The sequence below is a fragment of the Pleuronectes platessa genome, chromosome 18 (assembly GCF_947347685.1).
Source record: "Pleuronectes platessa chromosome 18, fPlePla1.1, whole genome shotgun sequence".
Classification (NCBI taxonomy): domain Eukaryota; kingdom Metazoa; phylum Chordata; class Actinopteri; order Pleuronectiformes; family Pleuronectidae; genus Pleuronectes; species Pleuronectes platessa.
Window position 1 is genome coordinate 1,618,873 of NC_070643.1, and position 144,179 is coordinate 1,763,051.

The 144,179-nt window shown below is 40.5% G+C and overlaps 7 protein-coding genes, 1 long non-coding RNA gene and 1 other non-coding gene across 14 annotated transcripts; 4 read left to right on the forward strand and 5 right to left on the reverse strand.

Annotated features, from left to right (window-relative positions):
* Positions 1–2,321: 2,321 nt before the first annotated feature.
* mgat1b (alpha-1,3-mannosyl-glycoprotein 2-beta-N-acetylglucosaminyltransferase b) lies at positions 2,322–13,227 on the reverse strand. Of its 2 annotated transcripts, XM_053446726.1 has the most exons (4): positions 12,898–13,227; positions 11,202–11,304; positions 8,690–9,944; positions 2,322–5,991 (listed from the first exon to the last, which is right to left on the reverse strand). In XM_053446726.1, exons 3-4 carry the CDS (start codon positions 9,557–9,559, stop codon positions 5,290–5,292), a joined length of 1,572 nt encoding a protein of 523 aa, XP_053302701.1. In that variant the 5' UTR covers positions 9,560–9,944; positions 11,202–11,304; positions 12,898–13,227; the 3' UTR covers positions 2,322–5,289. The 2 variants fall into 2 exon arrangements, with proteins under 2 accessions (XP_053302701.1, XP_053302700.1); XM_053446725.1 differs by lacking the exon at positions 11,202–11,304 and having other exon boundaries at positions 12,898–13,221.
* Positions 13,228–14,633: 1,406 nt separating this feature from the next.
* On the reverse strand, positions 14,634–39,003 carry vars2 (valyl-tRNA synthetase 2, mitochondrial). 2 transcript variants are annotated; one of them, XM_053446724.1, is made up of 30 exons: positions 38,985–39,003; positions 38,404–38,592; positions 37,450–37,531; positions 37,251–37,351; positions 36,908–37,029; positions 36,710–36,776; positions 35,744–35,841; positions 35,576–35,657; positions 35,110–35,229; positions 34,392–34,500; positions 34,206–34,294; positions 31,418–31,508; positions 31,164–31,291; positions 30,897–31,000; positions 30,486–30,567; positions 30,257–30,333; positions 30,016–30,103; positions 29,781–29,874; positions 28,735–28,805; positions 28,001–28,126; positions 27,794–27,898; positions 25,245–25,313; positions 25,068–25,146; positions 20,896–21,026; positions 19,684–19,836; positions 18,841–19,089; positions 17,771–17,882; positions 17,476–17,669; positions 16,499–16,648; positions 14,634–14,839 (listed from the first exon to the last, which is right to left on the reverse strand). In XM_053446724.1, the coding sequence occupies exons 2-30, from the start codon at positions 38,590–38,592 to the stop codon at positions 14,738–14,740; spliced, it is 3,264 nt and encodes a 1,087-aa protein (XP_053302699.1). In that variant the 5' UTR covers positions 38,985–39,003; the 3' UTR covers positions 14,634–14,737. The 2 variants fall into 2 exon arrangements, with proteins under 2 accessions (XP_053302699.1, XP_053302698.1); XM_053446723.1 differs by lacking the exon at positions 38,985–39,003 and adding an exon at positions 38,738–38,972.
* A 361-nt stretch (positions 39,004–39,364) lies between these two features.
* Positions 39,365–47,038, forward strand: ppp1r11 (protein phosphatase 1, regulatory (inhibitor) subunit 11). Its single transcript, XM_053446727.1, has 3 exons — positions 39,365–39,680; positions 41,310–41,418; positions 45,272–47,038. Exons 1-3 carry the CDS (start codon positions 39,603–39,605, stop codon positions 45,454–45,456), a joined length of 372 nt encoding a protein of 123 aa, XP_053302702.1. The 5' UTR covers positions 39,365–39,602; the 3' UTR covers positions 45,457–47,038.
* Positions 47,039–51,766: 4,728 nt separating this feature from the next.
* Positions 51,767–56,896, reverse strand: c18h6orf47 (chromosome 18 C6orf47 homolog). Its single transcript, XM_053446398.1, has 3 exons — positions 56,627–56,896; positions 54,963–56,366; positions 51,767–53,866 (listed from the first exon to the last, which is right to left on the reverse strand). Exon 2 carries the CDS (start codon positions 55,891–55,893, stop codon positions 54,970–54,972), a length of 924 nt encoding a protein of 307 aa, XP_053302373.1. The 5' UTR covers positions 55,894–56,366; positions 56,627–56,896; the 3' UTR covers positions 51,767–53,866; positions 54,963–54,969.
* Positions 56,897–57,800: 904 nt separating this feature from the next.
* On the reverse strand, positions 57,801–60,557 carry LOC128461475 (uncharacterized). Its single transcript, XR_008342267.1, has 7 exons — positions 60,436–60,557; positions 60,199–60,286; positions 59,826–59,950; positions 59,611–59,646; positions 58,320–58,362; positions 58,091–58,142; positions 57,801–57,995 (listed from the first exon to the last, which is right to left on the reverse strand). It is a non-coding gene; the product is annotated as an uncharacterized LOC128461475 (long non-coding RNA).
* LOC128462269 (small nucleolar RNA SNORD52) lies at positions 59,506–59,572 on the reverse strand. The gene has a single exon (XR_008342355.1). It is a non-coding gene; the product is annotated as a small nucleolar RNA SNORD52 (small nucleolar RNA).
* Positions 60,558–61,103: 546 nt separating the features above from the next.
* Positions 61,104–79,352, forward strand: sacm1la (SAC1 like phosphatidylinositide phosphatase a). The gene is made up of 20 exons (XM_053446449.1): positions 61,104–61,257; positions 66,362–66,459; positions 67,833–67,907; positions 68,006–68,133; positions 70,421–70,570; positions 70,873–70,932; positions 71,037–71,070; positions 71,251–71,352; positions 71,825–71,910; positions 72,054–72,140; positions 72,221–72,289; positions 72,377–72,456; positions 73,220–73,318; positions 73,399–73,537; positions 74,094–74,163; positions 74,276–74,348; positions 74,469–74,562; positions 74,756–74,848; positions 74,942–74,999; positions 76,033–79,352. Exons 1-20 carry the CDS (start codon positions 61,229–61,231, stop codon positions 76,167–76,169), a joined length of 1,761 nt encoding a protein of 586 aa, XP_053302424.1. The 5' UTR covers positions 61,104–61,228; the 3' UTR covers positions 76,170–79,352.
* Positions 79,353–82,716: 3,364 nt separating this feature from the next.
* LOC128461941 (tRNA selenocysteine 1-associated protein 1) lies at positions 82,717–87,233 on the forward strand. Of its 3 annotated transcripts, none has more exons than XM_053447133.1 (9): positions 82,717–82,905; positions 83,650–83,747; positions 83,807–83,921; positions 84,072–84,121; positions 84,374–84,505; positions 85,329–85,445; positions 85,565–85,778; positions 85,874–85,910; positions 86,643–87,233. In XM_053447133.1, exons 1-9 carry the CDS (start codon positions 82,882–82,884, stop codon positions 86,801–86,803), a joined length of 948 nt encoding a protein of 315 aa, XP_053303108.1. In that variant the 5' UTR covers positions 82,717–82,881; the 3' UTR covers positions 86,804–87,233. The 3 variants fall into 3 exon arrangements, with proteins under 3 accessions (XP_053303108.1, XP_053303109.1, XP_053303110.1); XM_053447134.1 differs by having other exon boundaries at positions 85,571–85,778; XM_053447135.1 differs by having other exon boundaries at positions 83,822–83,921.
* A 3,800-nt stretch (positions 87,234–91,033) lies between these two features.
* tmem200b (transmembrane protein 200B) lies at positions 91,034–100,624 on the forward strand. Of its 2 annotated transcripts, none has more exons than XM_053447571.1 (2): positions 91,034–91,521; positions 95,291–100,624. In XM_053447571.1, the coding sequence occupies exon 2, from the start codon at positions 95,341–95,343 to the stop codon at positions 96,589–96,591; it is 1,251 nt and encodes a 416-aa protein (XP_053303546.1). In that variant the 5' UTR covers positions 91,034–91,521; positions 95,291–95,340; the 3' UTR covers positions 96,592–100,624. The 2 variants fall into 2 exon arrangements, with proteins under 2 accessions (XP_053303546.1, XP_053303547.1); XM_053447572.1 differs by lacking the exon at positions 91,034–91,521 and adding an exon at positions 91,554–93,327 and having other exon boundaries at positions 93,542–100,624.
* Positions 100,625–144,179: the final 43,555 nt, after the last annotated feature.

A 144,179-nucleotide genomic window follows, 5' to 3' on the forward strand; every position in this document is an offset into this window, starting at 1 on the left:
TGCACGGGACTAGTCAGGGGGCTGCTAGTTAAGGCTAAGCTACGTGATAAGCTAGGTGGATCCGCGGCTAGCGGTAGCCAGCTAACTACAGCTAACGGTGTTTCTAAGGTGCTGAGCCGAGCTTCTAAGTCGCTAAGCCTCGCCTCCATCGCTACCAACACACTACATTTATTACAAGTACCTCTACTGTTAAGGGAGGCAGAGGAGTAAGTAAACATAAGACACTCGGAGCAAGAGAGAGCAGTGGAGCAACAGGGAGAGAGAGAAGACATCGCTGCTATAGAGCTACGAGGGTGAGCTCAAACAGAACACAGAATCATTAGTAAGCACGATAGAGTATGGGTTGTTATGTGTGGGTGTTTAACTACAGACCGGTGATTTTAGCCGTAGTGCTACAGAGAAACAGCTGTGTTTAGCAGAGGAGCTAATACAGAGAGCGACTACCACCAGCAGCAAGAAAACAGGAAATGACGCAGCACGCTTACCGTAATGAGGTCAGAAGACAGTCATTAGACAAATGTATTGTTTCTTAAAGGTATAGCTTACCCAAAAAGGAAAATTTACTCATTATCTACTCACCAAATCCAATACAATTGAAGTACATATCGACCAATTCTTCAAACGTGAGAAAAAATAAATAAAAAAAGTCCATACTGCTCCTGTGACGTCATCCAAGTGTACATCAGAGACATGGTCAGACATAATAGGCTGGCAGAATTTAGCATACATTTTCACTCAACCCAACATGTATGTGTGGCCCCCCCACATCCAACCGATGACTTGCAGGAGTTAACCATCTGATACCATTCACTAGTAGCCTGGATGCCAGACGAACTTAGCCCCGCCCACAACATTTGAGGTCGGGAAGTTCGGTCTGGAGTCGCTCCGTTGGGGAGAGATTATGCCCGGTTCGAAATCGACCGGACCAATCAGATTGTCAGGGCGGGCTTTATACGATGATTGACAGATGATCAACGGTAACGTAATCAACTACCTCATCAAAGAGCGCTTGGGTTGACTTTGTTTTCCACAAACATGCCTGCCGCTGGAGAGCTGAGATGTGTAGATGCTGCCATTGAGTCTGTTTTAGGAGACATCGACAGCGCATTCATTTTGAAAGAAGAACAGAGAAACGTGATCAAGGCATTTGTAGATCGAAAAGATGTTTTTGCCGTCCTTCCTACGTAACTGTCCCACGGGATTCGGAAAAAGTTTAATCTATCAGCTGTTGTGGAGCTGTAATCCTAAACGGAGAACTTGTTCGTACGTGCATTCACCTTTACTGTAACTGACTGCTACACCTGCCACTTTATGCATACTGTTTTATTCCGTTATTTTGTGTTGGGCTTATTTTTTTTTACACTTAGCGACTCTCCTCGCATAAATACCTGCAGTTTAAGGAGCGGACCATGTTAATAGATGCACCAGATCCCTCGCTTGCGGACCAGTGCAATAAGACACCTGCCGCACAGCGCCGGCACAAGGATAGGAGCAAGAACAACGACCGGACGCGGGCTGTGCGGCATTTCTCAAAAACTATAGTTTAACACCCCTCGCAAGCGGAACGAGGTAAGGAAGCTGGTCCCATTTACTTTGCCGCAGGTAGCGCGGAACGGGAGTCGCTGTCACGTTAATGCATCAGACTTGTCTAGTGGTGATTTGTTTGTTTATTGTATTTTAACGTTTGTGTTTGGTTTTATGGATTAAAATATCGTATACTTAATGTCATTCCAGTTTTATGGTGTATTTACGGCTACGATGAAGTGAACAATAAAGAGCCGTGTGCCATCATTAGAGAAACTCTGCGTCATGTTCGGGGGGGGGGGGGGGGGGGGGGGGGGCTGTTACATTAACTGTTTCTCTAAAAAAAATGTACAACCCCGGCAAAAATCGTTTTGACTGATCTTCTACTTCTTCCAGCGTGCGTGCAGTTGAGTTCTGTTGACAACAACTATGCGTCGCTTTACATACGTCACATACTACGTTGCTCTGATTGGTTGTAGGTCTATCCAATTGAGCAAAGAGGAATTTTATTTCCTGGTTCGGTTGAAACACGCCCCATAATCACAGCCCAATGGAGCGGTATCAGACTCACATTCTGACTAGAATTGTGAGTATGACAACGTCAGGCTAATTCACTAATTAATATTACCGCCAAATTTGGTGAGAATACATTAGTATATACACATTATTTCCAGGCACGCAAGCACACACACCTTATTCGGCACCAGGTTGCTGTGATTATTGTTTTCAACAGACAAAGATTGACAATTTCACAGCTTAATTACTTCTGTCAATGAAAGAGTGACTCCTTTAACATGTTGACAAATATCAAAATAGTTGATTTTATTTATACTGTGTTCAAGTTATAAACACATCAGGCAGTGGTTTTACACATCACCATACAGACATGGGACTCAATCAATCTTGTTGATAATCTCCCGAAGCTAATTACAGTACAGTGATAATCATTTCTCGGCCTTCCTGTTGCAGAAACAATTAAAAATCAAACAATCATTGGTTTTTCAACAAACCTAATCTGACCAAACCATGGATTGGATGTCATGTAGTTACAACTTTCCCCACATCAGGGCTCCAGGGCGATCATCAATCAAATGTCCGACTCAGTGATGTCTGAATCTTATTTGTAGCTTGGCAAACTTGTTAGAACTTCAAGTTCTTAATAGTTAAATCATTTTAAAACCGCTTTCCCATTTTAGTTTCTTCCTTCATATTAATATATTTCCTTCAACATATTTAGACACCAAGTTTATCCATCCAAAAAGAGGTGTGGTTACATAAGCTTCTGAAATCCAAAGCAGCTGAAGTATAAATATTGTATTTCCTCCAGCAAACATTTCATGGAATTTAAACTGGGCTGCTCTTAAACATAAGACATATAAAGAAATCCAAAGAGCTTCATCCAAATATGAAAAATTTTACCTTAAAGCCTAAGTATGCTTCAAACAATATGTTGATGGTGTCATCTAGTGCTGTCTGCAAACCTTTCACAGCAGAATTGAAGGAGCTGTGTTCGATAATTTCTGCAACTTTCTGAAACTGACGAGAATCAATCACACCCATGTTACACAGTGACTGGAAAGGAACTGGGATGTGTGAAGCCGCTCCCCAAGCTTTCTTCACACAGCTATTGTCACTTTCTAAAATGAAACTGTATATTTTATGTTGTCATATTCATTTGTACAAATAATTGGGTCAAGACTACATAGACACAGTATTTCTCACCTGTCCTCGAGTGGGGTCCTTAAAAAAAAAATAGTCGTAAAACTTTTAACTTTATATATAAATGTCAAATGTTCAACTTGACTTGAAGCATACCAAGGCTTTAATACAATAAGATCATATGTCTCCTTTGATTTAATGTTGTCATCACACTGCTTTCAAAGCCATGTTCATTAACTGATCTAAGGCAACATCCATACTAATGCATATTAGTCTTAAAGCAACTATTTAGTATAGTAAGAGCAACAATTTAGCTTTTCTTGGAATGGCAGCTTAAGCGCAAGCAATTCTTTCCATTACTGCTGGTAGTCCATTCAAGTTTAAGATTCAATCAAGAAGCAAATCATTGTTTCAAAATGCCTATTCTAGCCCCAACAGACTAAAACACAGGAGCCTGGAGTTTTTTTAATCAAAACCGGGCCTGTTTTGAAAGGTGTTCATTTTTAGAGGCTTAAACACTCGTGAATCTTTCAAAACAAGTAATATTAATGTGGACGTAGCCTGAGAAGAGCAGTGCTGATAATTTGAGAAAAACTCCTTCCTTGGTGCTCCCACACTGTTAAACATATGTTACTTGTCCTGTAGCAAAAATTACCAGGACCATTTTATTATGGAGTATCATTCAGATTTTCTTCTTGCAATCTGGCATCTTAATTTACTTCAATGTATTACTTACTACCAATAGCTCCAAAGGTTTCCTCTAGTAATGCCACTGTAGCCCTGATTCAGGACCATATCACACATCACAGTCCAGTAAATATCTCCTGGAACTCAGACATCTCAAGTCACTGAGCACTTACAGATTGTTTTATGCGCTCACCTGATGGTAGGTGGTCCTCTAAACAATCTGTAAGTTAGGGGAAAATGACACAGGTAGCTGTAAAGCAACAAAACTATGGTTTACTTAAAATGTCTCTATAATTAGTCAATACAAATCACGTACAGTCAAAGATGGCTCAAGATGTCGTCCTCGCAGTGCTTTTGGTGCTTATAGCTAAATTACAGAACAAATTGTATAATTTGTCTGCAGTTCTTAGCACTCAGTTAGTTAAAAAGATAATGTAGGGTTTGAACCCTAACCCTTTCAATAGAGGAGACCCTGGGTTAGGGTTAGGGTTAGGGTTAACCCCTTGGTCAGACCAAATCATTGTACTGAATATTTTGCTTCCATCTGACCTTGTTCATCCCCATCTTCGTTTTCTTAGAATCTGCTGAGCAGACACCCTTCCCGACAGACTTTATGAGTTGCTCAGTGAGTTTGACAGTGATACAGAATGGACAGCATTTTGCAGCTTGTTCATGCTGGATCCACGTTATTGCACTTTGAGGAAGCCTGTCTCCTTAAATGATAACCATCAGGGCTATAGTGACTCAGTTCAGCAGTGGATATGGCCTTTGTTTACCACATAAAACCTGGTAGAAGTTTTTAATTTCCTTTGTACACTCTGTTTCTGATTAGTTTTATAGACTTAAACCAATACCATGACGTAGATAGTTGGGTCAAATTTAACAACTTTCAAAAACATTACACTATTTTTTTTCCTCCAAAGTTGTTTCCTCTAGTGTGTGGAGAAAATCGCTGACTTTGAAACACACTCTCCTTGTTTATGATTCAAAGAATTGTCTGCAACACCCCTCATTTACAGCTGCTGCAAACAGCAACAATGGGATGTTAACCTTACATTTGGCCAATTTTCACAGAAATAAAAATACATAAAACGAAGTGGGCCTATAAATCAAGGCACATTGCCAATAGCTCTTTTGAAACAGTGTTTAAGGGTGGACTCTTCCTAAAAGTTTGAACTCCATGTGAGGTCTGTGTTGCCATGGACCTACTGATCCTGAATGAGCACCCTATTTTAGAACCTACCCTGACAAAGGGGCCAGGGTCAACTCTTGATCTTCCTGATGTGCAGCCCCAGCTGTGATGCTTCAGTCCCTTCTTGAACTACTGCGTCAGCTGATATTCTTTGGTCTCAGAGAGTTCCTCTGAGTAAGGCTGTCTCCCCTCTTCAACCTTTATTCACATTGTATTGAATAAGACTTTCAGCTCCAGCTGATGTCATACTTCATCCATCCCTCTGGTGGAGCCAGGAGCACCCTTCGGCCTCGGTACAGGAAACTGACTACGCCTCTGTAACCTGTACGGGGAACTCCAGATTTCAAGTCATCCATCACCCCCAGATTTCGAGCAAAGACTTTAAAACTGTCACGGCTGGAGTACTGCACTCTGTATGGTCCAGGGTCTCTTAAGCTGCCCCCTTGCTGCAGTTCTTCAATTTTCACCAGTGGTGCACTGTAAATCTCTTTGATAAACTTTTCATCATACTTCTCTTTTAACAAATAAGACAAATCCTGTTTGGTAAAAGGCACAAATTGAGTATTTAGCTTAATATAGCGAAGGTACTGGTCAAAGAATTGACCTAAACTCACGCCTTTACGGCCAAAGGTGATAGTCCGTGAGATTTCTGGGCGGATGCAAGAGCGGTCCTTGCGCTGCTCTGGTTGACGCATCCAGTCATCCCAGAAGGCCAAGGGCCATTTGGGTTCGAGTTCGTCCCACATGTTCTTCAGTAGCATCCAGCCAAGCCCGGGAAAAAAGTCTGTTCTATGGAGGAGACCAGCCTTGGATGGATCCACCAAGGCGTCTCTACCGTTATCGTTCCAGGCAGAAACACACCACAGGGTGGGGTCTGCACGTAAAATTGGGTACAGAGCTTGGAAATACTCAAAGAAATCCGGTGCCACCTGAAGAGAGAAGACAGATGTACAGTGGTGAGACGCTGATTCTTGAGTACAGTGCAATCAAGGAAAGAAAATATTGTGTATGGAAGGCATTCTTAAATTTAACTCTATCTTAATTGTACATTTTAGGTTAATATTGGACTATTTTCATAGTTTGGCTATTATTTATTTAAGTTATAATAAAAACAGGGCTCAAAAGTGTCACCATTTCATTCAAATTTGCGAATAAATTATTATTAATATATCAATATTAAAAGGATGTAATTAAAATAATAAACATGTGATGAGAAGTTGACTAGTTAATTAGAACAATCTTTGGGTGGGGGCTGCCCTAACCCAAAGTATTTCCAAACAGGAATATTTTGTCTGCTCTACACCTTGAACTTCTTTTAATTTTCAGTCAATGAAAGAGACGTTGTTTGACTACCATCCGTCATGCAGTGCATTCAGAACAGCAACACAAAGACTTGCGAGGCAGACAACCACAGTAGTGCAATTAGCCATCAATCAATAAAGTAGTCTGTCTTTTAGTCCGAATTAAATGATTGGTCTGAATACCTGTCTGTCACTAACTGACCAGCCTCTCTGTGAACACCCTGCCTGTGATCTCTCTACGCAAGACCAGAGTCTTACGTCGTAAGAGAAATACACCGCTGAAGAAGCAACGATAGCCAGAAGTTCGTGAGATAATCACAGAAAAGTCTTCCTCTAGCAGTTGTCAGTAAGTACATGTTCACAGAGCATGCAAGATCATTGCTTCCCATCCCGGTCACCACCTTTTCCAGAGACTCTCATCCGGAAAAAGGTTCCGGGTCATCAGGACTAAAACCTCGCGCCATCTGAACAGTTTTTTCCCCATGGCAGTGGGGCTCACAAACAAGCCCCCTGCATCACACTGACTCTGCTGCCCCCCCCTTGCACATAATTCACATAATTTATAATTGATATATTACTGGCACTATCACCAATCTCTGCACCGTAGCACCGCACGTGCCCATAACTCTGTTACTGTATATATTTTGTTCTATATTGTTGTTTTATGTTGAGTGCACCAAAGAACGACACCAAAGCAATTTCCTGTATGTGCAAACATACTTGGCAAATAAAAGAAATCTGATTCTGATGCATTGTAGAAAACTGTAGGACGTTTAGAGGGGAAATGGACACTGTCTTTGTAATTGCAATGTCCCTGGTCGAAATTAACTGTTTTCTTTCTGTTTAAAGAGAGATTAGCCAAACAGAGGGAGTTGGTCTCTGAGTTGTTGGTAAGGAAAAAAGGAAACCATTGCAGAACAGTTACGTAAGTAAACCCAGTTTTTTCCCCACTCACTGACAAAATAATTGCGGTTTTATGGGGCAAAGTTCCTCCCTCGAGCTCTTGGTTGTAGTCAGAATTACTTTGAATTTCCTGTAAGTCATTTCCTGCTGCTCAAGCACTTTTTAACCAGCCATATGTTCACTCTGAGGTTTTTTAAACCACGTCAAGCAGCAGGAGGATTTTTGCAGTTTCACTGGCTGCTCTGTTCAGTGGTAACACATATAATCAAATAATACATTTAAATCGGGTGGGATAACAGCTGCTCATCTTATCGATACATGAGGTTAGCTTCCTCTCCTAAGTAGCAGTTATTGCTGCTTCCCAGGCAGCAAGACAGGACTAAAAAAGCTGTTGCTGCACATTTTGAGAAATCTCTTCAATGTAACAGCTCCAGACACTATTAACCCACATCTGACAGTAAGCCAAATGTAATAACACTTTAAACGTGAAAAGGCCATCTACCTAAAACCTGTCACACCCACCAATGGGAGCCTAGTTTCAACCCTCAGAAGGTTCCTTCATTTTTTCAGTTTTGTTGGAGATCAAACAGCTAACAGTCAAAGCTAGTATATGTGTAAATGTGCAAAAATGAATGCATGGAAAATGAGCAGAATACATACTTGATTAGATGGTAACGCCATAAACACACAGGGTTTTAGTTTAACTCTTTCATTCAATGTAACCATAATTATTACACAGTCACTAGGGGTACAAATATTTGTACCAACTTACTAGGTTACTTAGATACTTCAGGGCATTTAAGTCAAGAGCTTGTTTCATTGAGATCTATTATACTGATCTGTATAATTAGAGGGCAGTTTTAGTTTGACCAGTCAAGTCTGTTGATGTGTGGCTAGATTAAAGGAATAAAGTTCTACATTGAGAATTGGCTAAGGAGTTTACCCAGAGTCTTTCTTTAACACATGGACAACACAGCGGGAGGTTCTCTAAAGATACGTGTTTTTCAGGTGAAAGGTGGAGCAGCCAGGTGCAGCAGGCAGAGGAAGGAAGTGACCTATTAACTCTACTGTGTAGATCACGTGATTTTGTTTGCTTCGCCACAAACTCTCTTGACATCTTCGTCTGTGACTTCTACGTGTATGATACTGCTTTTTCTCTGGGAAATATTTGTTTTTGTATTTTTGCGTCCGTCGCGTTTTAGAAGTAAAGAGAGAGAGGAAGAGGGCGAGTGGAGTCAGGACTGGCTGAACTAAGGAATGAATACATGAAGCCATGAACAAAGATTTCACTCAGTTAAGAAAAGTATTTACTGGAGCGGGTCAGAGACTTCATCTGAATTGTGTTTCTGTGAATGTGTGTATATGTCTGCGAGTAAAGTAATGCATGGTTAAATCAGTAAGGAAAAGGTCTGAGAGCACTCACCTCCAGGTCATCCTCCACTACAACCACAGTAGACTGGGAAAAGGTGTTGAACACTTGGTTGAGTGCCCAGCGATAATGTCTGGCAATTTTGTAGTAGCCCTGGAACTTCTTGTGTTCTGGCCGGACTCTGATGTCCGACAGGTCCGGCTGGCTTATGTGCGTCACTTGATCTCCATATGAGCCAATCACACGAGCAGTCTCGGCATGGCCACAGTCCTGGCTGACAATAATTGGATATAGTTGTGGAGAAGGGCGGTACTGTATCAGTCTATCGAGGCTCCGTTTAACTGTTACCCTGTCACAAGCAATAACTAAAATGGGAATGACAACCTGTGGGCTGGCAACAGAAGTTGGCAAATTACTATTCTCTGCAACATCTTCCTTTATTTCAGTGGCTTGGTGCTGTTCTAACTTAAAGTTTGGGGTTACTGTATAAACAGGCTTCTGTGTTAGTTGTACGTCAGTGTGGGTCTTGTCATCTACACTGGCCTTGACAGGAAGTGGAGGCTTCGATGGCTGGTGGACAACCTCTTCTTTAACTTCTTTTGTATCATCTGTTTGTCTCTTACCAACATCCTTCTGCCGAGCCCACACAGCCCTGTGACTTTCAATCTGCTTCAGTAGCTTTTTCTGCGTCTCAAGTTGGATTTCGACTTCCTCAGCCAGCCGGATCACCTCTCCAGCTAGATTGATCTGGCCTCCTTTCCCTCTGCCCACACCCCACTCCTCCTTTCCTCCTGGTTCGGCTCCTCCACCTTCTCCGGGGCGGCCGATGGGAGGGCGGCCCCAAAGATAAAGTAGAAGCAAAGCATTCCATGCAACAAACAGGAAAGCACCGCATAGTATTAGAGAACCTTTCTTTCGAACCATGGCCCAATGTCACAAGAAAAGGGAAATGAAAAGGCTGCAATAGGGAACAATTGATGGAACCAGAGTGAAAAAAGTACACACAAAGGCAGCAATCTCAGAAGGGTAGGAATTTGATTTCAAGTCACATTGCAATTATTTAAAAATTTTGAATCATCCTCTCTTTTGTCCAGGAGTGTTAAAGTGGGGACTCTTCAGATTGAGATGAATTCACATGATTCTGCTGTGGAATTCAAAATTTCATGAAATTCCAAGGAGACCAGGCAATGAGCAGAGACAGCACTCAAACAAGTTCAGCAAGGGGAGGTTCGAAAGTGGAAAGGGGGAAGTGGGGTCGCTGTGGGTTGAGGGAATATGACTCCTTGGTTGTTATCCTTCCGCCATTATCCTGAAAATAGAGAATGAAAACAAGTGATCAGCAGAATGCATGCAGCTCACTTTCACTTTCTATAATAAAGTCTTACAAGCTGACACTTCATATTCTGTGAACTTGTACAGCTTCTTGTGAACATTTACCACTTGCTTCAATGACTAAAATTGTCTCTAGATGTTTACAGTTCAACAATTAATTACATTTCCGCATTGTACCAGAAGTTAAGTTTCATATTGTTCATTCAACAATCTCTCATTTAACAGGGCTTTCCATAAAGGCCGGGTTGACAACCACACAAATCAACTACTCATTTTAGTCCAGCAAGCTACTTTATAATATTTAATTTGATTTAAATAAAATAGAGTATGAGTCATGTTTGGGCAAAATCAATCAATCAAATCAGCATCATTTTATCAGACAGTCTAAATATTTTGACATGGCAAAATGTAGATACATGACATGATGGAAGTTCACATTCCTGAACAGACACTTTATCTGAGACGCCAAGAGAGGCTTACTGAGAAACAAATTTCAACAAAGGTGTCAGACGTTTAGATGTGCAGAGGAATAAAACAAGGCGGACAATAGGTGTCCTTAAACACTACATTGTGATAACTTCTCCCAACTCTGAAAGCCTACTGTCCCAGACTAGAACATACTCGGGCAAACTTGGTGGTTAGTTCAAAACTATCAAATCCACCGTAACTGAAACTGTAGTGGGCATCACAACCAGCATCAAACTGTATTCATCATAGCTGGACAAGATATTCAAAGACTTGCTATCTGCCACCTACAGATTATACAGTTTATACTAACTCTGGCTTCATCACTAATCCCTCAGTGAGCAATAGTACCTCCTGTACATTCTCATTCGGCTAGTTGTTGAAGAGCAGGGGAGTCAAACTGAACGAAACCGAAGAAAACATTCAAAGTGGAATCATTGTAATAATTGCCAGGGCGGCTGTGGCTGAGGGGTAGAGCGGTCGTCCTCCAACCTGAAGGTCGGCAGTTCAATCCCCAGTCTTTCCCATCTGCATGCTGAAGTGTCCTTGGGCAAGATGCTGAACCCCGAATTGCCCCTCATAGAACAACAAAGTGCTGTTAATAGATGCACTGTATGAATGTGCGTGTGAATGGGTGAATGTAAACTGTACTGTAAAGCGCTTTGAGTGGTCATCCAGACTAGAAAAGCGTTATATAAATACAAAACCAAAACCATATTTAAGAACACAAAAGGCATTTCAGAGACACAAATGTTAAAATCAGATTTACCTAAAATGCTTTCAAGCGGCATTTTCCTGAAACTTTCCGGAAAGGCAGTACGTGTGAATGCAAATATCTGTCAGTTGCTTTGGACAATTTCCTATCCTTTTACCTGCAAGCTCCCACATCATGAGAAAGTCCATATTAGAATACAACAGGAAAATTTCCAGATGCAAGACAGCCAGTTTCACAATGTTTCTGACATGTAACAGGTGCAAAATTGAATAAAGAAGAATAAAAACATCTTAGACAAAAAAAAATGAAATATTGATGCAGTGATGACAGAGGTGAGTGACTGAGTGAAGGGTGTCCCTCTGATTCGTCTAGAGGAGCTGCTCGGAATTAGAAAAGCCTAAACCAATTAGTGCTGATAAATATAGGCTAACAATAATCTTTTAAGGACGGACGTTTGGCTACAGGTAACAGATGCTCTGATTAGTACTGGATCTTGGACTGTGCTTCACTACCCTGATATCTTTCTCCATCAGTTTACAGAAGTACACAGAAAGGTCACATGTTTGATGAGTGACAAATGTGAGAATCAATACGAGTGTGTACAAGTAGCATAATGTTCCAAATGCAATCCAGATCAAGAACAGCACAACATTAAACAAGAGAGACCAAGGAAATAATCACACTTCAGTGTTGAACTATGTTAGCATGCAGCATTTTAGCCTTTTCAAGATAGCAAAGCTTTTCACAGATTAGCTTAGATGATTTGTTTAGATTCTAAACTTTAGAGTTTGGCAAATCTAAACTTCAGTTGATCAGATATGTTAAGACTCAGTTACCTAGTGCACATCTTTGAAGGTCCCTGGTAATTTCACATCATCTTTCTCAACATTTGTTCTTTTTAAAAATGGGTTAATGGAAGATTACACCAGGTCAAATAATTCACCAACCATTATTCCAATGATTAATGGTTCTGTAGATTATGTTTGTCACTCAAAAATGAACCATTTGTATGTAAAATGTCACAAAACAAGTGTACAACTGACTATTTCAGTTTCATGGAAGTGAAATTATGCCTTCATTTGTCTACAGTTCTCAACTGTCATATGAGGACCAACCCTGTCACATGACTCATGCAGCTTGGGGGAAAAGTGGAATCTTTACAGCTTAAACTAACTTTAAATAGATTTATAATGACATACTTTACAGTCACAGGGGGTGTATTCCAAATCCAAGACAAGCAAATGTGCAAATTTTATCGCAATTTTTTAGAGAAGAAATGGGATTTCTTGCAGAACTGTGCTATAAAGCTGCAATGCTCTTTAGTGAGTACTGAACTAATTGTAGGTCACTTTGGATAAATGCATCTGGCGAATAACATGGAACGGAATGTAAACTGATAACTGAATGTATATGCTACCGATCTGTTTTGAAAAGTTTATAGATAGAAATGATCTTGACAAGACAGCAGCAACATGAACACTGTGGCATAATGAAAATCCAAGGTACTGACTCCACCTTTAAAAAAACACAATAACTACTTGCAGACACAATAAAGTTGGGCAACAAACGATCATCTGATGTACTAAAGTATAATTTCTGAGGGAAAGACAATTGACATGGTCACATCCTAACTTCTTAAAGTGAGCATTCAAGTGTCAAGGACAGAAGAAAACCAGACGTATAAAGAATTATGCTTAAACAAGAAGTGAACTCCAAATCAATGAAATATAAAGAATAAAACTAACCATACCTGGACTGGGATCAGCCTACAGATATGCTTGGTCTCCCCTTCAATCCCGGAGTAAATAATGCCGAGCAGACAAATGGAGCTGATAGCTAACAGGAAGAGGGAACTGTTGCTCTTCTTACAAACTGTACCAGCTGAAACTCTATTCTTCTTGACCCCCTCCTCCCTCCGCCAGACAACGTGGAGCTGACTGGTAGGATCTCACCGAGGAGCCTGCGGCACAGACCGACTGAGGCACTGTACCGTCCAGCTTCACGTGACTACACGGTTGAAACGAGGACTGAGAGGCGACGCCTCTAGTCGGCTAACACTTAAATACTGTTTACTTTCAGTTCATGCAAATGTCCACACTGCACTTAGCAAGTTTCTGGTCCACTGAGATGATCCCCAGCTGTTACGCTTCACGTACTTTTTTGAAGGTACCCTGCTAGCTGACACGAAACTACCTTTAGCTCAAAGCACAGGATGTCCCAGGGTGTTAAAAGCAGCACGATCAGAGCCTGTGTTTTGTCATCTATACAACTATATATCAGCATCGGGGATTGAAGCGTTTTATTGGCAAGCTAAGCCCTACTGCTAACATACGGTTGGCTAGCTAGCTAGCTAGCACTGAGGAACAGAAGTGAAGGGTGTTCCATTCAAGAGCCGTACTGAAGAAATACATGGATGTCGCATCTGAAGCTGGTGTAACTCACCTCTCACATGACGGCGTGAACGACATGGTGCTGCTTGCATCGTGGAAGGACACGAGGCTTGCACCGAGCTGCAGGACTCACCGGCTAGCTGACTAGCTAGCTAACGTTAGCTGGTGGAGCCACCCTTAGATTTCCCTCGGTGTCACAATCACAACACATATCTGTGGGTACACAGCGGCTCCACTGCTGCCTGAACCCCGACCTCTGGTTCACATTATCCCCCCAGCTCTGCTCTTTTATCCATCACCAGTGTCTGTTGTTGCGAGCAGGCTACAGTATGTGCTCCGTTACAGACCGTACACTGCCACCGGCATGTGTATTCAGACACTTCGTTCAGAGCCCTTCCTTGTGTCAGGTTCTCATACTCCAGCTGGATCTACCACTGTCTGTCTGATCTGGTGACGGCATTTTTCATTTGCCTACACACAACTACACTTCCGGTTAGCTGATTCCTGTGGGACCGAGTTGAACCGACCTGAGCCGAAATCTCATCCTTACCAATGTCACCTTTCCTATGTCTTTGTATATAGATACATATATGGCCTCACAGTGTAGTAATGACTGAATGGAAGTATTGCTTACCCACTTAGTTACTCATTTAGTGTGACAAAACACCCAGACATAAGCATAGCAATGTAGTATATGCAGTTGAATGTAGTGAGGAATGCACAGACCTGTAGTTTGGGGAAACTAAACAACTCCTTCACAAACACATGGCACAGCACTGCTAGAACTGAATAAACCTCATGGATTTGAGTGGAAACGTCTTCAAGAAACTCAACAAAGTCCAGTTGACCTGTTTTTTAGCAATTGGATATAGCATGACCTGGATGACTGACAATCAACATAATTTTGTGTGTTCTCATCTTAACATAACATTGGTGAAGTCATGAATATGCACTCGATAAGTCCTGATGGAAACAATTTCAGTGGATGGATTTTGTGTAAAATTTGCTGTCAGCATCGCAACCTAAACGGAATTAAACTTTGCAAACTGCTCAGCTTTATGAAGCCTTTATATGGTGAAATACTGCAGTGCGGTAGTTTGACAGTGAGATTAGGTTTATTATATGAAAAACCTTAATTATATGATACAATGTGACAACATTATGAACAATTCAAGTTCATCAGTTCTGATTTCCAGCAGTTCACAGTGTAATGCCTGTTGGCTTCAGCGATGTTGTTTGATTCTCCTGCAGCATCTTCAGCTGGTCCTCAATGGTTTTCACTTCCTGTTGCAAGGCGGACATCTGAACACAAAGACGAGCTACAATGTTTATCACATTCGTTTTTTCATGCTTGCTAGTATATAATTAGACAACATCATGCGAAATTACAGTAAAATACTGAACTTTCTGACATTCCTCACGAAGCGAGTCGTTCTGATGCATTGGAAGAACCCTCATTCCACATCTCAATCCCATTGGATGCCCAATCCTTTGACATTTTAGTAAATGTAACACGCTCTAAAATAATGATCTAAAATCTGGCCACCCCTGTCAGATGTTGTGAGGTCCTTTCAGTTAGATGTTATCAGCTGGCCCCACTTATTGAGTGACCAACATGCTTAATTTTCTGGCCAAGCCCTATTTTCCTAGCCTGGATGCCAGACGAACTTAGCCCCGCCCACAACATTTTTGGTCGGGCAGTTCGGTCTGGAGTCGCTCCGTTGAGGAAAAATTATGCCCGACCGGGCCAATCAGATTGTCAGGGCGGGCTTTATACGATGATTGACAGATGATCAACGGTAACGTAATCAACCACGTCATTAAAGTGCCCTTGGGTTGAATTCGTTTTCACAGAAACGTGGAGGCGACGCCAAAGCACCGCGCTAATCCCTATCGCCCCGGCGCTTCGCTGTTCACAACGGACACTGAAGCGACGCTGAACCGCCGGGCAGTGCTAATAATATCACCCGTTGATCCAGTAGATCGCTGCACGGCTTTGTGCCAGTCACACCGGAGGCTGAAGCACCGCGCTGCGCCAAGGCTGCCTCGCGGTGCTTCAGCCTCCGGTGTGACCGGCACAAAGTTTTAACATGGGAGTGGATGGGAGCCAGCTGTTATTTAAGGCTTGGCGCTGCGCTGAAGCGTCCGGTGTGAACCCAGTAAATAACTCACAATGCGTTGCTTAGCATACGTCACATACTACGTTGCTCTGATTGGTTGTAGGTCTATCCAAATGAGCGAAGAAGAATTTTACTTCCTGGTCAGTTGAAACACGCCCCATAATCACAGCCCAATGGAGCGGTCTCAGACTCACATTCTGACTAGAATTGTGAGTCTGACAACGTCAGGCTACTATTTTCCCCAACTGAAAGCAAAAAGTTCAGTGGTTTGTTATTTAAAAAAAAAAAGAATCTATTTACCATTAAATTTGGTGCGCAGACACACGTGCACACACACGCGCAGGCACACACACAGCTAATTAAATTTGTTTTAAATTGGAAGAAAATTTGGTCAGTTTAATCTAAAGTTTGTTGAATAGAGTGGCTGTGGTGATATGGAGAATTTTCACTATATTACATTTCATACAATAAGGCTATGTGTGGGGGTTCCGCATCTTGCCCAAGGACTTTCTATTTCTATATAAAAGAAATTCACTGCCCCAATGTTCACATTGTCATTAGGAGTCCAGCCTTAGAACATCTACACGCCAATCAAAAATCATTGCACACATTAGTGGTCCTGCCTGAAAACATATTTATGCTGGCATTCACAGTCTTCACGCCACCTATTGGCAACAGGAAGTAATCCATGTAGGACAATCATCTTGATAAACAGCAATATAATGCTGTTTTGGTGATTGTTCTGCAGCGCCACATTGTGAAAACAGTGCGTAATACATGATGATGACCAACTACATATAACCCATAGCAGCTTCCCTGCATCTGCCTGCCCAATGCTCACCTTATGGTCCATCTTCTGCCTGACATGAGCAGGAACCTTGGTCAGGAAGTTAGGAGATTGGACTTTGCAGAGAATTTCCTTCAACTTTGGAACAAGCTTGTCTCTGCGCTGGGAGAGCTGCAGGATCTGTTTCGCTACGTTCACTCCACTCTGATAGAGGAAACCATATAATACTATATGTTACTCATCAACATCCTCATCAACACCTTGAAACCGTTAAACAGTGGATGATACAAGCATTCTGGTGTGCATCAATGTGGATGCATTTTCAATTTGTCTATCAACGAAAATTCTGTTTTGATGCTTCCACATATGTATACTACATGCTACAATTGATAATTACATTCTGTGGCTGCTCTGTGGCATGAATACAAATGCTGAGCAGGCACAGTTGATTCTGATATTGTATAAAGATGACAAGAGAAAAATTCAAGGGGCTCATTGGTAGGGATCAGATGGCAGGCAGGGTTGCACAGTCAACCAAATTGACATATGACAATGTATAAAGTAGAAAATCACATAGGAAAATGCCATAGGGGGTTCCAATGCTAACAATCATTATTTTATTCATTCTGCAATTGATTTACCCAATCAATTGCCAAATGAATATACATTTGTAGTGAAAACCGTTTTATGTATTCTGATTCAAAGAGATTGTCATTGAACCTCAGTAATATGAACTCATCCAAAGTAAGCTAACTTTTGTTTGGCCACATCCAGCATCAATTATTCGTTGCATACATTGTAAAGTATGTAAAATCACCCTCAAATGTTTTCTGTATAAAATTTTGCCTATAAATGCCCTCCGTAATTCAAAATAACTTTGGTCAGTCAGTCATTTATTTCTGTCACACAATACCAAAAATGCAGGGATATAATGTAAAGATAAGTGGCATATTTTCACATTTAAGAAGCTGGAACCTAAAAAATGTGGGGGTGCATGGCTGACTGTAAAATGAGTAGCTGTGGGCACACACCTGAACGTCAAGGTGTAGCTGGCAAGAGTGTTCCACCACACCGATGAGGCTTCCTTCAGGTGGAGGAGTGGAGTGGAGGTCGTCTGATCCTTGAGGACAGTAGATATGGAGACACGAGGTCCGGCTTAAAGTCCAAACAGCTGACCCAAAGTGAAGGAGGACTTGGGCCTGACTGGGTGTACACACTGCCCACACTGAAACACACAACATACAAGCAACAGGAAAATATTATTGATTTATCTTCTATATGCCAATCTTTGAGAAAATAATTGTTTTCAACTGTTAAATAACTTACTGGCAGGTTTATCTTTGGTCATGCCACACTGAGCTCGTAGTGAGCGGGCTGTTCGGATCACTTCTTGAATCAGCAGAAAAGCACTTTCCACTTCAGGGAAATGCCAGTGTGCCTGGGAGGATGGAGAGGGAAAAAAATTACACTTCCGCTAAACACAAGGAAATGAGCATGGTCACGTAAACAAGAGGAACGTAGCAGAAAAATAACTTTGAAGTTACCTATAGGGAAGGATAGTATATCAGCACTTTATTAGTAACACTTGTACACCTGCTTTTTCATGCATTTATCCAATAAACAAATTCTGAAACTGCTGACCACTTTGGATTTTCACAGACAAGTTAACTTTTTAACTCAGAATGAAGTCCAAAACAAAAAAAATCCCAATTAGCAGCATTTCTGCAGATGGAAACACCTCAATAATTCGGATATCCATCCCTTCATTTATATAAAAAAAATTACACATGCAAAGAGCAGCCTCTTAGATCTGCCGTTTCAGTTACTTTGCTATTTAGTCAATAAAACCCAGGTCAGTTTCACCTCCCTTTAACTGACTGGAAAGTCTTGTGATTTGCCCCGTCAGAGGATCAGCCTGATTGAACTCTGACAGTTGAAAGGTAAATAAACTAATTGAAGTTTTAAATTTAAAATCAGGCCTCGGGCCAAAGGTACAAAGTCCCCAGTGCAAAAAAAACATCTACAGGAAATCATTTGCCCCTATTCCCATAAAATATCTTAATCGGCCAAAAGACCATCACTCCTTGTGAAGACAGTCACTGCTTGTGATGCCAACTTTTTATCAATCAATTTTATTTTGTTGTGTGTTTTATAAAAGTGTCTTTTATGTAATCGTTACTTTTAAATATGTCGGTTTGGATGTGACATGCTGTGTTTTTAATATACCTTTTATAGCAATTTTAAAGTATTTTTTAATTATATTTCTATCCAGTAATAAGAAATTAAAAAAATGTAAAAGTAAAAAAAATCAAATACAGGTTAAAAAACATGAGAGAATATTTGTTTTATGTTTGTTTCTTAATGTGGATGAAGAGGTTTGATGGTTGTGGTCCTACCAGCTGAGAGGAGCAAGGGTACGGTTGTAAAGACAGGCTGGTCTGGGAAGCAGCTCCATGTCTGAATGGCTGGAGTCTCTGCCACAGCTCCTCAGTGATGAAGGGCATGAAGGGGGAGAGCAAGGCTAGAGACACAGACACACAGTGATAGAGGACACTGGTGGCCACATGCCTCATGCTGTCACTTCCCTCTGTGTTAGGCTGGACCATTGCCCCCTCATCCTGGGCCAACACATGCTTCACATGCTCCTGTAATACAGACACAGCCAAGGAAATTACAAACAGCAGGAACTTCCACTTCGATACTTAGAAAACTACTGTCAGCTTCACTAAAATACCAGCATTGTTTAAGCCACCCTGTAGAAATATAAATAGTGCATTGTTGCATCTAAACAAATGTGTTTAGTTTACTCCTGGTGCTCAAGACCCAAGAGTTTTCAAGCTCCTAAAACTGACTTGTTTGCAAACCCTGCTTGCCCTGTGTTATTGAAAACTGCAAGTTTGCATTTTGGACAGGACAGTGTGCGACTGGACTACCAGTGGTGAATGTAGAAACAGTTACTGTCAGTAATAGTTCCACCTCATAATTCCAAGAAAAGAAATCCCTGCTTTCACTGTTCACAATTGCTATTCCTCATTCATAAAACTTCATGCAACCAGGTGCAGAGTGGACAACCTGCTTACTGTTTACACTGGCTTACACATGCCTAGTGTACATGATGTGATGTGTTTTCAGGTGCGGTCTCATCTCTCATTTAAGATAGCAAGTAGATTACATTTTATAAAAAAAGGAAACAAAGAAGGATCACAATGTCATTAAAATGGAGATATACTGCTCCTCACCATGTAGACATCACACAGGCTATGGACCCAGAAGGAGTACAAGGCAGATGTGACAGTGTGTAACTCATAGGCTTCAAAAGCCTGCTCACACTGTAACACTGTGCTGTAGAGTCTGGAGCAAATCCACCGGTCCATGCTGCTCAGAGGAGTTGTCTGAAAATTGGAAAAAAAAGGGACACTGTAAAACACAGAAAACATTTACAAAGTGTATTCAGGTAATCTTTGAGTATAACTTTACAGATTTCCCATTTCAGAGCAGAGCTTCAGCTTAGGTGTCCATTTTTATGTTAGTGTAGAAACTCATTGTTTGAATCACACATTTCCCTTTTCTCATTCAGTTTTATTTTTACATAAGTCCAAACATAAGCAGTTAAAACTGATAAAGTATGGGAACACACAACAGTAGAAGCTATTCTTCAAATTTAAAGTTAACCAATAGTCCAGGCAAAGTAACTCATTTTGGAGCCAAAAATCGAATCAATTGTAAAATAATTGTTTTCAGCATAGATCATTTATATGAGGTGTCCAGAACAGCACACTAAAAGTCCTAAGAAATCCTAGTTGAGGAAATATGTTTAATTCTCATCAACCCGAGATGTGTTGCAATAAGGCCAGGCAACGATACACCCCAATGAGGCTATATTTTTCCTTTACTCCTATCAAAATGAAACTTTACACAATGAAAGTACCCATGAAAAGTGGAAACTTTTAGTATGTTGTTCTGGACACCTCATAGAAATTATCTTTGCTGGAAAAAAAATATTTTACAATTAGTCGGTCGTAAAACTTTTCTTTGCCTAGACTACAAGAACAGAACAACACTTATGTGGCCTGGGTTTCTATAGTATGGACTGAACCTATCATATTTTGTTATGTTCTTTATACTTTCTTATAGAAACTGATCAACATTTGGGAAAGTTGGTTGAGTGTAAGGTTATCGAATCATATTGATCTAATGTATGAAGTATGAAGCAGTCAGCCTAGCTTTGTATAAAGACAAAAAGACGCAAAAAGCAGCTTGTCTTGCACTGTCCAAAGGCTAATACACCAACCAACAGCTTCATTAAGAGCTAAAAACATTCAAGTTTCGCACTTGTAATTATAACTTGAATTCTGAGGCTGTCGGTATATATAAGTTGTAAAATATATATCCATCAAAATAAAGGCACAACCTAAACAAACATTATGGCTTTCATAGGTTCTGTGCCGTACCTCTTCCAGGGATGCCACTGGGGCTGTAATGTGACCCAACACTCCCAGTGTGAATCTTAGCGTTTGCCACATTTTGTTGCAAAAGTGTCTGCAGCTCAGTACCTGAGAGACGGACAAACTGATGTCTTCTCCTGATAAGAGACAGTCAAACACACAGCGTAAGGATAACTTTGCTTTTATGGTGAATAGTTACTAGTGGGAGAAGAAAGGACATGAGTCAACAATAAAAACTGAAATAAAAAACACAATACAACAGATGGATCAACAATATAAAAACAGTTAAAATAGTAAAATGTCAAGAGTGAAAAGATAAAATCCTGCCACTTATTAACTATTTATAAATGCTTACCAATAAAGCAGAGTTTTAAGCAGAGACTTAAATGATGTTAATGATTGCCTGTCTGATTTCAATAGATTGAGTGTTTCACAGTCAGAAGGCTCGAACGGCAAAGGCCCGGCAGTTACCATTAGTCATAAGCCGGGATCTGGGAACAACAAGTAGAGCTGCATCCACTGATCTCAGAGAGCGCTCGGGCACATAAGGAGCCAATAGATATTTAATTAATAGTAAAAGTGATCAATAAAATGTCTATATCAATCCGAAATAAAAAGGCAGCCAGTGTAGGTCGGCTACCACAGGAGACATGTGTTCATATTCCTTTCGGGCAGCAACGTTTTGATACAGTTTGAGTCGATGAATGGAGCTTTCACCGATACGAAGCCTAAAGTGCATTACAGTAGTCCATGCAAGAAAAATTAAAGCATGTATAAATTTATGCAATTGAGCGGAAACTAGAGATTTCTCATGATACACAATATATATATCCATACAGTGCCTTGCATAAGTATTCACCCCCTTTGGACTTTTCTACATTTTGTCATGGTATAACCACAGATTAAAATGTATTTCATCGTGAGTTTATGTAATGGACCAACACAAAATAGTGCATCATTTGGAAGTGGGGGGAAATATTACATGGATTTCACAATTATTTACAAATAAAAATCTGAAAAGTGTTGAGTGCATATGTATTCACCCCCTTTACTGTGAAACCCCTAACAAAGATCTGGTGCGACCAATTGCATTCACAAGTCACATTTGCAAGTCACATAATTAGTAAATAGGGTCCACCTGTCTGCAATTTAATCTCAGTATAAATACACCTGTTCTGTGACAGACTCAGAGTTTGTTGGAGATCATTACTGAACAAACAGCATCATGAAGACCAAGGAGCTCACCAAACAGGTCAGGGATAAAGTTGTGGAGAAATATGAAGCAGGGTTAGGTTATAAAAAAATATCCAGAGCTTTGAACATCTCTCTGAGCACCATAAAATCCATCATAAGCAAATGGAAAGAATATGGCACAACCGCAAACCTACCAAGAGGAGGCCGTCCACCCAAACTGAAGAGTCGGACAAGAAGAAAATTAATCAGAGAAGCAACCAGGAGGCCCATGGTTACTCTGGAGGAGTTGCAGAGATCCACAGCTGAGGTGGGAGAATCTGTCCACAGGACAACTATTAGTCGTCTACTCCACAAATCTGGCCTTTATGGAAGAGTGGCAAGAAGAAAGCCATTGTTGAAAGGGATCCATAAAAAATCCCGTTTGGAGTTTGCCAGAAGCCATGTGGGAGACACAGCAAACATGTGGAAGAAGGTGCTCTGGTCAGATGAGACCAAAATTGAACTTTTTGGCCTCAATGCAAAACGCTATGTGTGGCGAAAACCCAACACTGCCCATCACCCTGAGCACACCATCCCAACAGTGAAACATGGTGGTGGTAGCATCATGCTGTGGGGATGCTTCTCTTCAGCAGGTACAGGGAAACTGGTCAGAATAGAGGGAAAGATGGATGGAGCCAAATACAGGGAAATCCTTGAAGAAAATCTGATGCAGTCTGCAAAAGACTTGGGGCGGAGGTTCATCTTCCAGCAGGACAATGACCCTAAACATACAGCCAGAGCTACAAAGGAATGGTTTGGATTAACGAATGTTAATGTCTTAAAATGGCCCAGTCAAAGCCCAGACCTCAATCCAATAGAGAATCTATGGCAAGACTTGAAGATTGCGGTTCACAGACGGTCTCCATCCAATCTGACTGAGCTTCATCTTTTTTGCCAAGAAGAATGGACAAACCTTTCCATCTCTAGATGTGCAAAGCTGGTAGAGACATACCCCAAAAGACTTGCAGCTGTAATTGCAGCGAAAGGGGGTTCTACCAAGTATTGACACAGGGGGGGTGAATACTTATGCACCCAACAGATGTCAACTTTTTTGTTCTCATTATTGTTTGTGTCACAATAAAATTTATTTTGCACCTCCAAAGTACTATGCATGTTTTGTTGATCAAATGGGAAAAAGTTTATTTAAGTCTATTTGAATTCCAGTTAGTAACAGTACATAATGGGAAAAAGTCCAAGGGGGGTGAATACTTATGCAAGGCACTGTATTTTGAAATCTCCTCTAAATCACGGTACATATTTTAAATTCAACCCTTTGATGCACATATTTCACAAGTATGATGATTCAAGTAGACAGTCTTTTTTTATATACATGCAGAAAGAGGAAAATCACAATCAAGTAAGTAGCAAACTTGGCTGCTGCACTCATAAGATTTTGAGAAATTTAAATAAATAAGGTAGGCCTTCCTACTGTAGCCTAGTTCTCAAAGACCCTTAAAAAACAGAGCTCAAAGCAACAAAAAGGTGCATTCAACAAGAATCCTTGAGAAAGATAATGCCAACTCAAATAAGTTAAAGTGCAGTTTTTCAGTTTGATCAAGTTTGTAACAACAGATCATTTAAAAAAAAATTGTGAAATAGCATTGTGTGTTAACCACAGAGGCAGAAGTCCAGGCTGTGACTGTGAAAACCTCACTGAACAGTAAAACCTCACTGAACAATAAAACTCCCATCACAGGAGGAGTGGGAGCGGTTTAAACAAACACTAATTTACTTCATGTAATGATCAGGTCCTAATAACTGACAAGTGTTTATTAGTTAAAGTGACAGCAAGTCAGCAGGAGAGTGGAGGAGGACACGATAACTCCAGCTCGGTGCAAAACAATCTTCTGATCATTGTGCAGCTGTGGACCAGAGAGAAACTCTGTATTTTCACTGATTGTTTCCAATGTTCTTCAACAGAGTCACTTACTGGCTTCACATTAACGCTCCTCTGATTTCACTGTGTGCTCAAAGGCAGCACTTAAGTCTAAAATGCTTGTGCCTCTATCGGCTGTTAAATTTGGTTGCTGGAGACCTTCAAATGGCCTTCAGCCTTAAAACCTGACCAACACTGCTAAAAATATAATTGTTATTCATGAAAGAGATTAATTGGTTTGAGATTATTTTCTCGAGCACCTTAGATAAAAACGATAACTTAGAAATAGGTCTGTAATTGCGTGTAGTAAAGAGTCCAGATTATTTTTTTTTCAGCAGCTATTGATTGATTGCATGTTTGAAACAATTTGGGAAGATGCTGGCTGTCGGAGAGTTGTTAATAATCAATCAAATAAAAGGACCAACAGTAGGGAATACCTCTTTTAAAAAAGTATTTGGGATAGTATCTAAAATGAAGGTGGAGGATTTCATCTGGGAGATAAATTTAATTACTGGATGCTAGCAAACAAACGCAGTATCACCTGCACCTCTTCAGCACCCCTAAAGTTGGTCCTGGCATACCTTTTGTCACAATATAATAAAGGGTTTTCCAGTGTGATGCTGTTAGCCAATAACAAGCGTGTGAATCCTGGTGGATTGCTTTGTAACACCAACACTGAATTTCTACTGTTTGCCTTGCAAACCTAACAATTAATAATAAATTCAATGCGTCAGTGATAACTTTCCAGAATTTATGTCCTCTGTGATTATTATAAACTGTTGTGCAGTGTTTTAGCAGCAGATGAGCCTTCAAATACATAATCTGCTACTCCAACTTTTAAGCAGACGCATTGCAGATCTCTTGCCAGCGAATGAAAGATTTGGGGAGAACCAATCAGTAGTCCTGTCAGCTCTTCACTACAGTCCCTCACAACTTATCTCGCTCATTCAGTCTAGTTAAAGCTGTATCCCATCTTCTTTTCCTGCAACAGTGTTTCACATTCACACAGCTCCAAACATTCATTCACTCTGACAAAAGGTCTCTTTTGACAGAGCAGAGAGTCACTCACCCTGCATCTTGTGTGAGCAAAGGGCGAATCTCAGAGCGTCCGTTCCACACTGAGGGATCCCCTTAGGGAAGTCTTTCCTCTGTGGGGAAGCAGATGTAGCAGACAGATAAGTGAGGAAGTAATGAGTGTGCTCAGTCAGCTAGAAACACATTCAGATAAGGAGAGAGAAGAGCTGACCTGTGCTTCTATGGCAAGCAGCTGCTCCCTTGGGTCAAGGTTCCCTTCCATCACTTTCTCCTGAAGTCTCTTGGAGGAAAAACATATATAAGGGAATGCGTTTCACAGCAGAATGACTTTTGAGGAGAACGCACCAGACATCAATCTAAATGGGCTGTTTTCTATTCACTACTATAAGCTACACTGTCACTTTGCAACTTATCAGCCCTCTGACAGCTTTACTCTTCTCATATCCCAGATAATATAAGCTCCCTTCACTTTTTTGCCCCTGTAAATCCCTCCAGGAGACCAATTGCTACAACACACACAGCACTGTATCTAAGCAGGGGAGGTAAAAGGAAAACCCTCAGCACCTAGACAAGGTGTCAAAGTTTAGAGTTGTCAGCTTTAATGCAGATGGAATGTTGGCCGCAAAAATGGAACTACCTGCCAACCTAAATGCTGATATAATATGCCAACAGGAATCACACCTGGAATACACCTAATCATTGCCAATCACCACTACCCTTTATGTGTGGCCATAAACATATATACCTGAAAACAAGGAGTGCCTTGTTGTAGTGATTTTACAGCCACAATACCGTCTGGGGTAGCAGTGGAGGTATGGGGCCTGAACCACGACCTCTCGAATCTTCTTGACGCAAAGGATAATGCATCCTTCCAGAGTGCATTAGCCTTAGTGGATATAACCAGTCCAGCATAGATTTGACTCTTAAAAGCAAAATATGCCTGGGCAACTATCAAAAAGGCTCTAACTCTAAAAAGGAACACCAGTCAAGAATAGATGACATTACCGGCAAAGAAGCAGCACAATAACTGCTGCTGAATGGAAAGCCTAACAATAAAGAAAGGGGATATCTAAAGAAAAGGAAACAGGACTGGGCCACATCATGCAAAACTGTGACAGAAACTTTGAACTGTTCACCTTGGAAAGAACTGAATGCGGCAATGAAACACCTCACATTTTGGGGATAAAACTAAAGATTGTCTCCTATTGTTATTAAACACCTGGGCTATAGTCTACCAGATCTCAAAGATATAGAAAAAAGCAAAGGTGATGGATTTACTGACCCCGCATCTCCCAAAAGTTATCATCCAATATCCTTATAATGTATCATGTACAATATATGAATGCATAATCCTATTCCATCTACTATCAAACTGTTGAGGAACACCTCTCACATATTATGAAAATTCCACTTTTGTAGTGCTTCTACACGTTAATTTGGGTATCTGGCATGTCTACCGTCTCAAAAACTCTGGAAAAAAACAACTCCCGCGATTTGTTGTGGTTCCTCTATGTCAGAAACGATACGCTAGAGTACGTTGAATGGGATTACAACCGAAATAAACGTCATAGTCACACCATGCCCATGTAGGGAGTTTTAGCTACATGGCCTTGGCCGAGCGAGCTAACGCTCGCGGGGCGGGGCACTCAAAACAGGTCAATCTGAGGAGGGCTGTTTTAGACAGGGTAAAAAGGGTGCTGTTTTAAATGATCCTTGTGGTATTTTGACCAAAATATGTTACAGACATTTCATTAAGACCCCAAGGATCCATATCAACTGTGGTAAAATGGGCATAATATGTCCCCTTCAACATCCACACAAACGATTAGGGATGGGGAAAAAATCAATTCAGTTACGAATCGTGATTCTTATGAATCGATTTTTTTTAATTTAAAATAATAAATAATAATAATATTTTTTTTATAAAACATATATTTATTGGTTTTATATGGTTTTATAACCTCACCCCAGAGCATGTTGACCAGCTGTTGTTTTTGCACAAGAATCTAAACATATCCAAGCACTAGCTTTGCATAGCCTACATGCAAACAGTGTAGCATAGCTTACTTTTTGTTTATTTCAAAGTTTGTGTTGTAAGTAAACTTGTATTCATTCTATTTAATTTACCTTTATTGTTTAAAAGTAGCCTAAGTGGCATACATTTCTTAATCTGTCAGTTTTTTGCAGTTGACAGGGACTATACAATAATAGGGCACATTTTTATTTGTTTTCTCTATTGGCTGCCCGGCAGTCATTAAGTTAATGTCAATGTTTGAAATAAAACTTGTAAAGCTCTAACTGAATTTGACTCTGTTGTATTTGAAGGTATGATTCAACTGTTTAACACGGTCCAGTATTTAAAAAAAAAAAATCGCAAGAAATCGTAATATCGAATTGCAATACTTACAGAATCGCAATACCGACAGAATCGTAATACATATCGTATCGCTACCTAAGTATCGTGATTGTATCGTATCGGGAGGTCCTTGCCGATTCCCGCCCCTACAAACGACCACCTGCATTACCAGCGCAATCTCAGATACATACACGCAAATGACCTTTGCATTGCCACAGAGTCAAGCTGCTTTCAGACATGCACTGAACTTCAGAGAGCTATATATGTGAGCACAAATAAAAAGTCCGGACGAAGTCTGAATGAGCTCATGTAAGAACACAGAATGAGATTCACAGGAGGAGTGTGACAAATATCAATGCATTTATAGTAATATGGCTCCTGAGCTAAATCCACATGCTACCTACCTCCAGAGATACTCCATGAATTACATCTAATGGGTCGATGACATTTCCAAGAGATTTACTCATTTTTCTTCCATGTTTATCTCTCACCAGAGAGTGAAACAGCACCTGAGGAAAACAAACAGAGGAATATGATAGCGTTGACTGAGACTATGATTCAACAAAAGAGTTTGCATGTAGTTTTGTGTTGAGGTTTTATCAACTAAGTACCTGCTTAAAGGGCAGTTGTCCAGTCAGCTCTGTGCCCAGCATTACCATTCTTGCCACCCAGAAGAAGACGAGGTCATTGCCTGTCTCCAGAATAGAGATGGGGTAGTAGTGCTGAAGGTCAGTCGTCTGTGGGAAGTGAAGTTCGGGGTATAATCAGCAGGCGTTTTGTTTATTCGCATGGGAAGGGATGATGGTGGGTGTGTGTGTGTGTGTGTGTGTGTGTGTGTGTGTGTGTGTGTGTGTGTGTGTGTGTGTGTGTGTGTGTGTGTGTGTGTGTGTGTGTGTGTGTGTGTCACAGTGATCGTAATATACTGAGCTTATAGTGCATTCTGCCTGCCTGTGGGTAAGATTAAGCCATCTCCGATCATCTCGCTGCTCCTCCTGTTTTGCTTTGTGTCATGCCCTCGTAAATCTCTCAGGCATTTTCAATGTTTAACAATAAAATGCAGATCCTGCTATTGAGACAGCCGATCCTGCTATTGAGACAGCAGCACTAACTATACGAAGTACACTTGCACACACAAATGCTCTGTCTGTACAAGCAGCACTCTCTGTGTGGGTGTGGCTGAGAGAGAATGGCAGAATTTACAGGTTTTCAAGGGGACACATTTTTGGTTCATTTTGGTTTAAAGCATGGCACCCACCAACCTCCTCTACAAAATTATTCATAATTAAAATAGATGTATGACAATGTATGGGGATGTTTACTGATTAGGAGTGTGAGGGAAGTGTACCTGTTCTGGCCAGCCAAGCATGGCGAAGGGAAACAGTCCTGAGGAGAACCAAGTATCCAAGACATCAGGGTCTTTTGATGTAAGAAACAAAGAAATACATGTGTGTATTTACATGAATGTAATTTGCATCAGAGAAGGACCAAAATACCAGACCTCAATCACAAGACTAGTAATTAAGCGACAAAAATGGTTTGTATGCACAGCCCATACATTTTTGGCATTACTAAATTTAAAGAATAAAGTCAAAAGAAAAAGAAAAAAAATGATTTATGAATATATGAGGATAAGTTTATTCGACACATTATCTGCCTATTTGATGATAGGCAGATAATGTATGGTCTTTTTAAAATAAGCTGTGTCAATGTGTCTAGACCAGGGGTGGGCAAACTTTTTGACTCGTGGGCCAAAATGGGTTCTAAAATTTGACAGAGGGGCCGTGCCAGGAACAGATGGATGGAGTGTTTTTGTGAACTAATGACATGGAAAAATCATTACATGAAAGGATTTGGCCTTTAACAAGTAGCAAAGCATTTATTTACAAGGCAATTTAACAAAAACTCGCCTTCGGAGAAAGGCTTGCTAGCCTTTGCTATTTCGAATGCCACCAAGAAACTTGGCTTGGTAGTTGACTCCTGAATCGCAGTTTGTCGGTGAAAAAAATGTTGCTGAGTCTGTAAATTAGCCGCCAACTTCTGAACCGTAGCCGCCTTTGTGGCAAAGTGACGGCTGATGTTGGACTCCTTGAAAACTGCGACAGCTTCTCGGCATATCAGGCATACAGCCTTCGATTGGACTTCAGTGAAAAAGTATTTTGTTGTCAACTCCGTGTTAAACACTCTGCACTCATTGTCCACTTTTTGTCTCCTTGTTCCGCTCATTTTACATATCATTTTACTTTCGAGCCCTATACACCACACTACCGGTCAAATTGTATTTAGCTGACGCTTTTATCCAAAGTGAATTACAGTTAATTCATCATCATTCATTTTCATCAGCTGATATAGCACCATGACAGATCCAGTGACACACGTAAGACTGGTGATCACCTTGAGTCAAAGTGATGGCCTCCGGACGCACTCCATATCTGATAGCAGCTCTCTGTCGCGCTTCATCCTCGCTCTGTCCCCAAACCCAACGCTCCTACAACAATTAACACACACACCAAACAACATCACTGGGAAAAAATTTCTTAATCTCTCAATATCTCTCTCTCGCTCTCTCTATCTCTCTCCTTCTATCTAAAATCTATTATTCTCAACATAAACGAGGCAAAGAGCAAACCTCTTTTGTGTCAGTACAATTGGGAAGCTCCACTTGGTAAGCAGGGATCTGATGACCCCACCAAAGCTGCCTGGAAATGCACCAATCACTGCAAAGGAAACAGTGGAATATTGTTAGGAACCCATGCATTGAAACAAAAGCTCATTCATCATTAGAGTGGTGTCATTTCATACACATGTCCGACCAGTAACAATGTACACACTCATTCAGTTTAACCAAGGCAAAGGTCAGAACTGTTTACCTGATGTTGGACAGCCACGTCTTCCAGGTCTTGTTGTAGTAGTCAGGGATGATTTGCAGCTGTCCGTCCTCCACTGCCTGATAGCAAACCACAAAGTCACGTGTAAGTGATAAAAAAATGTTGAAGATATTGAAAGTATAGTATGTGATATATGTATGTGATACAACTAAAAAATCTTATAGATATGAAAGTTGTCATATATATCTACATCTCACAGCTACCAACCAACCTGTAAAGCTTTTTTAGCCATTTGATCACAGCGGACGAACCACTGCTTCTTTAGAAGAGGTTCAATGATGTCTCCTGAACGGCTGTGACAAGTCAAATGAGAGAATCGACAAAATAGAAAATGATCCTGGCAAAAAAAGAGCCTGAAAATAAATCGTGCTCATCTTTCAGGGCCTCTGTACAGGGCCTCTGTACAGAGATCAACAGAGCATGCACAATTTTCATTGCATCAACCCACAAACAGAGACTGCACTCATGCTGCAGTGTTATCGACCCCTTGTAGATGTTAAAGACGAGAAATGCTCCAAACTCACTGACTGGACAGGCTGCCTTTTGTGACGAAGTGTTAAGCTACACACATGTATGAAGCACACACAAGGAAAGTCTGATGTATGTGTGGATTTTCCTCTACCTGCAGATGGGTAAAGTCATGGCATGACTCTTCTTTCCTCTGAAAAGCTTCCTCTCAACCAGTGCATCCACAACAAACTGCCTGGCATCAAAACGCTTCACTCCCTTAAAGGACACATAGCAACACAAACGTGGTCAGTGCATATACTACCACTGACCACAGGAACAACATTGGCTGTATTTTGTAAGTTGCAGATCGCTCAGTAATAACATCTCCTCAAAGACTTGATATGGTATTGACATGATAATAACAGTGGGGTCCACGCACCTCGAGCCACTGGCCACAGGGGGGTGTCATGGTGCCATCTCCTCTAATGACAGTGAGGCGTGGCAGGGAATGCCTCTGTGACAGCAGGAAGTCACTGTGGTCATGAGCAGGTGTCACCTTCACTGCACCTACGCAACACAGACAGTTCGACACAAGCAGCTCAGATAATATGAGAGCAGCAGCATTCAGGGACAAATCCACATAATGGACAAGCTGTTTTGATGACACTGTATCAGAGAGAGTGTTGCTATCACCTGTTCCAAGCTCCATGTCCACCATAGAATCAGTGATGATGGGCAGGAGTCTGTTGGTGAAGGGGTGTCTGCACTGCTTCCCATTAACAGCCTAAAAATGTACCCAATAAAAGATATGAGCACAGCACATCTGAGTTAATGAGGGTCATGTATAAAAATTAATTATAAGATGAGACATCTACCTACCAATATCACAAATGTCTGTCTGTCTGTCTGACTGTCTGTCTGACTGTCTGTCTGTCTGACTGTCTGTCTGACACATGATAAGTTTAGTGGGTGTAGGGCCGTATGCTTACAGTTTGTCTGCGGTATAGTATTGACATATACCACATACATTCCTTTGACCTCTTTATTAAACTCTGCAGAACAGTCAACACTTTGTACCACACATCCCAGCTCCCTGTTTCAATTCACACACACACAAAGTAGAACACCAACAGCAGATAATGAGCAGACCTTGGCCTAAAATCTCTCCCCCACAACACACTAAGGCAGCTGCTTTGAGAAAGGAACATTATGACCTCTGGTAGCCACGACAATGGAGTGCACGTACGATATCTTCATCACGCGACATTTCAAGAGGATGAGGCACTGTCCCGTCTAGATGCAGCGGCCTCCATCTAGTTTTGACCAATCCAAAACGAACCCCAGTCACGCCCAATATATCAATATATAACCTATGTGCGCACACTGTTTAAGTGCCTCTTTTTCTGTGTAGCCTTCTGCATAGAACTAGAGACCCATGCATGTCCAATTGCTGGACACCGCGTTTTCCTGACCTGTGACCTCTGAATAAACTTGCTTAATTTCAACTTGAGAACGACGACTCCTCTCCTTTGATTTCCACCCGCAACAATAGCTTGAACATGTCTTCTTCTACATTCTCTGATAGAACACAGAAGTGGTCAATTGTCTTTTAAGTATGTGATGGCAGATTTTATATTTAGTTAAGTTGAATGAAGGAATGATAAGTATAGATGGAGAATATTATTCTGAGATGTGTTCCTGTGTGTTTTAAGACTGCAAACATGTGGGGGTCAGCTTAGGAGACTCAGATGTGTATTCGTTGGAGATTCCTCTGTGCCTCTGCTGAGACACAAGGTTTTCACACCTAGACTCTTTTATGGGTCATCCAGCAGAGACAGGGGTCTAAGAGAAACTTGGAGTCTAAGCAGATTCCTGATGCCATTGTATTGTAACTTTCAAAGGGGTCCTCATTCAGATTGAAGGTGACCAAATGTAAGCCTGATTACAACAAAGCAGAGATCTGATTAGATGAACATTCTACATCTGTGTGAGGAGGGGTTTGACTTGTATAAAAGCATTGTGAGTTCACTGTTCATGTGCGCTTGCTCGGATCTTTCAGTGGTACAAGCAAGTTGCCCCCAGCCGCAGCTGGGTAAGAATTAAACAACCAGAACTGATAATTGTCATTGCTGTGAAATGTAATTAAATATTCTATTACAAGTAAAAGCACAATGTTCATTTTTGTTGCTGTAATGCTTTATACCTTAGCATGCTCCTCTTGCATGTCTTAGTATATCAAAGTTTAACATTGGCAGTGAGTACTGATTGATGAACTTTTATAATAATGTTACACTAAGCTGCTTGGGCCTTGGGTCTGATTTATCGCTCAGAGGGTTTGGTCAACTGGAGCTGTGCACTGGAATCTGCCATCTCTGACATGGAGGTGAAACAGTTTCACATACTATATATATATATATATATAGCTCTTATTTTGAAAATGTGTGAGCTGGGTCTGAAGATTGTGTCAATCGTGAGTACTTCCTCCACCACTGACCATTGTAGATTTTATCCATATCCTCTCCCCTTATCCTTACATACATGTACACGTACATATACATCATTGTTTATTTGTAAGTTTACATATGGGGAAATTGCAATAAACTCTTATACAGGGAGGGGCAATGCAGTTTACGTAATGTTTGAATTCAACATGTTTCTGATGTTAACTTGCAGCCCACCTCCCGGGTTAACCTTTTAAATTCAATCTAAAACAACAAAATAAAGTCCATTTGAGTATTTGTGTGTCTACGCGAGAATATATTGACACGATAATATAGAAGTGAAAAAGTGAATAAAATATTTGGATTTAAATGTGACTCAAAAGGGATTGTTATCACAACACAGGATTGTAATTCAGATGATAAGTGTTTCATATCTGTGAGCCTTGTAATGACCAGAAAGACCAAGATTGTTCTGCACCCTGCGACTCCACAGAGTCTGCTCTAACGCTGGCTACTCTTCTATTATAGTTTAAGTAAAATATTCAGTCTCTAAATTACTGAACAAAAATAGGAAGCTGTTCTCTCCTTTATCTGTTTACAAGAAAGCTGATAATTAAGGTTTTTTTCTGTTTTATTATTTGTATAAGTTAAAGTAAAAGTTTTCATCCAAGCTTATTCAAGATTCAAGAGTTTATTGTTATATGCACACGGTTATCTCTTTCTGCTGACTTAACTTTAATTATCCCTTTGAGATATCATCATCATAGTTGCTCTGGTTTTTACGTCACACCTAATTCAATATCATTTCCAGCAAACCCCAAAAACGTATGTTGCAGCATGGTAATAACAGCCTAATGATGTTGAACAGTTTGGTCTATTTGGGCTGAAAAGCCTGATGAATTCCTTTGATGTCTAATTTCCTTATTTTTATAGATTTATTCATATTAATATTCCCTAAAGAGGTTAACCCCTGTCTACATTCATGATATTCAAAGGCTGCATTACCTTCTTTCAAACATCAGTCAGAATTGAGTACTAACCTGATAACGAGGATCATCTGGATGAACAGCAACAGCTACATCTCCCAGCATAGTCTCAGGACGGGTGGTGGACACAATCACCTCTTCATCTAAAATACAAGGTAGAGGAAAATCGTAGTACAACAAATAACACACCATGTCCATGCAAAACTTGTGTCATACTTCCAATAAGTCACAAATCCTTACCGTGGTCCTCTATGGGATAAGCAAAGGTAAACATTGTACCAAACTCGACCTTGTTTTCATAACCAGGAACAGACAACATGGTCGGCCCTGACAGCTCCTTTGAGTCAACCTGACAACAAATCCACAAACAGAGTTAACATGTATGTATGATTTGCCCAAAAATGCAAAACAAGATTCTTTTGTAACGATGTATAGTCAGAAGGTAAAATAAGAGAAATGCTAAAAGCTGTGTCGACATTCAACAAGAAGATTACAGGGCATTTTTGTTTTAAGACCTCATTCTGCTGTTTGTGTTATTGGCATAGAACTGTCTTTGGCATTGGAAATGGACCTTAATAATGAATGGAATAGATTACTTTGGAAACTGCAGTTTCACACCTAATAATCTTGACTCTTGAATCTCAAGGCTCACTCACCAGCGTATACCAGCTTTCTACATGCAGTTAGAGCCCACAGATCCTTACAAAACCTAACAAATATCACAAGCTGCCTCCCTCTTATTAAATCCTGAATGTCCCGGACCTCCTTAAATTCAATTATGACATTTGACCAGCTTTGTTGGTGCTACTCTTTCTTTCTTTGATGAACTTACTGATGTCCCACAGTTTACCGTATATAACACACACAGAGTGTGTGTGTGTGTGTGTGTGTGTGTGTGTGTGTGTGTGTGTGTGTGTGTGTGTGTGTGTGTGTGTGTGTGTGTGTGAAGCTGTCTCACCTCTATGTCAGAGATGGCAGATTCCAGTGCACAGCTCCAGTTGACCAAACCCTCTGAGCGATAAATCAGACCCACGTCACACATCATGACAAAGGCCTCAGTCACAGCCCGGCTGAAACCCTGGGATAAAATCCAATTAACAGTAAAAACTGCCCTAATGAGCAGCTTAGTGTGACATTATTATAAAAGTTTATTAATCAGTACTCACTGCCAATGTTACACTTCGATATACTAAGCCATGCAAGAGGAGCATGCTAAGGTAGTATTTTAGTTCTTAATAGATTGAGGTTTATTAATTTAAATTACATAAAGTATCTATATCTATATATATCTATACTCTAAAAATAATATATTGATACACATAATTACCATCTAATAGAAATGACACATCTTAAAGAACCTGTGTAAGTCTTCTGACTCACTTTCCAGTGTCACATGCTGGAAAACAATAGTGCTACTGCCTTACTGGATCCATGGTGAAACAGGCTCTGCTCCAGTCCAGAGAAGCACCGAGGCTCCTCAACTGTTTGTAGATCTCTTCTCCTTTGCTGAGACATGGTGGATGATGCATGAAACAAATTATGTGTTGACCAAATAGCAGACACAAAGTGATGAGGTGAATGTGGAGACTTACTCATTCTTCCACTTCCACACCTCTTGTAGAAACTCCTCCCTGGTGAAGTTGTGTCTATGCTTCCCCTCTTCCCTCAGCAGTCTTCTCTCCACCACAGTCTATCACACAGGAAATGGAGACCTCACTGCACTCATCAGCATATGGAGGCTCAGTCAAATGTAGTACAATCACTTCACAAAAACTTAAGGTTTTCACAAGAATCTGTAACAGATATGTATAAAGGTCATTAAATGAATAAGTGAAGTAATGAATAGATGAAGAAAAACTTAAATTACCACTTAATTATATTGTAATACCTTTTTGCAGATATGTACCAAATGTTGCTGATATTGCATTGTGATCCATAGCTTTTCTTTGCTTGAGTCGTGTGTAGTACACGTTGGGAAAAGCTAAAACAAGCAGCACAGGCACCAGCTAATCAAATCACATTTAAGAAAATAAAGCGCTTGCTGGAGAGAGGAGGCAGAGGCAGCTGAGGAACAAAGCTAACATCGCTACAAGGTCAGCAAAGAAGTGCAATGCTCTAGTTGTTTTTAGACAACCAGCTATGTTGTGTGTCCTGAGCAGGAAATTGTGATTTATTGTTATTATGAAGATTACACCAGCACAAATTGTCAAGCACCCAAATTGTAAAGCATTAATGCAACGCCGATGTGCGAGTAAGTGAGTCAAATCAAAGTTACACTCGCTTTTTAGTGTGGAGAAAAGGAAATTTTGTCCTGAAAAGACTGCAACCTTTAAAGATATTCACAATATCTGAATTCAGAGTACGGATGCTCTATATTGTCTGTCTTTCATCATATGAACTGTGGATTTGTCGCTAACCACTTCTACTAGAACTTACAAAGGAAAAACCCTTCTCAAGGCTGGTAGGAACAGCAGGAGCAGGAGAGTCCTGAAAATATTAACCTATCCTTTAAATTCTCCATAGTCATGAATGAGAAAGAAAATAGGGAGTTGTCATACCTGTGTTGCAATACCTGCATGGTCACATCCTGGAACCCAAAGCACTCTGTAGCCCTGCATCCTTCTCCTGGTGGATTATAAATTGATACATTAATGCTACATCGACAGACAGCACTCCCAATGGGACACACATATCTGAATAAGTGACAACAGATTTGGAGTTTCACACAACATGCTGCAGATGCAGTTGGCAGTTACCTCCGAACCAGAGCGTCTTGTACAGCCACAGTCAGAGCATGGCCCAGGTGCAGAGTACCAGTCACGTTTGGTGGAGGGATGCACAGAGAGAAGGTCCGATCCACAGCGTGAGGTAATCTCTCCTGTATGGACGTGACAATAATTAAGTTTGAAAGCAGATGAGATAAAGACAAAGTTTAAATGCAAACCGTTTCTGTTTCACACATGCACATCTAACAAGTCATCCATTTTTACAGTCACAAATCATGTTTAGTGATTTGTCATTTATAAACTTCATATATAAAAGTTTATTCCTTTTTTTAATTAATAACATCAGCATTAGAGTGTTGTTATAGTTCCTGACATGTTGCTCTGGACTGAAGAATCCTTCTTTCTCCCACCACTGATACCAGCTGGACTCAACATACTCTGGACTGTATGAGGTTGGGAATGGCAGGCTGGTGTCTGTGAATAAGGGACAAAAACTTTTCTAAGTCTACAGAGACATACAAAGTGTAGCTGTTGATGGGAAAATCCAACAGAAGTGAAAAGAGGTCACTCACCTTTCTTTGTGCCAGGAGGAGTTGTAGCTGTGTACAAGATCCTCTGCTTCTCAGTCCATTTTACTGGTTTATCCTCAGCCGACTGGAAGTAAAATCCACATCGAAAGAGATCAATTGTATAGAGCAGAGGTCTTCAACAGGGTTACCACGACCCCTAGGGGGTCCGCGGAGATACTGCAGAGAGGGGGGGGTCGCGGAATGTTTAGTTGATTAGAGATTTTTTGCAATTTAAAAAACAAAATTCCCACGGTTTTAAATGTCTTCAAATACACATTACCATGAATCCGACATATTGTAGCGTTCAGATAAATGGAGGCAGAAGACGTTATCTTTCAGTCAGCAATGCACACACTGGAGCTCCTATACCTTGCACATGTTTAAAATAAAAACATGAATATATGAACCTGTGTATTATTTGAATAGCTTAGTATTGAATGCACAATAACAGGGTAACTATGATTATGGCTCTAGGCCCAGTTTAATATAAAACACAATGTTCATGCAATTTATATAGTAGGGGTTCCTAGCTCAATCTCTCCAGCAGTTTGGGGGTCCTTGGCCTGAAAAAGGTTGAAGAACCCTGAGTGTTTGATATTAAAATGGTAAACTGAAAAGAATCTTTTGGATTTTGCAGCCTTGGGAGACTGAGATACAAATTTAAATTATTAATAAGGAGGATTGGTGGGAAAACATGGCCACCATTAATCAAAATAACTTCACAAAGGACAGAGCTTATTACAGCGTGGTACGGCAACAGCACACAAACAGACCGCAAACGCCTGCACAGAGTGTTCAAATCAGCCCAGTACATCACTGGGACGACCGTCCCATCTCTGCAGGACATCTATCAGCAGAGGGTCCTCAGAATTTTCTGGTATAATTTCAGTATTAAATTTGGAAAAAATAATATGTTTCTTGGATGGAAGTATCTGCAGGGTTTACTTTCCTACTTACACTGTGTTGACTTGACAGTATGGCCTGTTCCCGCTCTCGTCTCCGCCTCTGTTTCTCAGATTGGAACCGTGGAGGAGATAATGACTGAGACGAAGAGGATGATGAAGTGTTTGATGGATTATTCGAACAGAGTCTTGCTGCTCCTCTGCTTATTAGCCTCACACGGAGGACACCACCTGTCCTCCACATCTTGAACACGAACAGAGAACACTCTCCGTGTCATGAAAAGTCGGTTCTTCTCATTCAGATAAACTAATACATAAACGAGCAACTCATGGTATACGTCAACCTGCAATGACAATTCCTGGTTTCAACTACAGCTATGTTTACTCACTGTGTTGTCAATACACTGTGAGTGCTCAGATGTCAGTCACGACCTTTTAATTTGGTCGTTGTAAAACCGCGAAACATTTCTACAGTGCTGTTGGTTGTATATAGACAGTGTGTCACTGTATGACTGTCTTAAAATAACAGTTCGAATTCATGTTACTCTGCTATAAAATATATGATGTCTTCCGCTCTCGAAATAAGCATGACATTTCCAGGCGGGTGGTTTTAACACACGGACAACCGGAACTTACTTATGTCCGTCTGGAAATATCTTCCCCTCAGCCCTACTGCTGTCAAGTTAGTCAAATTACAAACGAGCCTAGATTTGAAAATAAAATCCCTTGAAATTATACTTCAAATGATGTCAACTCAAAATGCAATATGGATGAGCTGGCCACTTTCCCCTCACATATATTATATTATTGGTAGTGATGGCGAGATGAAGCCTCAAGAAGTGGACAATAAATGTAAAACAGGAAAGAGTGATTATAATGACACTGGCTTTGAATTGAATAAATTAATGAATGATGTTTTTCTGATGCCAATACATACATTATGAACTAATTAATATGGTGTCTGTATTTATGATTGTGCGACACGGCTGATCATTTGTTTTGGACGTGGAATCATTCGGTTTCCGGTTTGACTGTATCCACCGAGTTCACTTGGCAGTTTGACTTTGTGTTGGCCTCACCTCACTAAGGTGTTAAGCACGTCCGAGTCGTCAGGTCAGCAGCCCTCCACTTACAGCTGTTTGTGGTACAAACAACCGAGTTCAGCGGCTCCAGCCATTACAACATTATATTACAAGTTTCTTCTTCTACACCTGAAAGCTAGCTAACGATAGCGTTAGCACAGCAGCTCCAGGGATGGCGGAGGCTCCCGGGACATCAAGTGAGACGATAACGGAGACTGTTCAAACTAGTACACCGCCTCCGCCCCAGCAGGTGAGTAATAAAGAGCTCGTCCGTTAGATGTTTTACCAAGCGGGGATATTGTCCGGTACCAAAGAGTGGTCCCGCACGGAGGAGGCCGCGCTGTCTGCACGTTATTGAAGTAACATCCCATCGGTGTGCGGAACTGGACAGGGCCTAACGTGTTAGTGACGTTAAGCTCGTTTGAAATGACAGCGCTCCATTGGATGTGTTTAAGTATTGTCCATCACGACTCCCAGGTCAATCTGAGTACGTGTGAAGTGTTAGCTGCAGGTTGCGGTTCCTCAGCTGTTATTCTGGACCTTGACACTCGTGCATGCAGCTCCCTCTGATGCTACTGATTAATACAGTGAAAGAGTAAATCGTAGAAATAGCATTATACTCAAAGCTGAACTGTGTCCTGAATGGGTGGAGGGGACTGACAGGTCAGTGGTTACAGGATACAAGGGGCCCGCTGTCACTGTGCTCCTGGAGTGGGTCTGTGATTTAGCTTGAGCCCCCCGGGGGAGAGTGATATCATGGGGAAGTGTTAGTGGAAGTTCTCAGAGCAAGGGGTCCATTAATTTGAGCTCTAAAAGAGCTTCTGATACCCAAGCAGGATCAGAACATTTTCCCTCATTCTTTATGGCAGACCAAGTCTTAAATGCTGGAACAAAGAAAAATATCTAGGTCACATCATTAGGTTTGATTTATGAGATGATGACTGTGCAGCGTTAGAGCTCTTAACTGTATGTGTGAGCATGCTCATTTTCTACATACATATTATATGTGTGAATGTGTGTGTGAGAGAATGGATGAATGGCAAACTGTACTGTAATGCTCTTTGAATGGTCATCAAGACTAGAAAGGCAGTATATAATACAGACCATTTACCATGTTTGTGGCATCATTTAATGTGTAGATTAGATGACACTAAATATGTGATAGTTAGGCCCTTAAACTTAGCCTTGTTTTTGGAAACACTGGGACAGAAGTCTGTATGTGTTTAATTCCCTGTGAATTTATTAGGTGTGATGATTATATTCTAACATTTCCCAGCTCCAGATAGAAATTCTTGTCCCAGTCTGGTGCAGAAGAACCTGAGTCGTCTGAGCAGGTCCCAAACCTCAACCCCACCTAGCACCTTTGGGGTGATAACAACGGTCAACTGTTGGTTGGGTGCTCATACAATTTTGGTGTCAGGTGTCCAATAACATCGTTCCAGTCACGCTGATATCTGCAAAGTGGCAAATACAGAATTTCACAATTATTGTCAATGACGATGCTGCACATTGTCAAGATAATATATGATCCTGAACAGTTTGTCAACAATCTATTTTCTTAAAGAGATCCACACTCCTAATGTCCTCTGTTGCTGATCACTTAAAATAGATGTTTCTTCCAAATCATTTAGTATTTACAATATATTTCCACTCTTAACAATTCAATTTAATGGCCTTTAATCTTTGCATTTACCTTTTCCCAGCACTCATAAAAGCCATAGCCTTGGCAGGGGAGTTTATATGTATTTGACATGTATTACTTTCAGGAGTGTGGGCAGTGGGAGTATATACATCCTACCTAGCGATTAAACAGTCAACATCTGGGCCCAGTTTACATGTGATACCAAGTATTTTTCAGCAGACCTCTCACATGTTACAGGAGGGAAGAAGCCTGACAATCAAGCTGAGGAAGAGGAAGACTGAGAAGAAGGTGGAGTGGTCCAGTGACACTGTTGACAACGAGCACCTGGGAAGAAGGTCTTCAAAGTGTGAGTTCCTCTTTTTCATCAGCACCCACTTAAAAGTATTCATGCGATGGATACATTTCTTTTGTTTGGATAATTTAATTTAGGCTGGAGCTACTTTTAATATTTTTCAAATTGTGAATACATATATTTGTATATATACACTCCTGATCAAAATCTTAAGACCAGTTAAAAAATTTCATGAATTTGCATTTTGCACTGTTGAATCTTAGGAAGGTTCTAAGTAGAGTTTCAAAATGCAAAAAGAAGAAATGGAAACAAGAGCCCAAAAGTTGTGAGCAGGCAATTTATTGAAAACAACAATTTAACTGAAGTAGGCTGTTCATCAGCTGATCAAAAGTTTAAGACCACAGCTAAAAAAAAAAAAAAAAAACTCCTAAAACAGAAATTAAAGTGTCAAAAAACTGACTCAGTAATGAGTAGCTCCACCATTATTGTTGATCATTTCAAAAATTTGTTTTGGCATGCTTGATGCAAGTGTTTCCAAAAGGTTAGTGCGAATGTTGCGCCAAGTGGTGAAGATGGCTTCACCAAGGGCATCCACTGTCTGGAACTGAAGTCCATTTTTGTAAACTTCCCTTGCCATCCATCCCCAAATGTTCTCAATTGGATTAAGATCAGGGGAACACGCAGGATGGTCGAAAAGAGTGATGTTATTCTCCTGGAAAAAAGTCTTGGTCAGACGGGCATTGTGAATTGGAGCGTTGTCCTGCTGAAAAACCCAGTCGTTACCACACAGACGAGGGCCCTCAGTCATGAGGGATGCCCGCTGCAACATCTCCACATAGCCAGCTGCTGTTTGACGCCCCTGCACAACCTGGAGCTCCATTGTTCCATTGAAGGAAAAAGCACCCAAGATCATGATGGCGCCCCCTCCACTGTGCCGCGTAGAAAACATCTTAGGTGGCATCTCCTTGTCATGCCAGTAACGTTGGAAGCTATCAGGACCCTCAAGGTTAAATTTTTTCTCGTCAGAGATTAAAACTTTCTTCCACCTTTGAATGTCCCATGTTTGGTGCTCCCTTGCAAAGTCTAAACGGGCAATTTTGTGGCGTTGAAGGAGACGTGGCCTTTAAAGACATTTCTTGTTTTTGAAGCCCTTCCTTCGCAGATGCCGTCTGATGGTTATTGGGCTGCAGTCAGCACCAGTAATGGCCTTAATTTGGGACGAGGATTGTCCCGTGTCTTGACGGACAGCCATTCGGATCCTCCAGCTCAGCGCTGGTGAGATTTTTTTGGGTCTACCACTTTTTTGTTCCATAACCCTGAGGAGGCCTTGTTTATGCAGTTCAACAATCCTACCACGTTCAAAGACGGTGAGCTTTTTTGCCTTTGCCATCAAGAGATCTTCACAGTGTGATTACTTGACAGGAAATGACATGGAATCCAAATTTTTGCACAGATTTAGGCTTTTAAAGGCTGTGGTCTTAAACTTTTGATCAGCTGATGAATAGCCTATTAGAGTTAAATTGTTGTTTTCAATAAATTGCCTGCTCACAACTTTTGGTCTCTTGTTCCCATTTCTTCTTTTTGCATTTTGAAGCTCTGCTTAGAACCTTCCTAAGATCAAACAGTGCAAAATGCAAATTCATGCAATTTTTTAACTGGTCTTAAGATTTTGATCAGGAGTGTATATATATATATACATGATTTTCAAGCAGTCACAAAGATTATGTTTACCACCATTGTATGCCACAATCATTTAAAATATGAAATAGCTGTTATTTTTGTAATTATTTCCGGTCACGATCAATGATGCTTTAATAGTAGCCATTTTTTAGAGGTTAGGGTGTGTAAAATGAATGATATTTCGATTAAATTACACATTTTTCGGACTTTCGGGTTCGGACCATCCCAACTGTTATGTACATTTCCAAGTTTGTTTCTACATTTTGAGACATAACACCCATGTTCAAACGTCTCAGTATTTAACTGTTGATTGTCAGCTTCTGTATAAACGATTAATTCTCAATAATTTTTTTGTGTTGTATCAGTAATCAACCTTGATCCCTGTGCCAACATATGCCAAGTTAGCTCATTGATTTTTAGGAAGGAGAACCTGGATAGTCCATGAATTTTATGTTAAATGGCTCCTATTTATATGTGATTTGGGACTTTGTCAGACAAAAGGGGACAATAATAGCTTTCAGTCCTAAACAGGGGTCTTGCATGTCACTGTGAGGGATCCAATGACAGCTTTAGACCTTTGACGGACTTAGACCACCTACATCCAAATGCGGCGTTTGGATGTAGGTGCTCTGACTCGCATCTGCAAATTAGTCAGAATGTGACATTAAATGATGTAGATCACACCCATTCTACATGTTTTGGTTACCTTTTTTCTCTTAACACTGAAGTAGAAAACATCCTGGAATAAAAACTTGAACTCTTTTTCTGTGATAAATTGATAAATAATCCAAGTTTAACTAATCAAAACATGGATGTAAGCAGGATGATTCAAAAACTACTGAAACAATCTTCATGGAATTTTGAGGCAGGTGGGGCATGACTAGAGGTGTGGAAATTTCTTGATTCTTAGATGCATCGCAATGCGGACATGGATGACACGGCATCGATGTAGAGACAGAACTCAATCGATTCATGTTGATTGTTTAAGCAGTTGGGGCCACCTTGATACAATAACGGCTATAATCTGAGATAGTCCTTATAAGCTTTAGGTGCAGCACACAGGTATCTAAACTGAACAAATGTCAAATCACTTCGTAGAGCAATGACCACCGTCTGTTCTAGGCAGATTTTTCAATTAAAAACCTTGTTTTGTAAATTACAGCACACTTGTAATGACTGTAACAGTCTATAATACTTTTTAAAGCACTCACTAAATAAAAAGGGAGTTCATATATGTCTGACTGATTGTATTAACTACTGAAAAAGCAGCCATGGGCAGTAATATGTGATGTTGACTGCTGCTGTAACATTACAAATTTACCCATTGTGGAACTAATGAAGGACTTCTTATCATATCTTATCTCAATATAGAAAATTGTAGATGTGATACATTGAAATGCCTCAATATGCATCGAGAATCGTTGTATCGTTATTTGTCGAATCATGATGCTGGTCAAGATGCACACCTATATGCATAATTTTGCATTATTACACAAGTACTGTGTAGTCATCACTGCATTGTAATATTAATACTTAGTTATCGTTCCTAAATTACTTTATGGAGTACTCTATAGCCATTACTATATTATTACAGGAGTACTCAATAACCATTATTACGACATTAAAGTTGTACCCAGTAGTCATCACAGCATTATTACATGAGTACTCACTAGTCATAACTATAGTATTGCATGGGTTCTCAATATTCATTGCTATATTATGACATGAGTACTTGCAATTCATAACTACATTAATGCATGAATACTCAGTAGTCAATAATACATATTACACTAGTACTCTGTTATTTTTGGTAGGACCACACCCCAGCTTCAAACTCAGCCTTCATTTTGATCTCAGCTACTCACATGCTATATAACTACATCTTGCACAGTTGTGTTGTCACACTGACAAAATCTACACAAAGACAGCCGTCCGTCGGTCTGTGCGCCCATCTGCCAAATGAATGTCTTCAATATCTATGATCACATTTTGCTGACACACATACAGAGAGAATTGCTACTAGCCAGGTTGTGGTAGCTGCTGATAATTTATTCCTCCTTTTCATCCTCCTGCTGCACGACTCAAACAGCAGCTGAAAAGCTATTTTGATTACATCCTCCCTTTTAGTTACTTTTTCTGACCAGATATGTTAAAACAAAGAAGTGAAGGAATAAGCAGTAGATGCAGATCCACTGGATCAATTCTAATTATTTATGTTGTGTTCCAGGCTGCTGTATCTATGAGAAGCCCCGACAGTTTGGAGAGTCGTCCTCTGAAAGCGAGGGGGATGATGATGAAGAAGGGTGTGGCAGCGCTCACTGTATCCTGGGCCATGGAAGGAGAGACAATGGACAGAGAGGGTCTGGGGGTACCACAGTGCCCCCAAACACTGGAGGGTCTCATACCCACTAATGAGCTATGTAGGCTGATTGTGGGATTTTGAGTGGTTTCTCACCACAGCATTGCCGTATTATAAAACTGCACTCTTTTTTTGAGTTACATCACTGAGGTACAGGCAGGCCTGATGCTGCATTCTAGTCATGAGTCAGAATCTGTACTGTTGCTCTGAGAAACAGAGAGTAACACAGAGTAACACAAATATGGCAGATAAAAGACTAAACCAGGAATCAATATATGGAGACATTTCAACATTCTCATTTCAACAAATAAACGCATGCTCAGTACTGTGCCAATTAACATGAATGAATGATATATACAAGCTTAAATGTCTCTTATCTAAAGCTTTTATCACAAAGGAGACATGATGTGATACTAATAGGTTCGAAAGGACTGTACCAGTGTTTATGCTTGTTTTAGCCCTTTTTCTACACAGCACACAAGAGGTTTTTCAATTCATACAATTCGAAAAATGCTACTAGCGGTGATAACAGTTGTCCATTACAGTGAACATCATCTTGGCTTTTATTTTTCCTCAGTTTTTGGAAGTTATTTGTGGATTTTTCACATCAACATCTTCAATCTACGGAATATTTTCTCATTTAATGGAGTTGTCATGAAACTTTGAATAACAGAGACAAATTACTCCATGGCCAGACCTAGGGTAATATAGAGAATTTGACCAGTAGTCTAAAAGACAAAAAACACTCAAACATATAGACTATTACATTCAACAAGTAAGTCATTAAAGAATAATGCTAATAAGTTATTAAATATGAAAAAACAAAATGTAAAATGAAAGGGGGCAGCATGCCAAGGAAAATGTTCTGCAGCTAAGCAGCATGATATAACACTGACTTGTCATAAATGAGCTCAAACAAAAAAAAACGCTTTTATGGTGTACAGTGAAGTCACCATGTCAAACAAACTGCAAACAAATGGATCAGTGGTTTAAATTAACATTTCTGTTCCCTTTTCAACAGTGAAAACATAATTGATGTTGGGCCAACTATTAGTGTTTAATGTACAAATGTGATGGCATGCAGTGGTGACGGTAGAACTTCAGTAATACCAGTACACTAACCCTTCTAGTTCAAGTCACATGGATGTACATTACATACCTGTGGATCATTTTCAAGAATGTAAGCTGCAGGTGTCTGACAGTATATACAAAAAAAAATAAAAAAACAGTGTAGAGTGCTTTTGAAAATGTTCATCAGCTGTGATTTTTCATGAAAGAGCTAAAACAAACGTCAGCGTCTTTAAAACTTTGCTTTGAACTTACTCCGTCACGTTGCACTTTCTCCAGCAGCAGATTGGACGTTATGACTTTGAGGCGTCTGTGGACCGCAGCACACAGTTTGGAGAGTGCGAGAGGGATAGATACAGTATGCCTGTGTATTTAGCTCATGACAAAGTGGCAGAGTTAATTGTATATAATTCAGGTAATCACTTTTTATTTTTTATTTATTTGCTGGTCTTAATTCTATACTTGCTAATGCTCGAGATGCAATCAACCACAGTCTGTAGTAACATTGCATTTATACTCCATGATGTGTGGATTAAAAAGTGGACACCCACAGAGATCCCATTTTAACATTTATTGTCTGATTATTTTGTAACAATTACTGACAGAATATATACGTGATAACATTATTACTACAAAAGCTTATAGCACAGTCAGTATAATATGTCGGAGCCAGGTTATCCATATGAGAGAGCTCAGCCCCATGTGGCTAATAAATTATAAATTGTGTTCAATTACTGATTCAACACAAGCCTGGATTTTTTGCGAGCAGCAAGCCTTTAAACACAAACCTACTAAAGGGTTTTCTGAAAGATGTATTGTCAGGAATCAGATCAGATCCTTTCTGCCCAGACTAAAAAAGGGAATAATGGATTTGTTTGTCACATTTAAGTAAAATGTAAATCTAATTGATCAGTCAGCCTACACCACAACAGAAGATTAGTTCACGTCAATAATCAAACCTCTAACTGCATCGGAAGGACCAAGTTGTGCAAGAGAGGATGATCAGAATTAGTTGAACTGGATTATTTCATCCATGTTTGGAGAACATGCCCCTGATCTTCAACAATGTGTCAGGGAAATAATGATCTAATTGTTATTCCAAACTCACCGAACTCTGTCAGCTAAAACTACTAACATGTTGAAACATGTTCTCTCATAAACGGATCAGAAAGCTTCTTGTAAAGGTTAAATCATGGTTATGGGGAAAACAGTGATATTGTTCACTCTGTGCACTTTTTCATCCATCCAAATATGTACTGATGTAACCCTTACAGTTTCAGCTGTACATGCAATAATGTGCATACACTCGGCATATATGAAGAGAAAGATCTTTAATCATAGAAAAATGAATTAACTTACAACTTAAATTGAGAGATTTTTTTTTTTCATTTATAATTAATACCAACTTAGAAAGTTCTCTCAACGAAGCTAAGATACGAAATGATGGGACTGAGAAATAAAGCATTGCCAACTGTTGGTGTAACTATTTTAAAGAGAACATTTACTAGATCTGTTAGCGTAAAACCAAGTTGAAATCGTTGATTTACAATAATCATTCAAAAAGATGTAATAATTTTATTTAAAAGTTAAGTTTCCTCTATGGAATAAAAAGGACTCAATTCGACTTGAAGAATCAATTGAATCACAAAAGAGTAACATAACATGTTAATGTATGTATGCTTGATAACCCTGTATCAGGATTCACATTAGCTTCATCAGAGCAGAGACATCAGTCATCAGATCACTGAAAACAGTATTATCCCTGTCAGTCAGAGGCTTTGGCAGTCAGAGGTTTCATTTCACAGTAAGAATTGAACACTGATACTGTATCAACTGCTTTTAAGCGATATATATTTGCAGACATTATAGGCTGATATATTATTCAGTTATTCAAAAGATGAGATGTCAGTACGGGGTTTAAAAACCCTGTTCTGACTAATTCAAATATTATTGAAGGTGAGGCGATGTTGCACAAAAATAGATTTTTAGTTTACTTTTGTGAGATAACTTACTTTATAATGGTCCCTTCTCCTATGTTGGAAGACCTTAATTAAATGGATGAATTTATCCGAATAACACGGTGTGTTGGGGGATAGGGGTTGTGGGTCGTGAACTGTTTCTGTGGGTCTAAACTAAAAAACACAGAGACAGGTTGTTGTGTTAAAATCAGTAACCAGAGCTCAATAGTAGCCAGTTCAGTTCTCAGCTCCCCATACAAAGTTGTTCACCTTTGATAACTCTTGCAAAGCTGTTTTCTGTATGACAACGTTGGATTCCATTAAACCTCATTAACGGAACAAGAGCTGGTATTTTCTGTATTTTCTAAATCCTCTGCTGCTTTTCTTTTGCATGATGTTTTTGTATGAGAATTTATTTTCAAAGTTTAATTGTTATTGCACTTGTCCACTCAATATCTTGGACACCCATAGGTTCCTATTACATTCAGCTGCACATCAGTAGGAAAAGAGAAATCTATGACTTGACTCTATGAACTCATGTGATTGTGGGAGAGTGACTGAAGTGTTTTATTGCAGTGGGGTGAAGCTCTGAAGATGGAGTCCAGTCCTGTCACAGCTAATGTGGCGGACCGGACAGGACGGTTTTGGGCACGGGCCCAAAACCGGATTCATCAGGGTGAAGTGCGCCGCAAGATGATGTGCACAGCAGGATGAGCGCTGCAGGATGATGTGCTCCGCAGGACGATGTGCGCCGCAGGACGAAGTGCGCTGCAGGACGATGTGCACCGCACGATGATGTGCGCTGCAGGATGATGTGCGCCACAGGATTATGTGGTGATGATGATATGCGCCGCAGGATGATGTGCGCTGCAAGATGATGTGCGGTGATGATATGCGCCGCAGGATGATGTGCGGTGATGATTTGCGCCGCAGGATGATGTCTGCCGCATGATGATGTGGGCACGTTGATGTGCGGTGATGATGTGCGTGTGCGCCGCAGGATGATGTGCAGTGATGATGTGCGCCGCAGGAGTATGTGTGCCGCAGGACTATGTGTGCCGCAGGATGATGTGCGGTGATAATGATATGTGCCGCAGGAGGATGTGGGCTGCACGATGGTGATGATGTGCGCCGCAGGATGATGTGCGTGCGCCACACGATGATGTGCGCCGATGAGGTGCGCCGCAGGATGAGGTGCGCCGCAGGATGACGTGCGCTGCAGGCAGCATGATGTGCCCCGCACGATGATGTGCGCCGCAGGACGATGTGCTGCAGGACGATGTGCGCCGCATGATGATGTGCGCGCAGGATGATGTGTGGTGATGATGCGCGCTGCACGATGATGTGCGCCACTCGATGTGCGCCACTCGATGTGCGCCACTCGATGTGCGCCGCAGGATGAGGTGCGCCGCGAGATAATTCCATGTAGAACCGCCACTGGGACAGGACATACTGAACTACCTGTATGAAAACTCACCTCCTGGTCCATGTTTGATTAGTGACAGTGATACACACCCATTCACTTAATTTATGCCTACACTTTCTGTTCTGCGCAAACACATAGACATTGTTACATCTGTACATTGCTGTACTGGTTATGCACCGTTCTGTATATACTTTTCAGCATAATGAGAGCAGATTTAATGTGAAATAAACTTTTGAACTGATCAAACTGGCGTACACATTTGTGTGAACCTGTACATAACATGGTTATGGGGCCAGACATGTGCTTAAATAGCCCCAGCAGCTGGCTGGTTTGATTTTCAGTTGGCCTCAAACATGACTTGATTTTGAGTTGCAAGATTTATCTTTTTCAGTTACAGTTTATTGTGAAATAAAAAAAGCCTAAATCCAGCAGAGTGGAAGACATTTAGCCGCTGTTTTTTAATACAGAGGTTGTTTTTTATAATCCGATGGTGGTGAATCCATTATTGATTTGTAGCAACAAGTGTAACATTAAGGACACAAGCAACTATTGTCTCATGGTCAGTCATGTAATAATGATGGGTTAGGTCATATATTTCTTGCTTTGTCTGTTTCTTCACTGTTACTCACTGCAATATGACTTTTACAAACAGCAGGCATTTTTTACTTATTAAATTGTAGCATCCATCTTTCAAAGGCCACCTTCTGACCTGTGAGTCTTCACAGCGCCTTGAAAAAATATACATTGTTTGAAAGCTCTGCTGATGCTATCTGACAAAATCTTTGTATTGGTTCCACTGAAAAAGTCCACCAAGCATAATTAGTACACTGTGATTGCTTTTGTTTCATTCATGTAAGATTTCAAAATATGTATAACAAATTAAAACCAAAACAACCAGGTGATCCAATAAAAGAACATCAGTTTTTTATAGCAAGAGTCATGTTGGGTTGATAAATGACATGTTCTGGGTTGATAAATTATATGTTCTAGGTCATAACAGAACCTTCTTCTATGTGTTAAAATTACACCATAGACATTGGTGCTGTCCTCCCTCCTCAGGTCTGAGTTTACTAAGCTACATTTATTCAGCACTTATAAGGTGAACTGGCTCCTCACAGAAAAATACCTTTTTACTTACAGAGGATTCTCACCGTGAAATCATAAAAGATCTATAAAAGCAAGCAATAAATAAAAGTCAATACAAAGCTGAAGACACTGTAACCTTTTTAGGACTAGGTTAATAGAAATGTTGGCACAATACAAAAAAGCCCAAGATTAGATGACATTCTTTCTATTTCTAAGACTGCACTTACTCATATCAACACAAAACTTTGTAATCCAATTAAAAATAAATGTTCCATTTGTGCATACATAATTTTGTCTTAAGTTAAGTCTTCAAATTAGAATTTTTAAGTATGAAGAATATGGGCAATCTACACTTGAAAAAAACACTGCTCACTGAACAGTGTTTTTACCTTATCAAAGCGACAGTACGCTCACAGCTCTCTTATAAAATCTGCCAATGTTAGCTCTTATGAAGCTGATGGTAAAGACATAACATTTATTTTCAATACTAATACTTTCATACTAGTCTATGAAATGAGCAAAAAGAGAAAAAATTACCTCCATCATTCTCAAGCACAAGGTTCTCACCTTTAAGTTTCAATATAGTAACAAGTCAAAGGCAAAAGAAAGTTAATTTACTATCATATAAGATAAAGGAACTGAGGAAAACAAAACTTAGTAAATGGTCAAAATAGTTTCACATTTTGTCAACCAATTAATGTTTTGAGCTAAAAATTGTGTTGTTTGTATTTAGATTTTCTAATTTAGGTAGAATATATGAAAATTACACGATCATCTCACATTCACGTTCAACTCAGTATTGCGACAAATAACTTACAAGCAAGATTTTTATTTCTGCTATAGTTATGAATTTTTTATTCAAATATTTCCATACACTGTGCATACAAATGAACAATCACCTTTCAAACACATGAAATGTTCATTTCAATATCGTCAACCACAGGCTGTTATAATGGTAACCAACAACTGTGCATGCTGTAGAAAGAATATCTGATGACGGTCAAATTAAGTTGCATACAACAGGAGCGTTGTGTGCAAAACATGTTTCTGTGCAGTTAGAACATATTACACTGCTGGACTCTACATTGTTATGCCTTTGAATTGAAAGCATGACAAGACAAAAACGTATAGCATTACATTCTCAGTGTTTCACACAAACAATATCACTGCACAGAAAATGTCATAAGGCAATTACAAGAGTATACAGATAACACATGAGTATGTGCTGCTGGTATTGCATGTCCATTCTTATAAACTCTATGCAGATAGTGTCTCTCCTACATCAAGCAACATTAATAGTGTTATGTTCTTTGAGAAGAATTATATAAATATATTCTCACTGTGGTGTGAAACATAGTGTATGTGGTTATGTTTTTCCACAGGTCATACAGGGCTGTCATAATCTTCTTAAATTCAATGTGTCAAAATATATATAGTACAAAACAGTTTGACCAGTGGACATGAACAAACAGCAACGGTCAAAGGTGAGCACTGGAGCAAATTCCTCCATGGCTGTTATAAAAAACAAAAAAACACAGAATTTCATCCAATGTATCCGTCTTAAGATACTCATTCATTTAGTTTTAAAGACCAAATTTCAGGTCAATGCTGAGCGAAAGAGATCTTATGGTTTTAATAAAGTATCACCTTGTGTGTGTGTGTGTGTGTGTGCTTGACTGACATGTCTGAACATGCAGGTCAGTAGTGGTGGTTGCTACTTGTTCATCCATTCTCCTGGTACATTTACATCAGCCCATGTTCGACATATCAACCCTGAAAAGGAATGTGCTCTCACAGGTCTGATGGGGTTAATCAATATTTAGCAGACTAAAAACAGAATGTAAACTGTGTAAGAGGGATATTCTAGTTTGCAGTCCAAAAGGTGAATCATCGGAACTATGTGATGATGTAGTATTGGAATAACTAATTCTCCTTCTCCAAAAAAATGAGTCAGTTTCTAGCAGAACTAAAGCACAAGCTTTAGTTTGACGGAAATTAAAGTGGGGTTGAATATTTGCAGGGACAGATGACTAATGTGACTGTACCTTAAACGACAAAAGCTTCACTTCAAGCTTCTGAACCAATGGATACTAGTCTGTTGCTAAAATGAAACTCATATTGAATAGAGCCTGGTGATTCCAAATTCACTCACTGTTGACTTAAGAATGGATCTACATTTCACAACATAAAGTGAGCACATGAGTCTGTGTGGGAGCAGTTCCCTTGTTTGCTATGGTGATTGTTACAATTCTGTTCACTCAGGGAACATTCAGAGGCTTGTGACCTGACCTTCAGAGTCACCTTGATATTCTGGTTGTAGTAAGAGCTGTTTGAATTTCTGAGCTTCTGCTGAATCCTCACAAGCATAAATACTTCTCTGTCCCCAAACACTTTTTTACTATATTGCGAGAACCCACATTTTCTTGTTGCTGTGAATTTGGTGGTTTCCGGTTCATCTTCTCTCGCCCAGAATGCATCAAAGGTCCTAAATCAGGTAATGTCTTATATTGTATTACAACTTAATTAGCCCCACAGCACAGGTAGTACACAGGGTAAACTGCAGTATTCCCTTAATACAGGAAATCTTTCTTTTAGCAAGGATTTCTTGAACATTAGTGGACCCACTTATTTCTAAATTTCATTATAGTATTTAAATACTTAAAGAGATATAAGACCTTTCTATGGCTTTCAATGTAAAAATTCTGGGATTACAATGTTATCACATGAGGACAGACATGTATAAAATTCAGACCAATATCTTTGAACATAAAGTGACATAAGACTTTGCAATGAATGTGCAATACAGTTAGCAAGACACTGCAGAACCCGGTAATGAAGTGAATCAGTCCGTGTGTAGTCCAACTGCTGTGATGTCAGACACCCGGACCAGGTCTATTACAGCTGATTGGACAGACACTTCAGCATCTGTGAAAAAGACACAACTCTTTATAAACGGTTAAACGACCCTGACAGGTCCAGACAGTCAGACAGCTTAGAAACAAGTTCAATATATTTGGTGGAATTATTACCCAATCTGCAATAAGTATATCTCTCAGATTGAGGCTATGGACTAAGGTATGTAGCACTAAGAGAGAGTGATTGATTAAATGTACTTGACAACGTTCTGTCAAAAATACATTAAAACAAAAAAGCAAGTTGATAAGATGGAATTAATCAATTACAGAAACCCTATCAAAAAACGAATACAAATTGTCGTTGAATCCTTAGTGGAGCGACACACTTAACATACATAATCAAAGTTGATAAATTATATAATTCAAACATGTATTATGGGCCTATGTCTACAAAGTCTCTCTCACTACAAGTGTCCATGATGAAAGCGCTACATGGGCTTGAATCTGGGTCGGAGAGATTTCAAGCTGGTAGAGTTCCAAAGTTTGTAATTGTAGGCAAATCTTTTAAAAACCTGTAAAAATTATCTACAATTCAAGTTTGTATGTGTGAAGAAAATAAGTGCTTTTGTCAACTGTGCAAAAAATGATACCTTGACTAAAAAGTTTTGTTTTGTGACGTGCTTCTCAAACCTAAAAATCAAACCTAAAAGTCCCCACACAGCTTTCTATTGTATCTGTTAACTGATGTTTACAAGAGCACTCAATTTTTCCATTGTCTCTCTGCGCTCTCACCACTAATTTAGCAGTCTAATGTTTTTGTTTTTTGATAAAAATGTCTACACATGTACTTTGATTTAATGCACATTTATCTTGCCAATGTCTCCGGGGATTTAAACCAGGCCCCATTTCCCCTGCAAAGGATAATCTGTGTATATGTGTGGAAGTGCACATCACTTAACAAGCTAAAACTATTACTAACATGAATTTGAGCCCATCAGGCTTCATTGTGCTCTTTAATTATAGTTTTGTGATGTTACTTCAGTCCAATCAGTCATTAAAACAAATCACAGTTTCAATCACTCAAGAGATAATAAAAAATCTTAGTGACATTTATCAAGTGTTAAAATATTACCTTTAAATCACATCAGGGGAATGAAAGGGCTTACCATGAGTTTAACTCGTCTTCACCTTGTCCTCAATGGACACAAGTTTTTCTGTATGCTTCTTACAATCTGTCATTTCGTTAGTCTCTTTTCCCTCCTCCTCCTTTCCATCTTCTTCTTCTCCGTCCACGCCGGTTATCACACTCTGTCGAACACTGACAGAGATCACCACTGCCTGTATGATGCCATAGATCAAAGCAAACTGGTAGAGATACTCCTGGATCAACCAGAGTAATCCTGCCATTCCAACTGTGGAGACAAAAAACATGGCCATACCATGAAACCACAGCCGCAGTGCTCCCTGGACTCCCAACACCTCCAGGATCAGCTTTGTGGGAGGAGACACAGTCCACAGGAAACCAACGACTAAGAGGTCAAACAAATGGCGGAGGAAGTTGAAACTGATCTCGTAGTGCTCCGGAAGGATTTCCACCTTCCAGCTGTCCGCAAAGAATCGAAAAGGTGATGTCAGCCGAGAGGAAGGAGGCGTAGGAGACGGAGGTGGCGTTATGTAGTCAGAAAAGTCCCCATCAACATCATGATCCCATGCACCTCGACTCAGACCATCATGTTTCCTTTGGCTTAGTGCGTTTGGCTCTGATTTTCTTGGCCACAAAATGTAAGTTGGGAGATATTTATTCCACCATCTTGAAACTTGTCCTGCATCTACCACGGTCTTCTGCTTCCCTGCATAGAGATCTTCCATTTCCAAGGTCGGAACCCTCTCCTGGGCCTCCCAGTACTCCTCGACTGGAGAACTTTGGTCACTTTGACATCTCCACCCATCCCAGAGCCAAGAGGTCCACCCCCTGTGGCTCTGGCTGCCACAGCCATGCTCCTGCCCCTTGGCTACTACCGCTGAGGTATTGTCTGATGCCACACTTCTGCCCCATGAGCATACCCAGCCCAGTGCTCTACCTACCACAGCTGTCATCCTTTCTCAGTGAGCTTGTTGGAGTTGTAGAAAAGCCTGCAGCTGCTCAGTTCTCTGCTCTTCTTGTGTCAGGGGACTGCACGGTTATGTGAGCACATGGAAAAAGTATGCATGCACTGCCAATGCAGCTAGGAAGTTGTTCTACTTGTTCACAAGGTTTCGGCCAGGGAAAATTACGTCCTCAGACCAGGGACACACATGAGGGTGTTTGAGGCCAGTTCAACGGACAGACGACATTCCTTACAATGGCCTAGTTGACCTTACAGCGTTTGTAGATCAATTGACTTGTCCACATGTATTTGGTTTCACTTGGCAACATTTGTTTCAATACCTCAACATTACGGATATGCTCACTAAGCAGGTCTGGTCGGTTGAACTGACCGAGTCTCCAGCTTAACGACGGCTGCATACGAACATTTACGTTACTGCTTCAGAGTGTTCGTGTCCAGAAACAACCCCCTTCAGTCCTCATACTGGAAACAAAGCAAAAGACACGTACAGTTCAGTTCTGAGCAGCGTGAATTTGTACTTCGTCCTCCACGTCAACACACCGAGTTAGCCACTGTTACTCGCATCTTCATGGTCTTAGCTAGCCACTGGGCTTTTACTAGTAAGTTTAACTGGTTAGCCGCTTACCCGACATATGTTTACTAAAAAATGTAAGGGAACTATTTCCTAAGTTTTCTATGTCTCTAGAGTACGATGACGAACCAGACAACTGATAAAAACTCACCTTTTGGCGACGATAGCCATTGTTCGTCTTCCAGACCGCAGCTAGCGTTCTAGTTAGCATCGATAACTCGACACGCAAAACAAGTTCCTCGACTTCCGGATCCTGCTGTAAACACACTAGCGTGTGTGGAGTTTGGAACACAAAGTAAATCTCAGCTTCCACTCGGAGTTCCAACAGATACGTTAACTGACAGTCACCCAGCGGGGCACAAGCTCCTGAAACGCTTCCCAAACTACAGCGATGTACTACCGGTTTGGTTTCGACTTTCAAAATAATCTTACACTGCGATTATCCTACTCAAACCAAACGTGTCATAACAGCTGCCAGTGTTTCTACCATTTCTAGAGTGGAGATGTGACCAGAGGCTGCCTTGATTCAAGCACGTACAGAACATACACTGTCTTTATATAAACTTAAGACAAATCATCTCGCTGAAATCATGATTACTCAATTTTATCTCAGCAATCCATATTCACAAATCACCATTACAATTGGTCTCACAGGGTATAACTGTGCAACATCCTCTGCCCATGACCCTCAGCAGGAGTAAGGAAAGAGTAAAAAAAAAATGTAAAAATAGGGTAAAGTGTTGAAATCTGACGTGTAAAAGAGCCCTCTTTGTGTAACAGCATGTATTCAAAATATTTACATCCATGAGAAAATGATTGAAGGGGTGCATCAATGTTTAAGGTATTAATACAAAAAGAAAATGTATGACAACTGTTGCATTGCCATAATTGTGAAGGCAAATTGTGTCAAAGCAATCTTATCAAACTACTGCTATGCTTGGCTTTTGGAGAAATACCAAGTAGCGGCCACACCTAAAAGCATATACTTTTAAGCACGTAATGATATCGAAGCCTTTGAACGGTACCAGCTTATATTTGGTCATTTAAGTTTCTGCAGATACGCACCAGACATTTTTGCTACATTAAGGAACCTTATCTCCACTTAATGTGTACTTTTATCCAATATTGGACACCATGGGCCCATTACAATACCTACATTTGTTAGCATTAGCAAGCACCATTTTGCTGCTTTGTAAATACAGACGAGCACTCTTTAGATCATAATCTGCAACAAAATACTTTCGTAGGCACCTCCCTCATTAAGCCATCATGTCAAATTGCATTTTGTGCCAGGTAAATCTTTCAAGGAGATCAAACAAAACAAGTCTTGTCAATAATTTTATTTTAAACGTCATCTGAATGTCAAGTTATCACCATTACAGCTGAGTATAAGCCACGTGTACGTAATACAGGACATCTCCCACTGACAGGCTTGTTAGATGCTGTAATGGCGTGCATCTTTCAGCAGTCAAGACTGCTCCATTTCCCAGATGACCTGATGTTGACCAGCAGCTCAACACCTGTGGGGTTGAAAAGAAAATGTACGATTAATATTTTACAACACTCTTCTGGGAACCAGCCTTGCTGTCTGCAAAACTTTTCCATAAATACCAACCTGGTCCAGTGTTTGTGCCGGGGTCGTCTAGCTGGAGTTGCCTCAGTTATACCTGACAAGACAGAAATCAATCAATCATTAACCACTGTAATGGCTTGCAAACAATAGATGTCCAGAGCCCAAATTTGTCTCAGTGCGCTGCGAGTAAACATCAGTTATCAGTCGAACCGAAAAGCGAATCATCATCGACAAACTAATGGGGCTTTACTTTCAAAGATTTGGTACTTACAGCTGCACAACTGGGACTTCATCTCTTTTCAGTGTTTGATGAGCTAGAAGATAAAAAAATAAAGTCAATTCACATGCAACACAATGATCTTCCACACACCAAGTTTAACAGTTTTAACCCAATTACTGCAGTCCTATTGAACTTTGATAAACGGTTTAACTACTTTAGAAAATGTGCCAGTATGAAATCTTCTGAAAGGTCCTGCTAACTGGTGTCCAAGTGAGATTTTAATGTCTTGACCACCTCAGTGCGATCTACCAAATGTAGACTGAGGGCTGCTCGATAATGCAAAAAAACAAACATAATCACGATTATTAAAACATTAATATGTGCCCTTATTCTGAAATCTATGCTTGATTCTTTAAATGAATAGTCTGGAAGTAACAGTCACTTCCAGTTCATGTCCCCATCTGACCCTCCACCACAAGCACACAGAAAGAGAAACAGAAGGGTGGGGATGGCTATGAGGAACATCATTTACCCCGAACCTCTACATCGAACGGGTTACATAAAAACGGCCGCTACATTGTGTGGTGCTGCTGCTAGTCAGATTCTTTGAATCCGAAGTGTTCCCATACAACTTTTCTACCCTTTTTGGCGATCAAACGGGGCTGCCCTCTCACTCGCGCTGTTTTGTAAATACCACACAACTCGCCTCCTTCAAAGCTGCTTGAGAGTGAGTGCAAGTCAGCTGGGCCGCGTTGAATGCTTGGGGGAAGGACTAAATTGCGCATGCGCGCCTCTTTTGAAAAAAAAAAAGAGCCAAATAATCATTTCAACTCGAGTAGTTTGGCCATCGTTTGACCCAATAATCGTGATCACGGGTAAATTTCGATTAATCGAGCAGCCCTACTATGTATAAAGACCTTGTGCTGCGACCATTGGCAAATTTCACCATCTCAAGTGGGCCGTTTTTTGTTTTGTTTTTTTAAATGGTATGGAAGATTGTTCATGTAACTCTATTTTTGGGTGAATAATAGTCTACCCTTACTGTCAATATGATTCAGTACAAACTAATGCCATCAGATCTTATGCTTTAATCATCATTCAATCATAATGCAGCTTTATTAGTAAGAGGAAAATCTAATGAATAACTTTTAATAGTTTCTGCAATGAAAATGCCTCCAATAGTAATATGTTATCTGCAGTAAATGGGTTGAAACGTTAGGCTTCTGCTGCGGTTATGTGGTCAGTGCACTGTGAAATATCTTCAAGCTTTCTCAGAGACTCTAGTCTATGATATCATCATCCCACATGACGGAGAAAAGAGGCTTTCAGATCCCACACTTACCTAAAGGAGATCCCATCTAGTCACCACCATAAGCACCTGATAACAGAGAATAGTATTAGAACCAGTTGTGATCTTGGCATTGGTATAAAGTAGCTATATGTATGCTCAGTGCACTGTGAAAGATCTTCATGGATAATCAGAGACTCTAGTCTAGTGAATCATCATTTGCATATTGGTTTTTACAGTATACAGTGGCTACATGTGTCCACACTCACCATAAGCACATGGCCACAGACTTAACACCTGACCAAAGAAGAACCCAGGTCTGGATCAAGAGAAAAAGCTGTTCATCTCAGCGCTCTGAGGAGACCGTCAACCTCTGCCGCAATCATTCTTCATCCTGAAAAAGCAGAGTGGGGATTTCCACTAGTCAGTCAAGCATGGCGCAGTTATTGTTGATTTATATGCTTCTTTTCAGTGTCGACTTTGTTCTAAAACCTGCATATTGTCAAATTCAGTCTCATTTATATCATATATAATGATAAATGGCCATTTAGTGCTGTCGACCAATCAAAGCACCACCGACAGTCGTTTACTCTATTACGCAGCTACTATATTCACATTCATCAATAAAATCTGATAACTTACTTTATGTCCCTGCAAGTGGTGCAGTATAATCTCCTTAGACACTCAGTCATGGGCTGAGCAGACTCTGAGTGGCGGTGCATTTTATCGCCTACAGGGGAACAAAGATCAGAGTTTAGGCCACGCCACACCACGTGTCGAGCACAGAGAAACCACTGAAGACGCAGCAGTCCCTTCTATTACGTCCTCTTGCTACGCAAACCTGAGAAGCAAATTAAGATTACTTGGCGTTATATTTACCTTTAGTTAAGTTCTTGTTTTTTTGGAAGTCCTCACAATAATCTTTTGTCTCCTGTAAGATTGGATGGCCCGGACGAAAGACTGAGCAAGAGCCCAGCCTTGGTATATATAGATGGATCCTTAACAGCTCCGCCTACTTTAGGTGTCCTGAATACTGCCGGTTTTTGACTTTCCTAATATTGTGCATGGATGTTGCTACCTTTGGTTGTTACACACCTTTAAGGCTTATAAATTAAATTGATATGCACAATGTTGACCAAGATAAATGTGAGTTCAAGAGGTTTTTATTTGAGGGACATTTTTTTTTTTTATCAATTTAGAATGACAGACATGGCCAAATACAGATTACCAATAATTCTAAGCTATTATTAGTAATTAATGAAACTATATATGTTGCATGACTAAAATATCTGAATCAAACATGTATCCGTCCATGACAAGAGCATATTCTGTATATAAATATACAGTATATTCTGATTTGCTCAGCATCATCTCTGAATCAGTGTACAGTTACTTAAAAATGAATTCGTACTTTACAGGAGAGATTTAAAGAAATTAGAGATCTCATTTCTGGTATTTACTGCATGCAATCGCCGGGCAACCGAACTGCCAGACATCGAGAGAACTACAATTACCACCCACCACAGCGCATTTCGTGGATGCCAGGTTCTTACGGGCTTGAATGGAAAAGCACTTATGAGGAGCTACGCCCTCTCCGGGTTCTACCCCTTCTATCTGGCAACACTCACATCATCCACAGTGTCGTCACTGAGGTCAGGTAAACGGAGCGAAAATGGCGACCGCCTACGAAAGATACAATTTGTAAGTACTCGCAATAGCGTTAATCTTCATTGTTTTTCAGTTCGTCCTCTGTGCGTCAATGCCCGTTAAAGGGCAGTTAAGAGGCGACGCCCGTGTGCATGTTGAAAGAGGAGCCGCGGTCCAGGAGCGGCGTCAGGTCAGATGACACAGCGGCTGAAGTTCGCTGACAGGCTCGGCTGGTAGAGCAAGAAGCAGTCAAGTTTCACTCCGCACTCATTCATAATGAAGACTGTGTACACCGCAGTAATGGTGTACACACACAGGCGTTGTGTGTTTTGGGGGGTTCAGTGCAAGCAGGGAGGCAGAAAGATTGAATATATATAAAAGCTTTTATAAACCAGCGCAGTGGCTGTCTAACCCTGCTTGTTTGAAATTGACCTGTGTTTGCTTGGCCTGTGTTAATGCTCCAGTGTACAGAGGGATTCCTTGTCATTAGTGAGTGCTCTTATAACACTTCTACAATAGACGTCTTATTGTCTGCGTGCTGGACGTTGTGTGCAGAGTTCTTAAACAGTCTTTGTTGCAGAGTGCAGTGAAGAAACCCTCCATTCATACAACCTGAATTATCTGCAGCGAATATTTTATAGTCAATGTTTTTGATGAAATCGAACGGAAGTTTTTAACAACATTGAAAGTACCGAATGTCCAAATCCACATCCAAACAGACAGAAGCTGTTCTCAGACATGAACTTCGGAGGATATTCGCAGAATTTGGCCCTGGACTTTCTCTGGAGTTTATCTTTTACACGTGAACAACGCAGCAGGAGATTCTCACAATACAGAAATCTCTGGAGCATTCAGGTGTGGGCTGGTACAGCAGGATGTAATATATTCATTCCGACATGGAGAGGTTTTCTTTTACAGCACTTCGACGGCAGTGTCCGCCCTGATCACCAAGAGCTCTTTTGACATCTTGGTTGGTGTCTTCTACCTGTGTGGCACCGATTTTTCATCCTGAGATATGTGTATTCTTCTGTTTATTTCAGTTATGAGTCTGTCGAGTCACCAGTTAGACACGTCATCAACACACCCTCTTGCTCACGTTGATCCCCTGACGTTTTAACACATTGGCTCATTCGGATATTCTGAATTCTTACTAGGGGGGCTTGAAGGAGAAAGTCCACAGGTTTTTCCAGATTTCAGTGCATGTCTTTGAGCAGCTAGACAGACCGAGAGTTAGAAGGAAATTTGTGGAATTAGTAGGTAGATGTCACATCCATTATCCACATCCAGTTCTGCTGTAGATTCCATTCAGAGGTGGAGCCAATTGGATTAAGACACACATCTCTCTGTATGGTAACTGTTCACTGGCTCTCATGGCTCAAGAGGCAGTCGGGCAACTTTGATTAAAGTTGACAGAGCTCTTTGTACCTTACCAGACACACCCATGTTAATGCTTTGCCATTATATTCCCTGTTCACTCCTTTTAGTGTTTCCTACCTCCTGTACTGTGTTGGTGCGATCATGACCATCAGGAGTGTTCCTCATTTACTGTGAATTTTAAAGGAGTGTAGAGGGTTGGGCGAGGTTGGCTCAGGGCCTTCTACCAGGATGGTTGTAGTAGACAGTCAGGTGGGGTAGCAAGTATCAAAGTGAGCATATAGAGGAGATCATAGTGGATGAATGGGTCAAACACCCTACATTCATCTAGGAGCCTGGGGTTCATGTCACTTCTCATGATTTGATTTGATTTGTTAAAGAATTGTTTTGAGCTTATTGGTTTGGAACAGGTTGTTCTCTTCTTGGTCTCCACTCAAGATTGTTGATTCCCTACTAATATATATGATCTTCATTATTTGTAATGTGGCTGATGATGGTGGTGTCGTCTACTAATTAATAATACAGTTCCCTCCATGTCTGAGATAGAAATCATTGGTACATTAGATGCTCTAGTGTCAAGCACCGGAGTGGAGGATGTGACTGCCAATCTGACCTATCTGGGGTCTTTTTGTGGGGAATTACAAAATCCAACTGCAGAGTAGGGGTAGTCAAGTGATCAGTTTGATGCATGTATTGAACCCTCAGTTGTAATCACCAGACAGCATTCTGATGTAGGTGTTATTTTCAAGGTATTTAAAGACTGAGTAGAGGCAGCGGAAATGGCATCCTGGTTGGATCTGTTGATTCTTGTTGCAAATCTGTGAGTGTCCAGGCTGGTCGGGAGGGGATGGTATTCACTTAGATGACACACTGCGTGTTTTAGATAAAAGGACAAAAGCAGAATTGATGCAAAATCAGAATCATCCTCCCCCTCGTCTTACCACACTCTAGTGTTCTGTCAGCGTGGAGGACAGTTGTCCATAGAGTGTTAGAGCCTGGTCTCTGAAAATGATGTGGGCACAACCGTCTCTAATTTCCTGTGGCTTACATCCATTCAATCTGATCCCTGCAAAAGAAGGTGTTGATGAACATTAAAAATTAAAGAGATAGAAGTATTCACATTTTATTTAGTTATTATTTATTTTTACCTTAAAAGACTCACTGTCAGTGAAGGCGGTTGTAAAGTTTTCTATGTAGACAGATAATGACAAACACTTGATAAACGGCAAAATATTTTACTTATCGGAAGTGGATCAACAAACTGTGTCTTACATCCTCAATGTGGTTGAACAATAGAAAAGCATTATATCGGACTTGGTTACATATCACAATTGATGAAAATCATACTGTAATAATTATTGGTATTGCGTTATTACCCAAGGTACCCAGGTATACCATAATAGTTTAATGAACATATAGAATATGAATTAAAATGCATGACATGACCCAAGTAGTTTTCTTAGTGTTGGAGTTACAGCTGTACTTGAGACCCTTTTAGAGTTAGCTAAGAATAACAAGCACAGGAATGATTTCATAATAAGTACGTTCACTATCGTATTAGTCATCTCATGACCACTCAGATTTAAGCTGCCGCTCATATTGTATCAAGTAACCCTAACCCTCAAGTTAGTTTAGATTGGTCTAGATTACGTAAGGCCAACAATAGAGTGTTTGTATGGATTTGTCACTGCTACAGCAGCTGAGTATTTCACTACATCACCCTGTGCGCCAAACTTCACTGAGGCTGAATTGGAGATCACTTTTTTCAATTGCAGGGATTTAAAGTTGTATTTCTCAAGATGTTGCCATCTCTGGTCGATCTAATTGAATATTCAATAAAGTGGTTTTATTGGAAAGCTGCTGCAGGCTTTCATTTAATAATCAACAGTTTCTCACAATAGACTTTCTGCTTGTTTTTGCCTTTTCCTACTCCAGAGGTTTTTGTTGTCAGTCATTGATAAATGGGGAGCGAGTATGATGATAACACAGTGTTATGATCCCAACAACACCTGTTATCAGGGATGTTCCACATGACCATAGGCTTGGTGTAATATAATAAAAGCATTGCAGTGTTTCCCCCAGTAAATGTCTCAGTCAAGGTGGTAAGCAGGTGGCGGTGCTGCTGGCGCGGTGCGTAGCGGTGCTGTTGGCGCGGCGCGTAGCGGTGCTGTTGGCGCGGCGCGTAGCGGTGCTGTTGGCGCGGCGCGTAGCGGTGCTGTTGGCGCGGCGCGTAGCGGTGCTGTTGGCGCGGCGCGTAGCGGTGCGGCGAAAATTTTTGGGGGTATTTTGCTCAAAGATGCCAGTACGCATGAATGAAATAAACAAGTGTTTATTTCAATATAAATAAACAACAGTAGGTACAAATGTTGTGGAAAACATGCAGACACTACAAAATAAAATTAAAGAACAGTGCAAATTAAATACAAATAATGGACAATACACTTAACTTTTGTATGCACATAAAAGGGCAAATTCAACTATTTACAGCCAGGGAGTCAGATTGGTGAGTCAGAAACTTTTTGGGGGTTTATTTAATAATAAAGTTGGATGAATTGATACCGAGTGCAATCCATTCTGCATTTTATATTCAATTGAGCAGTTGTGTTTTCATTGTTACTGACGGACAAACCTAAGCTCTGCAATGTGGATAAATGGTTACATTCTGATGCTGGACAGGTCCATGGGGCATATGCTACTGGTACTATATCTATTAAGATAAAGTTTATGGAGTGGAGTTGCCATCAGTTATGCTGTAGTCCTACATAATGATGAATGCTGTCTTTTATTTTTAAGTTGAATAGAAGTAGTACCGGTAGTTTGAATCGGCGAAGGTTTGACTTGTTGCCTTACGTTTATTCTGCCCTCGGTGTGAGGGACGGGTCCGTTAAGTCGATGGATGCGATGTTTAATCATTTAGACCAAACTACAGTAGGCTACGGGCAAACCTGAAGTCACCGTCGTGACATTTCATATACGTCCCGTCTGTGTGTGTGTGTGAGTGAGTGAGTGAGTGAGAGAGAAAGAAAGAAAGAAAGGGAGGAACTTATTTGAAATCGGCCGTGCGTGCCTGTTTGTTGTTTATTGTTTTTGATTTAACAATATATAGGTTTAGAGAAATCTGGCTTTCAGAACTCAGTGCCTACCCACTCACTGACCTCACCGCACGTCACTGGCGGTAGATTGACAGGTGACTATGATAGACTATGCAACAATATATTCAACCACCAGATGTCACCGTCTCAATTACACTCAAAAAACTTTATTGGCACGACTAATGTTGTAAACAGTATTACCTGAGTATTATCAATGCCATTTTTTTTTTTTTTTTTTTTCAACTTTTTTTTTTTTTTTTTTTTTTTTTTTTTTTTTTCAATACATTGGTAGTCAAGGCGGGGCCCTAGTCTTGTTAAGGCGGCCGCCTTAACAAGATAGTGCTGGGGGAAACCCTGCATTGTCCCCCTCAAAGGAAACTGACCTCCACAGGGTGGTCAGGGGTCACATCCATAGCTAGCATGGAGTCAGACTGCAACCATATGCTTTACACTCACCTGGCGCTTAATTTGGATTCACATCTGGTGACAGGTTTTTGCGGTGGAAGTAGACCTAACCCCCAGTCAGGTTCACCAAACCTGCGATTTGATGTTTTTCTTCTCACCACATTTGTGTTGGAGCAAGAGAACAAGCAATACATATGTGTTATGAGCCTGAATAAATATTTGCAAGCTTCAGCTTTTTACCCCTGAATAAAAAAATGTTACTAACATTTTCTTTATTTCTTTCCCAGGCACACAACTCCAGAGAAGTTCTTCATTGAGGCCTGTGATGAGGGGGCTGATGCTGTGCTGGCAATCGACAGGGTTTCAAATGAGATGACCCTTACAGGTAGAAAATCTTTGTGATGTCATTTACACACAGTCATTGAACAGTAAGAAGCAGGTTATGTTGTCACCCCTGTCCGTTTTCTTGTTAGTCTATAAGCATGAATTAGAAGAAAACAAATGAACATGTATCCATAGAACTTCATGGAATGATGCAGTAGCGTATGTTATGGTACGCTATATAAACGAAAAGTATTGGAACACCCACATATTACACCTACAGGAGCTTTTATGACACCTCATTCTAAATCCATTTAATAGTTGTTACAAAGCTGTCAGGCAGGTAACGTTCTTCTGGCAAACCCAGTCTCGTCCATCAGACTGCCAGATAGAGAAGCCTGATTCCTCACTCCCCGGAACATATTTCCACTGCTCCTGAGTCCAGCGGCAGTGGGCTTTACACCACTCCATTCGATGCTTGGCATTGTGCTTGGTGTAAGGCTTTCATGCAGCTGCTCGACCGTGGCAACCCATGCCATGAAGCTCCTGATGCACAGTTGTGGTGCTTATGTTAATGCTAGAAGAGGTTTGGAACACTGCAGTCATTGAGTCAGCAGAGCCGTGGCCACTTTTAACCACTATGCGCCTCAGCACTCGGCAAACCTGCTCTGTTGCTAAATAATTCCACCTTTCAATAATCAACTCACAGCTGATAGTGGTTTATCTAAGAGAAATTTCACGAACTGACATCATCCTATTACAGTACCACATCCACATTCATGGAGCTCCTAGGAACCATGCAATCTATTAGATATCTTTGTAAAGGCAGACTGCATGGCAAGGTTCTTGATTTTCTACATCTGTGACAATGGGACTGCATGAAACATCTGGATTGAATGATTAAGAGGTGTGTCCTTACATTTTGTTGTCCTTATAGTGTTTCTTTCAAAGGTTCTAATTTCATGTGGATGGTTCATTCAGTTACAGCTATACATCCATGGTTTTTCCTTATCCTGTCTTTGTGTATCTCTATGGCAGTGTCTGTTCTAAAACTGCCTGTTTTGAATGGGCTGTGGTAATACTGGTTAAGTGTGAATCTTACAAGATTCACACTTATCACAATTTGGAGAATTGCATGCCACAGTCAGACAGACAAAGTTATGGAATTAGTAGATTGATAATAAATGATGCTGGCAGTTCTTCAGGAGTTATTTGTCCAGGCAAAATTTTTCGATAGATCAATTTCAAAACTCATCTTAAGCATATAATCAGTGAATAATACTTATCAAGGTGCCATAGATTGCATTATATGCATATGGGAAATTGATTGTCTTTGTCTTATTAGTCTTATCAAGTGAATAATCCAGATTAAAGTTAGAATATATCTTATTTTTTTATAAAGCATCTAAGTTTTTAAGCCCATTGCTGCTTTCACAGGTAAAAAGGATGTCCCTCCCTCAGCAGTCACCAAGCCTATATGTGGCATCATGGGAACCATTCGCCTGGTAGCAGGTAGGTTCCTTTGTAATACAATACTCTGCTGTCAGTGCTCTGTGGATCCGTATTCTGTTGCAGTAAAAAAGCTGTGACTGTCCACTTTCACAATACAGGGATGTACCTGATCGTTATCACCAGGAAGAGGAATGTGGGCAGCCTCCTGGGCCACGCTGTGTGGAAGGCTGTGGATTTTGACGTGATCTCTTACAAGAAGACAGTGCTACACCTTTCTGAGATCCAGGTCAGAAAGATTGTGCAGTCAGTGCTTTAGTGTTAAGATAATTTAGAACAATGCACTTGTATTAACATCTTCCACTGCTGCAGATTAACCATATCCCCAAATAAAACCTAGGCAGTAGTGTGTTTACTGAAAGATGGGAGAGGCTGTAACACAGCAGGAGATCCTCTGCAGGATTCACCGCGAGCAAGTCTAACAGATGAAGAAAATGTAATCAAACAAAACAAAAAGAGAACTAACTTCTCTGCATTTAAAGGCGATGCCACAAACCCAGAAGACACGGACAAAGATGTCAAGAGAGTTTGTGGTGATAAGAGTTGATGCCGGTGTCAATGTGCTGTAAACCCTAATGTGATCTCAGCAGCAGAATAATAACAATACCCTACATCCTTTCTCTGTGTGCTGCATCATGCCTCATCTGAATCCTGCGGAGAATTTGTTGCTGTTGTGAACGCGTCTGAGCGGAGAATCTCCTGCTCTGTTTTTCATGTGTATAAGAAAAACTGCCGTCAAAGTCCAGAGCCAATCCTCTTGCGTTCCACTACAGGTCATGTCTAAAAACCGCGTTAAGTACTGCTTGCTTGCCTCCTCAGCTGGATTTAATGCACACAGCATATATTTACGTTACCACAGTTTGTCACCTTATTTTCGCATGATATTTTTGACCAACAGCAGTCACAGTACAACTTGTGTCAATAATGGACTTCCTTATAATAGACTGTCAGTACTGTTTGTGGTACTCTGTGTTAGCCTAGGACGGTCAAACTGCTGAGTGGTTTGGAAATTAAAATATTAGAATAATAAAAAGCCTGGTGTACGAAACACAATTAAAATTGCTTTTCCAGGCTGATGCATAAAATGTAAATCAAAGTTTAAAAGAACACGATGGACTCAACAGATCATGCATTAAAAATAATTAAATAGGGAAGCAGGCAGTGCCTTATTAATCTGCGGCCCCTTCTATTTTGTTATATTAATTAGCATAGCAAGCATCTGAGCTGTTTGATTCAATTCCCTTTGCATTTCGAGAATAAAGTGGACTTGTGGAGAAAAATTCCAAATGACAATAACAAAAGTAATATTAATTTTTGTTCCATCTTTCGAAGCTTCTGTGGAATCTCTGCAAAGGCCTTATACTATTTACCACACTGTAGCTGATTCCAGACACAATTCTCCGGATTTCCTCCAGAGGTCTTGTCTGATAACGTCTGCTAATGAAAATTGTTTGATTCTAAAAAGTTTTAATTAAATCTTGAAATTGTATGTTTATTATTGACAGTTCAACTTTATTCTTGATTTGAAGTTTGTCCTTAATATTTAATTGGCCATTTTTTGGAAGTTGAAAAAAATCTTTCTCTTCCCTTTTTTTCCCGTATGCCTGGCCATAATACTCTTCTGTAGTTTGTAATGAAATAGTGGGGTTTGTTCTTTTGTGGGTTTTCTTTCGTAGTATCATGACAAAGAAAAGCGCTAACCAAGTGACAGGAATGTAAGAAAGCAGATGGAGTGAGTGAACAGGGAAATGTCAGGCTTCCCTCTCTGTGCTAACTGGCTTAGCAGTCAGATCCTATTAGACTGGCAGAAACATACAAAGCTCAAAAAAGCACAAAACTCACACTGATACAACTGTAACTGGTGTATAGGACGAAATCTAGCATGAATGTTACCTCTCACACTACACCTGTCAAATGGTCACACAAAAGCTTGATAAAACATGCAGGTCTTTAGTTGAACCTTAAATTCATCGATAGAGGGGAAACGCTTAATTGTAAATGGTAAAGTGTTCCAAATGTTTCGAGTGGCAACAATAAACACTCAAACAACTGACCAAGGGATAGCTGTGAGCAGCTGCTCAGAAGATTTAAGAGTTTTAGGAGTGGAAAAGGGGCAAAAAAGCTCAGAGCTCTATTGGAAGATCAGGCCAATTCAAAGGTTTAAAAGAATCCTTTACTTTACTGGAAGTCAATGCAGGGATGCTGCCTCTGGTATGGATTTCAGAATTTGTTGTTATTAACCTAGCAAAATTTTTGCCTTTAGTAGTTTGATCGATACGACGCCGTTTAGTTTGGTGTAAATCTTAGGAGTTTGATAAATATAAGCTGTGGTGTGCGATAGATGTTATGCCTGGTAGTCACGGCACAAAGATAGATCTGAGGTGTCTGGATTGGAAAAGATGAACCCCTTACACATACAAGTTCAATGTTATGAGTTTGCATTTTCCTGCACTCTGCAAAGTGCATAATCAGGAATTTTCCTGCACACTGAAAGTCTGTTTTCTTTCCTCCTCCAGTCTCAAGAGAATAAGACCTTCCTGTCGATGATTAACAATATGCTGACAACAGACGGCTTCTACTTCTGCACTGACTATGACCTGACACACACTCTGCAACGGCTGGCCAACACCAGCCCTGACTTCCAGGAGATGAGTCTACTGGAGAGGGTTAGGGTTCTGCCATACAGTTGTCCAGTCATTGATAAATCAAAGTCATTGATTTGTCATAGATAATTAATAATAGATTATTTTACAATAATAGTGATCATAAAGTAGTGTATTTTTTTATATCAACAATAACATTAACTTAATTGAGTCACTTATTTACATATAGATTCCATTTAAAGATATTAACATTAAACTGCAATAACTAAAGTTGCTTTGAAATGTATTAGGTACACAACCTTATTGTAAATTGTTGTCATATGCGTTTGCTTGATGAATGACAAATAGTGTGATGTGGTTTTTAGGCAGACCAGAGGTTTGTGTGGAACGGGAACCTGCTGAGAGAACTGGCTGCACAGCCAGAGGTAACAAATGTCACAGGTGACCTGTGGCCCATTTGTTCTTCAGCCATGCAGTATTTTTGTACTTCTTTTATTCAATTACAATATTTGTGACTATTTCCCCATAGCTTCATAAGTTTGCCCTTCCTGTTGTCCATGGATGTATCCTTTTCACTGAATGTCCATTTATTTCAAATTTTCTCATGCAGCATGAGCTGTCTAGAGTCATTTGTAGATAACATGAGATTAGATTAGATTAAATAAGTAGAGTAGTTTAGAGGATGGGATGAGAGAATCTGATGAGATGCTGAACTGAGCCTTTCCTTGACCATTGTGATCCAGTTATTGTCATGAAGCCATGTCGTATAAACGGGAAGATCTTTGAGTGGATCCTCATATCCAGAAGAAGCTGCTTCCGGGCAGGTGTCAGATACTACGTAAGAGGTATGTATTTCAAAATTAACAAAAAAAAAAAACTGAAGCAGTGCATTGTTGTCTGTGGAGACAAACCAGAGTTGGCTGTAGCTTTGGGAAGCGGCTTTGGATCCGGAGATTGAGCAGGTCGGTCACCAACCAGAAGGTAGTTGGGTTGATTCCCAGCTCCTCCAGTCTGTATGCCGAATGAATCCAAATTGCCAGTTGTACTGGCAGTGTGTGAATGGTGTGTACAATAAGACTGCAAATGCGCTAACCAATTAACCATTGCATTCTATTAGACTCAAGCAGTGTGATAAGTAAAGCCGGTGATAGCCAACACATTTTCATAAACTGTAATAGTTGAATAACCGTCTATAGTTGTGCCTTGCAGCAGGTGAGTCAAAAGGAGTTTATGTTCTGTTCTAGAGTAACAGAGAATCTAACGTTTGTTGACCTCACCACTGGTGCTGCTCATGAATTTGTCTTGTTGTTTTCACAGGCATTGACTCTGAAGGCCATGCTGCTAACTTTGTGGAGACTGAGCAAATAGTTTTGTATGAGGGAGCAAAGGCTTCGTTTATACAGGTAAGTATTACAGCTGGTCCAGCTGCAATACTGTTAAATGATGGATCTTTCTCACTGTGCCACTTTTAACTCGTACGTTAAAGCATTTAAGTTTGAGAAGCACACACATTCATAAGTGACCTGGAAATGTTTTTCATCCCCAGACACGAGGTTCCATGCCCTTTTACTGGAGTCAGAGGCCAAACCTCAAATACAAGCCTAAACCTATTATCAGCAAAGCCACAAATCGCGTAAGAGGAAGTGTCTTGTGTCTTTTTAGAATAGCGATTGATATGAAAATTGGATGTTAACCGCTATAACCTTTGTACAGATGGATGGTTTCCAGAGGCATTTTGACTCTCAGCTCCTCATCTATGGGAAGCAAACCATTCTCAACCTGGTGAGAGCCCTTTTCTGAGCTCTTTCTTTATTAACAAATATATGAAAGACTCATGTTTGGCCAACTGGGGTTTTCTTGTTTTTGCAGGTGAATCAGAAGGGCTCAGAGAAGCCACTAGAACAGGCCTTTGCCAACATGGTGTCAGGCATGAACAATGGTATGCTCAAGTAAGTGTCACTCAATGCATTGCTCAGTTATTATGGTCACTGAGTCCACAGTCACTCAGAAGACACGCACTGTAGTTACCTGGTTACACTAAACATGTAAGAAGTCACTAATCCGTTCTTTCCCCTGCACCTCTCACTATACCTGGGTTTTGTTCTGCTCTCTTATTACCCTGCTTGTGTGTGTGCCTGCATGTGTGTGAGTGTGTGTGCATTGACAACACATAGACAGACTCACCAAACTTGGTGTGATTATTATTTGAAAGAGAAGGGGAGAAGTGCTCAGTGCATGATTGGAGTTGCCCCAGCAGTCTAGATCTATAGCAGCATAACTAAGGGATGGTTCAGGACTCACCTCACAGACAGTGCTTCTCTGAGATGTTTAGGGCCATTACAAGGCCATTACTCAGTTTTGTCTGAATTTAGAAGTAAGAAGTTTTGGGTCATTCAGGTCTTAATGTTCTTGAGACATTCCTGAAGTTGGACCAAGTGATTAGATTTATTAGGCTTCATAGATATGTACAGCCTGGTGTTGTCTGCATAAAAATGGAAGTGTATGTGTTGCTTTCTGATGATGTTGCCTAACGGGAGGTGAAGAGTACTGGTTCAAGGACAGAACCTTGTGGAACTCTGTGACTAACTTGTGAGCATGGCAGAGTATAGTTATTTTCCACTTCTGAACCGTTTGACTTGAGGGCTTAACCAACCTGATTTAATTTGTTGTTTTTAGAGTCTCACTGTCAGACATTGTCTCCTCTGTCCTCAGTTACATCGCCTTCGACTTCCACAAAGAGTGCAGCCACATGCGGTGGGACCGTCTGCAGATCTTGGTGAATGCTGTCACTGAGACACAAGATGAATACAGGTAGGTTAACCAGTAACAGTTCTAGGGGAATATGGTGTTGTTTATTGTAATAGAGTATTCAGATTTGTTTCTGTGTGTAGTTACTTCATGGTGAGCTCAGAGGGGAAGACTGTGGCCCAGCAGAGAGGAGTCTTCCGCAGTAACTGTATGGACTGCCTGGACCGTACCAATGTCATCCAGAGTCTGCTAGCTCGATGCTCCCTGCAGTCTCAGCTCCAGGTATTGTGAAACCCACTGCTGCTGATCCTCTTAGAAGAGTAAACGTTTTAATGGTAATTGCATGTCCTCAAGTCTTACAGTTTTTGAGGTGAGAATTTTTTACTTTTGTTTGGATGTTCAGCAGAAATTTATGAATAAAGAGAGAAGAGTGCATATCATGCCATCACTTCCTGGCAGAATATATTCATTAATATATGAGTTGTATATGCACCGCACAGTACATCACTGTTATTCAAGTTAAGACAATGTTGATAAAAATCCCAAAGTTGCTGTTCTCTGTCATGAGTAGAGTTTGCTCAGTCATCATGTAGCTTTATTGACATGTGAATCATTCAGAAATAGGAAGCATCACATTTTTTTTTATTCATTAGTACATGGACTGACACTTTTGACAAAACATACTGAGCAAATGGATGTTTGCACTTAGGTGGACTATGCAGATTTCGTTTGTTATAACCTGTTTGAATGCATTTCTAAGCCACTGTTGGAATAAATAACATTTTTGGAACCTGACTATTGACCATATTCCTGTATTGTTTTGGCTGTGTTTTGACAGAGAATGGGGGTTCTGAATGTGGGCCAGCAAATTGAAGAGCAGGCTGAGTTTGAAAAGATCTACAAGAATGGTAACTCTTGTTCTTGTGTAAACTTTAACAGACTGTTAGCATGTGTTAAGTAGAAAGTGTAACCTCTCTGCGTGTTCTCACTGTGTTCACTGTGTGTGCGCTCTCTAACCAGCATGGGCTGACAATGCCAATGCTTGCGCAGTTCAGTATGCAGGAACTGGAGCCTTGAAAACAGACTTCACAAGGTACAGTGTGCTAACACCCCTTAACAAATATGAACTGACTAACGTGTTACCTACTCTGGAGGCCCTCCGCAGTGTTGCTATTATAATCTGTTGTCTAATCTGAGGTCATATCTCCATCAGGACGGGGAAGAGGACGAGATTGGGGCTGCTGATGGATGGCTGGAACTCCATGATCCGCTACTACAAAAACAACTTTTCTGATGGATTCAGACAGGTATGATGAATATGACATGATTTGTCATAATATGTAATAAAAAATATTTATTTTGCACTTTGTTGATGCATTACTCCTGAAGAGTACCCCACTGTTTCAATCAGACTGCTCGTGTAATTACTTTACCTCTTGTTCAATATTTTGATCAAACTTATGTATATACTTATATACAATGTGACCTGACTGCTTTCAGGATTCCATTGACCTGTTTCTGGGTAACTTTGCTGTCGAGGAGTCAGATGGACCCACTCCCCTTCGTGTGCAGAAGGACTGGAAGTTCCTCACGGTCAGTACATCACTATTATCTCTGTAGTCAGCAGCAACTGGTAATCCTGGTTAAATCCAATTAATATATAAATATATGATTTTTTTTTTGCAGCTGCCCATCATTATGCTGGTTGCATTTTCCATGTGCATCGTATGTCTTCTCATGGCTGGTAGGTTCCTCTCTGCTGATCAATAAAAATGTGTATTTGTGTTGGGTAAAGAGCTGCAATGCTGCTCCTTTAAAAAAAGTGTTCTGAACATTTGTGATGATAATGGCAAGGAATGTAATGTGAGTGGGGGTTTTTTCATCTTCGAAATTCCAGTGACATATTAGCTCAGAATGCTTGAAACAAACTTGTAAAAATGACACAAAAACTTACCAAATCACATATAAACGCCAAAGTGTTTTTATCCATTGTAAAACTCTGTCTAATGACGAGCATTTTAGCTTTGTTTCAGATATAGTCTCTTAAACGCATATTGTGTGACAATAAATTATTACGCATATGCGAATATGGGCATGTTTATTTCCAAAAGTCTCTGTTTTTATCTGTCCAGACTAAATCAACCCTGATTTTGTTCTTTTAAATTGTCCTGTAGTTTTTCCAAAAGAGTGTGGACGCTAGGCATTGACTTACAGTAGCAGAAAAAAAAGGCAGCATCCTTTCCTCTCTGCTAAAGCAAGTGATAATTCTAAAACTGCCTGGAAAGAGGAGAACTTCACAATTTCATGTTGAGTTTTAATCAGATTAAACTCTGGCAGCTGCAGTGAAGGAAATCAAATTTCTGACTCCACCAAAAGACGAGTAAGACGTGCTGCATGTTACACTCTTTTTTTTCTCACATGTTTGACCAGTATTTGTCTTATAGACTTTGTTTCATGACTTATCAGACTGTGAGAAGGAACAACAACTAAATGTGTATATTCAGCAGAATGTGGTTAGTTGATCTACAGTAGTTATTACAGGGAGGAACAGCACAAGAGTGGCCGCAGTGAACCGTTGTTCTGTGTCTCCACACTGAAGGCAGCATGTCAGCAGAAGCTCCAGTCCTCCATCTGTAGCACAGTACAGCTCTATATCAGCTGCAGAGCCCAACATTTATCCACAGAGAAAATCAGACAGAAAGTTCAGATAACGAGCTTAAATTGAAATTTGCTGCCGATTTGAGAACCAGTGGAAATGACTGCTGCTTATCTTCCAGGTGACACATGGACAGAAACGCTGGCATACGTGATGTTCTGGGGGGCTGCTAGTGCCATTACCGCCACTAGCATCTTGTTTAATGGCGCAGACTTTGTGGATGCCCCCAAACTGGTTCACAAGGAGAAGATGGACTGAGTGACGGTGTGGGTTTGTGTGTATGAGGAGCTCCTGGGTCCAGAAGACTCATATACCTTGTCATCGTCACAGTCTACTGCCCCACGTCTGGTATCTAGACCCATTTGCTGCCTCAACGCTGCCCTGAAGACTTTCTCATCCACAATTGTTACTTTGTTTCTCTACTGCACATACGACTTTCTTCAGTGGTACTGCACACATTCCTTTACATGGTTTACATTCCTCATATGTGTCTTTAGGTTGCTTCTTTGTTAGGGTTCATTTCTTTCCAGAGGGTCTATGATGGGAGTAAGCTATCTCACTACTGCTCACTTTTGTATTTGTTAACCATTTTTAACAAAATTCTGTAGAAGAGGATCAAGGCCATGTGAATATTTTCCTTTTTTGGTAAAATGGTAAGAATGGTCTGTATTTATACAGTGCTTTTTAAAGCGCTTTACAGCACAAGTAAAAAAAACAACCTTTTACTATCTGGGGGAATGCAACAATATGGATGTGGTGTTAAAAAAGGTTGTGTACGGGGTAGTATCAGAGTTTGTGCTGCTAAAAATATGATTGATAGGATAAGAAGTTATTGAAAACCAAATCCAAGTTTATTAAGATAGCAACTTTAAGAACACATTTGCAAGTTGTGTAAGTATTCAATACAAATTGACTCACTGTCAAAGGATGGAAAATTAAAGTGGATACTTTCACAAGTTGTGTAGTATCCAAGAGTTGGATGAAATTTGTAAATTTTTTAATTATTGATTATTGTAGTTTTAAAGATTGTCAATTAAATTGGATTATATTCATCACAACAGATGATTGTTCACTCAATGTCAATACAAATTTAGACATGTGGCACTGAAACATGCACATACTGAAAGGGTATGTTGTATCTCATTGATGAATGGAGCACAATGTTGCACAATAACAGAGTATGATGATTATGCTTTGTTAATGGCTCAGTGCTTTCCTTACCATCTTGTTATTATACTACCATTAACTGTGCTGCCTGCAGACAGCTCCTGAAGATGTGTCCACTTGTATGGAGAGTCGATACAAAGGAGTGTCTTGTTGTTGCTAGTATTTTTTATTTTTTTAACCAAGTTTCAGACGTCTATACAGCTCAGCCCACATCATCGATTAGTTCAGTGATTCAAAAAGGTCTATGCTTGTGCTCCTTCATGTTTTTTTCGTTTGTTAAAAGTGGTTTGAGAAGCAATTGATCATTTAGAACATGTAGGAAGGATGAGGATGCCAGCTTCCAAATTCTCTATTTAGATACTTAGTTACATCAATAAAAACCTCAGTAGAAAACCAGTCAGAATGTAGTTGACAGGCGTGGAAGAGGTTGACACAGACGTACAGGTTGTGATAACTCCACTAAAAACATAAGAGCTTGGTAATTGTCACTTTTCCTTAATTGGCTGATGAAAGTTCTTTGTTTTTAGAGACCAGTACCACAGTTTTAAGGTTGACTGAAAATGAGGTTACATTGATAAACTGTTTTATTCAAGCTGTCTACCACAGTGTCTTTTTAAACAATTATCAAATTTAATCACTGGTGGACGGAGCCAGAGTTTAGTTTTTGATCAAACAAATTGTGGCTTTGAATCTGATTTAACCCAAGTTATCAGATGAAGCTCTTTGGTCATCAGGATGCTCAAGTGTTGTCTTAGAAAAGAGCAGTCTAAGGTGAAAGGAAGTTGGCCTGCACATTACGTTGTTACTATGACAACGGTTATATGGCTTTATATTAAAAGATTATTCATTCAATGTCTCGTCATTCTTTAACTGTTTTTGCAGATAATTATATTATGGTCAAAACAGATACGTTTATCTTGATCACGAGTTACAATAATTACACTGACTTCTCAGACACAAAAACCTAGACATTAGCATTCAGGGTCAGGCCTCCGTATTCCACCGTGTTTCCTCTGGTTCAGTTTCCTGTTTCCTCAGAGGTTTGGTTTGACTCTCCAATTTAGTTTCTGGAGTGGAGCTCCTGTCTTGTATTACTGCCTTACACAACTGCTCAGTGCAGACAACGCAGACATTTAAACCTTTCATATTATCAAGATGTGGTTGGGCTTTGAAACTGTCCTCTGCTGTTGAAGGTTTCACCCTCTCTTCTTGGTCTGTGTGCAATTCACGTACAAGCTGTGTGTGTTGAATCATCTCAAACATGAACATACATCAGACCATTCCAACACTCTGCTGACAATGTTTTAGGTCAAGGTCAAAGGAGGTTTATTTTGGTAACCTTATACAAGGTAATTTGTATCCAATGACCCACTGTGCAAACAAAGTAACTGAAATAATTTGTGTTACCAAAATAGTTACAGCTTGTGCAAACAAGATGAAATGGTGTGTGATTAACGTTTGGACTTCAGCACACTGTACTTCATACTTACTTACTACTTACCCATGGTTTTCATTTTAATGGACTTGTATGTTTCGTGGTTGTGGGGCTTGAATTAGGATTTCATTTCTCCTTTTTTTTGCCAAACTACTTTTTACAATTTCCAGAATGAAAGTTCTCTGTCATATGCATATCTCTGTGCAGGATAAATCTGTCTCATGGGTCCTTGGAAAACCTGTTCAATTCAAATGAGATTTTATTCAACAGACAAATATTGGTTTAAGACTTGGGCAGTCAGCACCTTATTGTCAAAGTTTGGAAATTGTACCCTAAAATCAATATACTGAGAAAACATGTACAGCTGCGGATGTATGAATGTTACACAGCAAAACACTTCACTGTAGTTTTCTCCTGGGGTGATTATATCTCATATAGGCTTATCTTTCCCATCTAAACCTGAATCAGTAGTTGATCAAATAATCGAATTCATTTAGTAGCAGGCTTTTATTTTGTTTCCAAATTTAAAGTTTGTGTTACAAGTTTGTTTATGAGGTCACAACCCTGTGCAAGGACGGCTGATGATAAATTTATATCTGCAGGTTGATCATTGTCACATATTCAAATCACTGGGGTTATATAAGTATAAAGTTATCAATTTAAAAATAAACGATATATATAAAATCTTCGGAGGTGTTGGAAGCCAGAATCAGTTGTTTATTTTGCTGTGGAATATGTCAATTATTTTATGTTTCTCCTTAGCACTTTTCAATGCACTTCTTCCAGAAATGGACTTCAATCAGTTGTTGTGATTGTCAATAAACTTCAGTTAACACAGATTTTCTTTTCTTTTTCTCTCAAACACCACCAGACCTACTGCCCATTGAAGAGAGTATAGTCAAGCCTTCTCTATCTTTTCTGTGTTTGATCTTTTTGTTCATTATAGTTATGGTTATTTTATGAGCTTCTTTACTGTAATTGTCATTTTGTTAGGAAGACCTCATTAAAACTAATGTAGTCTTTTTTAAGCATGCATGTCCTACCCTCTTTTAGATAGCTCTTTTATTTACTGTTAATCGTTAATATCTGCTATCTGGGAACTGAGACAAAAAGCATTTCCATGTCTTTAATAGAATAACTAAAGTAAGAGGAGCTGAATGTGAACAAGCAGGCTGATTATTAGGTCCAGGTTCAAGTAGAGAAGATGGTTTCTGAGGCCGAGATTCTCCGTCCATTAGTCCAACAGAAGAAGGCTGAGCATGGCTCATATTCAGAAATGTCAGGAAGATCCTGGGCAGGTAATAAAAAGTGAGATGATCAAAAAACAGAGCACAAAGCTCTGGGGAGAGCGTGGGCTAGGGGATAGAGCGGGTGCTCTGCAACAAGAAGGTTGCCGGTTTGAATCCCACTCTATCCCATCTGCATGCCTAAGTGTCCTTGGCAAGATACTCACTCATCATCTCATCGTCATCCGCTTATCCGGGGTCGGGTCGCGGGGGTAGCAGCTCAAGCAGGGGGCCCCAGACTTCCCTTTCCCGGGCCACATTGACCAGCTCTGACGGGGGATCCCGAGGCGTTCCCAGGCCAGTGTTGAGATATAATCTCTCCACCTAGTCCTGGTTCTTCCCCGAGGTCTCCTCCCCACTGGACGTGCCTGAAAAACCTCCCAAGGGAGGCGCCCAGTGGGCATCCTTACCAGATGCCCGAACCACCTCAGCTGACCTTTCTAAGTAAAGGAGCAGCGGCTCTAATCCGAGTTCCTCACGGATGACTGAGCTTCTCACCCTATCCCTAAGGGAGACGCCAGCCACCCTTCTGAGAAAACTCATCTCGGCCGCTTGTACCCGCGATCTCGTCCTTTCGGTCATCACTGGCAAGATACTGAACCCCTAAATGGCCCCTCATAAATGCTGAGTGTTCTAAAAAAAATGTAAGTCGCTTTGGATAAAAGCATCAGCTAAATGACATGTAATAATGTAATGTAAAGCTAAGAAGCTAGAGAATTGTGGTCGTTTTAGCGTGTTTTCCACTCAGCTCAAGGTTGACTAGCAATAATAGCCATCATATGCCTCACAGCATATGATGGTTTTGTTTATATTTATGTCTTATTCACATAGCTTTTCAATCAAGTGAATTCATTAACTTCTGTGACTTATATCTGTTTTACACATTAGATCAACATATAATACCTTTCTGGAATCTTTAATATTATGAGAGAGACTTTACTCAACCTGAACAACTGGACCAAAATGAGGTTAATTGTGGAATATCTGTCTAGTATTGGACTATAAACAAATATACATGACAGTTAATGGGACCTTTTAGAACACACAGTAGAGGGGGTGATGTTCAGAACCTAAGGGCGGCGTAAGCTGTCAAAGGGTTGTTGGAGTTCCCGCAGCGAGCTAGCGGACGTAAGGCAGTTGGCAACACTGGAGTGCCAAGATATTGAAAAACAGATAATTGCTGATTATATATAAGGATGGAGGACAACAAGGCAGAGCAATCAGGATGAATAATATAGATGGCTCTGCATATCGCCGGTGTGAGGTCAGTAAGAAAACAGTGGAGGTCCAGTGGGTCACTGTTGGCCAGAGAATCAGCCATGCAGAGCCAGCAAAGAAGGTTTCAGGAGAAGCACAGGTATCAATTTAAAAGGATAGTAGGGACAAAGAGACAAGAAAACAGATGTGATATGTTGAAGGAGGAAACTGTGATAGTGAATAAGAGTGATTTTCTGCTCTTTATGGTGGAGATAGTGAAGTGCACAGAAGAAACGCTAAAATGAGAGAATCTAAATAATTGTCAAATCAGCTGAGAAATACCTTGCTGTAAAAAGGCTGTAATGGGAAATAGTTATTATTAGCAAATGGCCAAGAGTTTCAAAAGTATGTTGACAGTTTTGGAGAGAAACCTAATGTACTTTGTATTCAGGAAACTTGGTTAAAAAAGGATAGAGTTGTGACATGAATTCTGCTTTAAAATCACTGTTAAATTTCATTATAAAGGGATATACTGCAATTAAAAGATATAGGGAATCTGGCAAATGCGGAGGAGTTGCAACGTTCATACAAAATGGAATGAGTTATAAAGTTACTTGCATGACAGATCATGAAGCAATTTATATATATAAATTATTATAATCCCTGTTGGAAACTAGATCAAAATACATTGAAGGATATTGGGGATGAGGATCATTGCAAGACAGTGTAATATGGTGCGGCTATTTCAATTCACATAATTTGTTATAAGGGAGCAATAGCCCAGATACAAATGCAGAATTTATGGATGCCCACGGTTTGGTGTGAATTAATAGTCGTGAAAGAACAGAATATGATATCAGGGAAAACACCTAATCATCCATTGACCTAACATTTGTATCAATTTCAATGGCAGGTGTAAGCAGTCGAAACACATGGAGTCTGAAAAAGAATACAGCAATCACTACCCTGTATTGACATAAGTCAATGTTAATAATGGAAAGTTAGGAGAAGCTGATTGGGATGCTTTCCAAGGGATCAGAATTAACAGGAGTAGGATAGATAGATGTAAATTTGTTAAATAGGGAAACGATCCCTAAGAGCACAGGAGCTAGGCGTACAAAGATTGTGCCCTTGTGGAATAGCAAATGTCAGACATTTAGACAACTTTAAAAAAAAAAGAATTCTCAGGATGCTCTGATCCAGTACAATAGGGCCCAGGAAGCAGAAAGGAAAACAATAAGAATACAAAAACGCACATTTTGGAGGCAATACTGTAGTATTTCTTCCTATTTGAAGAGACCTTGATTGCCGTAACTTCCCATTTATGCAACACCATAGAATGAATCATAACAGAAAGGTTGTCATATTTCCTAGAGAGTAAAGGTCTCAATGCTTCAGTAAAGCAGAGGTTTAAATGTGATTATTGTGGGTATGAGGAAACAGTTCATGTCATAGTCCACTGGCTGAAATATGAGCAAGAAAGAATGCAGCTAATTGTAAACCTTGCCAAGATTTGAGTAAGTTTTGATTTAAGAGATATCCTACAAAACAACTCAAAAAATAAATAGTTATCGAAAACTTTCTCATGATCTTAGAATAACAAATATAATTTAGATAATTGTGCAATCTAATTGAATAAATATCCACACTCCGTACCAGCTGATGGCGGTAATTTGCAAAAACGTTGTTTGCCCACCGCCCATAAAGCCGTAAATAAGCAGAAGAAGAAGCGCCCATTCGCGCTATCCCGAAGAAGAAGTGTTGGTATAGCATCACGCTCTTGGTTAGCTAGCATTATTATGAGCATCGTAGAAGTTTCAGCGTGAATCACAGTCCAGGGTTCACTTTAAATTCACGTTATTATTGTTACATTTTCGCCAGCACCATGAGCACGTTATGGATGGGGAACGTGAGTTGTTCACCAAATTGTTTCGATATTTCGTTTAATGTTTAATGCCCGGGGTAGCTGCGTACGCATTAGCCCTGCGCGTTGTTCCTTTAGCAGATACGCAACGTAGCATCGTCGTGTTTCTCAGTATACAGTGTCTTACTGGTTAATCCTGCTTGTTTGGTAAACACAATAGTGAAGTAATATGTAAAGCAAACTTCCTAAGTTCACCTCCTATGCGGAAGGAGAGCTTGTCCTCCAGGGAAGGATGTGCTAAAGTCTATTAGCACCTACACCAGAGTACGACTAGTTCATAGAAAACGTTCAGTAAAACATATGGAAACCTTTCGTGTCCAACCCTCTCTGCGCTTGTATCGGTCAACAACATTAATTAGATCTGTATTATATTTATTTTATGTGAAACCTGGGAAAAGTGTGATTTTACTCCTTTTTCTCTATCCAGGTCTTTCTAGGTGAAAAGGAAACATCATTATATTAAGATGTGTTAAACCTGGACAAGAACAGCTTGGACACACCTCAAGACTGTTTCAGAGCCCTGTTAGATTTGTGAAAACTGTTTCATAGTCAAACATCTATTTTTAATGGATATCATCCTTATACCATAGATTACTATATAAAATTGGTTTCCCACATGTGAAAATGATCTCCAACAGTGATGTTTCGATCAGTTCTCTGATAACCTCTGTCTTGACTGAATGATCGTTGAGCTCTTGGCTTCATTATGGTTTTTCTGTTGCGCTGTAGCTGGATTCCTACATGGATGAGAAGTTTATCATCAGAGCCTTTTCCACGATGGGGGAGCAGGTGGTCAATGTGCGGATCTTACGAAACAAGATGACGGGGTGAGAATTTATCTACAAGCAGCTGTCCATTTTACAGTTATTTTATTCTGATTTTTAAGTGGTTTGTCATCCAGGGGTGCCCTAGGATACTGTTTTGTGGAGATGACAGATGAGGCCACAGCTGAGAGGTGTCTCCGCAAAATCAATGGAAAAGCTTTACCAGGAGCCAATCCGGTATGAAGAGCAGTTTTCATCCACAGTATCTGTTATTTTTCTTATCCTGGTTGATGGAGACACTTATGGGAACTTACCTCTCTCTTGCTCTCTCTCTCGCTCTCTTTCTCTCTCTCTCTGTTTCTCTCTCTGTCTCTCTCTCTCTTACAGCCGACAAGATTCAAGTTAAACAGAGCCAACTTTGGGAAACAAGACAGCGGGTGAGTCCAAATAGAGAAGCAGTTTCCACGTCAATTAAGGCTACGTCCACACTAATATGTATAAAAAAAAAACATCACTTAAGCCACATTTATTCCTGGTATTCCCACTACTCCTTAGCTTTCAAGCTGATTTTTTTTCTTTAATTTTTCATCTGTAAATCACGTTATGTCTTTGTTTTGAAAGGTGCCATTTAAATGAAGGTAATGATTATTGTCGACTGTAATTTAAGCCTGTGTTTGTTCTTTTGTCAGTCAGCTGTATTCTCTGTTCGTGGGAGATCTAACTCCCGAGGTGGATGATGGGATGCTTTATGAGTTCTTTTACAACCGCTACCCTACCTGCAGGGGTGGGAAAGTAGTGCTGGACAGCATGGGCAACTCCAAGTGAGTATTAACATGTCAAAATGTCCCCTCTCTCTTTCCTCCCACCTCTTCTCTCTCCCCATTTTTCTCTGCTCACACCCACCAGTCCAGGCAGACGGCCACCCACATTGAGTCTGGTTCTGTTATAGGTTTCTTCCTGTTAATAGTTTATAATACTCATTTTGTGATGATCAATGTTGATATTGTGGTGACAAACGAATAACCTTTTTAGAGAGAGAGAGAAAAAAAAAAGTGTGTTACTTCCCTCAGGTCCTTGGATCATAAATAAGCTTCATAATTCTTTTACATAATCAACCGCCTATATTGATGAATCTGACCCAGGACAAACTTGATCACTAGAAGATTCCACAGTCAAAGTTAGTTGGAGGAGTTGACTGAAAACCCATCAATGAACTGAATGGCTTTCAAGTATCATCTAGGGTCACAGGGCTCCATCCTCTGCAGAGCGTAAATATGTGGCGCATGGATCATCATTTATCGCAGTTTTTGCAGTCTTTTGCGATGCGTCGTTCGCGCACATTGATATCGCGCTGATGATATATTTCCGATATATATCGTGCACCCCTGCTTTATATTATACTATATATTGTTGGATGTAATTGGTGCAGATCCTGTCAAGACTGGAAGCTTTTGGACAGCTTTGTGTCTTCAGGCTCTGTGCTCCAGGTCTACAGATGACTGGACACGGAAATATTATTTCTTAATGTGATTAGTCATAGCAGCATTTGCAATGCTATAAGATAATGTTCTTTGGAGGTCAACTGAAGATTTGGTTGTTTTCAGGGGAGCTCTGTAATAACCCTGTGCCTGTTTCTCCCTGTAGGGGCTGTGGCTTTGTTCAGTTCCCCGATGAGCGGCTGCAGAAGCGGGCGTTAGAGGAGTGTCAGGGTGCTATGGGACTGGGTAGTAAACCTCTGAGACTGAGCCTGGCTGCTAACAAGTGAGTTGTTCTGCAAGTCTTCCCTACTTTTTTTTCAAGCCAGTGGAATAGTCTGTGCCTGGAGCATAAGCAGAATTATTTGGTGGAGTTCATCTGTGTGTCTCTTGCTCCTCTGTGAGTTTAAGGAACCGACAGCAGCAGCAGCCGAATCAACACTCAGACAAATCATGGCAGTCGACCTCAAGTTACAGAAACAACTATGACCAGTACAACCAGTACCAGCAGCAGCCATACAATGGCTATTACTCCCCCTGGGGCTATGATCAGACTGGAGGAGGGTATGGTTACAACTATCAGCAGCAGTATGATTATACACAATATCCTCCACCACAGGTGAGCTCTCTCTGTGTTAACACACATGGTCATTAGTCATCAATAACAGACATGAGTCATTCTAACATTATGTATTCATTCTTTCTTTTTTTTAGGAGAGTGAAGCTGTTGAGGAGGATGATGGACTTGAAGGTTTGGATTGGGATTTGGGGCTGCTAATGATTTCTGTTTATTGTCTATTATTTACATATATATCTGTTAGTTTTCTGATTGTGTTGTCTGTCAAGTTCCATGACATTCCTCACTGTTTTATCTTATCAATCCAGAATTTCAAGGCTTTTCATGCATAATTCTGATTATATAACCTGAAATCCTTTTAGCAAACAGCCCCCACAATACAATATTTATTTTCTTAAAATAGATACTCAAAGGAATAGTTTACATCTATGTACTGGATTTCACAGGGTGAGAATTTTAGATGGATATTCATCAGTGTTGCATACATCTGGAGAGTTGTGTTGGTTAGCCTAGAATGGCATAAAGACTGCAAGCTGAAGGAAACAGATTGCTCAGCAATACAGTATTCACAGATATATTTTGACCAGGGATACCTAAAGTTTTTAATGCCACTGGATACATAAATGATTCAGGAAATGTGTGGTCATGAAAATTTGGCAATAAGGCATGAAAAGTCATAAAATGTGTATGAACCCTGATTAAATTACCCTTAACTCAGTACTATGCTGAAGCTCCTTTGGCCCCTTTTTATCATGAAATTAAAAGTAACAAGTAATTAACATTTAAAGAAATCCTTTTTGCTGCAGGGCATGTATTTTATTCTTTTAATGTCAACAATTTAACAAAAAACAAGCAGGGTTGGCCAAACCGTTGCACTTTGTAACCATCCATCCACCTGTGTTGCAGACCCCAGTCCAGGGCTTGATGTGGTGGAGGCCAACAGGAAGTTCATGGAGCACAGTGAGGAGCTGTATGACGCTCTGATCGAGTGTCATTGGCAGTCAGCTGAACTCTCTGTTGAACAGGAACATGTGACATCCAGCCTACCAGAGCCCATTTACAGCTGAAACACTTCTCTGGACTTAACCCTCCCCGGGTGTTTTATTTCCTTTAGCTAATGAAATGTTGACTCTAAAAATAATTTTCTTAAGGACACAGTGCAAATTTGCATTGGTAATAGATCTCATTAAAGTGTATAAACCAGTGCAAATGCAGTGTGTACACACATTCCTGAGTTACAATAAATACTTGTGATTTATTTATGGTTCTGGACACTGAATCCAAAGGATAATGTGTTATGGTAAACGTCCTAAGATATTAGGACAGATACAGAACATGTATTATGAAATTAAACAACACGAATGTAAACAAAACCCCAAAATGACCATTTATTGACTTTGATACCTGTACACAACCAGTTGACCTCACATATGTTTTTATCTGTTTAACAGAAGTATTTGTGAGATTGATCTCTTATTAAAGCCCAAAACAAAGAAATGTAATGTGATTCTATCATCTCTCAGATTATTCCCATTATTTATGTTAAACAACTTTTCCAGGTCTTCATATGTAAATAACAGAAGGTTTATGTCTCGACTGATTTATTTGATGCTTCTGGAGTAAAACATGGCAAAGTGAAATGAAATGTGTTTGTGACTGCGTCAAACTCAAGAATTTAGTTATATTCAAATTCCCTCCCTGTACACATCTGTGCAAGTGAATGGAAACAATTCTGAACTATGGTCAGCATTATGTATTTTATCATGAGATTAAGAATGGATTTTGATATATAACGGTATATTACAGGGATAAGGTCAAAAGACCAAAACATACAGTACGCTGAAAACGATTAAATCCATCTCCACACAGAGTAATGTGTTTGAGTAAGTATATGAAAATTGTAGTTTAGATTGTTAAAGATTTCAGGATGCATTGTAAAAAAAAAAAAATGTTGTGCTTGTCTACATGTCTGTACAAGAACCAAAAGATGCACGACCACAGACAGTGGATCAGACTCCCAAGCAACAGGAAAGTGAAATGTATGCAGTGAAGGTTTTTAATCAGAGGAGACACGGTGATTACTGCTCTAAAGATGTATTATACAGTGCCTTGCATAAGTATTCACCCCCCCTTGGACTTTTTCCCATTATGTACTGTTACTAACTGGAATTCAAATAGACTTAAATAAACTTTTTCCCGTTTGATCAACAAAACATGCATAGTACTTTGGAGGTGCAAAATAAATTTTATTGTGACACAAACAATAATGAGAACAAAAAAGTTGACATCTGTTGGGTGCATAAGTATTCACCCCCCTGTGTCAATACTTGGTAGAACCCCCTTTCGCTGCAATTACAGCTGCAAGTCTTTTGGGGTATGTCTCTACCAGCTTTGCACATCTAGAGATGGAAAGGTTTGTCCATTCTTCTTGGCAAATAAGATGAAGCTCAGTCAGATTGGATGGAGACCGTCTGTGAACCGCAATCTTCAAGTGTTGCCATAGATTCTCTATTGGATTGAGGTCTGGGCTTTGACTGGGCCATTTTAAGACATTAACATTCTTTAATCCAAACCATTCCTTTGTAGCTCTGGCTGTATGTTTAGGGTCATTGTCCTGCTGGAAGATGAACCTCCGCCCCAGTCTCAAGTCTTTTGCAGACTGCATCAGATTTTCTTCAAGGATTTCCCTGTATTTGGCTCCATCCATCTTTCCCTCTATTCTGACCAGTTTCCCTGTACCTGCTGAAGAGAAGCATCCCCACAGCATGATGCTACCACCACCATGTTTCACTGTTGGGATGGTGTGCTCAGGGTGATGGGCAGTGTTGGGTTTTCGCCACACATAGCGTTTGCATTGAGGCCAAAAAGTTCAATTTTGGTCTCATCTGACCAGAGCACCTTCTTCCATATGTTTGCTGTGTCTCCCACATGGCTTCTGGCAAACTCCAAACGGGATTTTTTATGGATCCCTTTCAACAATGGCTTTCTTCTTGCCACTCTTCCATAAAGGCCAGATTTGTGGAGTAGACGACCTATAGTTGTCCTGTGGACAGATTCTCCCACCTCAGCTGTGGATCTCTGCAACTCCTCCAGAGTAACCATGGGCCTCCTGGTTGCTTCTCTGATTAATTTTCTCCTTGTCCGACTCTTCAGTTTGGGTGGACGGCCTCCTCTTGGTAGGTTTGCGGTTGTGCCATATTCTTTCCATTTTCTTATGATGGATTTTATGGTGCTCAGAGAGATGTTCAAAGCTCTGGATATTTTTTTATAACCTAACCCTGCTTCATATTTCTCCACAACTTTATCCCTGACCTGTTTGGTGAGCTCCTTGGTCTTCATGATGCTGTTTATTCAGTAATGATCTCCAACAAACTCTGAGTCCGTCACAGAACAGGTGTATTTATACTGAGATTAAATTGCAGACAGGTGGACCCTATTTACTAATTATGTGACTTGCAAATGTGACTTGTGAATGCAATTGGTCGCACCAGATCTTTGTTAGGGGTTTCACAGTAAAGGGGGTGAATACATATGCACTCAACACTTTTCAGATTTTTATTTGTAAATAATTGTGAAATCCATGTAATATTTCCCCCCACTTCCAAATGATGCACTATTTTGTGTTGGTCCATTACATAAACTCACGATGAAATAAATTTTAATCTGTGGTTATACCATGACAAAATGTAGAAAAGTCCAAAGGGGGTGAATACTTATGCAAGGCACTGTACATCACGAGGCATGGCAGGATTACATTAAAAGCCAAGGGAATAACATGGTGGCTCCAACTGACCTACAACGGTTTCATGACAGGTGAGTTGTATTCGGGAATATACAATATATGAACTGTAGAAGAAAACTTGGGGTCACTTGTAAGGAGAAGTGAAAAATTTTGAAGGAAAAAGCTTATTATTGAGCTCCAGTTCATTGAAAATGATCAAGTTCCCCCTCCATCAAGTGGATCATATCAATCCAGTGGTGAGATGTTGACACTGGCTCACTGTCTGTCAAAGCGATCCAGACCCCTCAGGTTGTCTGGAACAGGTTCTGCTTTCTGTCCCTAGTCAAAATTAAACATGGAGAGGCTGCTCAACACGCTCCAAGCGACCTGAAGGTCAATCATCATCAATCAAATTTTATTTGTATAGCTCATATTCACAAATCACAATTCGTCTCATAGGGCTTTAACATGATGTGACAGCCTCTGTCCTTAACCCTCAACAAGAGTAAGGAAAAACTACTAAAAACCCTTTTAACAGGGTAAAAATACGTAGAAACCTCAGAGAGAGACACATGTGAGGGATCCCTCTCCCAGGACGGACAGAAGTGCAATAGATGTCAAGTGTAGGAAAACATCATCAAGATTAAAGGTTTTAGCAGCATTGATGAGGGTAAAATTGTTTAAAGGATAACTTCAATGCTATATATCAAGCAGTCCTGCTGCAATCAAAGTCTATGGTGAGCAGCCAGCAAGATCATGACCGCTATCCAAATCGGATGCCACTATAGTCCACAGTCATTGTCCACTGCTGCTTATAAGGATCCATCATCAGCCTAGTTACAGGTTGTTGGTTTAGAACCTGAGCTTATTTTGGTAAACTGATCACGGATGATCAAAGAGGAACTGTCTAAATAATGGGTAGGATTCTCAGCCGTTTCTGAGATTTCTGTTGTTGGTAGGGTATTAGTGCCAATTGAGGGCAGGAGATGGTTGATTTTATTTCTAATAGTTATAATTTTATCATTGAAAAAGATCGATAGACTGGTTCAACTACACTTAAACACAATGACCCATGAAGCCCCCCCCCCCCCCCCCCCCCCACACACACACACACCTAAACCAAATAGTCTGCTGTCAGATGTGAACAGCTACAGATCAAAATGAATAAATATCGAGCTTATAACGTATCACTGCTGTTAGACTTTAATTAGTCACTTTACACCATGTGACATCAGCTGTCGCCCACGAGGTGGAGACAAAAAACAGTGGCCGTTTATTGTGACTCCTTTATCTTAATTAAATCCAGTGTCTGTGTGTTGTATTTGTTGCAGAGCTGTGACTCTCAAATACATTTACCACTTAAAGAGTAAAGGTACTTTCCTATATTCCCCGAGGCTGCTTTTTGATTAAAATACCTCAAACATTTTTGGACATTAGTCTACTCAAGAATGCAGACACTTGGTTATGTTCATGCCATTGGCTCTATGGCGCTGCGATACTCTTATTTTGAAAGGCACCGTGTTTTGGAGCTTGTTGGCTGCTGCTCACTTGACTGCACTGGTCCGCAGACAGAGCGCAGAGCGCAGCGCTGAGGAGGGAGCATCGGGGCTCTGCTGGCTTCTATTGTCCTCATGGTGAGACGAGCTTTGTGCCAGATGTTCCTCAGGAGTTGGTGAAGACACTGCGTGCTCCTCCTCCTGCCCTCTGCCTGTTGTAAATATTCTGGAACAGAGACAGCAGCTGAGCTGTCCACATTCTGGAGGCTCCTCAGCCCAAACGATCAGGATGTTCTGTGTCCTCAAACTATTAAGAGGCTGCAACAGGATCCGAGACATGCAGGCAAGTTCCCAGAAGTCAGCTGCCACTGGACTGGGAGTTCCAGAGAAGTTAGACTGGGTGGTTTAACCAGCAGGTAAAGTGCTGCAGCCACCTCTGGCTCCAGTGTTTCTTCCACCAACCACACTGTGTATGGATGGTGCTGTGCGGGTGTGTGTTGTTGTTGAGGAATGCAGCAGCACAGACAGCCAGACATACTCCTGTCTGTCGCTAAGCTCCGTCGTTAAGGTAATTATAAAACGCTTGATATATCTATTAAATCATCTTCCCAATGATCATTCTAATTCATATTGCATGAAGAGGTTTTATTTTTGTTCAGCTTCATGTTGCCTTTGCATCACAGATGGTCCCACCCCTCCACACCCTGCAAGCTCATCATATACTCCCCAGTGTCTGTACACATCATCAAGCACAACTTGTGGCTTCCAAGGAGTGATGTGCTTCCTTTGCTGGTTGGAACACAGCAGGCGAACAGTGTGATGTGTCTATGACACACTTAAGGCATGCGTCCTGTGTCAGGCACGACACTGAGGCTTTTGCAGCTCACACTGCTCTCTGGTGAATCTGGTTACTGCCGTGTTATTAAATCATATCACAGTGAACCTGGATGTCTGAGCACCTTCTGCTTCAGTTCTGTATCCGCACGAAGACGCAGTCCTGCTGCATTTTGCAGAGTTTACCAATAGAAACATGTGTCAGAAATGGTGAATGCGGTTCACTATGAATTAGTAAATTCATCTGCAATCCAACAGACCACAGTCTATAATAATGTAATAAGAGACCTGTCTGATGTGTGTTTTAGAGCAGATTTCCGATCGTCGTCTAATATCTTAAATGTTCAAAACATTTGCCTGAATAACATGCAATGTAGGATTTGGGGTTCCCTTTCACTTGGTTAATCTGCCAAATACTTTTGCTAACATTGTGAAAAATGTGAGTCATAATTTCCCAGAACCCAAGGTGACATATTTACCCTGGAGTTTTGGGACTTATTCTATCCAACCAGAGATATTCTATTCATTATTATAGATGTTAATGCAGGGGAAACTGGAACCACTGGGTATTTGACATTAAAAAGTCATACACAGTTAATAACATAGGTAAGGTTTGCTGTTAAATTGTCTGATAATCAAATAATAAACCAACTGACAAATAGTTTCAGCTATGAAACACACATAAATATTAAATAATAAATAAACATGATTCAGACCAGGAAAGGAGTATCAAAGTATCGGTTTTGATGTTGTACTGGATATAATTCAGTTTGTGTTGAAAAGATACTGAAATGCTGCTTACAACCATATTAGCAAAAGGTTCATGGAAGTCCTTTTCTATTGTCAAGGACATGTAGGAAACTCGGAGTCCATGCTGAGCAAGTCTGTGTTATTTAATTTAAACATGAAAATTCATCCCTGAATAGTAGTTTGACAAAATAATCATAACTTGATCTTTGCATGCTTGTATCAGGAACCTTTGGCTGAATGTCATGACCTTCATCATCAGCAGAGGGAGTTTGCTAAGGTGTTATGTAACCAGGGGTCAAGATCTAGTAGCGAAATGTGGTTTTACACTCTGGAAAAAGCCTGGAACATGGAACATGAGTTGGGATTATTTTGTCAAACTTTAATTTTTAAAGAGATACTATAGTACTCTGTACTAGATAGTATAATTCTGTAAGGATGAGAGAAATCTGCAGCAGAGCAGATTACTCCCCATGAGATGCTCCAAGCTGAGAAACAAATGCATGTTTTTTAATCGCCATCGAACACTATCGTTTCTGTGATCAGACTTTACCATGCAAGCCACTCATAATGTCTGGGGAAATACTTAGTATGTGCAGGTTAAGTTCTTAGGCTTGTTTAACTTGCAGCTTCATTTGTTGAGTGTTTAGCCAGTGTCATCTGAAAAATGAGAGAGACCATTCCCAGGCAAGTTGGAAGCACAACTTAACCCACTAAACCTGTGACAGGAGAAGACAGCAGCTGGAGAAAGGCCAGGGGGTTAGAGGGAGAACCTTCTTGCTGTGAGGTGCAGGTGCTGAACACCACACCACTGTGTTGATGCTGTAAAATACTGAAACAACCTGAAAGTTGCTAAAAAGATCTGTAGATCTGAGAGGAACTGCAGTGTTTGATATCAAGTTTCTGCTCAGATTTTAATATGGAATGGTGATTAGTGCAGTATGAAGATTTATTTTAAATGTTTGGAGCTCTGATTTATTTGTCACTTTTGCATATTTTGTTTTCAGGTTGAACAAGGATGTTTCTGTTTCCCTTTGCTGGAAATGATCTGTTACCAGGTAGCCATTAGTAACTGACACATGGCTGAATGGCTGAATTGATAGACGGAAGGACAGACGGATAGGATAGATAGGTAGATGGTCGGATAGGCTGTATTTCATCAATTTGTGCAGAATCCTCCTCATCAGAATGTCGGTGTCACTGTGGCTGTGATGTTTGACTGCAGGAGGAAGAAAAGTAATGACTTTCACGAATGACACTTTCACAAATCAAAAAAACGGTGAAGAGTTTATCTTTGAAGCTTGAATGCTGTGGAGTTGTGCTCCATCAAACCTAAAGAAGCAAACGCATATTTGAGCACCCAGCCCCATCTGTGCACAATAAGAAGAAGTGACAATGCTGTGAGGTGTCTGACAGTTGGCTTGGTGACAGCATTTTACTCTCACTGTCAAATGCTCAGGATATATGGAACTGCAGTGGGAGTGTTAGAGGCTGTTTTTCAATTTCATTCTGCTTTTTTTATAATCATGTGAGAGCTCTTCAAGCTCTTTAAATTTACAAACTCCCTCAGACTTAGAAGGTTTGGAACATGGTAAACAACCATCGACTAATGGGTGGCCAAAGTAAGCTATGGCAAGACTAAATATGTCTGGATTTATAGACATCCATGTGTAATATCCAATCTGTCGAGATGTTAAAAGGGATTACATTTCAGAAAGGAAATATTTGATATACAGCCGACCGTAAAATGTGTATGTATGCTTCTATGTCAGTGTTGCAGAAACTACGCAAGTTATCTGCTCTTTTCCAGTAAGACTAGAGGGTTTAGAATTTGATGACCTTCAAAATCCATTTCAAATATATCTGACATCCCTCTACTAATTACATAATAATAATAATAATAATTATAATAATTATAATAATTATAATAATATATAATTACATTAATTACTTGTAACATAACCTTCTGTTAAAAAGTCTTAAGGAATACATGTTTAACAGACCAGATTCCGTGACGTAGGTTTTCTTAAAAACTATTCAAAGTGCTCTGATATCCAGTCAGAGCCATTACACAGCTGCAAACAAACGCTCCCTATCCACAGAGTCAAGATACAACAAGAGAAACAAAGACCAAAAGGAAATGAGCAAAAGATCATGCAGCGTTTTAATCCAGGTTTTAGACATTCGGCCATTGGTAAGTTATAAATGTCACAGTTGCCACCTCAATCTTGATGTTTTGTAGCTTTAGAAAACATTCTTATCATCATTCAGAGATGTTGGGGCTGGATCTCTCTAAAGTGAAAGATATCATTTTGTGGTAATAAAGATGTGCAGTGCAGGCTAATAATATATCTGTTTGTAAGCGACTTCTTGCATTAGAGGCACAGACTCCCCCTCAGTAAAGATATTGTCCAGCTTGTGCTCTCAAGCTCCTCCTGTTTTACTCATTGAATAATCATCAAAATACTTTTCTTGTACTGCTACTGGTACCGCCACCAGTGGCCAAAGGTCAGAAATGTTCAAACTATGGTCAAACATAGTGGCTTCAAATTTGGTCATACCTCTCCATTAATTAATACTTTTAAATAGCATGTACTTGTAATCATGCCATGATTCACCTACATATCACATTTTTGTGATCTACTAAAGTGATATTTAAAAAGTACAGCTGACTGATGTATTGTGCACATTTAATTAATGGATGCATATACACTGCTATAGCTGCATTCACCCTTAACATATCCTCACTCCTCAAGTCCTCTGACAGGGTGTGACCTGGAGTGAGAGTTCCTGACTGACCTGTGCTATGATGTCCCAGAAGGCCGGAGGTGTCAAGCCAACTTCCCCATCTGGGCGGCGGAAGTTTCGCTTCACCTTATGTGGCAGAAAGAAAAAAGATAGGGTGATCCGAGGCAAGCTTCGAATCCGTTCCCTGCCTGGAGCCTTCCTGGTGCTGGGGGTCATTGTAGTGGTTGTCGGAACTGCCCTGGCTGTGGCGGGTTACTGGCCCTACAGGATATCAAGATCATCCATCCTGGGAGCAACAGATGGTGAAAGCATCTCTGAGTCACAGACTTCAGGATGGAGTCTGGGAGCTAAGGGTCTCATGTCCACAGCCAGCCTCATCCACAATGAACGGATGAAGCTGTTGGGGCCTGTCATCATGGGGGTTGGACTCTTCATCCTCATATGTGCCAACACGGTCCTGTATGAGAACAGGGACAGAGAGACTAAGATGCTGCTGTCCCAGATGCGGAGTGTTATCTGCTCTGTGTCTGCAGCTGTGCCCTCAGCCGACCTTCAAGAAATAGCAGCAGCCAACTCAATGACGAAACATTACCAGTGGGTGAGCAGTTTGCCAGCTGCCCATCTCAACATCCTCTGTCTGCAGCAGCTGGCCAGCTCTGAGCCCCTGCTCCAGACCAGACATCCCAGAGAACTTGAGGACAGCGTGGAGGGCATCTACCAGCAAGCTGTTCTCCAGACAGAAGCCCTCCACCACCAGGAATCAGAGCCGCCGCCTTCCTTCCAGTACTCCCACTCCAACTCATATAATTCCAGTCAGACACACTTAAACATACAGTCTGGTGCTGAGCAGAGAGGCAACTTCAATGTACCGGCTTCCCCACTTGTCAAGCTCAGCAACTGCCTGGTGTCTGCTAGTTCCATGTCCACCCTGGGTGTGGACGAGGTGGATATTCCAGCTGCCCAGCCGAGGCGTTGCCATAGTATGAGCTACAGGACTAACCCTCATATAGCCCAAGCTGGTGTGCGCATCCAGGAAAGTCTCCACACACCCAGAGAGGAGGGTCAATTAAACCAGCCTGTAGCCTTGATGGGAGAGGCTGGTTCACAGGTTTGTGTGAACATCCTGGGACATGTTGTTGATGCTGTGGAGGAGCAGACTCACCAAAGCTGGCCTCGTTTAGACCTGGGTATTGGCAGGCGATACCTGAAGCTAGAGAACAAAGAGGACTCAGTAGACAAGCTGCTGGACCAGTTAGAGCAGCAGTGTTCACAGTGGGATAGGAGCTTTGGCTCTGGACCTTTTCAGTGATGGAGTAATCATATTTTACCCTGGATTCAGACATTGCACCGTTTGTTTTTAAATTCTGCGTGAGGCAGAGAGAAACTGAGCCCTGGACCGTTTGGAGTATTTCCCACGAGGATTATCCAAAACATGAGCATGTTCTTATTCTTCCGTGGAACACAGAGTATATTTTTTGTTTGGCTGAATGTGGCAGATGTTTATAGAATTGAAGGACATGAGCAATATACAGATCCTACAGGCTGTAAAGACTTTTTACTTGAGTTTGGGTTGCCAGCAAAGCAATGAACTTATATATTGATGCCGAAATGTGTTTGCCAGTTTCCAGGACACAATGTGCACAACCAAATGAAGAAGTGATATACAGTAAGGATGTCAATTTATGGAGGATTGTTTTCACTGTGCAATCATTTTTTAACCAAACTACCTGGACCCCTGAGCCCATAAAGTGCTGACAGCTCTTAATAAATACGAGTAGTATTTGAAAAAAGGGACCTTTCCTCAGCTGAGGTCCCATACTCCAAATGCAATGCATGGCAGCGATGTACAGTATGTTACATCTTAATAATTATGCAGAATAATGTCATTGTTGGTTTTTAAGTCTATAAGAAGTAATGATCATGAAAGGGTGATTCTGGTTTATTAATGTTTGGGTCTAATTGTCTTATGTTTGGCTGTTATTCATACAGAATCAGGTGAGATAACATTGAAGTCACCAGAGCTGCTCTGAGACATGCAATGATCTCTGGAGAACCTCCTTACATCTCTGAACGGGCACTATGTGTGAATGCAAATTTCAGAGTGAGAGCCTCCGGACAGTCTGCAGACTTTCTCCTTCCAGTCTCCTCGTAAAAGACAGTAGAATGTCTGAAGCAGCCAATATGAGAACATAGCAGGAGATCCTCTGTGGTATTTTTCAAGCGAGTGGGCGTGTTGATATTTCCAACACGTGACAGACACAAAAGAAAAAAAACTAAAGGTAAACAAATATCTCAGGATAAAAAAGCGGTGCCATACACGTAGAAGACACAGACGAAGATGTTGAGAGCTTTTGGTGATTAAGGTGTCGACAAAACATGTTATCTCTGCAGTGTAATTCTTATTTTACATCCTGTCTTTGCCTGCTGCACCACCCCTCACCTGAACACTCTGAAGATTTCTGTGTTGTTGTGAATGTGAGAATCTCCTGCTGTGTTGTTCATGTGTGAATGAGATTGTCTGGACCCACTTTTGCAGACTCCTCCAGATGACATGTCTGAAACTGGCTCAAGTGAATTGCTGATGCCCGGGAACATGATTACATTGTCTATCTCTTAACTGTGATGACTGTTTTCATGGACTCTTTGGATAATAATAATGCAGTCTTCTTATGGGCAAATTGTCATTGCCATGGGCCCAGGCATTATTTTCAGGTGCATATCTGTCATTCATGTAATAACAGTTCAATTGTTTTGTCTATGAGTGTTTCCTCTGTCAGGTAACAACATTGTCCCGTTCTGTTCAGAATCTTTTCAGCAGAAAATAACATTTAATATAGTTTGCAACACACTATTGTTCTTATAAAATACGTTTTCAACAACTATAACTTCCTACGCAGGCTTTCTTAAATGAATCTGCTTTATAAACCTAATAGATACAAATATTGACATTTTATATAAAATATTAATTTAAGGCAAATAAATAATATTGTTAATGGTGAATGGTTTTGTATTATATAGCGCTTTTCTAGTCTTGATGACAACTCAAAGCGCTTTACAGTACAGTTTTACATTCACTGTACTGTAAAGCGAATTTCAACAAGCACTGAAAATATCATAATAGCTATATATTATTGTATACTAAAAACTATACTATATTTACATAATGCAAATAAATAGTGGGACTTCTGTGGCATGTACTACGAATCAGGATTTCACTTATTCAGGTTCAGTCCTACGAAGCTCGTTTAATTCTTATGAGAGTAAATCACCATGGTAACTTATACTGAGCGGCCAAACTGCTCTGAAGCAGGTTAATTTGGAAATAAGAGATCAAGCAGAAAAAGTCCTCGCCCACTGACCAATCAATTACTTGAAACACTTGACATCACTGTTCTTGGGGGATCCCATGGAGCAAATAAAAAAACAGGATCGCGTGGAGGTCGGTGTGCGGATTGTTGGAGAGTTTCTGAGGGGGACAAGGGTCTTCAGAGACCGGAAATATCCTTTCTTTATGAAAGATATAGTTTCTCATCAGAAGGAATGATAAACCTTTGTCAGCTGCTGGAGACAAACATAACCAACCGGACACCTAGCAATCAGAATCAGAATCAGAATCAGAATCAGTATTATTTTTATTTCTATGTATATTTGCACATACAGGAAATTGCCTTGGTGTTGTTGGTGCACTGTACAAACTACTATATATAAACAACACAACAATGTGCTCACAGTACCACATACTGTCTGCATTGATTAACATTTCTTTACTTGTGGGAGTTATTGATATTGATGTACTGGGTGTGTTAGCAGTGGGATAATCCATCATAGTTTTACATTTATGTCCTTCCCTTTAAGTTTATCCTATGAAATAAGTGTGTCAAGTTAAGATTCTTAGCCAGCTTCTCTCCATGCATTTAGCAATTGTGACTTTGTTTCTTTTAGTCTGTATAACTCCTCATATTTTTCTAATATCACAGCCTGGGTGGACTTAATGAGTTGAAACCATCTTCGTGTGGCGGCTTAGACTGACAGGATTTTGTTAAATTAAATCAAGACAGATTACGAAAAGATATCCAGGGTATGTTGAGCTCGCTTCGTAGTACAGGCCTCAGGTCCGGCCATCAATTTTATTTGGTAGCACAGACAGATTACTGCAAACGCAAACAGGGTTACCCAATTAGTTAACTGAACGGACTTATCTTATGACTTCATTTTAGTGACATCCCAGAGCTCTGATACTGATGAACTTTAACATTACAGTGTTATAATTGCTATAAGGAAGCATGGTTAAAACATGAAAGAAGTCAAAGCAGATAAAATAATGACAGCGAATTTCTCTTTGTTGTTTCCAATATTAGTTTGTAATGAAGACAGGGACATGTCCCCTGTGTCTTCTTCAGCAATTCTTCTTTCACAATGCACTCACCATTTATGAGGATGCCATGCTCACACACATCAATCCCCACCCCCACGCTCCCCAACCTTTGATCAAATGGACAGAATGGATTGTGCAGACGAGGCTTGCCTGCAGATCAGTTTTCTTGCATACAGCTGAGTGTGTGCTAAAGACTCTGTTTAGCCCTGGTATTATAATGTGTTTCCACATGTCTCCAGTGACACTTGCCTGTTCGCTATGCAAATACATACAATTAAGCAAAGACCAAATATATTAAAATATGATTTTAACATGTTGGAAGCAGCAATGCACTTTCTGTGCCGAGTGTGCGTGAAATTGAAAAGAAGAAGAGATCAAGATAGTATAGACAAGTGGCCCAAGATGTTTGACAAGCTTGTTATACATGCTTATGGGCTTCTTTTTTATTCAGACATCATGGCCAGCGCCTGTATGTTTTCGTTCCTCTGCATACACAGTGGAAAGACACCAGCGGAAGAGATGGCCTGTTAATGTGGCCGAGGGCACCTTCATGTTCAGACTGCTAAAAGAATAAAGCCACGTGTCTCAGACCATCTTGGTTGTGTTAACTACTGCACTTAGAGCTGTCCTCTTGTAATTGAATCACCCAAGATGCATGTTAACGCTCTGTCTGAACAGCGCCATAAAGGAATGAGTATATAAATCAGAGTCTCATGCCCCCTACTCCTTTGCCCCGCTCCGTTTATACACAATGCTAATGTGGAGAGGTGACTCCTCCTTGTTTGAATCAACAGTCTTTTCTGGTTTTCTTTCTCTATGTGCTGCCGGTTCTGTATGCCATGTGTGACACTTTGTGTTCTAAATGTATACCAAGCAATATCATCTGTCTAAGAGAACAACCAATGGCTGTGTCTTGCCCTGTGTCTACCACCAAATGAAAACACGTTGCCATGCCTTTGTTGCAAATATAAAGTAAAGCAAAAGCAGCTCTTGTTTGTGGTTGTCTCACTTATTCAAGCTGTCAAGTTAATGTTACCAGGTTGTATATGTATGTGGCATATAAGCTCTCACTATGCTCGCAACTGACAATACCTTCCTCCAGACTTTGCATTCCATTTCTCAGGCTGAAAACATCCAGCTGGGTTTTGGAGCAGTGAGGCCCACGTCCAGTTTATCACCTGATAAATAAAACTGTGAGACATGGAATTTTTTCTCTCTGCCTCCACAGTACCAGCCTGAGGTTTTCAAGCAGCCTTGAGCATTGATAGGGTGGAGTGGTAAGGGGGAATTCCCTAGCTGCAAATATACTCAGCAGAGCCTCACTCCAAATGTTTCCCTTCTTATTAAAGTTTATGGCTCCTCCTGGTCAGGTATGCAATTTCTCACAATCTCTTTTCATTTAATCGGCTGTTTACAAGATGGCTTCTGGGTTTCTCCCAGCTCATAAAGTGAGCAAGCAGGACCTCCTGCCCTATGCGGCAAACACACAGGAAGTTGTTGCTGCAGGAGACCAAGAGGGTACACATGTAAAATTCTACACAAAAAATGTACAGCTTCTAACAGACATCAGTTTTGGTTTCCGTTTTAACACCCTCCCTTCAACCCTAGGCGTACCCAGAATGCCTTGGGAATCACCGGCAAGCTGGGAGAGAGACCCACAAATGTAGTATTTTCTCAGCTCACCCTGTTGCAGGTTTTGAGTTTTCTTCCATGACTGTCCTGTGTGACCATGCGGTCGTGTATGATGTCATCCGCCTCTCCAGGGGATTCCCTCAGAGGATGCCACCGCTAGACCGCCCACGATGCCCTTCACCACCTGTTTTCCAACACCGGATGGTCACCAAGCACAAGTCAGCATTTTAGCAGGAAAGCTTTCAAAAGCCACTGTGTGACATCACTCGTGATTATTAACAGTTTGAGTTGTTCGTACTTTACTAGTTTTGAGGCAGTTGTGTCTCAGGATTGTGGGCTAGAGGCTTAGCTCCATATCTTACATTGTATTGTCACATTCACCTACCTATACACCTAGATTGATCCTGTTAACCACATAACCTAGTTATGGGTGTGTGCCCCGAATTTATTCACATTATTTTTCACTCTGGGTTTTAGGGATAGGAAAGTTGGCTCTCGGTTTTGCCCTTCTCCCTTTGTTTCTCCTCCTGTTTTCTTTGTGGAATTGTTTGTTCTATTTTACTTGATCTCAGCTATAAAAAGGCTGATGCCTGCTTAAATCTAGCACCAGTTGAAAAGTAGGATTTTCTCTGGGTTTTCGCTACAACATGATAAATTCTGTGACTGTCGATTATAGGTCCATTTTGAATGGGGCTCTTAAATTTGCCTGATGTGATATGACCCGGATGTGGGATCTGTTTCTCCGTAAACTTCCAGAAGTTGTAGGACTCCATCCTGATGTGTGGTATTCACCCAGAGTCTTTGACCTGGCCTGGGGTCTCATTTATAACTGTTGCTTACGCACAAAACGGGGCCTGAAACGTGCGTACGCCAATTCTCACGCAATGGTTGGGATTTATAAAAACAAACTTGACGGGAAAATGTGGGTATTTCCAAGCAAACTCTGACCCATGCATACAAACATTTTGGAGACGGGGAAGTGGCGACGCAAACGACTCACGATGGAAATCCATGGTCAGCAGCATAATGTGATATTCATGCCGTGCTTTGCATTGACCATTTATGGTTGAAAGTGGGCGTGTGGAGAGCGGATTTGGAGGCAGATCCATGTACGAACGTTTCCAGGTGGACTGTGATTTATAAAGCGAACATTGCGTTCAGGTGTGCATGCGCACGGTTTTATAAATTGGTACTTTCTTTTGCGTACGCCATTTCCGGCTTTTGTACGTACGTACACATTTAGTATGAATCCTACGCACTCTTTTATAAATGAGGCCCCTGAGCTGTTGTCTTACCTTTTGTGCGATGTGTTCTGTTGAACCATAATATTTGTTTCTCCTTCATCTCCTCATTCTTCCTTTTGAAAGATTGGAAATCTGGGGCCTCATTTATAAAACAACTTTTGGGAGGGCATGTCAAGACATGAAGCACAGGACAGTTAAAACAAAAGTTAAAATGCCGCTGTCCCACTGTATATTTAAACTTTTGGTTAAACTTCGGTCCACCTTTAGAGCACTAGTCTACAAACTTTTGTTGAGTTTGAGCCGCCGCTCCTTTTCAAGGTGAGTAGAGCTCATCCGGGCTCTTTGCAGTGAACAGCATCCAGCACAGGTAGGCCAGTATTGAGTTTCAGGCAGTGTTGTGCATGAACGAGTTCAAAAGAACGCGTTCATTGAACACGTTCATTTTTATGAGAACGTTGAACTGAACGAAACTTAATGACAAATATTGAATTTGAACGGTGAACACTTTCATATTATCTGAGGTCTAGCTAAAACGTTACGGTTTCCTGTTTTCCTTCTCCTGAGGAGAGACGCTGTCTAAATCGAATGCTTGCACTATGTTGTTACGATCGCCGCCGCCAGGAGTGAAGCTTGCATAGAGCGCTAAATGTGCTAGGGGCGCTACACCGGCCCTGTGTAGCGCAGTGATTCTCAAACTGTGTGGTGCGCCTCATCTAGGCATAACACGGAGCACGGAGGCACAGGTGGTGCGCGCGACCGGGAGGGGAAAATGCGGGGCGGAAGTAATATTCTAGCTGAACTAATGTTTTGACGTCCGCATCTCTTTAACGGCGGAGCAGTAAACAAATCGCTCTTTCGCCGTAGCCAGGGGTCGGCAACTCGCGGCTCTGCAGCCGCTCTGCAGTGGCTCCCTGTGCAGTGTTCTCCATGTCGCGCATATTTTTCGCGAACAGTGAACTTTATGATCAGTTTTCATATGTTGAACGTGCACGTGAGGGAACGTCATCCACTCTATGCAGCATCTACCACTGCAGTGAGAATTGCCTTGCGCCTTGAACTTTTTTTTTTTACTCAGTAACGGATGTAATTTCCAATGTAGCGAAGTACAATACTTCAGTCAAAATCGACTTAAGTAAAAGTAAAATTACCCATTTCAAAAGCTACTCAAAAAATTACAAAGTACACAAAAAAACTACTCAATTACAGTAACGTGAGTAAATGTAATTCGTTACTTTACACCTCTGAGCGCCAGCACAAGGATAGGAGCAAGAACAACGACCGGACGCGGGCTGTGCGGCATTTCTCAAAAACTAGAGTTTAAAACCCCTCACCAGCGGAACGAGGTAAGGAAGCTGGTCCCATTTACTTTGCTGCAGGTAGCGCGGAACGCGCATCAGACTTGTCTCGTGGTGATTTGTTTGTTTATTGTATTTTAACGTTTGTGTTTGGTTTTATGGATTAAAATATCGTATAGAAACTCTGCGTCATGTTCGGGGGGCTGTTACATTAACTGTTTCTCTCAAAAATGCTGATCGTGTTGGTAAGCTCTCCGTGTATCCTTAAATTATTTTTACAACCCCGGCAAAAATCGTTTTTACTGATCTTTTTCTACTTCTTCCAGCGTGCGTGCAGTTGAGTTCTGTTGACAACAACTATGCGTCGCTTTACATACGTCACATACTACGTTGCTCTGATTGGTTGTAGGTCTATCCAATTGAGCGAAGAGGAATTTTATTTCCTGGTTCGGTTGAAACTATTGACATACACCACATACATTCCTTTGACCTCTTTATTACACTCTGTAGAACAGTCAACACTTTGTACCACACATCCCAGCTCCCTGTTTCAATTCACACACACACAAAGTAGAACACCAACAGCAGATAATGAGCAGACCTTGGCCTAAAATCTCTCCCACACAACACACTAACGCCGGGTTCACACCGGACGCGGAAGCGACGCCGAAGCGTGGCGGAAGCGCTAATCCCTGGCGAGCCGGCGCTTGGCTGTTCACACCGGACGCGGTAGCGACGCCGAAGCGCAGCGCATTACTCATAATATCACATACTTCTGCTGTTATCAGCCTGCAGTAAAAACGGCATTTAATCATTTTTTTCAAGCATATACTTACTTGTTGCTCCAACATTAACTGCAACAGCATCCCAACATGTGTCTTTTTTGGTGTTGTCTTTATACAACATATGCTGAGAATCATACAACTCAAGTAACTTCTCCACTTCAATTATTAATTGAATGTCATCCATGTTGAAGAACTTCTTCGCTGTTAGCTCCGGTAAATGTCGGGTGTCGAGGGTAAATTACGTATTCTCCACTCAAGCCTATATGTGGAGAATACGTAGCCCCCCACTCTTTTTATCTTTATGACTGCTTGTGTGGCTGTAGTGGATTGGCAGAGGGGGACATGTAATAATGTGGTTGGTAAAAGTGGTAAAATTAAAACTCCAGGACAACAGAAGGTGAATACAAAGTAAGGGATGCATATTTGATCATTTATATCATATAAAAAAAGTCATCAATATCGTTTAAAATCATTTTCCAGTGTGTTTCCTGTCGCGATTCGCTCGCGTCAAGTGGAAAAAATAGACTCGACGCCGAAACGATCGCTTCACGGCGCTAGGCAGCCGCGGCGTGGCGCGGCGCTTCAGCGTCCGGTGTGACCGGGACAAAGGTTTAACATGGGAGTGGATGGGAGCCAGAGGCTTGGCGCTGCGCTTACGCCACGCTTCGGCGTCGCTTCCGCGTCCGGTGTGAACCCGGTGTAAGGCAGCTGCGCTGAGACAGGAACATTATGACCTCTGGTAACCACGACAATGGAGTGCACGTACGATATCTTCATCACGCGACATTCCAAGAGGATGAGGCAGTGTCCCGTCTAGATGCAGCGGCCTCCATCTAGTTTTGACCAATCCAAGATATGGGCTATTTGTATAGCCCATATTTACAAATCACAATTCGTCTCATAGGGCTTTAACATGGTGTGACATCCTCTGTCCTTATCCCTCAGCAAGAGTAAGGAAAAACTACTAAAAACCCCTTTACAGGGTAAAAATACGTAGAAACCTCAGAGAGAGCCACATGTGACGGATCCCTCTCCCAGGACGGACAGAAGTGCAATAGATGTCAGGTGTAGGAAAACATCATCAAGATTAAAGTTTTTAGCAGCATTTATGAGGGTAAACATCTTCAATGGAAGAACCCATTGACGAGTTAACTGACTCAGATGATGGTGAGGGTGACTGAGTCCTAGATTGAGGGTGTGGACCTAATATTTCCCGATATGTACAGTTGTAAAATAACACTACTATTCAAGCCATCAGTATTATTGTTGCATGGTGTACAAGTGTAGCATCCTCCAGACATATGCACTTTCAGACCACTAATTAAACAGTTGTACATGTAATGTGTGTTTTGAAGTACTGAAAAATAAAACAAAACTATTTTACATGCCACGAGAATGGAAGAATTCATCTTTCCGTGTTAGCCCGATAGGGGTGTCTCTGTTCAAGAGGTAATAACCACTAATAAGCTGCCACTCTGAAAGGGTTATCACATCAAAACATAATCTAGGGATGTATAACAATTAAAAAATAGCAACTAGAATTTGCCCACCCAGATGGTACCGATATGTGAAATTTCAGGACTGGGCCCATGGACTACATGCTCCATAGGATAAATGTGTATTCTCCAAGCCCAGGCTGAGATAACCCATTCATATATACATGGAGGCGCCATATTTGCCAGATGTCAGACGTGTCTCTGTTGCCGCCATCTTGCTCAGGGGCTTTGACCTACTTAATACTTTTACTCGACTACATTTCCGAGGGAAACATGGTTCCTTCCACTTCACTACATTGACTTAATTTAACATATTTAGTTAGCTGTCACTTTTAAGATGAAGATTTTATACAATGGATGACTAGATACTTTAGTATCATATTACTAATGTAAAGAATCTGAATACTTATTTCACCAGTGTTGTGTATTGCTCATCTCTAAATTACTCTTCACTTAAAACTGAAATTAGCAGTAGGCTACTTCTACTTTTGCTACAAAAAAAAAGTATATGCATTAAAAGAATTACTGTCACTATCTACTATTATTTTGTAAAAACCTTCATTAAAACCTGCACCATTCATGCCTTTATCATAAATTGGGATTTTTTTTCTGTGTGTTTTCTAGTTGAGGAAATTGTTTGGTGTCTTTGTTGGGTACCTGAATTTAGATAATGTATGTTGTGATTTGGCGATGTACAAAAACATCATCACTGTGACTTCATAATGGTTATTTGCTCAAACAAGACAAAGATACTAAACATAAGACATTATGCAACTTTACATTCAGGGGATTTCGCATTTCCTCAAAATACCAACAGATTCTGCACTTTGATCAAATCACTCATGAATACAAATCATGCAAATCAAATTTTACTGGCTTTTACAGGACTGGGGTTACAGTGATATCGAAGTTAATCAAGGTTCCTTTTCCAGCACCATTTTATCATACAGTTTTCTTGAAGTGATGTTTAATTTGGTCCCAAGGGTTATTTATTGGATTGTAGCTATTTTTAGGTGTAAGAGATGTCGATTGATTTATATGTCAGGTGTTCCTCTTACTGCCAATAGAAGGGCACCAAACTGTATTTTCAAGAAGTGCCTTAAAAAATGTAAGAACAACCAATCCAACCCATATAAGTAATGTTAAATCAACTGAACTTTTGTCAAGAATTAGATTCAGCTGTATGAACATATTTGACATATTTAAAAGATGGGATGAGACAAAACATCTGAAACATTTTATTCTGTACTGTCTTTTAAATCCTTATTAGTGTGGGTTTCTAGTAGAAGCAACGATGGTTCATTTGAAATACAGGATGAATCTCACTGACTATAAACATATTAATTTAATTTGATCCATGCCTGATCTGCTGGATCTGTATTGGTACCATCACAAACCTCATTAAACAGAGTAAATGGAAGACAAAGGTCAGCCTTCCAAAATGCAGATCAGACTAACATTTCACATAGAGCTGAGTCCAGCACTATGACATATACTGATGTATACTTGCAGAGTTACAATAACAGACAGAGTTCTAAAGCTTCTTAATGGCTTCCTCTTCCTCTAGGTTCTGCACAATGAGAAAACTGCAGAAACCACAAAAAATGCATGAATATAACTGCTGAATAGAAGGAAACATTAACCCAAACCCCTTCACTTATGGCAGAAATGGAGTTGAGGAAAAAATATATTCAGCTTTAAGTTAAGGATGAGTTACTCATTAAAACAGTATTTGATGTTTGGCCATTACGTCAGAGCAAGTTTAATCCCTTTCTTCAGAGCACAGTAGTTATAGCAACATTGCATCTCTTCCCTCACCGTGCTCTTAATAGTGTCTTGATTCTCATAGACAGGCATTACAACACAACTGACCATGTGATGCTATACATGAGTGCATACAGTATATTGTTATCTACAGACATTAGGTTCACCCTGGATTTCACTGCCAGATCAGCCTGCAGCCAGCAATCACCATTGAGAGCTACCCAGTGAAGGGCTGTGCACATAATTTGTAAGTTGCCTCTGTGGATGGTTACGCATGCCTTTTACATAACACATTATAACATATTACTATATCATGACAAAAACAATAATATTAATAATAATCATTATAATTATTGTTGTTTGTGTTGTTATACCATAATCACCGTTGTGGTAATTACTTTTAAGTCAGGGATCATTACAATTGTTACCAAAGCTCTGACACAAAATCTTTCCCATTACCTTTTAATGTTCTCTTTATCATTGTGTAATATGGTCCTTTGAGGGGAAAGAAGATGACTGTGTGTGCCTTCTTCCTTTGCCTTCACTTCACTTCATCTCACTGCTAGAAAAAGGCCCATGGATCAAAGAGGGGAGCTAAATCCTACAAACTCATCAGTGTGGAAGTGAAACTTCCAGAGTGTGGATGCTGATTGAAATGTTATGTAAGTGACAAGCAGGCAAGTGTTTCAAACTACCTCTAATTAAAGAATTGCTCCCATTTCAATGTGTTGGCTCTTTTCATCTAATGGTTTCTCTGATCTTACAAATATTATTACAATAGTATAAAGTAGGCTGTAAAATGTAGCCCTGGGAACAGAGCAGCAGATAGATCAGAGAAAGCTCATCTGGGGCTCTTGTTTAAAAATCCCACTGCTCAGTCAAACCACAGCAACATTGCTTTCTCCCTCTAGTATCTCCACCACATTGCTGCTGTAGAACACTGTAGAGTTCATAATATGAGTGAACATCATCTTATTCTAAAACAAAAGGAGATCCAAATCAGATTTTTTTCAGGGAACAATCTTTCCACGTCTGCATAGACTGAGAAAGCTTTAATAATGCATGATAGAGGTGCAGCTCAAGGCTCTCTTATAGAGGAACTGCTGCAGTACACTGCAGTTTTTGCAGATTTGGCTTCCTGACACATGTTGATATTAAGGGTGTCAGAAATGTAACACAACTGACCATGTGCATGAGCAATGTTGCGCTAATGGGTTTTAAGAGGAGATGAGCACTGAGTGTGCTGAGCCGCCTGTCAGGGATTGCAGCTTGTCCCCCCCTCTTAAATCCTGTGTGGCTGAGAAGGAGTGGAGCTGCACAATGGCGGGGAGATGAGTCAGACCGGGGGGGCGACTCTGTCGATTCACACAAAGTTACTGAGCAATCTCAAGTACATTCTGTGTTAACGCTTGAGAGTGGGTGGGCCTGGCTCATCATGGTCACAGCGAAAACAACCAATCATAGTGTTTTCCTCATCTTTACTCAAGAAAGTGCTGCCCATAGATGCACTGTATGTGTGTGAATGTCAATAACCTGTACTGTAAAGTGCTTTGAGTGGTCATCAAGACTAGAACAACGCTATATGAATACAGACCATTTACCATTTCAGTTGGAGAGCAGGACTTTCAGATTTTCTAATGTTCTCAATCAAGTCTGACACGCATACCAAAATGTTAACAAGGCCTCACGGTTTGTATATTATATTATATTTCTACATAACCTCTCATTTGATCCGCTCCAGGCGGCCAAGCACAGGAGAAAATATCTGTACAATAGAGAGAATACAGACTTGACCAGATAACTCAGCAACAAATCACACAGGTGAAGGTTAACTGGTAGTATAGAGCCCAAAAGATATACAAAAATAAGATATATAAAAGTACATTCTCATGTAATACTGATTACTGATCTTGTGGCAGGGCAGGGATGGAGAAATGCAAACAGGGAGGCTTTGTTTCATCACCTCTAGTGAGGAAGAGCAGGATAATCTAAATTGCTTACACATCCTTGAAGAGTACAGGATGGCTCCATGCTGAGCCAAACTGGGAGTAACGATTTTATTTTACTGAAATGTGATGTATAGTATTCTCAAACAGACTAATGGGTTAGTCAGGCTGTGGCTAATTTACCTTGTTTATAATGACATTAATACAGTGACACAAAAAATTAAGATAAAATGGGTTAAATGATATACATACATGGATAACAAATGAGCTGACAGTTATCAGCAAACTAAAGCTAAAATAAAATTGAAATAAAATTAAAATGGTTAAATTGACATTTAAAGGATCAATCCATCCATTATCTATACATCTCATCCTTTTAAGGTTGCCGGCGAGTTGGAGACAATCCCAGCTGACAGGTGGCGACTGTGGCTGAATGGTAGAGCGGGCGTCCTCCAACCTGAAGGTCACCCTGAATGGCCCCCCATAGAACAAGAAAGTGCTGTTAATAGATCCACTGTATGAATGTGTGTGTGTGAATGCGTGAATGTAAAGCTGTACTGTAAAGAGCTTTGAGTGTTCATCAAGACTAGAAAAGCGCTTTATAAATACAAACCATTTACATTCGGCGAGAGCCGGGTATGGAAGGATGTTTTGATTTGATATCAGCACAGCCTACCCTTATGGTAAAACACATGTAGTCAAACATTTTCTGACAGGCGGATCAGTAGTCTGTCCACGTTGTGATAAGGGACCCAGCTGAAATCCGGATCTCCCTCCAGTGCCGCACTAAGACCTTCAGAGGAAACAAGTCACTAAGCTACTTACAAAACTGTCCAATAATTCTGTAAAGAAGTCAAACACATCGTCTGTCATGGACTTTATCCCTTTCCTGCCACTTTTCTGACAAGTAGACGAAAGAAGGAAAAACCGAATCATAGAGTGCCTTTGGTTACTCCATCATCCCCCGAGAGATGCACTCCATTTATGTTCTTCTTATGTTATGCATGATTTGTCCTTACATATTCTAAGCTGACAGGCAGTTACTCACCAACAGCTGTAGGAAACCATTGTTAGTGACATCCACCTGCTTTCACTCACTTTGTATAGCTGAACGAAGAATAGCTTTCTGCACGTTACAAAGAAGTCCCATGTGAAAAAAAAGCCAAACTGAAATATTTGTCCATCCCTGGTTCTCAGGCAAAGATGGGAAATAAGAAGCAACTTGAAAAAAGATCTGCGGGAAGATTTTTTTTTTTTTTTTAAAATGTATTTATTTATATTGCTTCACTTAATTCTTGGAATGATTAAGGTGTTCTATGAGATTTAGTTTTAGTGGATCACATCTGGGAAACCACACTATGTGTACGATTGATTTGCTATTGGGTTTGTGTGATTAGTGATTAGGGGTTTGTGATGCTGCATCGTATATAGGAATGCAAGACTGATGTTGTTTCTAATTGGGTGACCCGCTTTATTCTTGAGGGAGTGATATTGGCCGGCTGGGCACAGGAAGTTAGTCAGGGTGGAGCTTGGCAGTTTGAAGAGTGATAGTGGTTTGCTCTCTCCCTGTGGTGTTCGCGGATACGATTATCAAGCCGTATAGATAACGAGATGAGTGTGTCCCAACTCTCCATCCCGTCCAACCCGATTGAAAACACCCCTTGTACGATCGCTCGTCCAACCCAGACTGTGCTGCGAGAATGCAAAATTCGATCGCATATTGTACGACTAATCTAGACTCCTGACGTAAAGTGAGCATTTGATTCGCCGCTCCTTTACCTTTAACTGGGTAATCAAAACTTTTCTCATCATCGCCATGAAAGAGGAATGAGAATTACAAATTGATGAACCTCCCATAAAGCTGTAGCCCACTGAGCTGCCTTACCCAAGAGTAACCTGATGAGGAAGGCCAAGTGGGAGGCATCTGTGGAATAAGTCACTGGCTGCTGCTGAAAAAACAGGGAGCACTGGAGCAAGAACTAACCACAAGCTCCCAATTCCCAGGACGAAGGGTCAGGTGTGGGGATGAACGACTCTCTGAGGCATTGAGGCTGAGCGGAGACGCAGGGATTCCAGTGGGAGCTGAGCCGGGTGGTTTTCGTATTGAGGGCTTACAGCATCTCCACTACGTTGCGTAGAGTCCGCTCTTGCTGCCCCACTCATGTTCCTTGAGCAGTTAGAGCTTGGTGGAGCCTATGTCTGGTCCATAGTTTGGCCAGATCGTTATGTGAGGGTTTGTTTTTGATCTGGACCTGAAAGCAGACACAGAGATGGAAACAGGGATATTTTAATGTCACATCTGCATTTTAAGAGCAGCTGTTTAAAGTAACATTATGCCTCATAAAGCTCTTTATTCAGAGTATTGGTGTTGATGTGTTGCAATGTGTTACAGTAAAAACTCAACTTGTCTTCTACATTCAGTTTTTACATAGTTAATCTTAAACAGACTTTACTCAATCTGTTATTCGTGTGTACCCATGGATGTCCAACATGAGTAGACAGAACTTGACTCTAACAAGACTGAACAATGAGAGTAATCACTTCAGCACTGACTCCAGATACAAACCTGTTTTCATAACTTTGAAACAGTCAAAGCAAGGTATTGCACATATTACATAATTAAATTATATATGCAATACTTTGAAAGTTCCATACATTCATTGTTTTGGTAGTATACTTTTAATCCAAAACCCTAATTCAAAAAAATAGTTGAATATCCACAGAATAAGAGGACACAAACTTTGCTTATAAGTAACAATTCCTCTGCAATAATGCCAAACGTTTGTTTCCTGTCATTTTATTAGGGACTGATGAACTCACACAGCTGATTGACTAAAACTTTTTCTAAGATTTTAGAAATGAAGGGGAGATTAGATATTGGTCTGTAATTGGCTAAAACCTCTGGGTCAAGGGTTTGATTACAGCTATTTTAAAAGACTGTGGTATATAACCTGATGATAATGACAGATTGATTGTATTAAGTAACAAACTATCAATAAGGGGCAGAATTTCTTTAAGTAATTTGGTAGGAATGGGATCTAAGATACAGGTTGTTGGTTTAGAACCTGAGATTAATTTGGTAAACTGATCACGGGTGATCAGAGAGAAGCTGTCTAAGTAATGGGTAGGATTCTCAGCCGTTTCTGAGATCTCTGTTGTTGGGAGGGTATTAGTGCCAATTGAGGGCAGGAGATGGTTGATTTTATTTCTAATAGTTAGAATTTTATCATTAAAAAAGGTCATAAAGATATTGCTATTTAGGGATCGAGGACTACTGGGTTCGGTGGAGGTGTGACTCTCTGTCAGCCTGGCTACAGTGCTGAAGAGAAACCTGGGGTTGTTTTTGTTTTCTTCTATAAGTTTTGAATAGTAGGCGGCTCTTGCTTTGTGGAGAGCCTTTTTTATTCTTTAACACTATTCTTCCAGTCTATGAGGTTTTCAACATGGTTGCTGGAGCGCCACTTCCTTTTAAGTTTTTCTTGATAATTGTTTGAACTCATTTGTCTGGGAATTATACCACGGAGCTAATTTACCATGTTTGACATTTTTCTTATTTAGAGGGGCTATTGAATCTAATGTTAATCGTAATGAGTCTGCAGAGCTATCAACGAGATGATCGATCTCAATGGAGCTCGAGTTTTTAATGAATTTGTTCTTTATATCTACGGATAATACGGGTTTAAATGTAATTGGAATTATTTCCTTAAATTTAACTAGAGCACTATCAGATAGACATCTAGAAAATGAGTTTTGTATTGCTGGCATATATTCAGTTATTGAAAAATCGAAGGTTATTAAATTATGGTGTGATAGAACTGGATTGCGCGGAAGTACTGTTAAATGTTCAATTCCGACACCGTATGATGATACAAGGTCGAGTGTGTGGTTTCAACAATGAGTAGGTTTGTGCACACACTGACTGAAACCAATTGAGTCAAGTATCAAAATAAATGCTACGCTAAGGCTATCTTTCTTATTGTCAACATGAATATTGAAGTCACCAAGAATAATAATTGTATCTGTCTTTAGGACTAGGTTTGATTAAAATCTCAGGGAATTCCGTAAAAAATTCGGTATAAGCCCCCGGAGCACATAAGCCCCCGGTGCAGAATAATATTAACCTCATCCGGATCCCCGTCCTCAACTGATCATGTTCATATGTCTAATCCTGTATCGTGTGGGCAGCTGAGCATGCATCACGATGATGGATTGTGGATTATGGCGGTATCTGATCATGGTGGCGGCTGATCGCAGACTAAATTCAACAAGACTGCCTGACACAATATACCTATTATACTCAGCATCTATTGCACTTCTTACCGTCCTGGAAGAGGAATCCCTCACATGTGGCATTTCCTGAGGTTTCTACGTTTTTCCCCTGTTAATAGTTGTTTTGTAGTTTTTCCATACTCTTGTTTAGGGGTTAAGGGCAGAGGAGGTCGCATGACTAATTGAACCACCACCAGTGACCGGGTGGGGGGTATTCCTGTTCTGAGCTCGGCTTCAGACACAGGGGTCTAAAATGCAGAGGACTAAAACATTCACATTACTGTGTGCACTTGTCAAATAAACATTGTTAAATCGTGAATCAAGTCTCTCCTGATTGAATTGTATTTAGCCATGTGTTAGGCAATAGCCCTGACGCCTACACCCCGAGAAGAGTGCCTAACATCATACACACTCATAATTGTGGGTGAGACTCTCTGCTCTGAGGAGATAAGAGAAATGTTGGAACCTAATATGCTCAAAATTCCCCAACCAATAGAATGCCACACATGAAACTGACCAATTAATTTGACACTGTCTCATTACAGTACATTGCGATTGGCGTGTTTGCTTTATTCTTACATAATCCCTTACAGGTGGTTACTGTTTAAACCATAGATTGTATATAAAAATGGATGACAAGACACTGATACATGATCAAGTGTTAATGTGTCTGATAAGTTTGATTTAAAGTTGTTATTTGATGCTTTAAAAACAGGGTGAAATGCAATGATTGACAGTTGAGAATGACATGCGATTGGTCAAGAGCATGTATCAGTGGCACCTTGATACTGTGGTTTCACCCAACAAAGTTTCCATCCCTGACCTTATTTAAATTAAGGATTGTTTATTCAACACATTGTACACATGTCCTCATGGAAAGTCAGAGTAGTTTAGGTTAAATAGTCTTCGAACTATATTATTGTGACATGAGTTTCAGTTTGCTTTGCACAGATATACAGCCGGAAGAAAAAGTTTTACTACATGTTTACATTTCAGAGCCTGTACTTTTATACTTTTACTTAAGTAAAAGGGTTGAATAAGTACATTTACTTGAGTTATTTTTAACACAAATTCCACTTGAGTAGAGAATGTGTGTACTTTTACACCCTCTACCTTTACAAGTGTACACTCTGCACTACACAACTGATTATTCCAAAAGGTCATACAACGTGAATCAATATATCCCTCGGTGCAGGTTTCCAACTAGAGAGCAGGCAAAACACCCCAGAATTGCATATTACCACCATACTTCATTGGTGATTTGAGACACTTGTATCATTCTCTTTCCTATTCAGCTTTTAACATATAACCTTCTATTTCTGCCATTAATCTCAAATTGGTATAATCAAAAACAGGTAATTCACTGTGAAATTATAATTTTCTTTGCCCATTCCAAACATCTAGCCAAGACAGTAACATTGGCAAGTGTATAGTGCTATTTGACTCAATCATTCAATTATTTAAGAGACAATTCTAATATATTACTATACCCTTTTGACAAAGTAAATTGCATGGAATTTTTTATTTTTTTATTTAGGTATTTCAGATCTTTTAAACATAGAGGAGGAACTGAAACTGAAAGCAGAAAAATGAGAGAGTCAACAAAATGATTTATGATAACCAAAGGGAGCTGGAAGGAAAAGGGTAAGGTAAGACTGGAAATAAATCAAGCTAAATGGTATTAGTGAAGGAAACATTTAAGGCATTCTGACAATAATTCTGATGGAAGAGTGTTCCGCGTAAATGCTCAGAGCCATCAGGAGCCCAGGTCCTCCCACTCTGTCTCTTAATAAAAACTGAGGGCCATACCACATATCAAATCCCAAGGACAGATTATAGATCCAACTTCGGGATTTAAAATACATTTAAATTCGAATGCAGGCGTATCATTTAATTTGGTGACAGAATAAGGTCATATGATTCTAATCTGTTGGATTTCATGAATTGCAGATTAAACCTCCAGCAGGAGGTGCCGGTAGAACATCTGTTCCTTTGTATCATTAAGAGCCTATTTGGGGATTACTCTTCACAATCTAAGGCCAAACCATTTGACAGAATTGTGAGATTTTAGAACAGGACCTGGAAGCTGACATAGAGAGGGTTTGGTTTGTTTGTGAAACAGAGTCTCTTTGATGAAACATTGAAACGGACAGTTTACTAGCTGGTGGGTGGCAGAGACTGGGCCAGCGATCTTGTGAGCTGAGATAAGCTGGCAGGTTGGCTCTGGTGCTCCTGAGGCAAAAAGGGAAAAAGGGAAAAAGGGAACATGAGAGGGTTACACTTGAAACTTATAAAATAGCATTCAGAGCGGCCGAGGGTTTATACCACGGAGGAGAATGAACAATCTGGCGATGAGTGGAGAGAAGACAAGGGTTCTTGTAGGGCTGCTGATGAGGGGATTGAGACCAGGTGTGGGACTCGCGCCGGTTAGTACACAATGTCGACAATGGTTAGTATGGTGGTGTTACCTTGTGAAGACGGTAGACCAGTTTCGAAATACTTATTGACCTGCTCCCTGGTGCCCCCTACAGCCAGGTTGCATTCCCTCTCACCAAACCGGCCTCTCCTGCTGTTCCTTTTGCCTGGACTTAGAGGTCTTAGGTAGAAACTGCTTTCCACACTCTAAGGCAACTATACACCAAGGCACCTGTGCGGATTCATCCTGACCACAAGCTGCAGTTTGTGGGTGAGGTAGACGCCAAACTGGCCTGTCAACCAGGTGTTCACCGGACCCTCACCTTCATCCGGCAGAGATTCTGGTGGCCATCCATGTCCCAGTACACCCGTGCCGTTGTCTCCGCCTGCTCCGTCAATGCCCGCAGCAAGGCTTCCCATCAGCCACCAGCCGGTCTCCTGCACCCCCTTCCTGTACCCAGCAGACCCTGGTCTCACATATTTGTGGACTTCATAACTGGTCTTCACAAGTTAACGCCAAATATTAACAATGGTCGACCGGTTCTCCAAGGCTGTCCATTTTTTCCCTCTCCATAAGTTGCCCTCAGCCACAGAAAATGCGTATGTCTTCACCCTCCATGTTTTCAGGCTGCATGGAATCACATTGCGGTTGTGGCTGAGGGGTATAGCGGTCGTCCGCCAACCTGAAGGTGGGCAGTTTGATCCCCAGTCTTCCCCATCTGCATGCCGAAGTGTCCATGGGCAAGATGCTGAACCCCGAATTGGCCCTCATAGAACAAGAAAGTGTTTCTAATAGATGTACTGAATGAATATGAGTGTGATGGGAGAATGTAAAATTGTACTGTAAAGAGCTTTGAGTGGTGTTGGGCCAGAGCCCAGCGGGGGGCCCCCAGACACTGGAGCCGAGAGGAACAAAGGGTTGTTAAACTTTGGGCGGGAAAACATCCTCCTGCAGGCTCAAGAATCTCCCCCTGGTGGTGGAAAAATGTTCTGGGAATGCCTTGGAACCCCCGCTGATTTCCAAGCCCAGCCCACTCAGGTCCAGCTCTGACACTCAATTGGCTTAAAGCCAGCATCATCCTATGACCAACTCCTCAAGGAGGAGGACCTCTCAGGTAATTTAAAAGCCCATGCACCCCAAATAATCGCTGCCATTTTACCCTGCTCTGAAGACAACACCAGGCCCCCTTCGGGGCCTCCCAGCTGATTTAGTTGCTAAAGGGGGGCAACCTTAACTTTTAGTTTATCAGCCATTTTCCCTGCTCTGAAGACGCCAACAGACCCCTCCGGGTCTTTCCAGATGATTTAGTTGCTAAAGGGGGCAACCAGAGTTATTTTCTTTCATTTCTTTCATTGTCTTTTATCTCAGTCGACGTTTTTATTTTCAAAAGGACTTTTGCTCTTTTAACTTGAAAAGACCAAACAGGAAATTGCACGCGGAACAATCTCAGACTGTTTCACTTTCCCCACGGACTTTATTTTTCTTTTCCCAACGATCTACAAACGGCTTCCACAGCCGTCCCCTGCAGAAGCGCGAGATTCATTCCGCTGAGGAGCACGAGCTCCACATCCCTGAAGAAGGACAACGTTCATCCCGTCGAGGCAGCACGAGAAAATCCGCTGCTTGTCCGGTCCAGCGGCCGAAGACCGCTTGAGAGACCACGTGATTCACTGGCCCGACGCGCACGCACACCGCGAGGGTGGTACAGTAAGAGGCTTTATTGTCTGGGCAGATGTTAATCTAATACGTAGCGTATTGTTTTAATACTTGAACGTATTTGTTTTGTATGAGACCGCCGAGTCTCTAGTGTTTAGCGGCGATTCGCCACTTCCGGTTTCCGGTTACGGCCTTGTGCCACAGTTTTTAAGCGCCGTGAGCAGCGTCTCCAGCTCATTGTGACCGTTTGAACAACTTTAAAGAGACTTTACCGGTCAAACCTCGGCACACAACGCCACTTGGGTGCTGAGTGGTAAAGTAAATGTAACTTGTCTCTGACGGTGCTTTTAAGAGCTTTGCTCTCTCCTTGTATGCTCTCTCTCTCTCTCTCTCCTTCTAAACCGACCTATACACACATCCGATCTGTATTTAGAATACAGTTCATGTAACATAGTTAAATCTATATTCAGAGAGGCTGGACACATCTGGAAGCCATGTGGCCCAACGCCAAAGCAGAGACAAAGAATTCTCTTTGTCTGAAAATCCCTTGGTGTAATTCATGTGACGACCACCAGTGTGAGCTCCGGCCACATGGTGTCATTAACATAGACTCCATTTTGAATAACGCAAGTTAAACCACCATTTTGAATCTATTATTGCCACGCCTCCTCTCTCCCTCTCCTCCCATTCTGGCTCTAAATTCATAACGGCTCCGCCATCTTGTTTTGTAGTCAATCCGCCATTTTGAGAGTTTTTAGGCCTTGATTCCACGAATCATGATCGGCCGCCATCTTAGATGTGACGTCACCACGTGACTGCGTCATCGCCACGCCCCCTTCTTTTTCTCTCTCTCTCGCTCTCTCACACACCCACACACACACACACACACACACACACACACACACCCACACAGACACAGAGACACATTGATAGACACAGACAGATACACACACACACAGATACACGTAGATGAATACATGTGTTTTTCTAAATTGTGATAAGCGGCTGCTGTTGTTATCTTTGAAATATGGGAGTTTGTTAAAATGATGAATCATTAAATAACACTAACTTTATTTCACATGCATACACATAGACACACACACACAGAGAGACACTTTGACACAGACACACACACACACACCGAGACAGACATACATAGGTAGACCGCCGGTTTTACATGTATTTTCTGAATTGTGATAAGTGCTGCTGCTGTGTTTATCTTTGAAATATCGGAGCTTGTTAAAATGATGAATCATTGAATAACATTATAACTTTATTTCCCCTTTTTAATAAATACTTTTGTAATTAAAGTATTTGTATTTCTGTGATTATTTGTACATGTGTATGTGAATACAGCTGGATTATGATTGCCTGTGCTCGAACTTAAAACCCTTCATTGTGTATTATATAATCATTAATATTAAATATTGAGATTATTAATATAATTTATCACTTGAGACTGATAACTATAGTTTGACTCGTTGGTCCCTGTAACCAGGGTGGTGCCCCGCGACAATAAGCAATGATTACAGATTTGTATTATTCTTAATTGATAATTTTATTGTTTTCATTAATTATTTTAACTATTATTAATGGATAACCGTATCATTTCTAATTAAATGTGTTACATTTCTTAATTAATAGCTTTATCATTTTTGATTATTTTTAAGAAATAATTGTTATTTTAATAATCATATTTCATGATTATTAATAATTAGCCAACGTCAATTCTACTCCTACTATTGCACAACAGTGGTCATCAAGACAGCCTGGTGGGACATCCCCTAGATTGAGGGATTCTGTCAAAACTTCAGGCAGCTCATAGTATTTTCATTTTCTACTATCGTGTTTACTGCTTTGCCATACACTAACTCTCATGTCGTTTCAGAATTCCGCCACTCCCCCGTGCTCTGCATCACCTCTTCGGACAGATTCCAATTACCTGCCCTGCCCCACCCCCAACTCGCCTGCTTTCCATCAGTCAATCAGTCACTCCGTATATATACCGGCCATTTCCTGTGTTCTGTGTCAGATTGTCTAGTGTGTATTCATAGGTTTCCAGCATTGTGTCTTGTTTCTCTGCTCTGCCTTCTTGGACTGTGAATTTTCTTTTTGCCTGCTCCCTATTGGATTTGTTTGCCCTCATTGACTGTCTGCCTTGTTTTGACCCCTGGTCGGGCTATTGGGTTCTCGTTTGCCATGTTGCATACCCTGACAAATAAATGTCCTTGAACAGACCTTCTATTTTTTGTATTTGTATTTATGTTATACGTCAATATTAGTCTATATTTCGATCAATTGTTGAGTTTAATTGGGATCAAATAACATAATCATGAACCATTACCCATCATAAAATATAAGCAAATAAACTATATGTCGCTCCTTTTTCACAGCATTGACTGAGGGAAGGGCCATGGTGTCAGACCAGGAAAAAGTGGTGATTAGTCATCCTGAAGTGAAATAAGTCAGTGGAAACAGGTACTTTATTTTTAATATCAATATGAAATTAGAGTGAAAACAGGGAAACTTGATAATTTAAAGGGATTGTACTTAGAAATTATACAGTTCTGATATTATCTAAGGGTCACCTTGAGGTGGTGTCATTCTGAAGTGATAAGTCTTTGGAAACCGGTACTTTATTTTCAATATCAAAAGGAAGTTAGAATGAAAACAGTTAACATATGATATGTTGTGCAATAGTGCTTAAAAAGTGTTACCATAGAATGGTGTCGCTTTAGGCACTCAATAAATTTTGGTTATCAAACTAAAAATATAAAACATTAATATTTAGAGATCTAGTCCAATTAGAAATCTCAATATTTTACTATTAAAGAATATACAATGAAAAGGTGAAGGTTATGGAGTTCTTAACAGTGTAACGGTTGGCAAAGTTCACTTATGCAACATTAATGACAGAACATTTGTGAAAGAAGAACATTTATTATGAACATAATAAAGTATAAAAACACAAATTACTAAACAATCGAGCTAACTAACAAGGATGTGTATGTGAGTGTGTGTGTATGTGAGTATGTAAATCAAGGTGCTTTCAAAATGGCTAACCAAAGTTCACACCTTTGTCAGCATGCTTTCAAAATGGTGGTTTGGCCTAGCCTGGATGCCAGACAAACTTAGCCCCGCCCACAACATTTGAGGTCGGGAAGTTCGGTCTGGAGTCGCTCTGTTGGGGAGAAATTATGCCCGGTTCGAAATCGACCGGACCAATCAGATTGTCAGGGCGGGCTTTATATGATAATGGACAGATGATCAACGGTAATGTAATCAACTACGTCATCAAAGAGCGCTTGGGTTGACTTTGTTTTCCACAAACATGCCTGCCGCTGGAGAGCTGAGATGTGTAGATGCTGCCATTGAGTCTGTTTTAGGAGACATCGACAGCGCATTCATTTTGAAAGAGGAACAGAGAAACGTGATCAAGGCATTTGTAGATCGAAAAGATGTTTTTGCCGTCTTTCCTACGGGTTTCGGAAAAAGTTAAATCTATCAGCTGGCCCCGACGGTCGCGAAGAAGATGGGACACGGCAATGTCGCGTTCCAACCGTGTTATTGAGTTCTTACAGGACCGACAAATGTGATACGATTTGTTTGATGTGTTGTGGAGCTGTAATCCTAAATGGAAAACTTGTTCATACGTGCATTCATCTTTACTGTGACTGACTGCTACACTTGCCACTTTATGCATACTGTTTTATTCTGTTATTTTGTGTTGGGCTTATTTTGTTTTACACGTAGCGACTCCCCTCGCATAAATACCTGCAGTTTAAGGAGCGGACCATGTTAATAGACGCACCAGATCCCTCGCTTGCGGACCAGTGCAAGAAGACACCTGCCGCACAGCGCCGGCACAAGGATAGGAGCAGGAACAACGACCGGACGCCGGCTGCGCAGCATTTCTCAAAAACTAGAGTTTAACACCCCTCGCCAGCGGAATGAGGTAAGGAAGCTGGTCCCATTTACTTTGCTGCGGGTAGCGCGGAACGGGAGTCTGAAATCTGAAATTATAGTGAAAACAGTGAACATATGATATTTCCAGGGGCTTTTATTCTGAAATTATACATCGAAGGATGCTTGTCAGGGACCGAGCAGGAAGACCAGAGAGCCACAGATAGTTTTCTTTGAAATTTTTTTATTTTCATTTGGTTTTCATTTACAATAATGTAAAAGGTCAAACTTCACCAAACTGGGCCAGCAAAAGGTCAACCAACCAAACTAGTCTCCGGTATACAGTGAAGCCAAGTTACCATCACTACAAAAAACTGCTTCTCAACCACCAGCCACTCAAAACACAAAAGGGGGGTAGAATTAGACATAATAATATTGAAAACAAACTACAGCCACAACATAACACCCCAGTATAAGGCCATAAACCATTAACTTAGGAACAATAATTAAACATAAATGTAATAAAGTAGTCAAAGATTAACAACTAAAAATCTAAATAAGGAAATAATATCCCTCCCCATGATAACAATGGAAATGGTGCATTCCAATTAATGCTCAAAGCCATTTAAGGTTGTCTGCTGCAGCTGGGCCTCCTTTTGATGAATGGCCAAATGAATCCAGCAGCAACCCACAGGAACTGGTAACTCAATATAATATTTATATAGGATGAGTATGGGACTGAAGAACAGTATATTCTTTCTGTTGTTAAGTTAATGTACTTACATGATTCCTGCTGTTCTGAGTTTGTACCCTCATAGTTGAATGCACTTATTGTAACGCCGGGTTTACACAGGACGTGGAAGCACCTCGCAGCGCAGCGCCTTTTTTAAGCGCGCAGCCGCCTGGCTGTTCACACGGGACGTGCATTTTTCCACACCGGTCAGCCTGCGATTCAGCTTTTTCCAGTTGTCTGTGCATGTAAACTGTTCAATGTAGGAGATCGGGGGTAAATGATGATGGTCTTCATAGCCCATGCATAGACATGAAATGTTAACAATGTATCATCAGATGTACCCTGAAAAGTTAGTACCTTTTAGAAAAAGGTGTAGCTCTGCACAACTGAGTGAAACTGTCCTGATTTTCATTTGTTAAGATCACAGCTTTGTCATTTACATGTGAAAGTCTCCCTTAGATCTAGGAGAAAACTGCAGAAAATCCCACATTTAATGCAGTGTATCTTTGTTGGTTGTTTCGGCTTCAAACAGACAAGGCGAGGGAGCCGGCTGGGTTAGCTGGGTCTTGCTCAATCTGGGATTAGGTAGAAAAGATGAACAGCTTGAACCGCTGGCTCACCGAGCTGAGAAGGAGGCCGGCCTGAAGCTGGCATAATGCAGCAATGTTGAAGCTGAGTGATGAGGAAATCAGCCTCGTCTGTGGGAGATTGGTTGTGTCTGTAAGAGAAGGCTCTGCGCCGACCACCCAAAGAATTAGAGGTGATCTCTTGGAGAAGACCGATGCTGGGTCTGAAACCTCCTAGGAATAGTCATGTTCAGCATCTGACACCGAGATGAAAAACAGTGTGAAATAAGCAAGGTGAGCGAATGATTTGCCTTATGCTGTGCTGAATGCTGGCTGACTGCAGAAGAGAGTAAAAGGATTTAAAGTTTGACCGCAGCTGCATGATTGGCTGGAAGAGACTGTGGCAGACTCTGATTAGCCACTTAAAAACGCCCACAATCAGCTGATCAATGAGCAGGTAAAGTCTTCCTGACTGAACGTAAGCTGAGCTTTATTATAAGTCATATACAAGATGAATTGTCAAGCCCACTGAAGGGTTCACCCTTGTTTACACAGCTAGAGCTACAGTGTATACTTCGACCATTGACATTCTACTGAACCTATGACAATATTCTTGCCCACTGCAAGGTCAATGAAATAAGTCACTCACTACAAACGGCACTCATTACAAAAGACGATGACGCCTTGATGCTTTCAAGTGTCAACACACAGAACATAAGTTCCCATGAATGTTCCCTAAAGGTCTGAGGGGCCAGAAAACTAAATCATTCAGGCTTTAAAAACTTCAAAGGCAGATTTTGAGAATGGCTGTCTTGGTTTGTAGTCTTAAATGGAGCTGGTTCTCAGAGGAATAGATGGAAAACTGGAGTGACCTGACACTATAATGAATAAAAACAAAAGATGGTTGATTCATGTTTATGGAGAGCAGCGCTGCACACAATATGGGAGAAGGGCAATCCAGATGTTTAACTCAACAGCCCTGGGGTTTCGTCCAGTCCTGCTGTCCAAGTCTCAACGGACATACTTCTGTAAGCTTGAACTGCTCATAAATCTAAGACAATAAATTGGACAAAGGCTCTGGGCTCTGCGCAGCCAATTAAGTGCAAATAGGGAGAGCAGGAGATGTTTGAACTAGCATATTCAAGAGAAAGACATAACTCAAGCCGACAAGACGAAAGATGCCAATTGTTATAACCAGTAAGCTCATTGTGCTTTACAGACAGGAGGCCTGAACACACATTAAAGATTACACATAAGAAAGACATATTTCAGTTCACTGAACTATGCCTTTGATTCATTACAGCAAAAGTGGATTGCTTGGACTTTTAGAGTTCCCCTGAGTACAACTGACTACAAAGGGCAATGAGGCTTGATATGCAGTCTCTCCAGCCCAGGCCATTGAGCCATCATCTATGTGTCTGTTACTCTGCTCAAAGATGTTTGAGAACAGAGAATACATCTAAGAGGGAGAATTCCGAGATAATTATTATCACAGATTCTATATGATTTGTAATATTAATCCACAAGGCAGTGAGGTGATTTAAAAAAAAAAAACAGGGTTAACAATGGAACTGTTATCAAGGTATTATTTTAGGTATCTACCAGTTATTTCCTTGCATAATTGTATCCCTGAACACAAGGGTGGGTGAGTGCTGAATGAAATCAGACTATAAGATTTAATAAAGAACTATGAGCTCTATATGGCAAAATATGAATTATCAGTTAAAAGTCTGTTTTTGGTAGAAAGAAAAGCAATAGAGGTGTGATATTCTCAGCTCTTCAACCCATCAATCAATCAAATTTTATTTGTATAGTCCATATTAACAAATCACAATTTGTCTCATAGGGCTTTAGCATGGTGTGACATCCACTGCCCTTAACCCTTAACAAGAGTCAGGAAAACTACTAAAAAAACATTTTAACAGGGTAAAAAGATTGTAGAAACCTCAGAGAGAGCCACATGTCCTGCTGCAATCATAGTCTATTAAAATTCAGTTTAATGTAAATTTATACAACATAAATTCCATTAGTGCGACATACTTCATCATATTCATGATTCATGCTCATTTCACAGCTGAAGTGTTGTTAAAGCAGATAAGGCACAGAATGTGAGAACTAACGTCTACGATGGTTTCATTTTATGAAGTAGAATTGTGTTCTCACATACAACAAGCATCCTGCAACTAGCTGACCTAAATGTAATACAGCTACCACTAACTTGATTAAATGCTTTTCCTGCTTTGATAAGACAAAATCCTTCAAAAGACGTCTATAGCTTGTAATAGCTTCTGAACACCATTGTTTAAGTGCTGTTAGGTTGTCACAGTGACCCTTCCAACCGTCTTGCAGATGAAAAGAACCAAAGGGATTACAAGGCTCTAAGGCAGGGGTGTTAAAACTACGGCTCCGCGGGCCAACTGCGGCCCGCCATCAATCAAATTAATTTTTATCAATCAAATTTTATTTGTATAGCCCATATTCACAAATTACAATTCGTCTCATAGGGCTTTAACAGGGTGTGACATCCTCTGTCCTTAACCCTCAGCAAGAGTAAAGAAAAACTACTAAAAACCCTTTTAACAGGGTAAAAATACGTAGAAAGCTCAGAGAGAGCCACATGTGAGGGATCCCTCTCCCAGAACGGACAGAAGTGCAATAGATGCCACATGCAGAAAAAATCGTTAAGATTAAAGTTTTCAAGATTAAAGATTAAAGTCTCTAGCAGCATTTGATGAGTGTAAACATCCCGAAGGACAACCCCAACATGACATGCCAAGCAGTTCCGCTGCAATCACAGTCCATGGTCAGCAACCAGCAGGACCACGATCCACCATCCAGACCAGAACGCCACTCCAGTCCTCAATCACCGTCCACCGCCACCCACCACGAGCTGCCGCCGCGGTCCTGGTCCAATGCCCGTACCCGATGCCAACGCGACACAGGGTCCGCCACCACCACCACGATCAGCCCACACGACACAGAATCCACCACACTGGGTCCACCACCACGACCCCCGGTGCGCGATCAACAAACCGCAATCCATGGTGCGGCCATAGAGGCCCTGGATCTGCGGGTGATAAAGCAAAGGGATTCCGAGGAAGGGGGATAGTGTCGAAGCCCGGTCCCGTCCGGACCGGACAGCGTCGTGTTCGTTGATTCGAGGTTCAGATGGGAAAGGCAATGATTAGACAAATTCAATGTTCAAAAGTTTCACAGTAACAAGTTTATTGTATAAGAACAATACTTACAGAGAGTCTCTGGGGTTCTGCCGGACACGTCACCAGGTTCACTGGATCATGTCAAGAAGAAGCGCGCACACACATCCTAAGTCCACAGTATATATCAAGACACAGGGTGCAACACAGAGGCGGTTCCTTTTCTTTGAGGGAATTCAGCTATTGGCCAGATGTATACTGTTTCCTCAAAGTGCAGTTTTTTGCAAGCATATCACTTGTAAGGGAAAATCCAATCGACCAGGTGTCCCACTACTGTGGCCTTGGCAAATAGGGAGTCTGCAAAAGCGGAGAGACACAGAAGATTAGACTTAGAGGAGGATTTCATATCCTTTTCTCACCACGTTTCATGAAGCACCTCCTTGTATAAGCTCTGGCACGTCCTCTCTCTTTCCTGAGCATCCGTGCTTTCATTATTTCAAATCTCAAGATGAATTTCCATCACACACTTTTCTCCAAATTGTATTTTGCAGTCAGATTGACACTCAGATTGACACCTGCTTTCTGTGGTCGTGCTCTGGGCCTGACCCTGTGTCTGAGTCAAAAAGATATACATCATTCCAAATAAAAGAATCAGTTGTAGCATTATTGATTATATAGATTATACAGCTAATATTTGTTCACAGGATATAGGTAAAATATAATCACAAGATACAGAGAAACATAGATATCTCAACAATAGGGATGGAGAAGAGGAAGGAGAAGCTGGAAAAAGAAGCTCCGTGTGTCATGTGTCATAAAATAGAACAAGTAACGTTCTGCCGCACTAATTAGCTCTAACTATAAGCTTTATCAAAAAGGAAGGTTTTGAGCCTACTCTTAAACGAACAGATGGTGTCTGCCTCCCGAACTGAAAGGAGTAGTTTATTCCACAGCAGAGGAGCTTGATGGCTAAAAGCTCTGGCTCCTACTCTACTTTTAGAGACTTTAGGGACGACAAGTAGGCTTGAATTCTGGGAGCGGAGTGCTCTAGTGGGTACTAACCGCTCTTTAAGGTAAAAAGGCGCTATATTATTAAGGGCCTTGAAAGTGAGGAGGAGAATTTTAAATTCTATTCTAGATTTAACTGGAAGCCAGTGTAGCGATGCTAATACTGGAGAAATGTGCATTTTGGACAAGCTGTAGAGTCTTTAACGACTTACTGCTGGAGCCTGATAATAATGAATTACAATAGTCCAGTGCCGATGTAACAAAGGCTTGGACTAGTTTTTCTGCATCTTTTTGCGAAAGGACATGTCTGATTTTTTAGATATTACGCAAGTGGAAAAAGGCTGTTCTAGAAATTTGTTTTAAGTGACTATTAAAGGATAAATCAGGATTGAAGATCACTCCCAAGTTCCTGACTGTTTTGTTGGTAGCAAGGGCAATGTCGTCTAGCGCAGCTATATCATTAGATAATGTATCTCTAAGGTGTTTGGGGCCAAGTATTATAACCTCTGTTTTTTCTGAGCTTAATAAGACAAAATTGCAGGTCATCCAGGTTTTTATGTCCTTGAGACATGCTCGAAGTTTAGTTAATTGATTACTTTGTTCAGGTTTTATTGATAAGTATAACTGGGTGTCATCCGCATAGCAGTGGAAATTTACCGAGTGTGTCCTGATAATGTTTCCTAGTGGAAGCATATCATTTTGAATTGGCCCGCATCAATGTCCTAAAATATAATATACAAAAAAAAACTAACAATTTGGTAGCACTTAAATGGCACTTACTTATAGCACTTTGTTTTGTTTTATTTTTGAAGAAATTTTACTTTCTTGATTCTTGTTGTTCTGGGTTTGTACCCTCGGGGTTGATGCACTTAAGGCTGGCGCATGCTTCTGCGTTTTCAGAGACATGCAAGAAGGGGTACGCTCAAGAGCACCTTGCGTGCGTTGCCCAATTTATGTAACTATACGACAAAGCTACGCAAGCCTCACGCAGCCCGCAGGGCTGTGATTGGTCTGCTAACTACATCCTTTCCGGAGTCACATTTTCGGTTTCATGCCTCATAATACCGGCAGAAACTACTGAAGAGTTAGAAGAACGAATATGGACCAAATAGAAGAGCTCTTGGCAGAAGAGATCCGAAAGTACTTGTATAACCCATCATTGACGGAATACAAGGACACGCAGATGGCCTGCAATTCCTGGAAGGACATCTAGGCTAACGTCGGTTGAAGCTGTGGAGAAAGATCAGGGACTCCAGAAAAAATAAGTAATAAAGTAATAAACAGTTAACGACGACTGCCACACACAAAGAAGGCGTCTGTAAGGTCGTCTTTGACAAAAAACGTTACTCCACCTAGTGTTCTGGCGGTGAATTGCTTTGCAACACATGCAGGCCTTGGAGAACCATAAACCAGTGACAGTTTTTTTTGTCTGTGACATTGCGCCACCCCCTGGAGAGTGTCCGCGCCCCCCCCCCCCCCCACACACACACTTTGAGGGGCATAGTCCATACCATTTACCCTGTCATAAATACATCATTTTTAACAACTTCCTGTTGTTGTCATGCCAAAATATCTTTAAACTGTGTATTTTTATCTAAGGTTCTGATAAAGTCTATCTTCTATGAAAAAAGTGTTTTTTAAATTTTCCATTCATGTTTCAGTGCACTTCACAGCACTTGATGAGGTATTAATGACCTATTACTAAATGCAGATAGAGGTAACAACTTTGATTCTTTGGATCCAAGTGTCGCTTTCAATATTGTTGTATATACATATATATATATATCAAAAATGCTATTGGGTCAGAAAAAAGCACTGTCATATGGTTATTTGATTAGTGTAGCCTCCAGATACCAATGACACTCTGATTCAAGACTTTAGTTGGATTTGCTCTGTTATATTCGATAAAAAACTCTTAACAACCTTCAACCACCCTGTTTTAATTGTCTGCAGTTGTTTCTATTCGTAATCGACAAAACTTCTTGAGCATCCTAATGTGCCTCATTTACCTACTCGGCTCTTGGAGGAATAGGTTTGTGAGCTGAATCTGAAATTCAGAGAATCGTAATTGCCAAAATATAATTTCTGAATGGAGAATATAGTTCCCTGACAAAACGGTTTATTGTATTTAGTGTTATTTTGAGCTCCTCTTTTGACATAAATAAATGAAAAAAAATCCTTTTTCATAACCCTCTGGGAAATTAAATGAAGCAGTCCAAGATGCAATAAATCAGCTGCCAGTTTAATGGCCTCCTAGCAAGATTGATGCAATAGTTTTGAGAGGTTATTAGTTAATTGTCAAGGCAAGCCCTGCTTGACAAAAACACATTTGACTATAATTCAACTGCAAAATGTGTCCACAAAGTGGTTTATTGCTCCACAGTTGGTTGAATTTCTACAGCATGTGCATCTATTTGTCTCAGCATCCAGTGTTATCTTAAGCCGTATTTTTTAATTTGACCTGCGGAGGAACTCCAGAGAATTGAGTCAGGGCAGTTTGTCTTTCACACATGCAGAATGCAGCGGAAGATTCTCTGCTTGGTTGCATTCTCATCAGCAACAAATCTCCGTTCACACACACAAGTCCTCTGGAATTTCTCCATGTCCAATCTCTTCAGTGCATGTCTGAAAGTAACTTTAGTCTATGCTCAGTATTCTTACGTGTGACTACGCTGCAGGGTGGTGTTTTTTTTATATCCTGCCACCCGAGAGCTCCGGTAACAGCAGGTACTGTTTTAAGTCTAAACAAAAGCAGAACTGGCCCAAATGCACCAGACAGATGGGCTGGATTTTCTGAGAACCAGGCATATGTGTGCCTTTTTGTAAAGGTTTAGAGTTAAAATACGAAGTGTTTCAAATGTTCTATTCTTAGCTGTCAGGAAGAGAAAAAAGCAATTTTATATTGTGTATGAATATCATAGATTGTACAAAGGTTGATGACAAATCCTGGTTCAAAGATACACTGGAACTGCCAATTCAGCTAAACAGGCTAATAAAACAGCAATTGTACTTTCACAAAGCTCTAATGTTCAGTGTTTCTTTAGACTGTTTTAAGATCATGATCAGCCCTTTTAGGGGCCACTGCAGTAACCCACTAAACTTTTGGACTCAATATTTTAATCTCTTTTCTGTTTTACTTTGGTGTTTCCTACCTTGTTTGTGTCTTGTTGACCCAGGGCCGCAGCTGTGGCCACATCATGGATTACGATCTGTGGATTGCATATCAGAGATCGTTATGGTGGATCCAGTTTGGCGTATTCTATATCGGGCTGGCTGATCGTAATAATAATGGCGGATGTTTTATGGTGTTGGCATCTGATAATGGTGGTGGACCACGGTCGAGGTGGCAGCTGATGATGGATCCTAATTGGCGGCAGTGGACAATGACTGTGGACTACATTGGCATCCGATCTTGATGGTGGATCATGATCTTGCTGGCTGCCGACCATAGACTGCAGCAGGACTGCTTGACGTATAGTATTTCTCCTCAGATACTTGACCATTACTGACAATAATCCATCAATTCATTGACCTTTAGTTATCCATCAAAATGTTTACCCTTATCACTGCTGCTAAAACATTTATCCTGATGATGTTCTCCTCTACACTTGACATCTATTGCACTTCTGTCCGTCCTGGGAGAGGGATCCCTCAAATGTGGCTCTCTCTGAGATTTCTACTTCTTTCTACCCTGTAAAAGGGTTTATAGTAGTTTTTCCAAACTCTTGTTGAGGGTTAAGGACAGAGGTTGTCACTCCATGTTAAAGCCCGATGAGACTAATTGTGATTTGTGAATATGGGCTATACAAATAAAATTTGATCGATTGATTGATTGATTGATTGATTGTTCCTGCTCTTATGATTGTCTTCCGTGCCCTGATGTGTTTCACCTGTGACCAATTACTGCTTCTTCTTTTTTATATTCACGCTGCATTCAAATTGGGTTGTTCATAAGATGAGTCCGTATGAACCCTTATGGTTATCTCAAAAATATGCAACGCTTATATGACTCAGTTGATGCATTCAATTTGTTAATGATTAAAGTGGATTATAACAAATAATTAATTTTGACATTTTACTTTCTAATATACCAATATATATGCCACACCACTTTTATCTATGATTTCCATGATGGTGTTGGTCAAACCATGAAATTCCTGCATGAGTGCCATGTCAGGCACTGCTTACATCATGAGATCTGCAGTGCCAGAATCTGTTATGCTCCTGATAAAAATACGTCCAGTTAATGCTGTGTTATCAAAGCAGGGATGCAGAGCAGGCAATCTGTTCCACTGCACTGCCAATGGGAGAGGAAATAAAACCACCAGGTGGCAAACACAGACACACACAGACACAGACACACACACACACACACACACAGGCCACCTTGACCACTCCACAATGCAAAGATTAAAAAATGCATGTGATAAAAAAAATATTACTGTATATGCAGAGCATTTAGGATTGCACATTTATTCATTGCAAACAGAAAAGCGCTCTGCAGGTCAAGCCTAAATTGCAGTAAACAAATTTAGATAACTGGTAATATGGAAATATGTACATTAGCACAAATTAAGAAAAATAAATTAAAGTTGTGTGCAATAGCTCTAATTGAAAATGCTGTCATTTTTCTATTTAATTTTCTTCACTGGGGAAAATTGTGGCTTAATTCACTGAGCAGACAGGTGTGGACTGAGACTGGGTTCCTAGGAGTAGAAGTTTAGATTATCTGTGTTTGCAGACTGAGAGACAGAGGATAAGAGCAGGGAAACAAATCTAAGGTGCCAGCATGTGTTCAAACATTATAAGCAGTGACCACCACATTAACTTCAGTCAACAATTCATTTGGCAGCAGCAGAGCTTGGGTTGAGGCCAGGTGATGGAGAGATAACAGAAGTGTTAATTTGAAGCTTGGAGCTGTGCAATTATTTCAAGACAAAGCTGAGACAAAGCTGCTCTGGATGCAGAATTAATCCCTTTGGTTGGTTTAGCTAAATCTCAATGGACGCAGTTATAAAGCAAAACAACGTTTTTTAGGGAAAATCTGCTAAATGGTACTTTCAATAAATTGTTTGTAAAAGGCATTCTGTCCCCTAAAAAAAATATATGTTTACCATACTTACTTGCCAAGTTAATGGCAAATGAAAAAATGTTGACCAGAAGGAACTTAATTTTATTAAATGTATGTATTCATAAGGACAACACACATTTGGGTGATAACATCTTAATACTAAACATAAAAACAACAAAACGGCATCAAATATAGCAATAACACAAAGTGAGATTTTGCAAGACACAAGCTGCAGAACAGTATAAAAATACAAGAAAATGGTAATGGGCAATACATGGGCTAATTAAGCAGCAGGTAACAACAAGACAAATATATAAAATTAATTTGAGTTAAAAGTGTCTGACGGCTCAGAGGCCAGCCTTGAGACAAATAGTGAAGGTGGGGTAGGAAGTGCAGTTTCTTTAACAGGTTTAATTAACTCCAAATGTGGCGTTGTTGTTCAAACCACATTCATCTGGTTATTGCCACATATACAAAATAACAAAGACCTTACCTTGGTTCCGACCATGGTCCAGACTATCAGGTGTGAAAACACCCACATTCAACATGACTCAAATAATTGCTCCAGGCTACTACACATCCTCTTAGGGCCACACAAGTAAAAATTATTTATAAAAATGAAAAAAACTTACATTTAGCGGTTCAATCCCAGTCTACCCCATCTACTGACTCTGAATTGCCTCTCGTAGCAAAAGTGCAGCCCATAGATGCACTCTATGCATGTGTGTGCGAATGGTGAAAGGGACTAAACTGTACTGTTAAGCACTTTGGGTGGTCATCAAGACTACAAAAGAGGCATTTACCACCAACACAGACCATTTAACATTAACAACATAATTTCGATAATTAAACCTGGTTAAACTATGTTAAATCTGACGGCTGCTATTTTCAATACTCACAAGGCATTTTCACAGTCAAATAACTGCGACAAAGCACAGGTAATTTCTTAAAAACTTTGTTTGTATAAAATGTCCAATGACAACTGTCTTATTCCAGTGCCCGTTGTTTATTTTACAGACAGATTCTAGTTATATCACTTCTCTAGCACACCTAGCTGGTGTAGTTGTAATGTTATCATGTTTCGACCGGCGGGTCGAAAGAGTCTCAACATTGTTATTTACAAAACTTCTTCGTACAGCTAGGTACTGATGCAAGATAGTTTTGGAAAGCTAAGATTCTTGTGATTCGACCGATGTAATCCATTTCAAGATCCGATAACCACAGCCGGTCAATCAACGTCGCAGTCAGACCAACAACAACACAATTTTTTGTTTGAATGTGAACAGAGGCGATCTCTCCATTTCAAAATGGCGGGTAGACTCTAAACTTTAGATTGACAGCTCACTTGACCCAATAGGAGCTGGCATGGGCTGTCCACAGCGTACAATAACCAACGAGAGATCTCATTGACGGACAGTGCTTGCCATGTTAAAAGACTGAGCCAATAGCAACTGATTGTTCTGATGACTGGCGTTTCATTTAGCCAGTGGAATTTACAACATCCAGATGTGACGAGTCACTGTGTCAAGTTATAGGCACAGCAACGAAATCACTGCGTAATGACCAACAGCTGTGCGTAAGGAGAGGCGGTGGTCTAGTGGCAGAAACTTGGACTATGGGGAGAGAAGGTCTCTGGTTCGTCTCTGTTTCGACTCCACGGAGAGACAACAAAAGACAAACCTGGATTGATCTGTCCAAAAATCCAAGAGTCTCCCTACCCTGTCTAGTGCCCCTGAGCAAGGCACCTTACTCCCCCAACATCTGCTCCCCGAGCGCTGTACATGGTCGCTCACTGCTCTGTGTGTCCTGCACCAGATGGGTCAAAAGCAGAGATTAAATTTCCCTAGCTGCATGAGTGTGCCTTTGCATGACTGTGCATGTGTTTGGGACGAATAAATGCATCTTTCTTTTATTTTTTCTTTAAAAGGCAAAGAAGGGTTGTTGCTGTAGTTTTTTGTGTATGGCCCTTTGTTTCACTCTGTGTGTGTCTGTAGGAGTCACTTCTGATCTGGAGGAGGGGTGTGTGTGTTTGAATGCCCCTTTTCTTTCAGTGTGAAAGTGTGTGACCATGGTTACCAAGGGTCCTTTGGAGTCTCCAAATGGAAACCACCTAGACATACCATTAGAATTTTTTTTGTAAAATATTCATTTTCTGGGGTATTGTTATCAAATTTGAACTTGGGCTAGGAAAGGCTTCATGCTGTGTTCCCATTGTGTTTTCCAGCTCATAAGTCCCGGCTAGAGTCATCTGCAGGCATCTGTTTACTAAAAAATATTCAGGCGAAAAATAAAATCTTCAACTTAAGTGTGTTCCAACTGCTATTACTCAATGCCAGTAGCACTAAGAGTGATTCTGAATGTCGGGGGTAAAGGTTCAGAATGTTATCTTTCAAAAGAGACCAAGACCATTCATTTACTCCAAATGGTTCAAGAACAGCATTCAATTTACTTTGGGTATTCCCAAGACAGGTGTTTTAGGCGAATTCCCATCCCCCAACCTCTTAAAAGGATTATACAGGAATCAAATATTCAAAACTTCAGGAACAGTTCATTTTAAATTGCATCATCTCAAATTTGGGACTTTTTTTTATTTAAATGCATAGCTTTTATGCTTAAAGGGGATATAGACCTTGAAGTATGAATGCAGCCTATTGGTGAACAGGGGGAGAATTTCCTGACTGTACAGAAAAGTAAGCTTAATACTGGTTGGTCACATTTGCGGAGTGAATCCAGGATGGCAGGGCCATCACGGTCAATCACAGAGACAAGCAGAAAAGCTCCAGGGAGTATGTCAATCCTAATCACAGCACAGGACCGCAGACTCAGCCTTCAGGAAGGAGTGCCAGAGAATGTGAGGAAGCCAGGGATGACAAGTCAAGGACACAGAGAAAGGCAAAAGGAAATGTTACCAACCAGGCAATGTGTGCAACAGCCCCAAAGCCTCTGGGACCAGGATCGATCAAAACAAGAGGGGACAGTTGTACAGTATAAACAAAGTCTATTCTGTATATATAGTTTTTTTATTTCCCTTTCCTCTGAGCCATCATTCTATATTAATGCTCATTTCATTTTATCCTTAGTTGTGAAGCATTTTCCCTGTTTCAATATCAGTGCTAGTAATTCATCATTGATCATCTCTCTTGATTATTAATTGAGGATGAAAGTATCATCACTGATAAATGTTTACAAGTACATGTGATAAATTAATTATATAAATGCTATAAATAGCTACCTCAGCGCATAATGGTTGCATGTCACAACCATTATTGATGCAAAGTGGCATCCAGGATCTTCAAGCACTCTGCCAAAACATTTTTGGGGTAAATTCTCTAATTGCATTGCGGTATTTTGTAATACTAATCATTGTAATACACTGTGTCTCTTTAGGTGAGTTTAACGTGGTGCTGGGGTACGGCTGCCAGACCTTTTTTGATGAAAACTGTATCCTGATGTTGGGCCACAAAATAATTTCTTTAGCAAAACCAGGGTCAGGATTGAAAAGACAATTGGTGTTTTGAAAGGCAGCTTGACATGCCTACATGGCCTTGCAGAAATATATCTGCATGGGTTGTGCTGCACAACATCGTGGCCGTAAGAAAGATGGCAGCCCTGTCACCCTACAACCCTGATGTGGTTGACCCCACCACCCTGGTTGGGCTGTGAGAGAGGCAATTACCCAGCAGTTTTATATTTTGTATGAGTCATGTTGAATTTTATTTTCCTTTTTACTGAAAGACAGGCCAGTTTCAGCTGCACCCTATACTAAAGGAACATGAACAACATATAGTTGTTTTTGAAAAAGAAAGCTTTATTGATAATTGTTTTCCCGTTGCTGTTAAGGGTTCAGTGTGTACAATTTTAGTGACAGAGTGGTGAAGTGTCTTGTTGCAGCTGAATACCTCTCATGTCACCCTCCCAAACATGACCGAGAACCTGTAGTAGACTTAAGTTGTCATAAAAACTGTTAATTTGTCCTGTCTTGGCTACTATATATATAAATATAAATATATAGGGCCCATTCTAGGGAAAAGAAAACAATTCATAGAATTTAAATGAAACTCACTGGTAAAAACATCACTAGGATTATTATATATAAAATTTCGGCCCATAGATCCCTTTTACCTAAATCTTACACATTGGACCTTTAAGAAAATGAAAATACGTATAGTTAAATGATTCCACTCAAGTTTTCAACCTCCAGCTTCACCTTTTTGTATGCTCTGTCCAGCTTTGGATACTCCATGTCCAATTGCAAACCCCTCTTGTAGAAGGCCCTCACATTGTCTGCTCCAACCTGAAACATATAATGCAGTTAATTGCTGTACATAAATGCAAGGTGTCTTAGCACCACTCAAGGGAAAATATTTTTGATTTATTACCACTTGTGATCCTCTTGTGCCAGAGGTGGAGGCCACAGGGTCAAAGGGATGGAGACACCTTCCTTCTCCTGATGAAATATTATAGTAATAGAAGCTATTGATTTATTTCAGGATAGCAAGCAGTTAAGATTATTTAATTAGACTGTCAACACTTTCACTATCAGTATCAAAATGGAGAAATCAAACACTATGAAATTGGTAACAGGTCTAAAATGTACCGGCAAAACTCTTTCAGAATATAAACACACCGTCTCCTCATCATTGTCCTCCACTTGAAAAGATAAGACAAGTAAAATGTGTAAGCCATGATTCATCCCTGATGACATGACAGTGACTGGCTGAAGTCACTGTTAATTCTGTCTTTGACAGGGTGTGCGTGGGTGGTAAGAGCAACACCTGTGTGTCACCATCAACTGCAGAGGAGGTACATTAATTTCCTCTAATGATTAGTCAAATATAGGCAACAATTGTGTACTTAATGAGTGAAGTCCTGTGTAGGAGGGCCCCATCCTGTCTTCCTCTGATCACTTTTTCCCCCCGTTTTCTGCAGATATGACAAAGCTGTTTTATGGAGCATTTGTCCATGACATAAATATACAGGTGAAATAGGGGAAAACATATACCTGATTTATTAAATTGATATGAAAATCTGCCTAATTTGGGCTTTGGGGTATACTATTGTGCTTATTTTTAACATGCCACCGAGTATTTTTAAATCCACGATGGCTACTGTCGTGTATTCATTAGACTAAAACATGGTGGTATGTGTGCTTAAAAGATAATGACAGGCTTAGATTGATTATGCCTGCCTTTTGGACTCTCAGACATTCTCAGAGAGTCCTCAAAACGGCTATCTTATTTACTCCCTAACTTTTGGGTATGACCTTTGACCTAGGGAATTGTTTCTGACCAGCTGATGAATGGATTCAGATGGAATGTCTTTTGATTATCTTATCTTAGTCCTCAGACACAAAAATGTGCCCTTATAGTCAGAAATCTCATGTGGGATGTGTTTAACCTGAAGTCATGGGTGGAACCAAACTCCCTATATATGTGTGCTTTCGACCACTGCAAATCAGATTTCACTATTCGGCTTGTGAATCTCCGGGTATCTAGATGCTCGTTTTGACCTGTAGTTTCTTGTAATAAATTCTATTATACTGAAAATATTCGGTCCTCTGAGTCCTTCCTTCATCATCTACAAACTTCAACAACACTCTGCTGCTTGAGAGATACGACACTACAACTATAATTATACCAATAAAACTGTCATTAATACAATGAGAATACATGTTAATAACGTATTAGTGTAACTGAGACACAAACAACATAATACTCAGATTTTCTCCAGTCAGAATGATGGGTTAGGGTTAGGGTTTTACTTTAAAAACAGTGATGCCCCATCCACACTATAAGTGATGTTTTTTCCTGCTGTCACACCTGCATTTAGCAGTTGCAGCTGAATCATCTGAGGGAACACTTAACAAAAAAAAAACGTAACAAAAAGGTCCCCTCTACCTCCTTCTGTCTCTCTCCTTCACGCCTAAACAAGGTAATGTCATCTGCTGAATCCTGTCACTGCATTCAATTGTTCACTCCATGAAATCACATGGAAGTAGACCTCGAAGAGAGTGATTAGTAGGGGTTACAAATAAAATCACAACATAACAAAAATGACTTTCCTGTATTAGCCTGTGTTGTCAATCTTTAAAGTCAAAGGGTATGCGAGTATGTGCTTTCACCTCAGTGAGGGGGATGCCACGTTTTTCTATTCTGATCATTGATTTTGTACGTTATATTCAAGGGACTGTAAAACAAGCAGTGTTTATACTGTTCTGTAATGAACTTTGTTTCATTATACCACTGAACAACATCAATGATTTTGTCACTGCCCAGAGCCTTACACTCTCCCTGTGTGGCAGGTTGATGATTTGTACCCAATGCTGTTATTCAAGTCGTTTTTCAAATGACAAAGACGAGAAAAACTGTGTTTTCATCGTACTGATATTATAAAGTGTCAGAGATATATACGCATTTTAGTTTGTACAAGTTTATAACTGCAACTTTGTTCAGCCTTGTGAGTGAAAGAAATGTCCTGAGACTCCTGAATGCAGCTAAAAGCTTGTACCTGCTAGCAAGCCTGGCAGTGTACTGCAGACAGCTTATCCTCCTCACTGATCCAGTAGCCCTGTTAGGTTACCAAACACTCTTTTTTATTTTTGTATTACTTTATATTCCTTCTCCCAAGTTCTGCATGCTACTTATGTGATGTCTTCTGCTGCTGTAACATTGCAAATTTAATAAAGGACTTCTTATCGTATCTTAAGTTTCCTGTTTATGAAGGAAAATAGAATAATTTACTCTTATTATCACAACTTTCAGACTCATTGTGAGTTTCATGGTTTGGTTGTTTTGTAATGATTTATGGACTTCTTGAATATGCGGCCAAAACAGCTACAGTAGTGCTATTATTATTATAATTTGCTTCTAGTTTCTCGGGCAACTTTGGCTTAAATTTGTACCCGTGCATCGCCTGCATGTCTTGGCTGCTTCGCCTTGACAGGGTGGAGGCCTGAATATAGCGGCACAGCTGGCTAAGATTTTGGGTCCCTTTTAGCTGGGGTCACATGTTAGATGTTTGAGTGGACTGTGGGGTTACTTCCCTTCTTTATTCCTGAATTGTTTGAGTTCCTCATTTTTTTTAATTCTTTATTCCAGTTCTTTAGCTTGTGAACATTTACTTATTTCATTGAATTAATATTAACAAATTTTCATTTGAGATTTCTTTTTGTTTGCTATTATTGAATTGGTTGCATTATGTTTTATGTTTAATTTTGGGTAACTGATATTATTGGAGTATCGGTTTATTTTATTTAGTTACGATAATTGATTATCAAACCTAGTTTAGCTGTGTCAAGTACCTGCCCCATTGCCACGGCTGATTTTGTTTAAACCCCATAGGTTTTTGGTTTATTGTGTTTATTTGTACATTGGTTAATCTCTGTTGCCTGTTACCCTACTGACTCTGTTCCCTTATCCCTTTCAGTTGCTGAGAGCCGAAGGGGGTGGTGCTGGTGGTGGTCTCCCCTTTGTGTGCTTCCTCCCCCAGGTTTTATTTTCTTCACAACGTATGTGTGCGAGTGGTCTTCACGTGTGACCTGGGATGAATTTGTATTTTGTTTTTTTGGAACCCTTGTTCCTCATCCATCCATCCCCCCAATTGGTAAGCCTCAGCTCCTGATCAGGTAACCCTCTGTTGGGACATGGTTTTTGTGCAAACCACAGGCCTCCCTTCAGTCAAACTTGAAACAAGGGAGCCGCATGTTCTGGAGTGAACTCAGTCTCCCAGAGTGCCACATGTTCCCTTTGTCTTAAGACAGTCAAGGAACTCAGTCTCCCAGAGGATGTAACAGGATGCTGCATGTCCTGGGAACTGGGCAATATCACACAAAGGTGTCAAAAACCTGGGGGGTCACTCCTATTGGTCACTCTGGTCCAAGACCTGTGAGGTCACCGGGGCCAATATAAGGAGAGGTCTGCCTAAAATCTCTCTCTTCTTCCATCCTGCCGAGGGCGGAAGGCTTCTCTCTTCTCTCATCCCTCCAAGGAGGGAAGGCTGCTACAGCCTCTCTCTCCTACATCGCCAAGGGGGGGGCCTGGCTGATCCAGCTTCCTTCTCTATCCAACCCACAACCGGAGGTCAGAGGTGCAGCTCCCAGCTCACCCCTCTCAAGGAAATCTCCTCGCCCTTCAAGCTCTACAAAACTCCTCGTAGCGACGCGATGTCCTGCAGGAAAACTTCAACCAGCATCTGAGCACACGGCTCGACAGAATCGCGAATGCAGAACTCTACGACCACCAACCCAGGAGACGTCACAGAACTGCAACTGGACTGCAACTTCTTTTCCCCTTTCCCTCGGACTGGTAACATAATCTGGGCTTAATAATTATACTACGTTAAGCAAGACTGTTTATTTGATCGGTGTGTGTTTATAAGTTTGATATGTGTTGTGATATTGTGGCAACAAGTTATTTGAAAGTAAATTGTTAGTTAGGCCCTTCATAGGCCTCCTTTGTAGGTCTCTCTGACTCTTGCATTATCTGATTAACATCTACACAGACACATGCATAGTCTCCACCTAATTAAACCTACCCCCATAAAGCAACCTCAGAAGAAGGGGGGGGGGCTCTTATCTTAGGGACCATTTTTAAAGCATGCTAATTTACATTCACACACACTCACACTCACACACCTCCTTGTTAGTTAGTTTGATTGTTTAGTAATTTGTGTTTTTATACTTTATTATGTTCATAATAAATGTTCTTCTTTCACAAATGTTCTGTCATTAATATTGCATAAGTGAATCTTGCCAACTGTTACACTGTTAAGAACTCCATAGCCTTCCCTGTTCAGTATATAATCTTTAATGGTAAAATATTGAGATTTCTAATTGAACTAGATCTAAATGAGACTGATCTTAATCAATAAATTGGCTATCTTTTCCCTTCTATGAAGGGTGGTGCCCCGCGAGAACTTTAACCAATTAAAGTTATGATTTAATATTAATATTTTAAATATTAATGTTTTACATTTTATTTTGATAACCAAATTTATTGAGTGCCTAAAGGCACACCATTCTATGGTAACACTTTTTAAGCACTATTGCACAACACCTCTCTTCACGTCCATGTATGACTGGATTTGACTGCCTTTTAAGACATGCTATTTTTGTAATAAAAATAATTATATTTTGTTTAAAAGAACCATGTCTTTTGCCTCAGTGTAATTAACCTCAATGCCTTGGTACAGGTATTACTAAATCTGAATAATTCTTCAGGTGAAAAACCTGAGGTGGCGTTGTGTGGCTTTTGATTACTTGATAAGGTATTATTTGAAACTAGCATTAAGCTTCCAAACGTATCAAATCCCAATGCGATCGGCACTGTAATGATCCACAACGTGGCCGCAGGAGCGGTCCTGGATCTGCAAACGATTAAGCACAAGGACTCCGTGTAGAAGTCAAGTCAGTAACATGTATTGATGAGACATTAATGTCTTTAATGTGATGAAGAGGGAGAAGAGGAAAGATAAGCTTCATGTGTCGTGTCAACATAAACATTTTTTTTTTACGTGTAACTGACAATGTAAGTGAGTTAAGAAAAAACAGTGTGTCAGGGAATAATAAAAGAGCAGTTAAAAAACTGTTTTGAAAAGAGGAAACCGGAAAGGACTAATGCTGAAATGATTTTCTTGGGTCTATGATTTCATGGCTGGATGGAGTCACATATGGTGTACCAGCTGCTTTTAAAAATAAGAATCACTTCTTTCACTGAATATGAGTATAAAGCCATGTGTAGACAGCTTTACTGCAGCACTCTACTCTGATGTAAACTTGCATGCGACATGAATTATTGACATGATAGTGCTGATTCGCAGTATTGAGAGTAATCACTTTTTTGCATGTCTAAAGCACAGGTAGGAAAATGGGATTTGCAGAAATTTGGCAAGTTGACCTGTTTACTCACTTTCTTCCTCAATTTTATTTAAAACAGGTTGAACAGGGAAAGTTAAACAGTAGATATGAAAAAAGGAATGTCTTCTTTCTGTTCTCACTGCAATAATTTCTGTAGAAAGAACTTATTGGCTGTCAACTAGTCAACATGCTTGATTTAGTAGGAGTGCTTCATCTCCGAACAATCAAATTGCTCTTCAGAACAGGGTTTCTCAGGCTCCCTGCTGTAATGCTGAATTATTGTTATGCTAGTTGCAAATTCTCTAGCAAAAATTATTTCTCTTTATGATTAATGTCATGTTGTATCTATTTTTGTCTGCAAGTCGCCTAGATTTCCATAGACAATGAATAACAGAGTTAGAGTTGGAGTTTTGACTTGAGGAAATATACTTGAATTATTTTATTTATTATCCTTAAGTGCATTTCGAGGCACTTAGTAATCTGTCATCTCAAATAAATCAAATGATTCAGACTGCACTATGACGTATCAAATTATGTACAACGCTCCAGAATGTTTTCATTTGATGGTGCATTCAGAAAACTTTAGACCTTGGGTTTTGTTACTAAGTAGGAACATTATAAAGCTTCAAGTATAGTAATATTTATAATTATTACACTCAAAAGTAAATAAGTGCTTGTAATGGAATTTATGGTGTCTTGTTCACTTCTGTCTTACTTAAGAGTGAGAAACTTCAACATAAAGTTGATTAACTCATCCAAAATAACCATTAAATGGTTTTGTATTTATATAGCACTTTTCTAGTCTTGATGACCACTCATAGCGCTTTACAGTACAGTTTTACATTCACCCATTCACACCCATTCATACAGTGCATCTAATCACAGCACTTTGTTATTCTATGGGGGGCCATTCAGGGTTCAGCATCTTGCCCAAGGACACTTCAGCATGCAGATGGGTCAGACTGGGGATCGAACCGCCGACCTTCCGGTTGGAGGACGACCACTCTACCCCTCAGCCACAGCCGCCCAACAGCCTAAATGATTGTTATAGTGGCAGACCTTATCAATGCTTAGAACATCTGGTTTTCCATCTCTTTCCTACCAGATACCATCAAGAGCATAACATTATGTGGGACTCCTAGAACAAATACAATTTATTCTTCAAAACTGTATTAACACAAATTTACTCTTCTACTTACTTTTTTGCTGTAAATTTACAGTATTTAACTGGCAGCAGGGTCAGCTGTAACGTAATTTTTTTTTCAGATTCTTACAATCTAAATTTTTATTTACAGTGTATCCTGTTATTATTCTATTATTAGGGGAGAGCGGGGTAATGTGGGACATCGGGTGATGTGAAACACCCCCTGTATCTAGGCAACGGAACACATTTGTGGTCATTTGACCATTTTGTATTGAAGCCCCTCCCATTCCCCCCTTACCATGAAGGAGAAGTCGGTGCTGGTGCTGTGGAAAGTATGTTTTTTCACAAAAATTTGTTTTTTGCATGTAAAAGTAAATTTTCTTGCTTTGAACTTAATCAACTGTTGTGTCAAAACAAATTGAATCAGGTAGAAAAACTTATATCATACATGTTGGTGAACTTCCAACATATAAAACCATGTGATTGATGCTAGCTGAAGATTAGCCTGAATTGCTAAAAGATGTTGTTTTTCTAAAATTGTGGCTTCGGGGTAAAGTGGGACAAATGCTCTGGGGTAAAGTGGGAC

What these genes read in the sequence shown, in the direction of transcription:
- c18h6orf47 (XM_053446398.1), bottom strand. Translation starts at nt 55,893, where the DNA reads ATGACAGCTGTGGTAGGTAGAGCACTGGGCTGGGTATGCTCATGGGGC.
- vars2 (XM_053446724.1), bottom strand. Translation starts at nt 38,592, where the DNA reads ATGTGGAGGACAGGTGGTGTCCTCCGTGTGAGGCTAATAAGCAGAGGA. An exon ending in CTGCCATCTCTGACATAGAG is followed by an intron (nt 34,501 to 35,109) that starts GTGAGACAGCTT and finishes ATTTGTTGTCAG; the next exon opens with GTTGACTCAAAGGAGCTGTC. An exon ending in TGCTTGCCATAGAAGCACAG is followed by an intron (nt 25,147 to 25,244) that starts GTCAGCTCTTCT and finishes GCTTCCCCACAG; the next exon opens with AGGAAAGACTTCCCTAAGGG.
- mgat1b (XM_053446726.1), bottom strand. Translation starts at nt 9,559, where the DNA reads ATGGTTCGAAAGAAAGGTTCTCTAATACTATGCGGTGCTTTCCTGTTT. An exon ending in TAGTGGAGGATGACCTGGAG is followed by an intron (nt 5,992 to 8,689) that starts GTGAGTGCTCTC and finishes TTCTCTCTTCAG; the next exon opens with GTGGCACCGGATTTCTTTGA.
- tmem200b (XM_053447571.1), top strand. Translation starts at nt 95,341, where the DNA reads ATGATGTCCCAGAAGGCCGGAGGTGTCAAGCCAACTTCCCCATCTGGG.
- LOC128461941 (XM_053447133.1), top strand. Translation starts at nt 82,882, where the DNA reads ATGAGCACGTTATGGATGGGGAAC. An exon ending in GCACGTTATGGATGGGGAAC is followed by an intron (nt 82,906 to 83,649) that starts GTGAGTTGTTCA and finishes GTTGCGCTGTAG; the next exon opens with CTGGATTCCTACATGGATGA. An exon ending in TTTGGGAAACAAGACAGCGG is followed by an intron (nt 84,122 to 84,373) that starts GTGAGTCCAAAT and finishes TTCTTTTGTCAG; the next exon opens with TCAGCTGTATTCTCTGTTCG.
- sacm1la (XM_053446449.1), top strand. Translation starts at nt 61,229, where the DNA reads ATGGCGACCGCCTACGAAAGATACAATTT. An exon ending in TCAGCAAAGCCACAAATCGC is followed by an intron (nt 72,141 to 72,220) that starts GTAAGAGGAAGT and finishes ACCTTTGTACAG; the next exon opens with ATGGATGGTTTCCAGAGGCA. An exon ending in CGTATGTCTTCTCATGGCTG is followed by an intron (nt 75,000 to 76,032) that starts GTAGGTTCCTCT and finishes CTTATCTTCCAG; the next exon opens with GTGACACATGGACAGAAACG.
- ppp1r11 (XM_053446727.1), top strand. Translation starts at nt 39,603, where the DNA reads ATGGCGGAGGCTCCCGGGACATCAAGTGAGACGATAACGGAGACTGTT. An exon ending in CACCGCCTCCGCCCCAGCAG is followed by an intron (nt 39,681 to 41,309) that starts GTGAGTAATAAA and finishes CACATGTTACAG; the next exon opens with GAGGGAAGAAGCCTGACAAT. An exon ending in GGGAAGAAGGTCTTCAAAGT is followed by an intron (nt 41,419 to 45,271) that starts GTGAGTTCCTCT and finishes GTTGTGTTCCAG; the next exon opens with GCTGCTGTATCTATGAGAAG.